The sequence below is a fragment of the Gopherus evgoodei genome, chromosome 8 (genome assembly GCF_007399415.2).
Source record: "Gopherus evgoodei ecotype Sinaloan lineage chromosome 8, rGopEvg1_v1.p, whole genome shotgun sequence".
Lineage (NCBI taxonomy): Eukaryota > Metazoa > Chordata > Testudines > Testudinidae > Gopherus > Gopherus evgoodei.
In genome coordinates, this window is record NC_044329.1 from 6,211,405 (window position 1) to 6,332,477 (window position 121,073).

The 121,073-nt window shown below is 48.0% G+C and overlaps 2 protein-coding genes and 1 non-coding gene across 4 annotated transcripts; all 3 read left to right on the forward strand.

Annotated features, from left to right (window-relative positions):
- The first annotated feature begins 16,716 nt into the window (after positions 1 to 16,716).
- On the forward strand, positions 16,717 to 95,357 carry FAT2 (FAT atypical cadherin 2). Of its 2 annotated transcripts, none has more exons than XM_030573369.1 (24): positions 16,717 to 16,934; positions 29,835 to 33,129; positions 33,879 to 34,193; positions 47,061 to 47,122; positions 48,947 to 49,258; positions 50,047 to 50,257; positions 54,714 to 54,853; positions 56,988 to 57,263; positions 57,697 to 57,907; positions 59,713 to 63,765; positions 67,011 to 67,207; positions 68,210 to 68,363; positions 69,283 to 69,516; positions 70,336 to 70,725; positions 72,543 to 72,757; positions 73,722 to 73,859; positions 74,483 to 74,626; positions 76,422 to 76,619; positions 77,913 to 78,720; positions 80,944 to 81,089; positions 86,395 to 86,836; positions 89,039 to 89,192; positions 92,012 to 92,604; positions 93,415 to 95,357. In XM_030573369.1, the coding sequence occupies exons 2-24, from the start codon at positions 29,865 to 29,867 to the stop codon at positions 93,942 to 93,944; spliced, it is 13,188 nt and encodes a 4,395-aa protein (XP_030429229.1). In that variant the 5' UTR covers positions 16,717 to 16,934; positions 29,835 to 29,864; the 3' UTR covers positions 93,945 to 95,357. The 2 variants fall into 2 exon arrangements, with proteins under 2 accessions (XP_030429229.1, XP_030429230.1); XM_030573370.1 differs by having other exon boundaries at positions 67,014 to 67,207.
- Positions 38,667 to 38,751, forward strand: TRNAR-UCU. The gene is given in 2 exon segments: positions 38,667 to 38,703; positions 38,716 to 38,751. It is a non-coding gene; the product is annotated as a tRNA-Arg (tRNA).
- A 10,927-nt stretch (positions 95,358 to 106,284) lies between the features above and the next one.
- Positions 106,285 to 111,090, forward strand: LOC115656752 (melatonin receptor type 1A-like). The gene is made up of 2 exons (XM_030573897.1): positions 106,285 to 106,759; positions 110,306 to 111,090. Exons 1-2 carry the CDS (start codon positions 106,576 to 106,578, stop codon positions 111,088 to 111,090), a joined length of 969 nt encoding a protein of 322 aa, XP_030429757.1. The 5' UTR covers positions 106,285 to 106,575.
- The last annotated feature ends 9,983 nt before the right edge of the window (positions 111,091 to 121,073 follow it).

A 121,073-nucleotide genomic window follows, 5' to 3' on the forward strand; every position in this document is an offset into this window, starting at 1 on the left:
TCTGCATGGTACCAGCCTGTACCATATCTGTCTTTGGCCGGCGCTGTGAGTTGCCCAGTATCACAAGCACAGAATTCACACACTCCTTTAGCATGAAAGCACGCTACAAAGTACAGGGAGGGAATCACATCCATTTTCTGCCCCACGTCTTCATTGGTGGGTTGGAGGAGGACTGCGTGGGCTGCTTGGTGCCAGAACCACCCACATTACTTAGTTTTTCCTTCAGCATTAATGATAATCCTTTAATGAATTAAATGGAGCAATTAAGCAGAATTTTTTAGAAGTGAACTGGCATAAAAATGGAGGCTGATATTTTTACCACTCACTATGATAATTAACATGACGCCCCTGCGCTTTAAGGATTCACCACACCTCTCCTATCCATCCCTTTATTTAGCTTCTTGGCTGTCTTTATTGTATGAGTTTGGATCCTTTGCTCTTTCATGAGATATCTCAGTGTGTATCTAGATAGAGAAGTGACATTTCAATGCTCCAGGATGACTCAGCACAGTCATCTAGCAGGGTGCTCCATACCACAGCCAACTAAGAGATCAGGAGGTTCTAGGGGGAACAGGACTAGACCCTGAATCCACAGGACAGCTGGTGCTTCTGCGCTGCCACCCTGCAGCCATGGTAGGGCTGTAAGCATTACTACATAGACTCTGCAGAGATACATGCCGCAGGAAGTACTGCCTGCAAAGACTGGACTGACAGCTTCCCTCATGACTCCTGAATGGTCTAGCCCCCCATTTAAGCCCCAGAGGAATGCCAGGACATGTCTGTGCAATGAAGTGGATCCTTCTATCAGCTGTAGTGATAAACCTGTATCCTGGCTCAGTCTTGGGTGCTGGACTCCTGGTCCTACCCACTAGGCCTGACTGTCAACATCCTGGTTGTGACAGAAAGTGCCACAGTTCAGAGGCCCACTCCAGAGCCATTGAAGCCAATGAAAAGACTCCCATTTGACTTCAGTGGGCTCTAGATCAGGTTCTAAGACAGCTCCTAGTCCAGGAGCTGCCCTCACTGTGTGTAGGTCCTCACACCAGGCCTGTTGTGTTTTAGGGGCGGCTGCTCATCCACATGTGCCTCATGCACTGGCTGGTAGGGTGTTACGCCTCTGTGTCTCTAGGAGCCTCACTTGTACACGTCCGTTATCCAGCTCCACTCGTTTTAGTCCTATTGCTGTGACAAGGCCAGTGAGAGGCTCACAGCGAACCCTGTGAGGATTGTATCTCTGCTAGCCAGGCCCTTTATCTCACTGGCAGACTTGTCAGCCTCACACCTGAGCATGCCTGCACTGCCTCATCAGCTACAGCCCCTAGCTAGCCCCTCACCGTAGCTCATAGGCTCATAGACTTTAAGGTCAGAAGGGACCATTATGATCATCTAGTCTGACCTCCTGCACAACGCAGGCCATAGAATCTCACCCACCCACTCCTGTAACAAACCCCTAATCTATGTCTGAGTTATTGAAGTCCTCAAATCGTGGTTTGTACCCCTAGTCCCAGGGCCGGGGCTACCATTTAGGCAGCCTAGGCAATCGCCTAGGGCGCCAGAATAATTGGTGGGCTCCGTTTTGCCGGAGGGGGAGGCAGGCGGCTCCAGTGGAGCTGCCGCAGTGGTGCCTGCGGGCGGACGGTCGGCTGCTTGCGTGGCTCCGGTGGACCTCCCGCAGGCACCACTGCAGCAGTTCCACTGGAGCTGCGGAGCCCCAGACCCTCCGCAGGCACCACTGCGGCAGCTCCACCGGAGCCGCGGGACCAGCGCGCGGGGCAGTGAAATTGCCATCCGCCTAGGGCGCTCAAACCCCTAGCGCCGGTCCTGCCTAGTCCCCTGCTCCATAACCTCCTTTCCTCTGCCCCCTCCTGTGCCCCCCACTTTCCTTTCCCCACCTTTGCCTTTAAATATTTCATACTTTATAGGAATCACTTGATGCCTCAGTTTCCCCATGGGGATGATTCTTCCCTACCTCAAAGGGTGCTGTGTGAGATAAACTCATTAAGGTGCATGAGATGCTCAGATATCATCCCCATATCATATCAACCCCATAACAGCCCCTGGATAAGTACCATGATGCTCTCTCCCACTCTTGTGACAAGTGAGTGGGTCTCTGTGATTTACATCTCACCTGGAAGGTGAGACCTAGTAAATGCCACAGCTGCACCCTGGAACAACTAGTGCTGCCAGAACCTGGTACAATAAGCACAAAATGAAACCACAGGAATTGTTCATTGAAAGCGGCTTAAGTGAAGTCTGTTGTGTCAGCGAGAGGGGGAGAGGAAATTCCCTTTAAAGTCTCCATGCGTATTCTATAGGTAATTAGCAGCTAGAGCTCATTTGCTCACTGCCGGTGATGCAAGTAATGGAGCCGAGCAGCCATCATCTGGGAGCCAGTCAATGGAACCTAAGGTCTTGGCTACTACATTGGGTTGATTTACAGACCGGGGACGCTGCAGGGACAGGAATCACTGTTTAGACCAATGCAGCACACTGACACCCCAGCGTTCGCTCATATTCTTCCTCTTTTCCGGACGGAGGCAGGGATTTTCATTTTGAAACTTTCCGACAAGAAATGTATAAATAGATAGTTACCAAAACTAAAAAATGTCACAAAAAAAGCTGTGGTTTTATTTGAAAAGCATTTTTCATCCAAATCCTCTTTTGCTGAAAATGTTTGGACTAACCTCACTCGCCATATTGGCTTAGGTGTTGGGCCCCCTCCTGCCTGCTGCTGGAAGATGACAATCCTGTTCCGGCCAGAGGGTTTGCCAACTTTCTAATTTCTGAAAACTGGACACTACAGCAGGAGAGCTGGAACCTTCCCACTCCCTACCTCTTCCCCAAGGCCACACCCTTGCCCTGCCTCTTCTCCCAAGGCCCCACCCCTGTCACTCGCTCCTCCTCCCCCTTACTCCATCCTGTCCCCCTCCCTCCCCACCACCAGTTGGACTCCCTCTGCTCCAGGGCTAGGATGGGAGCCTGCTTGCCCATGAGATGCAGGTAGGAGGCAGACCCAGCTGAGCAGGAGCTGGCATGGGTTCATGATCCAGTGCCTTCTCCCTTGCACCCCCCCCCACCTGTGGTAACTGCACTTTTGTGTCCCGTCAGTACATGTGACCGGACACTGTACAGGTCCCTTTTCAGCCGGACTTTCTAGTTGAAAATTGGACACCTAGCAACCCTAGTTCTGGGGTCCAACAGTTACTACAGTCGTGTGCTTCCCATTAGGGAAAAGTAGGCTTGCTCGCACCCAGCAGTGCTGTCTCCTCAATGTAGGTGAATCACTCCCCCGTTCTGCAGTGCAGTCAGCTGTTGTATTGCTCTCTCCCTGCAGTGGGGCATAACCATAGTTTAATGCCAGAAGGGGCACCAGATCATCCAGTCTGATCTCCTGTACTTCACAGGCACCAACCCCACCCAGCACCCACACCCTGAACCCAACAACTGAAATTAGACCACCGTACTATAACCCATGTGAGACTATGAGGTGCCACAGGGTGTGTGTATGAAGCCCTGGCTTCTCCTAGTGCAGGAGGGACCTCTGGAGATGTATTACAGTCCTCTCACCCTGCAGAGTGCTCCAGGAGCTCCCTGAACAGAAACGTGTGCTTTGAAAGCAAAGGAAGAAGGTGGGGACAGATCCCACCAGAAAATCAGCACAGCAGTCGCCACTCATTATTACCCTGGGCTGTTCTATTCTGATTGCCCGTGAGAAACTAGTGGTAGCTTGAACAGTTCAACAGGTATTGGTTGTGTTATGGATGGTCCAGGCTACCAATAACAGTTCCATCAATGTGCCCAACCCTGCAGTCCATGTGCTCCCTAAGAAACCCAGCCATTCCCTATGACGGCGCACAAGGAATGCAGGATGGGCCCCTAAGCATTCTGGGAACAACAATTTGGCACCAGTGAATGAAGCAGAGGAACCGTTCTCTATTGGCGAGTTGAGCAATAGGAACCATTTCTCCCTTTGGGTGATTGTGCAAGAATCTTCAAAATGGGAAAACCGCTCGGCCAGATTGGGAAACCTCCTGGACGCTCCATCCAACAGTGCCTGCACAATATCATCCCTGGGAGACAATAGCAAGATACCCTGCCCTGCTGCTACATGTCCAGACAACGTGCTCAGAATTACTGTAAACATAACCTGTTTAGTTCTGAATGTTACTTTTGGCTCAAGCATCCCTTATTGTTACTTATCCCTGCTCAGCGACAATGACTTCAAGCGAACCATCTTGGTTATTGTATTCCCTGTGATGTACCCAGTGGAATCAATGTATAAACCCCATGGAGCAGGGGCATTATCCAGCATCCCTTCTGCCATCAGCTCTGGGCTCCATTCAGAAAGAGAAGAGGGAATTGAGAGCAGAGTGAGAAACTAGGGGGTTGGAGGGACCAATTAAGCGGGGCAGATTAAAAGCATTAAACATAAATCGCTTGGCTAAGCAAGATCTTTGGATGAACGCCAAGGAGGGGTGGAATTATTTAGTGCGGTAGCTGAGGATACGACTGAGAGTAGTGGAATGAAGTCGATGAGGAAAAATGTCCTGACAGTGAGACATGCGGGATTGCGGGATAGTCCCCCAAGGGAGATGTCTGATGTGCCATTGCTCACAATTTTTAAAGCTAGACTGGAGAGAAGGTTCCAAAGAGTCCTGTAGGAAACTCAACGTCTTGACTGCAATCATGGGATGGGTGTGACTGTAGTTCGAATAGACATACCTGGGCTAGCTTTAATCTCGGTAGCTTGGGTCTCAGACCCGGGAAGTACAGCACCATGCACCAGGAGTAAATAACCAGATGGGCTGGCATAACCCATACTGAAACCCCTGCTACCACTGCTTCCCTGCTGCAGGGCCCAAGCTAGCTAGATTAAAGCTAACTCGAGCTGCAGTTCCATCCAGTGATAGAAGTCTAGACAGACCCACAGTGCTCAGGGGGCAGGGGACTCCACATGCGTCAGGCAGCATTAAGTCCTCCCTGGGAATCCCCTGAGCAGAGCAGGAGAGGGTGCACAGGAAGAGCGGTTGATCCCGTGCACCATTCATGCCTGATCCCACCTCAGCTTGTGCATGCAGTGCCCACAGAAGGGCATCCACGGAGCGCTGGGGAGGGGGAAATGATGCTGGGAAGGCAGCCCTCTTCCAGAACATTCCCTCTGAGCAGCATCTGGGGAACTGTCCTTTCACTCTGGTGAACTCTGCTTTTTCCAGTAGAAGGAAGGAAGTAGGGCAGGAAATCCCTTCTCCTGAACCACAGTGGCACATTAATAATCACCTTAGGAAAGGTGCTTAGTTCTGGCTCCATGGGAGGACTATCTGTCTTGAGGGTGGCGGGGTGGGGGAGGGAAGCTTTGCCAGGGGGCAGTGGTGGTGGACAGCAAGCTAGAATAACTCCTAACCCAGCCCGCCGAGGCTGTCAGACAGACCTATGTGCTGATTTGGGCAGATGAATGGTAGCAGGGAGCTACATCAGCGTTAGTGAAACAAATGTGCTGTTTTCTACCTCCTCTATTCCATCGCCTCCCATATGAAGCGACATCTGATCTCATGCTTGTAAAAAGGGACTGGATCTGCCTCTCACCTGACTGAGCAAAGCGTCAGGCTGAGCAGGAAGAGATGAGTAATGCTTAAGCACAGCTAGCACGTGCCAGATGAAGGAGGAGAGAAGGCCATTCCTATCTCCCAGGCATCAAGGTCTCCTTGAATCTCATCAAAAAGTGACATCTTTATATAGCTGCATCACAAAGTCTGGGTCTGAGGCTGGTGAAGAACCGAGCCCTGAAGAACATAAAATACATGGCCCTTGAAGACAAGTTTTCCGCTACAGATCCATAGAGTCTCTCCTCAGATCCGTTTTGTGCTGCACATAGAACTGGGTAAAAAAATTCATATCAATAGTATTTTTGCTGAAAATATTCAGATTTGAGTCAATCAAAATGATTTGCAAATTCAGGTCCTATTCAGCAAATAGTTCTGGCACAGGAAAAAAAAATCAGAAATGTGTAAACATTCTGACTTTTTGTTTCGGAATCTACTGACATTTAATTTTTAAAAAACATTAACAATATTTGAAAACCTGAAAATGAAACAAAAAGCCAAAAAACCTCTTTCAGGTTGAGTGAAAGATTTTGTTTGATCTGAAACAAAAACAAAAATAGAGTTTTCGTTTCATCAAGAAAAGCCCCCCAAATTGTTTCAGTTTGATCCAAAACATTTTTTTTTGGTTCAACAGCTTGGACAAAAACCTGGTTATTTGCCCATCCCTAATTGCAAGTCACTGTTCAAATAAGTGTAGCACTGCATGGTAGGTCTGTTGCAGGCCTGTTGCAAGCTGGCAAACTTGATTGCCTATTCCTCTTCTGCTGCACACTGGTGTCCTGTGCCAAGACCAGCTCAAGATGAAACCCTTAACCAGAGACAAAGTCTTCCAAACATGTGTGATCCAGAGTCCCTGGGCCAGATCTTCGCAGGAGACCAGTCGAGGTTGAGTTTTATGCACATATCTCCTGGGGTTTACATGTGCTTGCTCATAGGCTCTTCTTTCATTGCATGGGAATGTTCCCCTGACAGGTGCAAGAGCTTTGTGTTGTGCCACAAACTAGTGATCAGACAACACAGTGGATCAGATTGATTCTCTCTTGTGCAAAATCAGGTGATGGAGCTTTGTGGAGCAGGAGGTTCTGTGAACAGACCAGGTCTTGTTTCAGTTTGCTACGCTACTCTGAATGGCCAGGCTCCCTCCCCCTCACCTTGTCAGTCAAATTCATTTTTTCCCACGGGCAATTCAGTCTCTTGGCTCTTGGGATGCTATAGTCACACTAGCTCTTCCGCATAAACAGAGAAGTGAAAAGCTAATATTTCTAGAGTGAAAATCAAACAGAAACCCCCACCTCCACCAGCCAGGTGGTTGGTATCTGTCCTAAAGAAGCAAGAAGAGGGATAACACTCCCTTTGGTCCTTTTTGCAGCTCACTCGTAATGTAACTTGTGCTGAAGAGTGAACTATAGGAGCCTGGGGTGTTCCCAAACCCAATCCTTGCTGCATGTCACATGCATTATCAAGTTCCTTCCTACGCCCTAGAGGGGTGACAGGGAAATCCCCACTTACTGAACTGCTTTGGCAATTTCTCCCTAACGTGCATCTTCAGGCCTTTCCCTGAAAAAGGACTCAGTCAAGGTCATTAGGGTCACAGGTTCTCCTGATCCTCAGAGATCTATTGGTTTCCAAAGTCAGGGCTGCTGCCTGGCCAATCCCTGCTGTGTGAGCTGCCAACACCTAACAACCCAGGGCTTGGGGCTTCTTCATCATCACAGGTGCAAACTTGCATTTCACACCATCCTTCAGCTCAGCTTGCCTCTGCCGTATGGAGAAAGCCCTGGCCAATTGCCTCTCTAGTTTGGTTTGAACCTTTGCCTCTGCAATCAATTTTGTGTCCCTCTACACTTCTTAATATATGTGCATTCCTCTTATTTGTATGAGATATTCATAATGGACCTGTTGTTTGCAGATGATGCAGCCCTTGTGGCTCATGATGTTGTTGCCCTACAATATCTTATTACCAAGCTTTCTGATTCATGCAAAATCTTTGGGCTAGCAATAAGCTTGAAGAAGACTGTTACCCTGCACCAAGGCTCTTCAGGACCAGTTCCAGATATCACCTTAGATGGTATTCATCTATATGTTGTTAAACAGTTTTGCTCCCTTGGCTCTACCGTTGCCAGTAATGTAGATCTGGATGCTGAGCTTACTAGTAGAATCGGCAAAGCAGCCAGGAACGTTGGTCTTTTGCAAGACAGAGCCTGGAACAATAACACATTGTCAACTAGAGTGAGACTCCATATTTATGAGATGTGTTTTATCCACTCTTTTGTATGGCTCAGAAACATGGATGACTTACAGCAAACATACCAAACAACTAGACTATTTTCATATCAGATGATGCTTGGGTAAAATTCTTTGACTAAGATGGCAAACCAGGGTGACAAATGTGGAAGTGTTAAATCGTGCTGGTATGTCATTCAGGGGAACATTGATTAGTAAGGTGGCTTGGACATGTCAAGTGAATGCCAGATTACAGGATCCCAAAGAGTGTACTGTATGCTGAAACTCGCAAAGGGTCTTCAGGATGCTTGCAAAGATGATTTAGTGTCCTTTGGCATCTCTGTGAATGCTTGGGAAAGGAGTGCAGAAAGCCGCTCTGACTGGCGGATGATCAGCTTGTAGATGGAGTGAGGTGGACTGCATCAAACTTTGTGATGACCGGCGTCAGAGGAGGAAAGAATCTGCTGCTCAGATTCAGAGCATTGCTAGTGCATGGGCATGCCCGAGCTGTGGACGGGACTGTCAGTTGCACATCGGACTCAGCAGCCATCAAAGAACTCATCGACACATACACCACTCTCAATAAAGAATGACAGTGTCTATATATATATATATATATATATATCCATTTGCTTCCCCCTTTCCTAGTTTAATTAACCCTGACCTATTAACCCATCGTTTCTTCCAGCCTCCCCTTGTACACTTTTCAATAGCCGTCCCCTTCCCACTGCTGTGCCCCAAACCTCTTTCTTCGGCATAAATGGCTCACTCAAGCCCGGTTCCTCTGACCTCAGTGGGATGCTACAAGACACCTGGGGTTATGAAGATACAAAGATTTGTCTCTGCTGCTCCTGCCAGCTCCTCCCAGGGCAACCAGGCCACTCAACAGGCTGCCACTGGGAAGTTGGTGATGGGACTTCTGCCTTGTGGAGTGTCAGGGGGCAACCAGCATTGAGGTCTACAGAGGGTGGCAGAGAGGATGTCTGGCTGGTCCTGCATGCATCAGAGCTCCAGTATATGGGTTTATTCATGATACGTGCTTTAGAAATAGCCTTTGTACAGTGCATGCCATAGATCATCTCACAAAAGTTTAAGCTCATTTAAGGTTGGTCTGTGAAGTGGATGGTATGAGCAAATGTCAAGTTTGGACTGATTTACATTACCAGGTAAAGGACTTCAGGGCACTGACTACAAAAGGGAGTTAAGGATTCGAATGAGCAGTGATGTGAAATGCACAGGCAGCGTGGGCACCAGCAGTACCTGGGGATGGGATCAGAAATCTAAGAGCAGGAATCCATGCTCACGAACTCACATTTAAACTTATTGCAAAATTTGGAGTTAGCTGAGAAGCAGTTTCCACCCGGATGAGCTAGAAGGGTCTTTTCACCTTCCTCTGGAGTATTCAAGGGAGACCATCACTAGGACCAGGTGGGCATAATGCTTGTGACCATTTCCCCGAGACTCAGGGAGCTGGCGATCCCTTGTCCTTCCTACTCCTGTCTCCTGTGCACCGAGGGAACGCTAGCCAGAAACTGCAGCAAGAGAACACTGTTTTCAGTGACAATGACTGGAGCCAAAGATGATATAAGCGTTCCGGCAATGGATGGAAACCGATTGGCTGAAAGTGAGGTAATGGTTTATAAAGGAAGACTGACGGTGGAGAAACATGCTGATTAGCCAACCCATCCCACAGTGATGTCCAGGTCAGGCTGTGTCCTACCTGGAAGAACGGTGCTCAGGGGTCCGTCATCCTGGCACATCTCTGCTTTGAATGGAGGATAAAAATGAGACTGCCCAGATGCCCAGTGCCAGCAGGTCTGCTGTGTGTTTGATTGCATTCCCCACAGAGTCCCACCTTCTCCTGGGTTCTATTGTGGCATCTCTCTTTCACTCATCATGGTCCCATCTGTTTGCGGGATGATGACATCCTCCTCAGCATGCCGACATCCCAACCTGCACTAAACCTTCTGTTTCTCCGAGTTCCTGAAGCCGTCATGGTGCCAGATGGCTTTGGCTGCAGATGACTTCATCTCCTTGAAAAGCACAGTATACCCTTCTGCAGTGCATTGTGGGACCTATTATGAATTTTGGGTTGGAATTAAACTCCTTTCTTATTACACCTTCAAAAAGTCTATTACCTAGCAAGGGAGAAGCTGATCTAGGGAAACACGGTCTAGCGGTGAGGACATTGGACTGGGGCTAAGAAGAACTGGGGTTTATTCCCAGCTCTGCCAATGACCTACTGTGTGATCTTAGACAAGTCACTTCACCTGCCTTGTCTATTTAGGTTGTAAACGCTTTGGAGCAGGAGCTGTCTCTCGTTATGTGTTTGTAGTGCACCTCGCACTATGGGTCCCAATCGCAGCTGGGCCCTGTTGATGCTTCTGCAATATAAATAATAAAAATAAGAGAAGGGAAGATCAATGCACTGAGATTAGCTCCAGAGACCAAATTCATCTCAGTGGAACCAGGATTGGCCAGGGGGAAATTTGGGAGAGTTTGGTTTGCCTCCCATCTCTTTTCTCTTCCAAATCACTATTATTCACTTGTTTATACTTACCTTGCACCCAGGACCTGAGCGGATGTTCCCCAAATTAACCAACTGCTTCCAGAAATCAATTAGCACTAAACAAACCCATCCCCAACCACTAATGAGATCATTCCTGCTGGATCCCAGCCCACATGTGGGTTGAGGGAAAATTGAAGGAGATGAATCTCAGATCATTGCACCTCCCCCTCTCCCCGACTGGGCCCTATGAGCAATTTAGAGGTCACCTTTATAGGGAAAAAATGTGTGCATGCCATTTTTGCTCTTCATAATGAATCAGGAGGCACCACAAGTTACCATTTTCTGCTAGTCTTTTACATTAGGAATTTAAGTCTTTTCCTGGAAGACCCTATGGCGCACAGGGCAGCCGGTAGATTTATGGTTTCAGAGACACCCATCCGAGTGAAACTTGATTGATTGAGAAAGGAACTAAGTGTCAGTGAGCCTCTGCTTTTTGTTTGGCTTTACACTCGGCATGTAGTCGGATCAGGCCCATGGAGAGTTGAAACCTCTGTGCCTACACTGTATGGGGAGAAGTTTCCATCAGAGCCAACTCTCCAAAGCCCAGGGGCAGGAGCTCCACAAGGAGTGATAGATACAAAGCTCAGCCCAGGCCTACTCTAGCTGCAACTTAGGAGATAAGCAACTGTTTTATCCTTGAGATGTGAGCAGGAAGTAGTGTTACCCTGACTTGAAGCTGTAGAAAAGGGAAGGTGCATGAGCAACAGAAGTTCTGTTTTTGAAAAACACGCCCCCATCCCCTTCTTCTCCAGTCCCCCACAAAGCTAATCTGTTCCTATTGTTTCACTCAAGCAATGCCCCCTGCCCTGCATGTTCCCGCAGGCTCACACACTGCCTACGTACAGAGCAGTAAAGTACACCAGAGGCTGAGCCTGGTAGGCCAATCTGGTAGAAATTATGTACAGCAATAAAGAAAACAAGTTGTCTGTCCCTGAGAGGTAAAGATCTCCCTGTCTGTTTGGTCTTACTCTGTCTCTGGTCTCCCTAAATGCTTATCAGACAGCTGACTGCACCTCCACATGGGTGGTCTACCACATAAGACATATCCTGTGGGTTTCGGGCCTAGCTGACAGATCAGCCTTACTAAAGTAAGACCTCTTTGAAGAACAAAAGGACCCAGTACCACTCCTCAACTGATCCGTTACAGGCAGATCCTGGGTTAAGAAACCAGTTCTTACTTACAGAGGTGGGCCAACATTGTAAAAAAGTCCAGCTCCTAAGTTTTCATTTAAGCATCTAAATAAGTGGTCTGATTTTTAAAAGTGCTGAGCCCCTCCATGAGGACATCAGAGTCTAGCTGTAGGCATACCCAGTTCTGAAAAACTCAGCCACAGTGACTACAGTCATGAGAAACTGGAGGTGCCCACAATGCGCTAGGTGCTTTCTGAACATCAATAAAAGTATCCTCTCGGCCATGACCTACAGATCCTTCCCAATCCTGGATTCCCATGAGTGTTCTACCAGGACTTAATGAGAAATGCAACCATCTGGAGGAGGATACAAGTTGCAACTCGCAATGAAACATGTATGGACAGCAGGGTCCCTGTAGCCGTCTGTGCAGTGAGGGTACTGGTGATTTCCCAAGAGCCTGTTGGAACACACTTTAAAAATGCTTTACAGGAATCAAATTTGCAAGACTGTATCCTGGATGTATCAAATGGAAACCCTGGAGAGGAGCCAGGAAAGGGAATAGCTACCAGTAATTAAATCTTCTAATTGTCAGAGAAGTGACAAAACCTACAACATTCTCCATGCGCTGGGAAAGGCTCCGTTGAATCCAAGGTTGGGTTCACATCACAGGATTTGGATGGGAGTGAGGGAAACATCGGCACCAACTAAAGATGTTCATTTTTGGTTTGTTTTATCAGCTTAAAAAAGTCAGAGGGGAAGTGTGGGTTGGACAGCCCCCGTCAGGAGCGGTGCCATGGTTTTTGCCGCCCTAGGTGGCAGCGCTCCTCCTCTGAGCATTCGGCGGCGGGTCCTTCTCTCGCTCCGGGACCCACCACTGAATTTCCGCAGAGGGCAGCAAAATGCTGCCCCCCAAATCCTGCTGCCCTAGGCGACCGCCTAGGGTCGCCTAGTGGAAGCACCGGCCCTGGCCCCAGCCAGAACCAGACAGGATGGACAGGCTCTGTTCAGTCTTCCCATTCACAGCCTGGATAATGCCCTTTGCTTGCAGTCATTGGTAACTTTGCAACCTGCATGTTTCTACAGAGAAAGGAAGAAAGAACTTCGGGTTAATTTATCAAGCCAGAGCCAATGGGTGTCACTTGGATTCAGTACTGGTCTGTGCTTTGATATGAGGATGTACCCAGGGAGGGGAGAAGGCAGAGTCAGATAATTGCAACAGGACCCATAGTCCCACCTTCCACAAAAGGTCAGTGTAACGACCAGACCTCACTAAAGCCCTGGATTCTCTATGCAGAATTTCTCCTTCTCTCCTACAACTCCTGTCCCTCCCTTGAGGACTGGGATATCAATGCAGGGAGACACTAAGGACTGGGGTTCCCCCTTACCGCAAGGGAAGTCTCCAGTCCAAACCATCCACATCTTTGGGTCTTAGTTGCCTTTTCATGAGGGATTTCCCTGAGCTGGTCCCCTCATCCTTGTCCAGTGGATACGAGTGCTACTGTCTCTGCCCCCTTTTCACCTGGAGAGAGAAGAGGAGTGGCTGACACTAGTGTTTGCACTGATGTTCTTTGCCTGTGTTAGCTAAGTCAGAGAAGGCTCCCTCAGCTGCTGTGAAGCTGAGAGACTATCCTCTGACCCATAGCAGGGGAGACAAGGCATGCTGCTCTTTGAGACCTGAGACTAAAACCCACCAGCTGCCCCCCTGGGAGCACACGGCACCAGCAACTTGCTCGGTCTGGGAGCCACTGGTTTAGAGTGAGTGGGGGATTTTTGCTCCCTGATCTAGTGGAAACTGGGTGGGTGTCTCAGTGACGTTTTTTGCTTGCCGTCAAGGAAGTCTGTGTGTGCCTGTGTGTTTGTCTGAGTATGTGTTTGTATGTGAGAGCATGTGTTTGTGTAACATTAATATGCACTTGGGTATGGTGCTAACCTGCGTTTGCCCATGGTGCAGCATGGGAACTACACTCATGGGACTATTATGCCCAGCGCTTGCTGAAATGGCATTTTAACACAGAAACGTGCCAAAGAAAATAGCAAATATACTATGCAGGTGTTAGCGTTGAGGGCGGGGGTGTCTCACAGATGGCGCTGCATTGTCCAGAATGGTGTTGCCAGCCATTCTGGCTGAGAGCATATGATTCGCTATACCAGATCAGACCAGTCACCCATCAGCTCTAGTATCCTGTCTCTGCAGTGGCCTATCTCGATGCTTCAAAGGCTGGTGAAATAAAACAATGTACCTGGCCAATTGTGCAAGACTTTAAATGTGGGAAAATCACCTCCCAACTCTTGTGGAAATCAGCTGATGCCCTGAGGCCAGAGATTTGATCGCTCGTAACTTAGCACGTCAAAATACAATGTCAGTAGTGTTCGTCAAGTGAGCTAACCTCATTGAAATCTAGGCACCAACCCCGGATTCTCTCACCTTCTGTGGCTGTGAGGGTCACAGCTGTGTGAAGTAGCGTGGCCTTCCATTTGTTTTGAATATACCTACCCTTATTGTTACTGAGTGAGCCCTTGTTTTCTTCTTCTGAGACATCCCAAAAATGAGGGGTTGATTGTTCTGTAAACCCTGTCATGTTTGTAACCCTTCTTGGGACTTATTCAGTCCAGGTCGTTCCTTAAAGGGCACGATCAACTTGAAATCCAAGTCAGTTTCAAAAACTGAGGCAGGTATGTAAGTTGCAGGGCTCACAGCGTCCTCTGCCAATTTTTGTAGCTCTCCATTCACCTTTTCCTGTTCCCATGGTGCTGTGAGAACTTCCCACACAAACAGCAGAGGCTAAGGTCCTGGCCTGGAACGCTTGAGTTCAATTCCCAGCTTTGATGCTCTCCTGTTGTGACCTTGGGCACATAACTGAATCTCGCCGTGCCTGAGGATCCCATGGGGATAATAGTACATCCTTCCCTGCCTCACCGGGGCGTTGTGAGGATAAACCCACAGCTGCTTGAGAGGTGCTCAGACATGGCAGTGCTGGGGGCTATATGAGCAGACAGAGAATTAAAGGTTGGGATCTCCATGGAGGGACTCGTATGGCTCTATGGAATCTCTTTGACTTCCTTGGGACTCTCTGTGCAGATAAGAGTCTTCGCTTGTAGTATAGGCCCTTATCTGATTATGCAGGGGAAACAGTGAACCTGGCTATACACAAATGTACCGCCAACCGCACATGTTCAGAAATCGTGAGTCAAGCCCCCAAAATCATGAGACTGGCTTAAAAATCATGGGATTAAGAAAATTACACTGACATTCTTTTTATTTGCCTCCTGGCACTGGCTCATTTTCAAGCTTCTCTCCACATCCATGAAGGCCAGAAGTTTAATTTTTGTTTTAAATGAAAGCTCAACTTCTCAGGTAATAACCAGATTCCAGCAGCTGGGGCTTTAAGATCCCAAGTATCATGGGATTCGGATAAAATCACAAGAGCTGGCAACAAGGATGGGCTTTTCAAAAGCCCTGGCCAAGTTGTGCTCCCATTGATGTCAGTAAGAGCTTTATGACGGACTTCAGGGAGAGCAGAAGACTCCAGTGCTGAGGGCCTTGAAAAATCCCATCCAAAGTGCTGATAATAGAGAGAACTATTTTTTCTCTAATCTCATTAGTTTGTAGTGCTGTTTGTTCAGAAAAAAAAAGGGAAAATATCTTCAGACTCCGCTGTTTGTGCTCAGCAATACATGTAGCTAAGCTGCGATCAGCATTGGTTGAGCTGATTCTGCCACCACTTTAGAGCTGGTCAGAGAGTGGTGATGATTTTTCACAAAATTTTGAAATTGTTAACATTCTGCAGACAAATCCATTCAGAATTTTTATCATTTGCTGGTTTTCATTTTGCAAATTTCAGGTTTTTTCCTACCACTCGTCAGAAAATGGGTTTATTTTTCTGCAGAAAATTTAGCTGTTTCATCCAAAAAAAAAAAAAAAAAAGGTTTTAGCTTCAAAAGGAAATTTTCTGAGGAAAGCAGACATGGTTTGTGAAGATTTGGTTGAAAACTCAAGTTTCCACTGAAAAACAGCTTCATCCAAAAATGTTCATTAACCCATGATTTTCCCCCTTTTCTACCCTTTTTTCCATTTTCCCAGTAAAAGTGATTGAAAAGAGGAAAGAAAGAGGGGGAAGAAAGGGGCAAATGGAATCCAAACCAACAAAAATTCAGTTGTGGTTTCATAAAAATAATTGAACATTTAAAAAAATAAATACTTTTTTAACTCTCCATGCTGAGGAAGCACATCCAGAGCTTCAAACAGGGCTGACAAGACAAGGGTGAGAGGAAGCTGGTACAAATTACCGGGTCCTGATGGTCTGGAAAGGGGCTGGGGGCCTGGCTTCCCTGGCATTGTCAGCCCTGTTTAGCTGGTCTGCCCTTGCTGGGGGGCCTGAACATTTTTTTTCACTAGGGCCTGAACCTGCTTTCAGTGGCCCTGGATTCAGGGACTTCCCAGTTGAAATCCTGGATGAGACCCCACTTGTAATGCTCACAGACCTAAGACATTAGCAAGTGGGATTGAACTGGGCACCTCTGGAGCCTAGGACAGGAGCATCTATTGCATAAGCTGAAAGCCAGCTGGTACTTAGCTTAGGCCGTAGAGCAGACTCATTTAATCCTCTCGCTAAGTGGTCTCTGTCCCTACAAGGGACAGAACAGCACACCCAGGAGGTGTGTGGGTTACACTTGTATACCGCTGTCTGCCTGTTGTATCCCCCTGTTGTCTCTTATCTTATGCTTAGATTGGAAGCTCCTTGGGGCAGGGGCTGTCTTTTTGTTCTGTGTTTTTACAGCACCTGGCACAATGGGGCTCTGGTTCACGCCTGGGCTCCTGGGAGCTACCACAACACAACCCATCAATACCAGTAACGTCTCAGGTGCCTTTTCAGTGTTCAGCTCCTCCATGATCAGAACAGAATTCTCCCCCCTCTCCCCATCCCTCCCCCCATCACCTACCTGGTTCCTAATTAAAAACAACCCCTGCTCTTTTAAGCTGCATTTCTGGATTTCATGGCAATGCTGGCTAATCTAACAGTAAAAAGCTCAGCCATTATTTGTCTCTGAGGCTTGGGAGTCTGCCCAGCTCTGACTGACACACACACACACACACACACACATACACACACACGTGTTCCTTTCTCCAGAGTGAGAGCAGTGCCTCTCCTCCTCCCCTAGTCGGTCAGGGAGGGCTGGAACTTCAGGGAACAAGTTACACCTACTGCAACGTTCTTGCTAGCTGCTTTCAACCTGTGCTGCAGGGATTTCAGCCAGCAAAATCTCCTCTTGCTGGAACTTCTCTGAGCGTCTCCACTTCACAACCACCATGGATCTCCTGCAGTTTATGGAGTGCTGCACAGTGACCGAGGACTCGGCTGAGGGGGCAGAAAGACGATAAATTTCAGGAAAGGTCTTTCCTGCTGCAACAGGTAAGGGCACGCTGCTCATTGCTTTTGCAAACTCAAACTGACTCAGGGAGCCCTGTGCAGCAGAGTCTAGGGGGAAGCCCAGGGAGGATGGACAGATCTAGGATTGTCAGAAAACCATGCTTGTATGTGAGTAAATAGATTTAACCTTCAATTTGAAACAAACAGCCCAAGCCTGAAGATACATACTTTTAGCAGAAAAAACCCCAACCCAGCCAACAACTTTTTGTTATTCTTTCATTCTTTCCCTTGCTCTTGTCAGTCCTAGTAGAAGGAACTGTGAACTGGGCTAGGGAAAGCTGATGTACAATGTTTGCATTTGTTGCGCCAGGTTCAAGTAGCCTTTCCAGTTCATTCCTGTAAACTTTACCAAGAGTTCTGGGCAGACCGTCACATCCGGTGAATGGACTCCGTACAGCAGCTCAGATTGAATCCCCCAGGGAATGCAAGCGAAACTAAAATGATTTAATGATGCATTGTGTGCAGGCTGTATCTACACCATGCTTTTCCTTATTATTTCCCTGTTACGCTACCACGAGGGCCAGCTCTACTGGACCGTGTACAGGAAGAACCCTAGTGTAGGCAAGGCACTGACATTTTTGCTACCCTGATGGCTAACCGCACTCAGAGTGAATCTAGACAGCAAGGTGGTGAAGATGTCCAGGCCCCTCGCACCTTGCCTACCCTGGCACTCCCACGTCTGTCGCTGCAAAGGTGGGAAATGAAGGAAAAAGCTCAGCAGAAGCAAGGCCTCAGTGTTTGCTCTGCATTCACATAGGCGTGGGCACATATAATCTGTGTGTGTGTTTGTGTCAATGCATGTATGATTCTTTGGGTATTTATGGAGGCCTGATAGCAATCTACACCTAAATCCCTTCGTAAATGCAGATCAATGGACATGCAGCTGATCTTTCCCCAGCACACATGTTGCACTGCAGACAAGGGAAAGAAGAGAAAAAGGGGCACTCATGCACTTGCAGCATGGAGATAATATATGAAAGCCCTTAGTAGCAGCAGCAGCAAGCAGGTAATTAACCTCCTGAGGGAATGAAAAGCAGACCAGGTGGAATGCAAGAATCCATAAGGACAAAGATCACCTCTCCAATGACATCTGTTGCTTGGGATAGTTAGAAAAAACCTGGCTCAATGGAGCTTTCTTCTAAAAAAGAAATGCTATAATGTTTACAAAAGTTTGAAAACTCTTTATTTTTGCATGATTCCACCAATTCACAGGTTGATGGGCACTGGCACATACACCGGTGGCGAGGCTGGGGCTGCTGCCAGGACTGTAGGTTAGCTCATAGTTATCTGGGCCTGAAGTGGTTGAAAGTGGCATTGGGTCTGAGGTGGGAAGGGGAAGGTGTCTGCACAGGTAATATGGATGCTTCATGGTCCCAGCGGCATCAGTTGCAGTTTGCCGCTTAGAAGCCTTGCTTCTCCTGGCCGCTCATAGATCCAGGAACCTTCCATGCTGCGGAGGGGAAGACAGCCGGCTGGGTGACTGGGCTGTCCAGCTTGCTAGCTAGTAAGGCAAGTCCCACTGCGAGATCAAGAATGAAAAGCAAACACTTTGTGTCCCACCTTTGAGGAAAGTTGGGTAGTATCAGCATTTAGTGATGCTGAAGTCATTTGACTTCTTGTTGTGCTACCTTATCACCTCTTAACATCCAGCACTATCAGGCTTATCTGAAGTAGTTCAGGGACATCAGACTTTGAGATAAATGAAGTTGGGGGTAATTGGGGGATCTATTGTGTAAAAGAACCAGTTTAAGATTTTATTCTGCAGTTACAGGCTTGATCTATCCACTGCCCTTGTTTGCATCACCTACACACACACACAACCCCCTTATAATCCTGAACATTCTTTTTAAAATGAACCCAAACTGTACTCTCTGCAGGGGCCATTGTTTTCCGAAGCCCTTACCACCTGCTAATATTTTTAGTCTGTGGGAACTTTAAAGAGGAAGCTTTTGCAGAAGCTGCTGGGTCTCCTGGCCCTTTAAACAAATAAGCATCATTCTTGGGGGGAGGGGGAAAGGAGTAACTAACTCACACCTGGAATCAAACATCTATTAGAAACCAATTCATTTTGCATTATGCTTGGTGGACTCTTGGCTCCAGTGCAAGTCACACAGGATCATCGTGCCAGCCCGTTGCAACCAAAATGGTATTTTTGTTGTGAGCATGTTTATTTGTGTTCACCTCTGTGCATAGGTGGGGTGTGTGTGTGTGTGTCTGTCTGTCTGTCTGTGCATATATCAGTGGGTATTCGTAAGTCTCCATCAGTGCAAATGCATAATAGGATTAAGAAGCATCAGACCTTTTTTTGGAAAAGCCAGTGCCCCATTGTCCTGTTAGAAGTCTGATTAGCTGAACAAGCAATTTGTCCTCTCTGCTGCGGTTTTCCTTGGCAGGCGGGCAGGTTTGCTGCAAAGAAACTTTCCTTCCTGGTTCTTGGAAGAAAGAGCTGGGCGGTGTTCGAAGAGGACAGAGCAGATTGTGGGGTATTTTTAAGAAGCAGAAATGTTTGTAGCTAGGAAATATTATGGACTGATCATGGTGTAGATAGAAACTGCAAATACATTCTTTAGGTAGAGACATTGTAGATATAGTAGGTATGTCATACTTAACAGGTAGGCAGAGATTGCATTATAGTTCTCGCTATGTAAGATACTTATATCTATTCCAAAGCAATAGGTTGATGTAGAGAGAGTGTGACTAGATATCTACTGCTCCATATCGAGCTACTCTGGATAATATTGTAGGTAGATGGCTACACTTTAAAAGCCTATCTTCAGTAGACAGTGTAGAGAGAAGTCCCGAGGAGACACCTCTTGCTATTGTAAACTGAGTTGATAAGATCTCATTAGGACAAAGTGTGACTGTGACAAGCAGCCCATTGTGACTGCCTGCAAACATACCAGTCTCTACCGTTAGCCTGCTGTCCCCATCACATTTGTCACCGATCACACACTGTCACATACCCAGATGGTGAACTGTCTGGGGTAGGGACCATCTGCGTTATTTGCTTGTACAGCATCTAGAAATACACCTCTACCTCGATATAACGTGACCCAGTATAACATGAAATCGGATATAGCGCAGTAAGGCAGCGCTCCGGGGAGGCGGGGCGGTGCACTCCAGCAGATCAAAGCAAGCTCGATATAACGCGGTTTCACCTATAATGCGGTAAGATTTTTTGGCTCACGAGGACAGTGTTATATCGGGATAGAGGTGTAACTAGTGAGAACGATAGTATTACAGCTCTGCTTGGGGAGACGATCCCCCTGCATTTACTAATGGCATGCAGGCCTGGTATTTTAATAGGCTATCTGGGCAGCTATTCCATTGACTGAAACATCTGCCCTGTGGAATTTAACAGGGCACATTTCTGTGGAACGGCTCCCCAGAGATCTGCCAGTGAACCTTTTGCAGTGCGCAGCTGAATTTGTTGACTCATCCATATTACCCTACTTTACACACACACTCTGAACTCAAGGAAGCCTCTGGAAGAACCAGTGCAGAGGAGTCAAAGCTGCTGTAGACCGAGCAGAAAATTGGCTTGGTGGGGCACATGGGTCCTGGGACCAGAACTAACAACCAGCAGGTGAATTGGGTTGCTGACAAAGAAAGTCAGCAACGGAGATGGGTTATATAAATTCTATTAATCAAATGATATATCTGGGAGAGAATCAGAATGCTCTTGTGAGTCTGTTTGGGATAGAGAGGCTGGGAAGGAAGCGTAAGTGCTAGCAGGATTTCTGCAGGGCAATCAGGAGGTGCAAATACAGCACATACGACGCATACCTGAGCTAGCTGCGATCAGGCTAGCAGCGTAGCTGTGACGGCACGGCCTAGCCCCCCTAGTGCATGCTGGGGGTCGCTGGAGGGACTGTACTCCGATCGCTCTCCATGCCACCCCGTGCCCTTGCCACCACGACTAACCTGCTACTCTGCTTGGTCAAAGCTAACTCAGGTATGTCCACACACGCTGCTGTCACACCTCCCAACTGCAGCGCAGATAGACATGCCCTGGGTTCCAGATCCCTTTTCTGGGGCCAGTCCTGCAGGCAGATGGGGGCTCTGTGCCTAGGCAGTTGGCAGGAGTGACTCCCAAAAGGTTCTGGACAAGTGGCTTTTAAAGAAAAATCAATATGAAATAAGGTGTTAGCAGCCGGAGCACAGAGAGACAGGAGATAAGTAGCTTATGTTTGATGCAGCAGAGAAAGGGGAGCCAGTGGCAGTTTGCAAACAGAGCGTGACATACTCAATGTGATCAGCTAAGAAAGTTATCTTTGCAGCAGTGATTTGAATGGATGTGAGTGGGGTGAGATTACATTTGTTAAGGCTAGAGGACGTAGTAGTAATGGGGACAAGAGATGCTGAGCATTTTCGCTGTGTGGACAGATCAGAAAGGCCATAGGGAAGAATCAGCAAGCTTTAGACACAGCCTGGATGTGAGGCTCCAGCCAAGGGAGTGCTATCACCTCAACTAATTCTCATAGGACTGAGAAAGGTCCTCTGGAGGATAAGGTAGCTGTTGCTTAAATTAAATACCTCCCTAGTAGGGAGTCAATTATCCACTTGCAGGATGTTCAGCATAGCAGGAACAATTATTTAATGGGTCATTCCAACCTCCGTCATAAAATGCACACGCACCAGGTTTTAAATGATCAGCCATGCTGTTCCTGACTGTTTAGCCATCAGGAAATGATTTTCAGTGCTCAGGCCAAGCTATTTTAAAAACGCTGCTTGTGATTGAAAGGTTGTGGAGGGTAGCGGGATTGTTGTGAAACTAACTATGCTCTTACAGGGGGAGGGATAGCTCAGTGGTTTGAGCATTAGCCTGCTAAACCCAAGGTTGTGAGTTTAATCCTTGAGGGGGCATTCTGGGAATTGGTCTTGCTTTGAGCAGAGGGTTGGACTAGATGATCTCCTAAGGTCTCTTCCAACCCTGAGATTCTATGATTTAGAGGGATGCTGTCCAGTCAAGTCTGCCCCAAACACACTTTCACATGACATACAGCATTGCTGACCCCAAATGCTCAAAAATCACAAGTCAGCCCCCCCACAAAAAATCACAGGAGTGGCTTAAAAATCATGAGATTCTAAAAATAATAAAAGTAGGGTCCTTTTTATTTGTCTTCTGGTGGCATAGTGCTTAGGGGTCACATTTTCAAGTTTTACTTCACAACTGTGAGGGCTGGAAACTTACTTTTCTTTTAAAAATGAAAACAGAGATTGTCATGTCAACACAGGAATCCAGGAGCTGGTGCTTTAAGAAAAGCCCCAAATATCATGAGACTACGATAAAATCATGCGAGTTGGCAACACTGACACCTAAGACTAATAGAAATGGTTCCATCACATTGTTTTTATTTTTTAAAGGCCAGTGGAACCCTTTATTAAACAGCAACAACCTATCTCTTTAGCCCTGGTAACTCAGACATGACAAGATAATGCTAGTGCATGAGCACAGGGCAGTGAAACTGACTCGAAACCATCTAGCTACAAGATCAAATTGACCAGCCTTTTTAACACTGACCAAGCAGAGAAAATGGCAAATTGTAAACAAACAGCATGAATCATGAAAAGCAAATCAGATTTTTTTTTCAAGAGGGTTCAGTGTTAATCAAAGGTGGTGTCAGTGACATGGATAAATGTCTTCTTTAAAAATACATACTTTTTAATCCTACATTTTCTATATTGAACAACAGTAATTATTTTCTGGTTGATTTCATTTTGCAACGTTTGGCCCTAACTGAATTTCTTATGCTGTGTTCCTCTTGTTCAGGTACACACTGAGCTAGGAGAAGGTGCATTCCTGGAGTCCTTCCCCCCTCAGGTTTGGCTCCCACCTTGCTAAATAATTTGCTCCCTTAGCTCTGTCCCGTCTTCCTTTGTGACCCTTGCACTTTAGAACCACAAGAAAACTGACCCTGTCATTTGTAATTTGAGCAGCTACAGGGCTTTTCCCCCCTTACAACCTTTGGCGAAGAGGTAGGCGTGTGTCTACCTGTTTGTCCTGTGAGAAGTCTTCTGGCCGGGCTTTGTGCAAAGTTTTAAACAGGTGAGTGGGAAATGAAGGGGAGGCGCAGGACAGGGAATATATGACACAGGGTGGGTAGGTATCCTGCAAGAAATAAAAAGCGGGGGGAGGTACCGAGAATGGGACTCCTAAATCCAGTCTTTCCTCCAAGTCTCATGGAAAAAGGGCATTTCTAGGAGCAGAGTTCAGGTTGTAAGCAGAGTGCATTTCTAGGAGCAGAGTGCAGTCCAGGCCCTTATGGTAAAGAAAGCAAACAGAAGGTTTGAGCAGACTCTGTGATTTCCTGGACAAGCACACAGTAGTTTATACCTCTGAGAATTACAGTGACAATCATCCTTCCCCTGACTATACACCTGAGGACCACAAAGTGGCTACACAGATAAGGCGCCTCCTTTCTGGGGGCGTGGAGTTTGAGACACCTTGGCCCAGATCCTCAACGGTACTTAGGTGCCTAACTCCCATGGGCCTGATTTTTCAGAGGTGTTGAGCAGCCTCCCATCCCAGTGACGAAGCTGTGGGGGCTCGACCCGTCCAGATGTCAGGGAGGTCTGAGCAGGGCATCCAAAATCTGGGCACCAAAATGAGAGGGGCCGTGACGTGCACGTGTCATGCAGTGGAAAGAGGTGGAATAATGCGATTTACAGCTTGAAAGTCAGGGATCCCTTGTGAATGTTGTGGGTCTGCTGGGAGGTATCATTACTCTGCATTGCACTTACATCGCAATAGAGCTTTATTTTTAATTTCTAAGGCTAAAAAAGAGAGAATGTTGGGGACTAGAGTTGGTAAAAGAAACATAGGAGGGCGGAATCCACAGGAAACTGCCCCCTTCATCAACATTTCTCTTGTTCGAAAATATTCAAGGCAGGCAGCAGAAATGGGGCTCAGTTCATCCCATAGACTGCAGTGGAGTTCCCTGAGGGATGAATTCAGTTCAACAGCTATGTTCAGTGTTTACTTGCATGAGATGGTTTTTTTCTGCTTCTCTTGCGGGGGGATGGAACTCAGGGAGTTATCTGGCCCTGACCTCCCCTCCTTTCTGCAAGGCTACCCCCACTTTTCTGAGGCACCCCCAAAAAGCAGACAAGCTCTGTACACCGCATTATGCCTCCACTTGCTACTGCAGAAGCACAAGCTAGCATTACTCTGGGAAATTACCAGAGGCAGTTCACAACTTTTCTTTATGTCAAATGCTTGCTGTGAGCCATACAGGGTAACTGGGCCTGGCCTTTATCATAAAGCTATTAGTTATCATTTTGTTTCTGCATATCAAAAGGATTTCCTCCTCTGAGCCTCATCACCACACCAGTCTCTTCATTTCAATTTGTCAGACTTCTTGGACATGCTTTTAATACAGAGTCAAAAATGGGATATTTAATTCAGGTTCACCAAGATCGTTCCTCAGTTAAAATGTAGCCTGACTAAAAGCATGATAGAAGGGTTTACTAGATACTTGAGTCTATAAGATTCAACCCTTCCAGGAATTCTGATCCCCTCTTGGTCCTCGTGAACGAAGCTGAATCACCGAGGAATGATCTCCTGGCATTCAGCTTCTGGCACTTTAACAGGGAGCAATGTATAGAATGGTAGAATCCCTGCAACTGTCTGTGCAGGGAGGATTGTGGAAGCCAGAGCACAATAGAGAAGACTGTAGTGCTGTCAGGCCTTCTGCAGGCAGAGAGCAGAAACACATCCACCTCCCATGTGCGCCCAGATAAAGGCCTCAGGAGGTGAACGGATCCTGAGAAGAGAAGTAAGTGAAGGGCAGAGGATGTGAGTTTTGTCTGTTGGGCAATAAACAGCTTCCCTGGGACTGAACGTGAAGTGCCCGCTGTCTGTCTGGGGCTGAAAATCATGGTACAGGGTGTGTGATTTAACCCCCATAGACAACTTTTGCCACAGCCAGGTGTGCAGCCCAGGTCACAGTATTCTTGTGTCACTTCTTGAGTCACTGCTCCGAAGGACATGGAAGGGATTTGTTTTTCTTGCTTCCTATAGAAAATAACCTGTCGAAAAGCGTGTCCATTTTGAATATTAACATTTAATAGAGAATAATGTCACTCCTATAGAATCCTACACGGTAATCAAATCATGGAAAGGATTTCATTCTCTATTAATCTATAGGCAAAACCCAGACCCTATGCAGGACGCTACACCTAAATCATGATTCAGGGATCCCTGAACTAGGCAGCAGAAACCTCAGAGTTATGTACCGCCCCTCACCTTAAAGCCTCTTCTCCCTTAATGCCCTACTCCCTCACCGGGCCAGTTCAGTACATCCTGCACACTATTTCCTGTTTATCGTGATATTAAATTCAGTTTATTTTACACTCTTCACATACACAGCCTAATCTGTAGGGTTTCAAAGTCACAAAAACCTCCTATGGTTCTGCAGGGCCTTACTGGTTCCATTCCAAATTCTATTGGTCTTTTCCTAAAGGGTTTTCCGCTGAGTCCTAGGATAGGCCATAATGGACCAGTTTTGCTCCCATGGGCAATTCTTTTTCCCCAGCTTTCTGGCTGAGCTTTGTCAGTGCTTTCTTAGGTGTTCTGGTTCCATCTCTGAACCGTTTTTCTTGTGAGTTTAGTCCATGTGAAAGGTATCAGGTAAGCAGTTCCAGGGACAGAAGTCATGCCCGAGCATCAGCAGTGTTGGGGAATCAATCCTTTTGCTTCCCATCGCATGTGATCTGTAGAAACCTGACCCGCAGGAGTGAGAGGATAATCCCAGCTGTGAGCCCACTGACCTCTGCTGACATTAGGGTGCCAACAGTGGTGTTGGTTCTTCAAATGCAGACACATGTCCACTGGGACCTGGTGACTGGGGAGCCTCCAGATTCATTGCACATAAGAACCTACCAAACAGCTAATATCTAATGGTAACTTTTGGTCATTACCAGCCTGGGCTTGATTTAAAGCAGCAACAAAGAAGCCAAATGCTCTGTTTCTCATTACCAACAGCCTGTGAAGACCTTCCACTTCTTCAGGAATGAGAAAGAAGGGGACCAGGGAAAACCATAATAGGTGTTGGAAGGGAAGGAAATGCAGCCTAGAGAAATCAGATGCAAAATGGGCACCTTAGGGATGCAGCTGCTTGTTTCCAACTCCCAGAAGAGCATGCTGGGAAAGGCTCCTATAAAAGGGTGAACCTACACTAAGGAGTTTAGTAGCCATGGGACAGTCACAGTGACTGTAGCTCATAGGAAACCGCTGAAGCTAGGGATCTGAGTGGAGGCATCTTGAGGATTTTAGAGCTGGATTCTGAGATAGTTAAGGTGTTTTTGCGTTCAGATTTGTTTAAAAAATCTGCTGCTCCCTATGCTTGAAGTTTAGCACCAACGTACCGAACCCTAGAACAAAAAGTCTCTTCACAACAGAACATTTCTTTTAAGAAGGAGGGAGTGAACTTTAACAGACTTGCAGCACATCATATCTTAAAGAGAGTCATATTCTATTCTATTCCATTCTATTCTCTTTTATTCTATTCTAATCCATGCTCCTCTCTGCAGTAGCTGAGCACCATCCAGTAAAACATTAACCAGCATGATGACCCATTGGTCACCTGTTTGTTTTCTCATCCTCTTTTCCTATTCCCACCTACCCACAAAAAAAAATAAATCTTCAGCTAGTTCCACTTCATACGCTCTGAGATCTTTGCTGTCTGAATTATATGCAAGCTTTGTAAGAGAAACAAAGTCCTCCCAGGATGTTTCTGGTTCCTTTCCCTTCCATCACATTACCTAAGTAAAGAATGACCTCACACTTGGAAGCTCCAGGTGCTAGCTTCTTAGGGTGATTAGATGTCCCAATTTTATAGGGACAGTCCCGATTTTGGCGTCTTTTTCTTATATAGGCTCCTATTACCCCCCTTCCCCGTCCCAATTTTTCACACTTGCTGTCTGGTCACTCTATGGCTTCCAGAAACCATCTGACTGAACCTACCAATGTGGCTAAAGCCTAAACCTAAAGCCTACCCAGCACTGAGGAACCCAAGGTGCTGTGCCAAACCTGAAGGGAGAACAGAATAAATGAAAACTGCATTGAGTCATCTTGCACTGGAAATTTAGAGCTCTAGTGCAAGGGAAAGGATGGCCCATAACACTTCACTGGAAGAGGCTGGGTTTTTTAATAAGACTGACATCCTCTGCTCTTTAAACTCTATGTATCTCCTTACTCCTGCCTACAAATAAACCAAAAGACAACCTGAGGGTGTGACTAGGTTAGGAAAATAAGAGCACAGCAGTGTTATTCACGCTATGATTTTCCTGCATGTTCAGTTTCAAAGTTTCCCCTTTTGGAGAAGTCCAATCAAATTTAATAAGGAAGACACCAATGGGTGCCATCAATATTTAGTCGGGGTAATAGAAATTACTCTGAAAACCTATTGAATTTGACACATGATGTTCTCCTTTCTATAGACTTTTAAAGTCATGCAATAGAAGAGATAGGATTCTCCATTCAATTCTATAGAATGGTTAAAAATAACCTCAGAAAGATTACTGTTTTCTAGTAAATTCTATAGGGCTTTGTCCCAAATGAACCTTAGCTCGGTAGTTCTCACAGTGTGGTCCATGGATGCCTTCTTTGTAATTCACAGAAAGGAATTTTCAGGAGGACTAAGCAGTGGGAGCATGGAGTGCTGGAAAGGCAGGTGGGTCCATGAGTAGTTCTCTTAGGAAGTGGTCAGCAGAACGAAAATGTTAGAGAACTTCTGGCTTCAGTGACTGGGCTTCCCTTGGGCCCACATGTGGGAGAGTTTGAAAACAGGGATTATTGTCCACTCACAAAATGAAAAGGGGGAAAAATCTATAGAAATTTCATTGCTATTTCAGGAGATCAGGAAGGGAACATTCTAGTATCGGCTAAGTGCAAAATTCTGCTGTCACATTTGCAAACACAGCTTCTATTGACTTTAATGGGAATTGCACAAACACACATGCGGGGTTAGAATTCGGCCACAGTTATGTTTGTAAAAATAATATCAGTGGTTGCGCACGCTGAGATAAGGGTAATTAAATTGACTGCTTTAGGGCATAGGTTAATAACGGCGGGAGTTAGGAGGAATGTTTTGCCATATGCTAAAGCATTAAGCATTGGCCCTGCTAGAGAAAAGATAGCAGACATGAAGGTTAATTGTCTGGTGCCATTTGGAAAATCCTACCTTCTCTCTCTTTTTCTTTTATTGCTGGCTCACTCTCCTCACGTGTATAGTATGAGACAAAAAACTCTTCCTGCTTTGCAGTCCTATGGGACACACACACTCAAACACACCCACATGTCTTCTTTCTAGGTTCCACCATTAAAACGTTGTGAAGGAGCAGCTTCGAACAAGTCCCTACACGTTGCCAGACTCTTTCGCTCTCTTAAGTAGCAAGCAGATCTTTTAACACAGTGCTCAGACTTAGAAGAAACCGCATGTCTCTCTTGACAGATTAGCCTTGTCCTCCCAGGACTTTTTTACGCACACGTGTGTTGCATCGTTTGCTCAGGACTCAGTGAGTATCAAGTTTTTTGGAAATGAAATAATATAGTAGGAAAGATTTTGCCAGCTCTGTACCAAATCCACATGACATTGGCTTTTGCGTCTCATTCTGGTATTTGCACTTCCCCTGTGACCCATGCTACATGTGCAATAGCTAAACTTCAGTTGTCTTGTTCCAGAAAGGAAGGCGCACCAGTCAATTAGACTGCGGGATGACAGACCTTTACTTATTCATGAAGGCTGGGTGTGAATGGTAGTGTCTAGTGGACAGCCCTTTACTGGCCATCTCAGCAAGAGAAGCTGACATACACGCACACAAACTTGGGTTTGGTTTAACTAGGAAATTGAACCAGTCCCGGCTTTTAAAGAGATGAATCTTGAAAAAGCATCTGGAAAAACAAGTCTTTCTTGTTTAAATTAGTAAGGTGCCAAATAAGTGGCAGGTGCTCGATATGCAATTTGAAGTTAAAAGAGGAAGGGACAGTCCTAGAAAGTGATCTCCTGGGATATCCAAGAGAAATAGAGGCACCTAAAAATATCTTGAATTATCAGTGAATATCCCCAGTTTCATCCCCTATGCAAAGAGAAAAGCATTCATCTAGCTTTATAAAAAATACCCTGGCCATTTAAAAACCATTGTCACCCTTGCTAATAACATTTCTCCATATTAATTACGTCTGCTGCCCTTAAGTCACGTCACAGTCACATTCATGGTGATAATGTTATTAATCCACAGACTCAGGTGTGATGCTAGTGAAGGAACCCGGCAGCAGTGACAGTAGGATTGTACCTGCCGCAGAAACACTCGTGTCTTGGTACTCAGCAAGAGGAAGGAACCTCAGAAAGCACACAACAGTTCAATGAGGTTTCAGTAAAATATGGGACATCGCCTCAGCAGGATTCAAAGAAGGACTGAATATTTATAGGAATAAAAAGGTCACCCTGAGTTGTAATAGCTATTGCTAAAAAAAGAGAGTTTTGGAAGGGACCGAAAACCTCATGCATCAGGGTTTAATGCAATCTCTAGCTACTAGGGATTAGAATGAGATTAGGGCAGATTTTCCCACATCTCCCCACGGTGGAGTTTCCATGAGGCACCTGGTGCTGGCCACTGTCAGAGATAGGACACGGGATTAGATAGACCATGGTTCTGATTCAGTCTGGTAATTCCTGTGTTCCTATTTTATGACATTTGCTGGAGAGTGATACTGTTTCTTTAAATCAGGTCCTGCTGGATGTGAGCATAATGCATAGTTCAATTACATCCTTACCTTGTGTTGCATCTTCTTTCGTGCTGTAACATGCGAGATTTAATATAACTGCCCCCATCCATGTTAGCTAACAGACTAATTGTTCGTTCTTTGCCTCCCTTCAGGGCCCAAGGAGACACCCCGCCTCACACACCATGGCCGTTGCTACAAAGAAGCGTGTCCTGAGCTCTGCTTGTTTTCTGATGCATTGTCTGGCCTGCGTGGGGAGCTCTGAGAAAGGCAACTCATCCCCCTTGCATTTTACCCACCCCTTTTATAACGCCACAATCTATGAGAATTCTGCCCCTAAGACCTATGTAGAGAGCTATGTCAAAATGGGCATTTATGTGAGGGACCCAGAGTGGGACGTCAGATACAGAATAGCTTCCGGGGACAGCGATAGTCTCTTTAAAATCGAGGAGAACACGCTTGGGGATTTCTGCTTCTTGAGGATCAGAATGAGGAGCGGGAACATGGCGCTTTTAAACAGGGAGGTCAAAGACAATTACATGTTGATAATTCAAGCCACAGAGAAAGCCTTTGCCTATGAAGCATGGGCCAAAGTGCTGATCCGCATTCTGGACAGGAATGACTTGAAACCTCTCTTTTCACCCCCCTCGTACAAAGTCACCATCAGTGAAGACACACCTCCGAAAACTGCCATCACTGTGGTCAGCGCCACGGATGCTGATGTGGGTCAGAATGCAGAGTTCTATTATGTCCTCCACACCCGCTCACACTTGTTCACGGTGCACCCCACCAGCGGAGTAGTGATGACGTCCGGGAGGCTGAATGGTACATACCGAGGGAAACATCAGTTGCAGGTCCTGGCTGTGGACCGAATGCGAAAAATCTCTGAGGGCAATGGCTTCGGTAACCTAGCTAGTCTGGTGATCCAAGTGGAGCCATCTGCCAGGAAGCCCCCAGCTATTACCTCAGTGACAGTGACACCAGCTGACTCTGCTGAGGACCTCCTCTATGCTACATTGTTTGTGGAAGCTAGTGGTTCGGAACCTGGGATTGATTCAGTTGATATTGTGGCCGGAGATCCAGGAAGGCATTTCAAAGCCATGAAATCCTTTGTTGGGAGCAATGAGTTCATGATTGTGTCGACCAAAGAGATCAACTGGTTGGCTAACCCCTCTGGTTTCAATCTAAGTCTGCAGGCCAAGGACAAGAGCAAGCCACCTCTGTGCTCACAGATTAGAGTTATCCACATACCTCCTTCCAAGTATGTCTCTGCCAGATTTCAGCAGGAAGTGTACAGAGTCCAGCTCAGTGAATTTTCCCCACCTGGGAGCCAAGTTGCTATGGCTAAAATCACTCCAGCCTTTCCAAAACTGAAATATATTTTGAGACCCACCCCTGCCAGCACAGGGTTTAAAATCAACCCTCAAACCGGGCTCATAACTACAGTCAGAATGATGGACTTCCAAGACCAGTCTCACTTTGAGCTTGAAGTTACAACGGCCAACAGTCAGGCCTACGCCACTGTTGCCATTGATATCATTGATTGCAACAACCATGCTCCGACTTTTACTCAGTCTTCCTATCGTGGCACCTTTGATGAAAATGTCCCACCTGGCACCAGTGTTTTAACAGTGCAGGCTACAGACCATGACCATGGGGAGAATGGCTTTGTCACCTACAGCATAGCCAACAAGAAAGCAGTTCCATTTGTCATTGACCCATACTCAGGCATCATCTCCACCTCCACGCCAATGGACTATGAACTGATGCAGAGATGGTACCATCTGCGTGTGTGGGCATCAGACTGGGGATCTCCCTTCCGCCATGAGACTGAGGTTTACGTTTCCCTCATTCTGAACAACCTGAATGACAATGCCCCAGTGTTCGAGAAGGCAAACTGCAATGGAAGCATCCCACGGGACTTATCTATTGGGCACCCCGTGGTCACAGTATCTGCCATTGATGTCGATGATCTGCAGCACGTAAGATACCAAATCACATCTGGCAATGAGCTGCAGCATTTTGACCTGAATCCTGTCTCTGGAATCATTTCCCTTAGAACCTCTCTCAGAGATCTTCCTGCTGGGCAGTCACCGCTCTATTCTCTGAAAATAACTGCAACGGATGGAGAGAACTATGCTTCACCTACATCTGTTAACATCACTGTGGTCAGCCCAGGCTTCCCAGTCCATGTGCAGTGCGAAGAGACGGGGGTGCTGCAGCAGCTGACGGAGAATATAATGCACTCCATCGAGTCTCTGTCTCAGGACCAAGGCTTGGAGGAGGAAACCTCTGTGAACCTGTATCATGTGAATCATCATGCACCTCAGTTTGATGACAACTTTCCAAGGTCTATCGATATCATGGAGACTGCCCCAGTCAACTCAACCATTGTTGACCTTGCAGCTGTTGACCCCGACCCTGGCTTTAATGGCAAACTGGTCTATGTGATCACTGATGGAAATGAAGACAGTTGCTTTACAATTGACATAGAAATGGGTCTCCTCCAAGTTCTCTCCCCTTTAGACCATGAACGAACCAGCTTCTACATCCTTAACATTACTGTGTATGACCTTGGCACTCCTCAGAGGTCATCATGGAAACTCTTGGCGGTGAATGTGTTGGATGCCAATGACAATGCTCCTAAATTCCCACCAGGTGCATATGGGGTGGTGATACCAGAAGATGTAACACCAGGGACAACTGTAGCACAGGTGAAAGCAGAAGATGCTGATGCAGATGACAATGGGAAGGTAAAATATTCCCTCCTAGCCCCCACTGATAAATTTATCATTAACAGTGTCACCGGGGAGGTGACGGTGACTGGCCCCCTGGACAGAGAATTGTGGCCTCAGTATGTGCTAAAAGTAGAAGCCAGGGACCAGCCTAGAATGGGTCACCAGCTGTTTTCAGTCACTGATCTGGTAGTGACTTTGGAAGATGTAAATGACAACTCCCCACACTGCATCCCAGCCCTGAACCATGTGAAGGTCCCTGAGGACCTGCCCCTGGGGACCATTCTGCTCTTCCTGGAAGCCTTTGATCCTGATGCTGGCTCTGGGGGAGAGGTAAAATATAGTCTTACCAACAATGAGGAGAGGACGTTCCACATGGAGAGGCTGACAGGGGCTCTCCGGGTGGAGAAAGAACTGGATTATGAGACGAGGAACTTTTACAATCTGACCATACAAGTCAGCGATGGCGGGAGGCCCATCTCTCTCTTGTCATTCTGCCACGTGGCAGTTGATGTCCTTGACGTCAACGAGAACCTACACCCTCCTCGCTTTGCCTCCTTTCTGTTCAGCGGCAGGGTGCAGGAGAACAGCCCCGAGGGCGTGTCGGTGATGACGGTAACAGCTCAGGATGGCGATAAGGGGAAGGATGGAGAACTCCAATATTTCATCCGAGAGGGCACTGGCCTGGCAGTCTTCCACATTGAAGAGGATACAGGTAATGATGGTCCAGTGTACGGGTATGTCAGGGCGCACAGTGAAGATTGGCTTAAATGACATCCTGTGGTTGGTCTGAATTTTGACCCACCAGAACCTTTCTGTATTCTGTTTTCAAAGTCTGTGGGCTCAGATCATCCTTGCTTGTGCAGGGAAGTGGAATGTGCAACCCCATGAGTTGGCAGGGGCAGCTGCTCCCAATGGGAATTCACCAAAGTGTGGATCTCCTGCCTTCCTATGGGGTTCTGCAAGGGGAAGATACCTTGCAAGAGCAGCCAAAGTCCCATAACAGCCCCACCACCTGAAGCTGCTCAGGGATACTTGGGATTGGTGTATGTCCCAGACGCACTTTCCCTGCCCACTTCCTGGTTTTCATTGCCCATATCCAGGACTGCCTGGGCCAGCCGCAGGCCCAACAGCAGAGTGAGGTTTGCATGCACCTTGTTCAGCTGGACTGATAGGGTATTAATTCAAGACTCACTTCAGCCATCAGGGTCTACAGCTGCAGCATTTCACACCTTTTTCTCCCCCTCCACCACCCAGCAACCCCAAGGTATGCAAGCTTCATGTCTGAGATAAGCCCTACCCCATGCACCAGATTCAGTGCTGAGACTCAGATCTCCTGTCTGGTAACACAGAACTGCTAATGGACCACACACAAATTCCAACCCAGAGTTTTGAAGGGGATTGCTGTGCATGTTTTTTGGAATTCTTGGAATCCATTGAAAGAGCTTTTGGTAACTCTCCTAGGTACAATTCAGACCGTGGGACCACTGGACCGAGAATCTACCTCTCACTATTGGCTGACAGTGTTAGCTGTTGACCGAGGTTCAGTTCCTCTCTCCTCGGTGACTGAAGTTTATATTGAAGTCACCGACATCAATGACAACCCGCCCCAGATGTCGAGACCAGTCTTTTATGCCTCTGTCATGGAGAACTCCCCATTGAATACCTCTGTCCTTCAGCTTGATGCCAGGGACCCAGACTGCAGCTCTGCAGGGAAGCTGACTTTCCACATCGTAAATGGAAACCCTCAAGGGTTCTTCACCATTGACCCTGTCACAGGTAAGGACTAAACAGACTCAGTGCCTCCATCGTGCACACGGAGCTTTGCACAGAGCATACTCAGTGCAAGAGCGAGCACGGCTGCTAAATTACAGCTGGCCTCTGATGAAGTGGGTCAGTTTAACAGTGACTCTTTCAGATATCCAAATCCCCAGGTACAATGTCTGCTTAGAGACCGATTGTCTGTCACGGGCACTCCCACAAGCGGTCACAGTCTTTATCTGCAGCCGAGTGGCTCTCAGAAAGAAACAAGGTTGTTTTACCTCTTTGATCGCCTCAAAGAGAATCAAAGAAATTGTTTTTAATGTTTACAATCAACTGCCCCGCTGAGCAGCGTAAGCCAGTGGCAAGTGTATCAGCACCAGCAGGAAATGTCCTTTTGGAAGGTACTCTTTGGTTGTAGAATAGAATGATCTCCATATGACGGGATCAATCAGCACAAATTCTGCTATACCCGGGGACTCCTCTGGTTCGCCAGTGCGATTAGTGCAGTATTGACTCAGCCTGCTTCTGCCATCACTCCAGACTACATCTTTCATCCCAGCATTAGTTGCCAGATCTGTTAGAGCCTTCCAAAGCCCACTGATGCTTAGTGTAAACAGCTTCCCCAAACTATGAGAGTCTGACAGGGGGCCAGTCTGAAAATGAAAGCTCTGCCAGGCCTCTCACTATGTCAGCTCTTGGGAATCGGGGAAAGGAGGGCAAGGACTCTGAGTATGGGATGGGGTTGAGTAAATGAATCCGGCATGCGCATCACCACCATAGTGCAACAGGTTAAAGTTCTGAACTATGCTTACTTCCTTGCTCTCAGGATGCTACAGCAGCTGGATGTACCGAAAAGGCATGTGAACTAACAGCTTTTGGCAATGGATGTTGCTCATCAGTCTTTAGTAACCCCTCCCCTGGCTTGTTAAGAAGGGGGACTGGTGGTCTCCAGATGTTGAGATATTGTAGGGTTGACCAGGTGGGGGGAGGGCAGGTATGGTATAGTATAGTAAATGGTTAGAACCTCCAGGTTTCAATAGAGACTCTTTTTGTACTCCTTGTAAGATGGGACTGTATGTTGGCCACAAATGGCGACATGCTGGATAGTGTTACATGGTGGGCTCTGGAGTCCTCCCACCCATCTGTCTTCTTCAGCAACTGCAGCTCTACGTTCCTCTGCACCCCTAGGAACTATTCACTCTGCTGGAGAGTTGCAGCATCCACGTGAAAACAATATTTTAATTTTATGTTAAATAACCAGGCTAAAATCCAAACGAGCTGATTCACCTCTAAGGGAAATGTCTATACACAAACAGAAAATGTGTACTCACATGTAAGCTGTCTCCTATCCCTCTCTCTGTACTCTCCATCTCAGGGATTGTGTGCATCTGATGAGAGGTGACCTTATCACTTGGTGGGAGGACTCTTCCTTAAACTCAGAGCTTGGGAGCAATGAGAGGACCTGCTTCCAAAATTGATCTAGTTTCCTTTCTCTTCCCCTTTACTTGCATGTCACCCAAAACCAAAACGATTGCCTGGAAACCCTGGCATGCTCCCCTAGGTTTACATGCAAGTATATACAGATATTAAAAAGAAGGCATTGATTGCTGTTGCCAGATAAAGTAACAGCTTGTCTAAATTTCTGGCCTGTCGGCAGTTTATTGTTAACACAATGCTGATTTCACAATGAGGAAGGGAGCGTATTGGTTGCCCCACTAAAATGGCTTCAACTACAATCTTCTTGTGTCTCATTCTGAGGCTACCAATGGCTGAAAAGTGGTGGAAGGTAGAATGCTGCTCTGATGATTTACAGTGTGTTTGACATGGGGATCTACTTGACCATCTCAGGCCAGTGAACAACCATCATAGTTGTGAGGGGAAAAAACATTCACCAATGGGTGATTTTTACCTAAATTTAAAGAGACAGGGAAAGGGCTCAGAGAAGCCTCTAGTGCTTTTAACATACGCTGAAGAGGTTTTTCCAATATTCTAGCTCTTTATTCTAAGTGCTTTTTCAAAGGCAAAAACTGCCTCTCTCTCTTTCTTTACTAAATGGAGGAAAGACTGTGAAAGGTTCTAGAAGGGTTTAAATTCCAGAACCAGCAAAGCTCTAAACGAGGTTATAAATGATCACTTCCAAATTCTACCACACTTACTCTGAGATCAACCCAACGTTCAAAGACAGGAGAATATTTTGAATGATTGAATTTGCTGAGGCAGAAGTGGCTGTGACTGGACATGACTGGGAGTCTTACTTTCTTTAAGTTCTTCGGTTATGAGCTATGAGTAATTTCAAGTGGAAACCACAGAGTCTATTGTTGTTACTCATGCAATTTTAGCAAATACTGAAGAGATGAGAGTCGGCACAAAGGTTTCAGAGTCATGAGCCAACAGCACACTCAGAAGGAAACTTCCTAAACTTGAAGAAGACCACAGTCTAGGTCAGGGGTGGGCAAACTACAACCTGCAGACCGGATCCAGCCCATCAGGACTTTGGACCTGGCCTACAGGATTACCAGCCCTATTACACAGCAGGGCTAAGAGGGGATCCCAGCCTTCCCTGGCCCCGCGCCGCTCCCAGAAGCAGCCGGCACCACATCCGTGTAGCTCCTGGCGGAGGGCAGAGGCAGAGGGCTCTGCATGCTGCCCTCACCTGCAGGCACCGCCTCCCCTCCCCGCAGCTCTCATTGGCTGGGAACAGGGAACCGCAGGCGAGGGCAGCGTGTGGCAGAGTTGCCTGCCTCACCCCACCCCCAGGAGCCACTGCTGAACATGCTGGCCACTTCTGGGATTTGACACAGGGCCAGGGCAGGTAGGGAGCATCCCCTTAGCCCCGCTACATAACGATGCTGTGTGCCGCTGCCACCCCAGAGCCACGCGAGGTAACTGGTGACAGGCCGGAGCCCGCACCCCAACCCCCTGCAGGTCTCAGTGTGGTTCCCTGTGGACAGAGGGCCCCTTCCCCCCAGTTGTCATTTTGCTGGTGGTCTCAGAGAAATCAAGAATTGCAGGGGCCACAGAGATTACACTCCACCTCCCAGTCCTAGAGACAGGTTCCTCTGTTTGGAGTTGAGACACACTGGCAGACACAGCCCACACTGCAGCTATTCTGTGGAGCAATAGGAATTCAGTCTCTTTAAGTCAGTCTCTCAAGCCACAAGGCTTTACAGGGAGCAGAAAGGGCCCCCGTGAGACTGATCCCTCAACAAGAGGCTTCCCCAGGCAGCATAGAGCTAGCATAAGGGACTCAACCCTGTCCCCCCTCTCAGCTACCTGAGAGAGGGCGATGAAGGGGGTAATAAACAAAAGGTTAATAAGAAGAGGGAATAAACCCAGTGAAGATAAGAGCTTCCTGCCACTGGCAATGGAGTATCCCCAGCCCAGGCCAGCAGATGGTACAGATGATTTTTTACGAGACACAGTCTTAGCTGGAAACGTGTGCAGACATCTACATTGGATTTGCCTAGTATTCAGAAGTCATTCTTTGATGTAAATTGTGTTCCAGTGTATGGGGAGTTTGCAGGTGGTGCTGTGCAGGGAATTGAAGATGTCGGCATTACAGGATGGTTTGGGTCACTTGTCCTGTAGACAAGGAAATGTAGAATACATGGTAACCACTTTGCCTCAGAAAACTCGTACCTTCTTCCCTTTCACCAACTACTCTCTCAGCCAGTTTCTCTTCCTCAGGAACACCCTCCACCTCTGAGCTCTCTGCTACTACTGGGTTCCCGCATCCGGAGGGGCTAGTGCTTCCACAAACCCATTTTTTTCCCTGTGTGTTTCTTTCCATGGAGAGAACGAGAAAGTCTTGCAGAGATGGCTCCCCTCCCTCTTTAAACCCGAGTTCCTCCTTTCAGGAGACCAGGGCTGGGAAACATGCCTGAATGCATTCTCCTTATCCATCACCTATCAGCTGGGCTCCTAGCGTGCAGATTTAAGAGTGCTTTGAGACATATGGGCACCTTATTCTCAGGGAGGAAAAGGTCACTTTCTGCTTTACTGCTGTGAGCTCTAATGGGGTGTGGTCTTGTAAGTTAGTTACATTGGCTATAAAAATCCCACAAATGCCTGAACAGGAGGCAGCTGGGAGCCTACTACCTGAGGATCAATGTGGTTTATGCTTAGAGGTATGAATAATTTTCTCCAGCTCTGCCTTTTCAGAGGCCATCTGCTATCATGGCATTCCCTATGACTTGTAGTAGCTGTGTGCCCTCAGATATGTCATGTCTTGTACAACACATGTATAGCTTTGTCTTGGAGTAGGCGAGGCTGAAAGTCTGGCAGTGAAGCTGCCTGTCTGTAATGACCCTGCAGCAAGCAGTGCCTGATGACATGCTCAGCATGTCATCTCCTACAGACACAGTAATCAATGTCGTTTGTGGATCTTCAGACTTTGATTTTAAGAAGGACATCTGAGCAGCAATGTGGCAGTTGCTCATGGGCTGCTTTGGCATATAACATCACCAGTCTTTTCCCTTCAAAAAAGATGGCTCTGTGGCACAATGGATAGCGCATTGGACTTCTAGAGGCTGAAGAGATTCAAAGGTTCTGGGTTCGAGTCCCAGCAGAGTCACATTTTGGGGAGGGATAGCTCAGTGGTTTGAGCATTGGCTTGCTCAACCCAGAGGCGTGAGTTTAATCCTTGAGGGGGCCACTTGAGGATCTGGGGCAAAAAATCAGTACTTGGCCCTGCCAGGGAAGGCAGGGGGCTGGACTCAGTGACCTTTCAAGGTCTCTTCCAGTTCTATGAGATCGGTATGTCTCTATATATTATGTTGGGCATTGTTTTAACCCAGATCTAAGACACCTGTTTTCTGTTCCATCCCACTGAGCACACCATGCCCATCTGACTGTAAAAGATTTAGGAAACCACAGACTGTTCTAACATCAACTGTGCAGTGTGTTACATGATGCTGGCAATACTTGTGGGGTGGATTTTTTCTTTGTCACCTTTAAACAGAGGGCTGCATACAGTACTGACTTGCAAATGAGACTGGATTTAAAGTCCTTGTAAAAGCTGAAGCCAGAATAAGTCTTGGGTTTCTACCTTCATGCCCCTGCAACAAGCCTTTACATGCTTGGGTCTGTTCCAGCTGCAAATCCTTCAGCTTTTATTACCAGATCTCACATTCCTGAATCTGACTCTTGGAATTAGGAGCTGGAGACACAAGCCAAAGAGGTGCTTGTGAAACCACCCCTCACTCGGATCACCTTTGCAGTGACCTCCATTGAGCAGAGCACAGGAGATACCTCTCTTCAAAGACAAACCATGGTTCTTAAAGAACCCTGGAAAGCATTTGCTTCTTTCCAAATGAATTACAGAAGTGAAGACTGTTCACTCCTAATCAGCAATATGCAGGGCAGATCTGATGGTATCGGGGTGACCCTGATACCAGGGAAATCATTCTCATCATGGAAATCATTCACTGCTGACTTCACTCAAAATGCTGAAATCCAGTGCAGTCATAATCTCACTTCGTATTCTTAAAGGAACAGTACTTGAGGCTTGCGGAACCCACTTCACAAGACATCTCTGAGGCTAAGAGCTAAGATGATTTAAAAAAAAGGGCTGGATATTTATATGGAGAACAAGCACATCCACTGTCACATTAGATGGAATCATTTTACATTGGATAGACATTCTCATGCTTTAGGGAATAAGCCAACCATTAATGCGTTAGGAAGAAGTGTCCCCTGTATAAGGGACTAGCAGCTAGAACCCAAGTCTGCAGAGCCTGGAGCAGCTGATATTCCCACAAGCCCCTAGGCAGCCATGCAGAAGTATAGCCAGGGAACAGGGTGGAGACTAGATGCCACAGGAAGTACCGCCCAAGAGATCCAGAGTGACAGTATCATGAGGCTTTCTGATTGGCCAACTGCACCTACTTAACCCCAGGAGGTTGTCTGGGCAACCACACAGATGGTGGCCTGCTGTAATGCCAGACTTCACCTGGTCTCTGCCTCCATCCTGACTTTGACCCCCCTGATTCCTGCCTCTTGATTCTAGCCTGGTACTGCCTCTCATCTCCAGCCTGACTCTGGCCCTGATTCCTGAAGACCTCAGCCCAGCTGTGACTGCTAGGCCAGACTGCCTGTACCCCAGTTCCTTACACCTGCTGGCTAGCTTTGTCCAGAATTGTCTACTGAGGGGTGGTTCTTGAAGCTTCCTCTCATGCATGTGGTGCTGGCCACTGTCAGAGAGAGGATGCTGGAATGTATGGACCCCTGGTTACTTCCAATGTCCCCATGTTACTACTAGGCTAATGTCATCCCAGCTGTAACTTTCTAAGGACCAGTTGCACAGCCCTTACTCACCCTGGTGAAAATGTGTTTTCCCCCTTCTGGAATCTCATATTATTTCCATATGAACTGTCTCAGGCAGCCTTCCCATTCACTGCCCAGGCTGTGCCACTTCCCCAGTGGCTAGCAGGGGAACCTGGGCCTGTCCACTAATCCAGGTTCCTGCTCAGAGACCCTCTAATCACCAGCCAAAGTCTGCACCATCCCAAACATTGCTGCCCTTTCCCTGAGCCTTTTCCTCCTCCATCCCTATCGGGCTTCTGCTCCACCACCCTTCTAGTTAACTCTTCCTTCAGGGCCAGGATCCCAGGACTTTCTCTCTACCCCTGGGTCTCCTCCTTTCCCTCTCTAAGTCCGGAGAATAACTGCAGGCTTCCACACTGAGCTCCTTTCTGCTGTAAATGTCCTTGCTTTATACTAGCCCCACCTGTATCCTTAATCAGGGCTCTCTCATCAAGGCTCATTCTCTCTCAGATGTGGCCTATTGGATGACTTAATCCCGCCTGGGCCATATTAACCCTTGGTGGTCTAGTGTGGGGTGAACATTCTGTCACAGGGAGATATAAGGAAAAAGGGGATTGTTAGATCATCTAGTCAGACCTCCTGTATGTCACCGGCCACTAACGTTCACCCAGTTGTCCCTTTAATGAGCCCAATAACTTGTGTGTGGCTAAAACGTATCTTCCCAAAAGGCATCTAGTCTGGATCTGAAGACATCAAGAGATGGAGAATCCACCCTTGCCCTTGATAGTTCGTTTCAGTGGTTAATTGCCCTCACCCTTAACAATTTGTGCCAAAAGAAAGAAAGAGGGAGAGGGGTCTACTGAGGAGGTGAAATGGGAGAACAGAAAAAAAGAAAGAGGGTGAGGGAGGTAAGAAAGCACATGAGAGGGGGTCTGGGGGAGAAATGAAAAGAAGGAACAGGACAATATAAAAGAGAGAAGGGATTTCAGGCAAACTATCTCCTCCTTTTTCAGGACCTTGTGGTGAAAAGCTCAGGTGCTCTTGACCTTGGAGCTCCGCGTTTTAAATCTTTGGGTTCTGCTCTTGCCCAAGCTGGGCATGAGGTCAGAACCCTATCTCCAGCTCTGCCAGCAGAAGCTGTTGTTTTCTGTTGGCTGATACCAATGCGCTGTTGATTGCTGCTCCTGTTCCAACATGCCTGGCTTTCTTCTTCCTTATTCTGACAGTGAGCAGGAGGCATTCTGTTGCTGCAGGCAGAAATGATCTGTTCCCATTGCTCAGCACATGGGCTCGGACAGGCTGCAAGCACAGGGCTTGTGCATTCCTGGCCTTGCAAACTTTTCTTCCAGCTGGAAAAGAACTTTAAAGCCGATACAGTACCTGAGTTAGTTTGCAAGTGATCTTCAGGACCAGCCTGAAGATTATTAGGAGGAGGAGACGACGACCTAGGAGTAAACACGTTTGTGTTGGTTCTTGTCTGGGATTTTGTAAAAAGGCCACCGCGCTCAATGATTAACCTGGGCAGTAAAAACTTGAGGGAGTTAACCGCTCCAATGGCATCTAACCTCCATGTTGTGTGCAGGGGCTGAGTTGGCCTCTGGAGCTTCAGCCTCCTGGCTCGTGTGCCTTTCCAAACAGTGACAAGGTACCTTTACCATTACTGAGCCCTGGGGCAAAACCAAGGAAATCAGCCCAGAAACCCAGAGTGGATTTCAAATCCCTTTAGAGAGCCTGCTCGGTGTTGGCCAAATGAGAAAGGAAAACAGCAATGATCGGGGGAGGGTGCTTTTTTCCAGCTCCTAGGAGGAAGTGGTTCAAACAGCTGTGTGTAAATATCTCTTCAGGGCACAATAGCTAAGGGAAGAAATGGTTTTGCCTTCCACTCTAGCCCTCTGATTTCAGAGTGTGCGTAACAGAATGGCAACAAAGAAAAAATAGGTATTAATTCCATCTGGCTTCCCCTGAACTTCATGTCCGGTCTCAGCCTCTGGGGCTCCGAGTGCTCAGCTGCCGGAGTTGTGTGAACACACTTTGCATTTGTGTGCCTTGGCAGGCGTGCAGCACTATAGCTCTGTTTGGGACTTAAAGCAATTAACCATTAACCACACACGCTTTCTGGGCTCAAGGCAGGCTGGTTAACAAACCATGGAGAGGCATCACCACCAGCGACTGGGCATGGGATGGGGGGCACAGAAACAAGTCTGCCCTAGTGGAGCTTACCCTGGGGTCAGAAAGAGAAGCCAATAGAAGAGGGACACCTTCCCCCCATTGTACACAGGAGTTATGGACATAAAGCAAAATCACCAGTGCTGGGGAGCAGGGTCCTCCATTATCCACAGGGAAGGTTTAGCATGGACCATGATACTTCTATCATAGAATGATGATCAGCAGGACCGAGTCCACCCACCCTCTACTCCTTCATTTCCCAGCTACTGTGATGCGCAGCCAAAACCCAGTTTGTTTTCAGTTCCACCACCAGCCAAGCCCAGAGAAGGATCTCAGGCCGGCCTCCTTTTTGTGACTAACTTTCTACCAGTGTGACAAGGTGGGGAGGTATATATTTTATTGGACCAACTTCTGTAGGCGAGAGAGACATGCTTCCGAGCCACACAGAGCTCTTCTTCAGGTCTCACAAGCTTGTCTCTCTCGCCAACAGAGGTGGGTCCAATAAAAGAGATCACCTTAACCACCATGTCTCTTTAATATCCTGGGACTGACATGACTACAATTCCACTGCATACATTTCCCTCATGTTCCCCCTTTCACATCCACTTACCCACCTGGCATCCACCCACCTCTCCCAGCTATTCTCCTGTAAGCCATTGCTACAGGATTCAGCAGCCTCCCCAGGTGCCATTGCTTATGACTCAGCATTTAGGCCCTGATTCAGCATGTGCTGAAGTGTTTTGCTAAATCAGAGACTTACTTGTTCTCATAGATATATTTGTTCCTGACTCAGCGTGGAGAGAGACTTAAGATGATTTCTTGAGGTCCCTTCTAGCACTACATTTTTATGACTCTATGACAAGGGAAAAGATTCAAAGATTCGTTGATTGCTGTCTTATTGCTTCTTGCTCTTCTATCTCTGCTCAGATGTAGAAATGATGATGGAGTGGGGGGGGGGGCAGGAATCCATCACATGTATCCAAACGTAGTCGGTTAATGTATCTTATAACAAGAGTAGCTTAAGAAGACCAGGTTTACTGTTCGAAATGCATCAGATAAATATTTATAGTGGCAGCTGCCACAGCTGCAGGGTGTTTCTCACAGCCACATGCAATTTTCCGCTGCCTGTGGCACTTAAACACTTGTACACAAAAGTACCTGTGACAAAATTTAAAACAGCAGTATTCATCCAGTAAATTTATTAGCCCTTGGATCAGAAACAGGATTTTAAAACATTTGGGTTGTCATTTTTGACACCCCTACAAACGTTTAATGGCATCTGATGCCTTCCACTCTCTTTTTAAAGGCAAAGCCAACTGACAGCAGGTGGCGAAATGAAAGCAGGGATGATGTAAGCACAGCGTTGCCAGTGCGAATTACATATCCACTAGACAGACTGATACAGGCCCACACTACCACCCAGGAACACTATTCAACAATTAGTGTTCAAAAGTCCTAGGTCAAGCCTCAAAAATCATGAGATGATCTTAAAAATCACGAGTGTTTTTAACTATATATTTGGGCTTTACTTTAATTTGCTTTCTGGTTCCTGAGCCTTTGGAGTACATGCAGTTGCATTTTCAAGCTTTTATCCCTAACTGTGAGGGCTAAAAACTTACTTAAAAAAAAAAAAAAAAAGCTGAGATTCTCACATCACCATTCGACTCCAGGAGTTGGGGTTTAAAGCACCATGTGTCCCAAAATTTCTGATAAAAATCACTGGAGTTAGCAACAGCACCACACACATGTTCAGTAGCATATGAAAAATACATAGAGTCTATTCCCACAGGGGATCTGTAATATGTAAGGTAAAGTCTAATCCTTCCCCATTTATTTTCAAAGGTACTTTCCGCATATGGAGATATTTCACTAGGAGTTGGCATTTGTGTAGCAGACAATGGATGAGATTCAGGGAGGCCAGCCAGTAGACACAGCTGCTGTGTAGTATGGTTACTGAGGGTGGGCAACACTGTGAAACAATGTGGTTTTTAAAAGGTGCCTTTAGAATCATAGAATCGCAGGGTTGGAAGGGACCTCAGGAGGTCATCTAGTCTGACCCCCTGCTCAAAGCAGGACCAATCCCTAAATGGCCCCCTCAAGGATTGAATTCACAACCTAGATTTAGCAGTGCTCAAACCACTGAGCTATTCCTCCACCCCAATGTGGTTGTTAAGCCAAACATGCACTTAAACGATGGCCTCATCTGGAATCTCTCAAACCCTGTCCTCTCCCACCTCTGCACAGTGGTCATGCCAATAAAGAGAGATGAGGAGAAGAGGACATTTTTGTCATGTTCATTATAAACTGTAAATAATAATAATGCCTAGCTTTGCAATGCCAGATTTCAAAGTGCTTTTCAAAAGAGGGTGGTATCATTATCCCCATTTTCCAAATGGGAAAATTAAGGCACACAAAGGGGAAGTGACACCCAATAGCAAAGGTGAGAATAGAATCTAGGTCTCCTGAGCCCTAGCCCAGGCTACTAGGCCACACTGCCTTGTAATAGGGTGTGTAGTCTAATGGTTAAAGCAGGGGACTGTCAGACAGGCCCCTGAATTCTATTCCCAGTTCTGCCACTGACTTACTCTGTGACCTTGTGCATGGTCCTCAACCTTCCCTGCTTCCATTTGTCCATCTGGAATAAGGACATAATAATATTTATATTGCAGAGATATTAAAGGTGCCAAAGCACCTTCATGAATGTCTGGAAAGCTGTTTGGGATTCTCAGATGGAAAGTGCAATAGATTGTAATTACGCTTACTATGATAATGCACTATCATAGAATCATAGGATTGGAAGGGATCTCGAGAGGTCAGCTAGTCCAGTCCCCTACACTCATGACAGGACTAAGGATTATCTAGACCATCCCTGACATGTGTTTGTCTAACCTGCTCTTAAAAAATCTCCCATGATGGAGATTCCACCAACTCGTTAGGCATTATGATTGGTTATCGTAAGTATTATTATTGGTCCAAATCTGAGGTCCTCGCTCAGTGTTCACACAAATTCCCATTGACTTCAGTTGGAGTTTGCGTGAGTAAGGGCCCTCAGGATTTGACACATAATAAATCAAGCAGTGACTGCTGGCCACGGCAGAAATAGGGCTGCAACACAGAGTGCTCACAAGGTAGGAGGCTGTTCATTGTCAGAAAGTCATGCATTATATATAAAATTTCCATCAGCTGGCAGAGCTGGTTTTGTTGCTTCTTGTTCTATCCTTAGAGGCTAAGGTGAACAAGTTTTCTCCCACCTCCCTATGACACCCTTTTAGATACCTGACAACTGCTATCATGTCCCCTCTCAGTGTTCTCTTTTCCAAACTAAATAAACCCATTTCTTTCAGCTTTCCTTCACAGGTCATGTTCTCAAGACCTTCAATCATTCTGGTTGCTCTTCTCTGGACCCTCTCCAATTTCTCCACATCTTTCTTGAAATGCAGCGCCCAGAACTGGACACAATACTCCAGTTGAGGCCTAACCAGCGCAGAGTAGAGCAGAAGAATGACTTCTCGTGTCTTGCTCACAACACACCTGTTAATGCATTCCAGAATCACATCTGCTTTTTTTGCAACAGCATCACACTGTTGACTCATATTTAGCTTGTGGTCCACTATAACCCCTAGATCCCTATCCGCCATACTCCTTCCTAGACAGTTTCTTCCCATTCTGTATGTGTGAAACTGATTGTTCCTTCCTAAGTGGAGCACTTTGCATTTGTCTTTATTAAATTTCATCCTGTTTACCTCAGACCGTTTCTCCAGATCATTTTGAATTTTGACCCCATCCTCCAAAGCAGTTGCAATCCCTCCCAGTTTGATATCATCTGCAAACTTAATAAGCGTACTTTCTATGCCAATATCTAAGTTGTTGATGAAGATATTGATTCATTGATTTAAAGGGCAGGAGGGACCATTATGATCATCTGGTCTGACCTCCTGCATAACACAGGCCAGAGGATTTCACCCACTAATCCTGCAACAGGCTCACGCTAGACCATATTTTTTAGAAAGCCATTGACCCTAGAGCTAAAGACTTCAGATGATGGAGACTCCACCATATCCTAATGGTTAATTACTGTCACTGTTAAAAAAGTGTACCTCATAGCCTGGATTTATCTAGTGCCAGCTTCCAGCTACTGACTGGGAAAGAGATTCTTCCCCTCCATAAAAAGGAACTTCAAAATTTTGCCCAAAATACTGTAACATTTAGAGATCAGTGTTCAAAATAGAGAAACAGGAGGCAACATTTCCACATTGCACACCTCTTCTACTCGCAAGAATGGGAAGTTTGCTAGTTTGAACGAGGAAATGTTCTCTTGCTTTTTTCCATCCATTTACTTAAGGGGTATTGTCGGCATTGGAATCTCTGGCTCTGGCTGGCGAGTTGGAAGAGCAGTTTGTGCCATCCCCTCCTATGAGGCTTGGAACTCAAAGATTATTTCTCTCTTGGCAGGTCTGATTTCCACCACTTCTCGGCAGCTGGATCGAGAACACAAGGCTGAACATATCCTAGAGGTGGGTAATGACGAAGCTGTAATTAGCTTTATTTACCTACCAGTGTTTCAAGTCCTCAAAGAACATTGCCTTGCAAGTTGGCTCACAGAGAAAGAGACTCGTACCATCAGCTTCCAAGCGCTGGGAAAGATAATTAAATGTTCTGCTTTTTTTCCCCTGTGTTGCTCCAAGTGCCAGCTGCACAATGTTTTTGAAAAGTGCCTCAAGATTTCCTAACGGAAGAGCAGAGAAACATAAGGCCTGTTGCCAAACCATGGGGAACAAAGGGTAGGAATTACAATTCTAACCTCTAACAACGTAGACAATGATTCATTTGTAAGAGGTCAAGCCAGAGAGATTTGCCCTTATTTGTCTTACTGTATGACATAATCTGGGCCGCGTCCTCAGCAGCACTGACCTGCCGTTGGATTGGAGGGAAGGGAAGGAGGCCTCCCCAATCCTGGAACACAGCTGCAGCCAAACTAACCCCCAGTACAAGTTAGAGAAGGCACAGCAACCATATGGGCCATTCCACCAGCCCAGGATTGCCACTTGGCCCCTGTGCAGAAAGGAAAGCAAGGGTGGTACAGAACAACCTAGGCTGCCTTTACATCACTAGGAGATTCCCCTAAACTAGGGCGATTCCCATAAAGCTAAAGGAATCCCCAGTTGCCCTGAGGAACCAGCCCCCTCCTCCCTAACAATAATGTTTAGTAATTCTAGAACACTCTACTCACACATACCTTTTCAGTGTCTACACACACATACCTTTTCAGTGTCACAGCATCCCCAAGAGATCTGATTATACCCATTTTATAGAGGGATAAACCGAGGCACAGAGAGGTTAAATGACTTGCCCCAAGACTTGGGGCAAGTCAGTATTAGAACTCAGAAGCTCTTGTGACTGAGCACTGGCACTGGAGACATCAGTACATTTGTCAGCATCTTCCTTATTTCTAAATATGCTATAGTTCCAGGCGAGGGGGAATTTTCTTGCCGCTTTTCTATATGTCTGTGGATTCCATGGTCATTTGGGACATATTTCAGCACACTACCTATTCTGCAGTTTCAGGACCTTTGTGCTCCTTTTCTCCCACCCTCCAAGAGTTTCACAAACACAACCGTGAAATGGCCAAATCCTAAACCTTCATCCCATTCGTTATAGTCCCTGTATACAAAACATTATCAATAACTTGTCACACAAAGATCACAGCTCTGCTCAATCTAGGTTAAGTCACCTTTTTAATGGCTTTTCGCACAGAGCTTACATATACCATGGGGAGGTCATAACTGCCTGTTCATGCATCCAGAACCCTGGAAGAATGTATATATTTGTGTAGCAAGATTAGAACCGGATTCAACCACATCCATTTTACTCCACTGATTTCAATGGAATTACTCCTGATTTATTCCAGTGTAAATGAGAGGAGAATCAGGTTCTTAGATTTATATCTATAATGACCCATGGCCTGAACTATTAGTGGGATTTGAACCTGGGACCTTTAGTGGTAAAAGCAGGTATCTCTAACCCTTCAGCACAAGGTGTAGTTGTAGTAAATGCATCTCCTCTTACGTGGACCAGCCCTAAACAATACCACGTTGTGTGACTTACATAACTTCTGCAAGCTGCAGACCTCAGAGAACAACTTGGTCACATGCAGTTGGATAGGTCTGAAATTTCATCCAGGCAGGGGAAGTGACATTCAGATCATGTTCACGGACAAATACACATACACACAACACACACTTTATATTTTCACAACTGCCCTTCATGATGAGGGTTGGCTGTTGTGCCCTGGGTCATGACAAGATGCTCCTTCACCTAGTCCCCTGGTTTGCTTGCAGGTTGCTGTTTCGGACAACGGAGATCCAACCCTGAAGTCCACCGCCAGAGTTGTGATCCAGGTGCTGGATGCCAATGACAATCCTCCCAGCTTCCCCCATAAACTCTTCATGGTTCAGCTCCAAGAGAGAGCTGCTTCCGAGGCTCCACTGCCAGTCTGCAGGCTGATTGCCTCAGACCGTGACATGGGACAGAATGGACAGATCACCTATAGCATGGAGGAGTATGATGAGGGGATATTCACCATCAACCCTGCAACAGGCATGGTGCTCTCCAGAAAGGCTTTCCCTGCCTCAGAATACAACATACTAACGGTGAGAGAGGCACAGAAAGAGACTGCACATGAAGGGAGAAGAGTAGGGAGAAAGAAGGCAGGAAAACAGAAGTAGGAGGGAGGGAGAAAATGAGAGAGGAGAGAAAGAAGATGGATAAGATGAAAGGGACACATGGAAGAGAGAGAGGGAGAGAGAGAGAGAGAGGGAGTGAGGAGGGGGAGATGGACACAGATGGAAGGACAAAGAGAACCAGTGAAAGTGAGATGGAAGTATGAAAAATGGAGGGGAAGTCTGAGGTGGAATACACCACATTCTTCCAGGGAGAATATCATGTTCCACATGATCTCACCTGGGCTTGGATCTGAGTCTGAGCTTTCCCATAGTTTTAGAGGTGTTTAGATTTGGGGTTCTGGTTCAGATCCATTGCAGAGAAGAGCTGGGACCCAACTCATAAAGTTACAATTGAGGTTCAAACTTCTGCCAACTTCAGGGGCCTTTGGATCCAGGCATCTGGCCCAGGTCCCTCTCTGCTTTGCCACAAGCAAGAATCTGATTTGGAGTGAGCCTGGGAAAGTATAAGGGTTTGCTTCGTGACCAATAGGAATTTGGTTTGCATGACAGCACTGTGAAAGCAGGTGAACCTTTGCCCATATGAGTGAGGTTGGCTTTGTGGTTTACGGGTGCGTTCAGGCTTAAAACTCAAAGAGAAACTGCAAGGAAGTATCATGCAGAGCCAGGCCCTGAGAACTTCAGTCCAACCTGATTAGTGTGTGAGATTGCTAAACCAGCACTTCTCTCTGAAACCCGGCCTGTGTATTCATTGGCAGGTCAAGGCGACAGACGATGGCAGCCCCCCACTTTCCTCCAGTGTGCGGCTTCACATCAGTTGGGTCTCTAGCCCAGGCCCGTCTTCAGAGCCACTAGCTTTCGACGAGCCCCATTTTAACTTTGCTGTGATGGAAACAGACCCTGTGAACCACATGGTGGGAGTGATCAGCGTCGAGATCGGACCCAGCCAGCTCTGGTTTGACATCACAGGTGAGGCACCAGTGGGAAACTAGTGCTGTGGTGTCTAAGAGCTGGAAGAATTTTGCCCTAGTTCCCTTGGCATTCAGCACATACATGCCCTGAGCTAACAAAGCTGTTTACTTAAGATTATAGGAGAAGCCTCCATGTATGCATTGAATGGCATTCAGGCTGACTACACAGTAAACATAGCTGCCCCACTAAAAGAGTTGGTGCCCAAGAACAACTACCCATCATATTTTACAGTGACATTTCTGGCACTTGCCCATCTCTAATGAAAGCTCCTGCTCTGGAAGATGCCGAGGGTGAGACAGACTCACGTGGGTCATGGGAAATATGTGGCAATCCTGGCCCTGCAGCTTGGTAAATCACTTTTTGGGTGTTCTGATTGGCTGACCCGGTTACCATGCTTGCTTTGCTCAGGGCACTGTATGATCTCTCTGGAAAACAATTCCTTTTGGACGACTCCTCTTCTTCCTCCTCTGAGTCTGCTCTTAAATCTCCTATGATTTCTATCAGATCAGGTTTGATATAGACCAGGGGTAGGCAACCTATGGCGAACGCGGCACACAAGCTGATTTTCAGTGGCACTCACACTGCGCGGGTCCTGGCCATTGGTCAGGGGGCTCTGCATTTTAATTTAATTTTAAATGAAGCTTCTTAAACATTTTAAAAGCCTTATTTACTTTACATACAACAATAGTTTAGTTATACATTATAGACTTATAGAAAGAAACCTTCTATAAACATTAAAATGTATTACTGGCACACGAAACCTTAAATTAGAATGAATAAATAAAGATTCGGCACACCACTTCTGAAAGGTTGCCAATCCCTGATATAGACAGTGTATCCTTCCCTTACTTCTGATGGAGGTGCTTACCCATGATGGTTCTCCTTTTTAGGACTCCCCTCTGGGACAACTTTGTGGGAAGGCAGACTGTGAAGCTGGGATGAATTTGTTCCTGGATCGTACTGGGCAGAGATAGTGGTTCAGAACTGTCATGCCCTTCGGTGCTCAGTATGCACCTAGTAATGGGACTATGGCATATGCCTATTTAGACTAGTCCTCACTGGGGTCCAGTCTGTAGGGATTGTCCTTCACAGACAGAGCTTTAAGTGTGTGAGTAAATCCTTCTCCCTCCTCTACTGTATTTGGACAAGGATAATGAAGTACAAATACAATTAACAATGGGAGTCGACATTGTGTAGTGTTGTAACGAGGCGAGACTCACCCGGTGGCACCTCCTGCTGGTCATCCAGGGAATTAGTGTTCCAGCCTCCAGACCACTCTCTGTCGGCCGGTGTCTCTCCCCCGCTGGGCCCCCGTGTCCCTCCCAGACCCCAGTGCCCCTTTCCGCTGGGGTGCTGCCCCCTCGCAGTACCCCTCCAGTCTCACTGGGTCTCCCCACCCAGGGGAAATCCCCAACTCCCTATCCCCATCTCACCTCAGTCATGGGCTACTGCCAGTCATCCTCTAGCCCCCGCTCACTGGGGCAGACTGCAGTGTAAGAACCACTCAGCATAGGTGGGGAGGGTGGTTGGACCTGCTGCCTCTGTCTACCGTGGGCTGCCCCTTTGCACCTCAGTACCTTTCAGGCCTTTAGCACAGCCTGCAGCTTTCCAGGCCAGAGTACCCCAGCTCATCTAGTCTTTCCCCAGCCCTGCTCCAATCTAGGTACTCTGCTCAGGTCACTGCAGCCAGGTCCCTCCATCTCAAAAGCTAGAGAGAGAGTCTCAGTGCCTGGCTCAGGGCATTTTTATAAGGGCCAGCTGTGTTCTGTTTGGGGCATGGCCCCAGCTGAGGCTGCTTCCCCAATCACAGCCCTATCCTGGGCTGTTCTAAGCCCTTTAAGCGACCACCCCGCTACAAGCACTGACAATGCCAATGCAACATTTCTCTTGCTTTATTATCGCTTGCCTGGGTTTTCTAGCCCCAAGGATATTTACTCTGAATTTAATCACAGCGTTTATCTTCCCTCACAGTTCACACCCTTTCTGACCTCCTGCATGCTGAACACCAAATTCAGAAAAGGCCGTTGTTAATGCAGTCTAAGTGCTACCTCACCAGGCATCTGAATCCGCACTGTTTAATTTATTTTATGCTGCTGATGAAGTTGTGATCTGCAGCAGAATGCAGCACTGCTGATGCTGCAGAAATCAGGCAGCCTTGGTGCATAATTTGAGACTAGCCTTTCACCGATATCAGGGTTTTTCTCACTGGAGGCAGGGGCGGCTCCAGGTACCAGCGCACCAAGCATGTGCCTGGGGCGGCAAGCCGCGGGGGGCAGCCTGCTGGTCACCTTGAGGGCGACAGTCAGGCTGCCTTCGGCGGCATGCCTGCAGGAGGTCTGCCAGTCCCACGGTTTCAGCAGCAATTGGGCGTAGGCATGCGACTGGCGGACCTCTCGCAGGCATGCTGCCGAATCCGCATTACCAGCAGACCTCCCGCAGGCATGCCGCCAAATCCGCGTTACCAGCGGACCTCCCGCAGGCATGCCACCAAATCCGCGTTACCAGCGGACCTCCCGCAGGCGTGCCGCTGAAAGCTGCCTTACTGCCGTGCTTGGGGTGGCAAAATACACAGAGTCACCCCGACTGCAGGCAGGCTTTGACAGTTGAGAGGATGGGAGCCTAGACTGAGCCGCCTTCAAGGGGGTAGCCGCTGAAGAGAAGGGGAGGTATTTCACATTTTCCCTGTGGGGTTGTGAGTATCTCCTTTCCTCTTCCGTTTGGTGTCTTTACTTACCTGGTTTCCTCCTCTCCTCTGGCCTCATTTTCCCACAGAAGTGAGGTTAGAGTACTGATCTCTTATGCTGGTGGAAGGGAATCCACGTGTCTGTTTCTTTTCCTCAGCCTCAGCTTCTTTCGTCTCTCTCACACTGTATCAATAGGATTTTCCCACATGCTCTGATAGCTGCGCCATTGGATGCTCATAGGAAAATAAGCCTGATTCAGAATGTCAGGGAATCTGGCTGCTGTCTGGCAGAGGCATTGGGGCACACGAAAAATAACTGAAACAGCCTCGAATGGTCTGTAAACCAGATTATTCCAATGGCATTTTGCTTGTCATAAGTTAATAACAAGCAAATAGAGTGTGAGACGCAATGAAGGGGCTGTCATCCTTGGGCTGCCTGGCAATAGCATGAGGAATGACTCTTCCGCTGCGTTCCTCACGTCTGCGCTATGCAGCCATCTGGGCTGAGGGAAACGGTCTTTGCCCACACTGCGAGCGCCGTCTGCTTCTGCAGCTGTTCAGCGTTGGGCTTCTCTAAGGGCTTGCAGGCTCCCTGCCATGACAGGGAAGGACACCACTAACATACTGTCAGTGCAATCCTTGAGCCTGAAATCCACTGCAGCTTTCCCTTGTGCTAAGTCACCCCCTTTCCCATAGGTGATAAGCCTATAGCTCTAGAAATCTGGAGATCTGATGCAAATGAGGTAATGCCCTAATTTTCAAATTTGAATATCCATGGCATCATTTGAATAAAATCACTCTTCTTCCCTTCTGTCTCCCATCTGAGATTTCCCCATTTCACATCTAGTGTTTCCCCTGGCCACCTCTCTGGCCTAGTTTCTCCCATCTCCACCGCCTTTCTGGTTCCCCTCTTTGTCCCTCAAATTTCCCACTGCTCATCCACAATGGGATGTCCTGACCACAAAAACCCTGCCTAGAGTGTAGCCCCCAAACCGCCCATAGCCACAGAAGTACAGCTAGAGCTGAATAGAATAGTACCATTCTATTCACTATCAGTCCTTGGTGGCTGTGAGTGAGCCGAGGGTTATCGTCCTCAAGGCCAGATCTTCATGGTTACCATTCTCGAGGGCTCCTAGGGGTCTGTATGGTTTAGATCCCTAATACTTCCATCCAGGACTCTTACCATAGAAATGCGGCCTATAGCTCCTTCCTCGAGACCATTCCCCTGCTCTCCCAGTAAGGGCAAGAACTAAGAGATAGTGCTCAGCGACGGATGCCCAGACTTGGGAGTCTCTAGCCAATCTGGGGGACTTAGCAGCTTTGCCTTCCCCCACCCTACTCTTGCAGTGAGGGCTAGAGGCAACCCAGGGACTGGGAGGGGGGTAAAGAGAGGAAAATTCCCGCCCGATATGAAACCAGCACATTCTGTCTCCCCTGACAACTCTAGCCCTGAGTCTCCTTCCTGGTTCTTCTCTTCAGCTGGAGATGCTCCATTGTTCCCTCTGCCTCTGATCAGGCCTTTTAGATTTTATATCAAACAACACGAAAGGGGCTGTCACTGAGTTATCCTCCTTGTGGGACCTCCTTCCTGTCCTACCTACATACTTCCCTCCATGTCCTGGTGGTGAGACACCTAGAACGCCTGCCAGCTGCCAAGCTTTAATTCACACACACCCCAGCTTCCTTGGAGCAAAATTCTTCTTTTATACTATAGTATGATACAGCTTCCCCCCCGCCTCACCTCTGTTTTATTTCTCTTCCCCATCCCAGGTGGTGATGACGACATGGATTTCGATATTGAAAAGAGCACAGGCAGCCTGGTCATTGCGAGAGCCCTAGATGCAAAGAAGAAGCCAAGCTATAACCTTACAGTCGAAGTCACTGATGGGTCGAGTTTCATCAGGACCCAGGTAAGTTCCTGAAGGCTGTTAAAGTCGCTAATCTTTCCATTGTCTTCAACAGGCTTTGGATCGGGCCTTAAAAATGAAAGTCTCATTGCATTGTGCCCATTTGGGCTGGGCTATAAATCCTTCTTACACTTCCCGGGCTCAGGGTTTATATATTGCCAGAGAGTCACATGATGAGGGAAGATAAGGCCTGTGCCCTAAGGACTGTACACTCTCATTTAAACTCTTGCGCGCAATCCTTTAGTCATTTATATCAGAAGAGTCCCGCAGGAAATCAACCTAAGTGAAAGAAGGGAGTTGAGAGGGATGAGTAAGAAGGAGGCTGTTTAATCCTTTTATCCGGGTGCTTTGCTCAGCTCTTCCGGTTGGAGGAGCGAGAGTGAGACGTCAGAGAGGACACAGAGCATTGGAGGATCAGGATGTGTACACAGCGGAGACACAAGGCCCTGAGAACCGAAGAGGCAGCAGTGACCGATATAGGGGGGATACACCCATTCAAATGTTATTCCCATTTCTTCCCTGTTTGGGACTGCAGCGACCTCTCCCGTTCTCAGCACAAAGGAGACTAGCCTCAGGCTGGTGACGTGGAGAGAAGGCTGGGGAACAGAAAGCAGGAGGCCGAGGCTCTCTGCTCTACTCCTTCCTCAATTCTGTATCCAAAGGCACAGCCCTTCTCCACCTGTACAAGTTGAGGATGCTCCACCCTGAGAGGGATTGCTCGTTCTTGGACCATTACCCTGCAGAGAAGTCAAAAATCAACAAGCATTTTCCAATGGGGCTGTAACCTTGACTGACTCATCAGTGTGCCTTGTGGTAACTCGTGGTGGGGAATTCACTGGGGTGGTTTGTAGGGGGAGGTTAGCAAGGATATTAGATAGGCAGAGTCTGCCATTGCACTGAAATTCACTGGTGACCACCAGCTATCTTCAATGTCACAAACTATAATTCCAAATAAAAAACAGCCACCACCTTGGCTGCAGTAGCATAGCTAAGGGAGGAGCAGGGGGAGCGGCTGCTCCCACTGAGCACATTCCCCAAAAGTGGTGCTTTTTTAATTTTTACTCACTCGGAGGCCGGGCGGCACCTCGGCGGTGGGTCCTTCAGTCACTCCGGGTCTTTGGCGGCAATTCGGCGGTGGGTAATTCAGTGGCAGGTTCTTCAGTCTTCGGCAGCAAGACTTGGGTTTTTCTTTTTTTTCCTTTGCTGCTTCGCGGTGGGCGGCACCTTTTTTTATGTATTCGCTGCCCCTGCTGTCAGAACCTGGCTACACCTGTGCTTGGTTGATGCCCATTTCCAGCCTCCCACAATCTCATCATTGGTTTATTTTGGCCCTGGTGGGCCCTGCTGGTTGTCAGCGAACTTGCTGTTGCAAAACACCATGGCATGTTTGATTTTCTTAAAGGGAAGCAAATCATTACAGCGGGCTGGGTAAGATTTGGTCAAGAGATGCAGAGGGGGTGTAATGGAGGTGGGAAGAGAGGGATTCAGGAGAATTAGACATTGGAGAGATCCAGCCAACCTCCCCAGCAGAAACAGGGTTTGCAGTCTGCAGGCTTTGCCATAAAATATGCAAGGGGATTTTTTTTTTTTAAATAAGTGCAAACTGCAACACTTGTTTTTGGAGCCATATTTTCACGCAGCTCCTGATATGTACAAGCACCTCCCACTCACCATTCCCACTCCCTCAGTTTCCCAATGTGAAATTAACAAGAAGCAGCATGACATTAGCCAGCAAAGCCAAGACCAGTGGCTGCATTAATGTTTTCAGGGCAAACCATGAGCGTTTCTCCATACACCAACAGCAGACACTTTCAGTCTAAATGGCTTTTTAGACTGAGAGATCAGCAAGACTACAGTGAGCAAAGGTAAAGTCTCAATGAAAAGAGCACAGTGTGCATCTTCTTGGATAGCCTGCACTGAAATGAGCACAAAATGGCTGCTAATCCTTGCAGAGTCTTAGGGGATTTAAAGGTGCTGCATTCAGCAAACCGAGGCACAAGAGTTACATACCTAACTGTACCACACAATATTTACTGGTCAGGCTGTGTTTTTAATTTTTCCTGCAACCCTTTGATTAGTAAATAGGATTGGCCCCCAAAACAGGATTCCCCTGCATAATATACTACTTCCTCTGCAGGCCTACATCCATGTGATTGACATTAACCAGCACCGCCCCCAGTTCCGGGAGAGCCATTATGAGCTGATGATTCCTGAGGACACGCGACCTGGGACAGAAATCCTTCGGGTCAGTGCAACAGATGAGGACAAAGGGAAGGGTTTGATCTACACCCTCCATGGCAGCGTGGATCCCAGAAGTGCCCGGCTTTTCCAGTTGGATGCGAGCAGCGGAGCTATCGTGACTGCAGAGAGGCTCAGTTCTCAATCCATGCTGCAGCACGTCTTAACAGTGATGGTATGTTAGAGCAAAAGCATCAGACTGCTGAGCTGGAACATGGTATGGGGTCCCTTTGTCCATCAGAAATACGGCTGGGTGACTTGAGAAGTTTAAACTGGGCCAACGTTTTTGAGGGGAGGGAAAGGCAGGCCTTTCGCTTTCACCATGTAACACACCAGATAAACGTGCTAATGCCTGATCCACATTGAGGTTAAGAGCCTATTGGTGCTGCCAGCTAACAAAGTTACTCCTTCAACTCAATTGGTAGAGGCCTGTGCTTTGGCCCTGAAGGGCATAGGTTCAGTCCCTGCTGAGGATAGTACAGGGTTATTACAATCAAAACATCTCTGTCTTGATGAGCATTTGGAAGAGTAACTGAGAAGCACTACCCCATAATGGCCCTCCCCTCACTGAGCATAATGTTAACCTGCTCTTCCTCTCTGCCATTCAGGTGAGGGACCAGGAAGTCCCCATCAAACGGAACTTTGCCAGGGTTGTCGTCCACGTGGAAAACTGCAACATTCACCCTCCACAGTTCGCCAGGGTCCACTATGAAGCAGAGGCACTGGACTCAGCGGCAGTAGGCACAGAGGTTGTACAAGTCAGAGCCCTGGATCAGGACCAAGGAGCTAATGCTGAAATCCGCTACTCTCTTCAGGCAGGTGAGGGACATGTTAGTAAAGAACTTGCGTGCAGCATGGATCCAGACACTGGAGCAATCTTGTCAAATTAGTGGGATCCACCATTCGGTGGCTGGTCCTATTTCTATGTACCCTCAATATTACCACTGCTGAGCTCTTGTGATCTGCAGAGCTGAAACAGAGCTATCTCCCTGGCTGAGGCAGCAGGAGCCAGGCTGAACTTCTTCCATTGGGAAGTTGCTTTTGCATTCCCCCTTGTAGAAACAGACCCGTTGACCTCTCCTGATGTGCACAGACTCAGCTTCACTTGATGTAGAAAGTATAATTAGGAACCCTATACAGTCGTGGTTGGTCATCCAATCTCATTCCTCTCTGGGTTCTGGTAGAAGGAAACAGGCAGCTCTTAAAAAATGGAGAAAGTGCCCGGAAAATCAGCCCTGTTGGTGAACTGCAGGAGAAGGCTTGCTAGGAATAATACGTCCTGGCATTTCTTCCTTGTGCCCAGTCCCCCGACTCTGACTTCACTTCAGCACAAACTCACATTATTCCCTATAGGCTCATATCTTCAAGCCACCAGAGCCTAGCTTCTGCATGAACATGCTTCCAGGGCACACTTAATGTCTCTAATTGATGTACAGGCTGACTGCACAGGGTTAGCAGAGCTGAATGAGCTCCAGATTCCTGAATATCTTAAAAAGAGCCATAGCCTGCCAGACAATCACAGCACATTATGCCATTTCTAACAGCTATATCTATCCCCAACCTGTGTTGGAAATGGGAGCAGTACATGGATGCACATTTAGAAATGGTTCATTCCTCTATCATGTTACAGAATATTAACATACTTTCTTAGAGAAGATAATTTCACCCCTCGGCCACGAGTTCAAGTCTAACCTAAGACATTCATGACTGAAACCCTGGGATCAGCTGCAGCAGCCTCCAGACTACTGTTTGATGGCCTCTGTGAAATAAGTGGATGGTCTCTGTCCAGCCGCTAGTGATCCCTAAACTTATCACCACCTTTCTTGTTGGCTGTCTCTGTAGAGGCGCCAAGAAATTAATTGCTATCGAAACTGAAGTACCTCTTTTCAACTCCTAGTGATGGTCCCTCCAGTTCAAAGGTGCCCACAGACTGCAATGGTCATGTCTTTTATCACTCTAACAGTACAACCCAGACACTTAAGAATGTGCCACTTTGGCTGCTTAGATTGTCAGCACTTTGGGTAGGGCCTGCCTTTTTGTTCTGTGTTTGTACAGGGCCTGGCACATTAGGATCCTGGGCCATGACTGGAGCTCATAGGTTCTACTGAAAAACACATATTATAATAATAATAGTAATGGCGGGGGAGGGAGGATATGGCACAGCCCACGCTGTACCTGTTCAGTACAGAAGTAGAAAACTTCAAGTGCACATTTCACCAGCATTAAATTCACCCGAGTTAAAGAATAATTTTTCTAATAATCCTTATCCTTTATTTACAAGTTTGCCTACAGTTTACAGCAGGATCATTATGTTTAGAGGAAGACCAGCCTATAGGTGCTGGAACTAGAGGTGCCGGGGATGCTGCTGCACCCTCTGGCTTGAAGTGGTTTTCATTATATATGGGGTTTATATATGGCTCTCAGCACCCCCAATATACAAATTGTTCCAGCATGCCTGGACCAGCCTATCCATTAATATAGACTGTTATTTCCCAATAAAAGAAACAGACAATGGTTAGCACAAATCATTTGCTATGATACCAGGAATGTCCCTGGAAACAATCCAAGAGAACACAGCCAAAGAGTGGAGTCATCTCTTGATTTTGCCATTTCTTTTATTTCAGGTAACAATGAAGGGTTCTTCAGCATTGACTCGCTGTCAGGAATTATTACAGTTGCCCAGAAACTTGACCAGTCCAAGCAAGAGCATTTAACACTCATTGTAAAGGCAGAAGATCAAGGGTTCCCCCAACTTAAGGACTCCACTGCTGTCCACATTCACATTAAACCCTCCGACAGCACCCCTCCTAAATTTCCAGAGGTGGAATACGTTGCAGAGATCAGCGAATCTGTTGCTGCTGGCTCTCCTCTTATCCTGGTTTCAGCTACAAGTGTGTCACCTGTCAGCTATGAAATAAAAGAAGGAAACGGGGATGGTGTATTCTCTATGAATTATCAATCAGGTCTTATTTCCACTCAGAAGAACTTAGATTTTGAGCAGGTCTCATTTTACCAGCTGAAAGTGCGAGGCACCAACATAGGGGGAGCATTTACGGACGTAACAGTGCTTATCTACGTCATGGATGAGAACGACAATGCGCCTGCCTTTGTTAAGCCTTCCTTTGTTGGCTGGATCAGTGAGAATGCTCCATTGCAAAGCATGGTTATGGATGGAAACCATGCCCCACTGGTAGCACATGCAACAGATGCTGACCAAGATTCGAATGCCTTGCTGGCCTATGAAATTTTAGAACGGGAGGCACTGAAATATTTTAATATAGATCCGAGCATGGGAACACTTACCACTCGTGCTGACATTGATTATGAGCTCATCCCAGTTTTCTACTTCAGCATACATGTCCATGACAGGGGCAATCCCTGTTTATTTGCATCCACGCCTGCCAAGGTCATAGTCTATGTCAAAGATGTGAATGACTCTCCTCCAGTATTTTTAAATGACACTTACGAACTTTCTGTCTTGCTGCCTGCCCACCCAGGCATGGAGCTTTTGGCAGTGCAAGCAGAAGACGCAGATTCGGAGGTGACTTATAGCATAGCGGAAGGCAACCTTGACAATGCTTTCTGCATTCACCCACTCACCGGTCTCATCTCCGTGCTTAATGCTACCCTCCTGGGAAGTTATCGTGAGCTCACAGTCAGAGCTGGTGATGGCTCATATAAGAGTACGGCTCTGGTCAGGATAAATTTAATCGAAGCCCAAGTTACTGCCTTAAAATTTGATCAGGACTGGTACACAGCAACAGTGCTGGAGAATGCTACAGATCAAGAGACCCTGATTGTTCTTGGAGTCAGGGGGAATCAGCTAAATGAGCCGCTCTTTTATTCCCTCTTAAACGGCACGGAGAAGTTCAAAATGATCCAGGCGTCAGGAGTATTGCAGACCAAGCGTGTGGAGTTTGACCGTGAAACACAGGACACGTATGAGGTTGCCGTGGAAGTAAAGGACAGTAGAAACCCACCCAGGGTGTCTCAGGCTACAGTCAAAGTTTACGTGCAGGACGTCAATGACAATCCTCCACAGTTTGAGAACGTGCCGTATTACACATTGGTTCAGGATGGAACGGAACCGGGCGATGTCCTTTTTCAGGTATCTGCCACTGACAGAGACATAGGAGACAATGGAGCCATTACTTATTCATTAGCAGAGTTCTATGAGTACTTCTGGATTGACCCCTACCTGGGGGACATCTCGCTCAAGAAACCCCTCGATTATCAAGCTTTAAATAAATACACCCTTAAAGTTATCGCTAGAGATGGTGGCAAGCCTCCCTTGCATGCTGAAGAAGAGGTTTTAATCACCGTGAGGAACAAATCCAATCCTTTGTTCCAAAGCCTTTACTATACTGTGAAAGTGCCGGAAAATATCCCCCTGTACACACCTATTCTCCACACGCAGGCTCGTAGTCCCGAAGGCCTGCGACTCATCTACAACATCATGGAAGAAGAGTCCCTTAAACTTTTCAACATGGACTTCAAGACCGGTGTCCTTACTGTCACTGGGCCGCTGGACTATGAATCAGAGACAAAACATACATTTACGGTGAGAGCCACAGACACAGCGTTGGGGTCCTTTTCGGAAGCCACGGTGGAAGTAGAGGTGGAGGATATTAACGATAACCCACCTGTATTTTCTCAGATGCTTTACACAGCATCTGTCTCAGAAGGCTTGCCAGCTCAGACCCTCGTTGTCCAGCTCTTTGCTTCTGATAAGGATTCAGGACGAAACAAAGTAATTTCCTATCAGATCTTGGATGACAGTTCAGATGCTACCAAGTCCTTTGATATTGACCCTAACACAGGAGAAATCACAACGGCCCATGTGCTGGATCATGAAACAAACCACCAGTTTCTCATGAAAGTAAGAGCTACAGATCACGGAACGCCCCCACTTAGCAGCGAAGCCCTGGTAATCATTGACGTGGCAGACATAAATGACAACCCCCCGGAGTTCAGCCAACCTCAGTATGAAGCCAAGGTGAGTGAAATGGCCACTTGTGGCCACACTGTGATAAAGGTCCAGGCCCTGGACCCTGACAGTGGAGACATCACCAGACTGGAGTATGTAATACTCTCAGGCAATGACAAAAGACATTTTGCCATCAACAGCACTTCTGGAATAATTTCCATGCTCAACCGCTGTAGAAAGGACCTTGAGTCATCTTACAACCTCAAGGTCTCTGCTTCAGATGGAGTTTTCAAGACCACTGTGCCCGTGTACATCAATACCACCAATGCAAATAAATACAACCCATCTTTTTGGCAAAATGTATATGAAGCAGAGCTGGCTGAAAATGCTGAGGTAGGAACCAAGGTGATTGAGCTTCTGGCTATTGACCCAGACGATGGCCCATATGGCACTATAGATTATACCATCATAAACAAACTTGCCCATGAGAAGTTCTCCATCGACAATAAAGGCCACATTGCCACACTGCAGAAGCTGGACCGGGAAAATTCCACTGAGCGAGTCATTGCTATTAAAGTCATGGCAAAGGATGGTGGCGGGAAGGTGGCTTTCTGCACAGTCAAGATAATCCTTACAGATGAGAATGACAACCCACCTCAGTTCAAAGCCTCCGAGTACACCCTGTCCATTCAGTCCAATGTAAGCAAAGGCTCCCCGATCATACAGGTCCTAGCTTATGACGCCGATGAAGGCGGGAATGCAGACGTCACCTACTCCGTTGATTCGGTGGAAGGCATTGCAGAGGATGTTGTTGAGATCAGTGCTTCCACTGGGGTTGTTAAAGTCAAAGAGAGCCTCGTTGGGTTAGAAAACAGAGCATTTAACTTCAAAATCAAAGCTGAAGACAGCAGACCCCCTCACTGGAACTCTCTTGTCCCCGTGAATCTTCAGATTGTCCCCAGAGAAGTGTCCTTGCCAAGGTTTTCTGAGCCACTATATACGTTCTCAGCATCTGAGGACCTTCCAGAAGGATCAGAAATAGGGTCAGTGAAAGCTGTGGCAGAGGAGCCCATCATATACAGCCTGGTGAAAGGAACCACCGCTGAAAGCAATAAGGATGAGGCATTCACACTAGACAAGCAAACGGGGGCTTTGAAAGTCAAGAAGGCTGTGGATCACGAGAAAACCAAATGGTACCAGATTGATATCATGGCTCACTGCTCACACCAGGGGACCAAGTTGGTCTCATTGGTCTCAGCAAGTATCCAAGTGAAAGATGTCAATGATAATAAGCCAGTTTTTGAGGCAGATCCCTATCAGGCTTTTGTCACGGAGAACATGCCATCAGGAACCACAGTAATTCAAGTTACCGCTAATGACCAGGACACAGGGAGTGACGGGCAGGTGACCTACAGCCTGGAAGCAGAACCTGACAACATTAGAGGACTCTTCGCCATTGATGGTGAGAGTGGGTGGATCACAACACTGAAACAGCTGGATTGTGAAGCTCAGGAGACCTACCGTTTTTATGTGGTAGCCACAGACCATGGCAGGAAAGTCCAGCTGTCTTCCCAAACTTTGGTGGAGGTCACCATCTCAGACGAAAATGATAATGCTCCACAGTTCACCTCAGAGGTCTACAAAGGTTCGGTGACTGAGAACGCTGAGCCTGGGCAGATCATTGCCACACTCAGAACCACAGATGCTGATATCTCAGAGCAGAACAGACGTGTCACATGTTACATAACTGGTGAGCTGCTATTAATTTTAACTCTTGAGCTGGCAAGAATAGTTAGCATATAATCTTAGGGACAGATTCTGCTACCTTTAGTCACACTGAATAGTACCTTATTCTGCAAACAGTCCCATTGCACTACTTATTCCATGCATTGTATTAAGGGCGTTCCAACAGGGGTGTTGCAGCGATCTCAGAGCGAGTCATAATGTTTTGTTTCTTGTGGAGAGCTCTGATACACACACACACACACACACACACACACACACACACACACACACACAATGTGCCTGATTTTCTGGTATTTAACATGTTCAAGATGCAGTCAATGAGATCTATGAGCACTCCGCACTTCTGAGAATTAGTCCTTATATGTCTTGTAATTGCCTATGCTTGCCCAGTGATGTAGTTAGCCCATTGTCTGTATCAAATAATGTCCAATATTGTAGTTTCAAACATACTAAAGTTTTCCACTATTAAGAAACAATAAGGAGATTATTGCACACCCAGAATGGAAGCCAGGCCAATCAAAATTAACCACAACCTATACAAAAAAAAAAAAAAAAAGTCAAAAGATGATTGAAAACTCAAATGTCCGTACTTTATTTCGACAAGTAATTGCATGATTTTGTAGTATGTTTTGACTACAAAGGGTCTTTCTCAACAGTGAAACAAATGCTTAAAATTAAAATGTTTGTTCCAGCTCAGATAAAGACCCTTCAGGGTCAAAGCATTTAGCCAGATCATGCTGTAGCCTGTGATCTGTTCAATCTTTTAAAACAGAAGAAGTGTGTCTGTTTTTTCAATTTCTTTTTAGCCTGTTTTTTGAATACCTGGTTATTTTTAACTCATCTGGCTGAGTATGTTAGGCTGCTTTTGTCAGAACATTTCTGGCTTAAGATCTGGTTTCAGATTACTTTACGCCCTGGAAAACGCACTTTGATGTTGTTTGGGCTTTATTTATGTTTTCACTATTTTGGGTTGGGCGGCTTCATATGTAGTTAAAATTCTAAACAATAAATGTACTAACGCAGGCCCTACAAACTGTAGCAAAATAACACAGAATGCAGTCAAGAAGCACTTACCTTTAGGATCCCTAGAAGAGAAACCATTCAAATCACTATTTAGGGGGGAATCCTCTCATGCATTCTTTCCCCCTTCCCCTCTTAACTGAACTGCCTGTTTTTTTAGCTAATGGGGAATGTGCATCAGAAAGAAACGTGGGGTTAATAAGAGGTAAGCTGATGCCTGTCAAGCGCTGATGAACTGGATCATGGGACACAGCACATGCTATTTTGAAGTAAACTTATAGAAGGGGTTCATCATAAATATGCTAACAAATCCAGGGCATCCTAGGTCTTGGTGGTGTCACTCTTCTGTATGCCAAGGCCACTTGGAACTTCCTGGGGTTGTGATGATAGAACTCTGAGTGCACAACACAAGGATCTGTGCTGCCTCAGGTAATGGTGAGTGTCACATTGTGAGGCCTGCAGTTTTGTAGCAGGAGGATCTGGGTGCTATTCCCATTGCTGCCATGAAGTTCTCAGTAGCCTAGTGAATAGCATGACAGCTGAGAAGGCCTAGGTGGCCACTGACTGGTCATTAGATGTTTTAAACCAGTGGCTCTCAAACTAGGGCACTGGAATTGTGCCAGTGTAAGCAGAGGGTGTACCAGGTGAGAGGAAGCAATGTGTGTGTATGGCATAGGCGCTGCTACACCAGGTCCCTCACTTACATCAGGCCATGAAGCGCTGTACGCCAGCAGCATATGTTCGAGTCGCCTCCTTGCAACTTTCATTTACACTGGGGCAGGGTGGCTGAGAAGCAGGGAGCCAAACCGGCTTCCTCCATTGCACCCCAGGAGAATCAAGCCCAAGCATTTTTATTTTTAACGGGGACTGCAGGAGGGGTGGCCATCACATCCCTCAGCTTGCGCCACTTCCCACAGCTCCCCATTGGCCTGGAGAGGCAAACTGCCGCCAGTGGGAGCAGCAATCGGCTGAACCTGCGGATGTGGAAAGTAACAAACCAGCCCAGCCCGCCCCGGGCTTTCCCTGAACAAGCAGCGGCCCTAGTTTGAGAAGCACTGTTTTAAAACACAGAGCAAGTTAAAAATAAAAATGCTTGGGCTTGATTCTCCTGAGGTGCAATGGAGAGAGCCGGTTTGGCTCCCTGCTTTTCAGCCACCCAGCCCCAGCGTAAAGGAAAGTTGCAAGGAGGCAACTTGAACTTATGCCGCTGGCGTACAGTGCTTCATGGCCTGATGTAAGTGAGGAACCTGGTGTAGCAGTGCCTATGCCATGCACACACAGATCCATTGCTTCCCCTTACCCTGTACACCCTCTGCCTCTGCTTACACTGGCACAATTCCAGTGCAGGCCATCAGTTCTTTGCCACAGGAGATTCCCACAATATGGGTGAATTCTCCAGGAGTAGTCATAGGTGCTGGAATTAAGGGTGCTGCTGCACCCCCTGACTTGAAGTGGTTTCCATCAGATGCAGGGTTTGCAGTTTTGCTCAATGGCTCTCAGCACCCCCACTATACAAACTGTTCCAGCGCCCCTGGGGGTAGTTTCTGACCACTTTAAAGTTCACTTTCTGTCATGTTAGCAGCACAAAGCAAACTTGGCAGACTGGAGAATCTGGCCCGCTAGCATTTACGCAACCGCCTTGATTCACTTATTATATCATTAAAAGTAGCTACAGGAGATCAGTTGCACTAGTACATTTAAAAAAAAATCTTTTCTTGCACTGCAATAATGAATAATCAGTGTTTGCATTTCTATGTATGTGTAGCTTCCAGGTCTCTTTCGCCACATATAATTCTATTGTGTTTGGAGAGTAAGAAAGAGATGGACGGACTTTTGGAAATGGGATACAGTACGTGCTTTTGTGCTGGCTCATGGGTATATCGCTGGGACATTTCAAAGCTCTTGAAAATAACTTTTTGAAAACAACTTGTTCTCCCCCCAAGTAGCTCATGTAATATTTAAGGAACCAATGACTGAGGCATAAACGGTATTTCCTGGGGCTTAAAGTGCAGTGGGGAGGAGTCAGAGGCCTCAGATGGAGCCAATAGGACATTCCTGCCCATTTTTCCTTACAGCTGCTTCTAACACATGCAAGGTCTGCAGCAGGTTGCATGGAGTGGGTGAGGTGGTACAGGAGACAAGCAGCATAGCTGTCCCCAACCCCTGTTCCCGAGTTTCAGTGCTCGCTGGACACTGTATTTACTCACTCTGTCTTCTGTATCTTTCCAGAAGGAGACATGTTAGGACAGTTCAGTGTTAAACAGGTTAAAGAAGACTGGAAAATCATTTCCAAGAAGCCTCTCGACAGGGAAAGTATAGAGAAATATCTCCTCAAGGTCACAGCGTCTGATGGGAAATTTCAGGCCGTCACGGAAGTGGAGATTTTTGTCCTCGATATCAATGACAACAACCCTGAATGCAAGCAGGTAAGGCAAGGGGAAAAGGCAACAGAAGTCGAACTGATGACAGAGCTGGCAAAGTGAACGTGGCTTGGTCTTGTTGTAATTCTTGTGCAGAGCTATCTCCTTATTACTTTGACCATACTCACCATGTTTTAATTAAGCAACATGGTAACTAGGGGATCAGACCCAGACTCCAGATGAGTAAGGTAGCTGTGGGTTACAACACGAGCAGTGTGACGGATAACATATAGAGGCAAAGGGTGGGGGAAGCTTTCTGGGTAGGGGAATGAAAATCAACAAGCCAGGTCTCCCGTTAGGCTAAAGGATGTCCATCACAGGGGATGGCTAAGGGGTTTGGCAGTAGTGACCTCTAGGTCACTGGTATGAATCAAGCTCACGTTGAGAATGACCAAAAGTTGTTACTCTCCAAGCGATGTTCAATAGCCTCTGTGAAATGAGTTTGCTGACCTCAGCCCAGTTTCCAGTGGGCAGGCTTCCTCATCACAAAAGACACAGATGCTTATTAACAACCTTGAGGCACTCTCAGCAAAGAGACCAAGGAGCAGACATTAAATTATCCTCTCCCACCAGAGGTGGTCCCTCTTGCACAGAACACTGACCAGCCACATAGAGGCACATTGATCTATGCATAGAGGATTGAGTCCCCGGGCCTATCATTCTACCACTGGTTATGAGCACTGTAATACACACCCACACATATATCATAAAACAGATTTCCCTTTATATCAAATGGAAGCAGCAGTGAAACCTGAAGGAGACTGCTGCAGCTGAAGCTGCAGGACCCAATTCACTGGCAAATCTGATAGCCATCTGCTTGGAGAAGAGGTGGGAGAAAAGCAGGAGAAGCCTGGACAATGTCAGCCTTCTTTTTACCAGCTCCCTGCTCCTTTATTTGAAATCACAACATCTAGCCATAAAGTTTTGTTATGTTGGCTGGAGCATGCATGTCCTGTACACAGAATGACTCCAGGCACGTCTGAGCACGATAACTTCTCTCCTTTCCAGATTCTCTACACCAGGAAAGTCTCTGAAGATGCACTCCCTGGGTTTTTCATTTTGAAAATATCAGCCACTGACTCTGATGTTGGCAGCAATGCGCAGATAATGTATAGTCTGCACGGTCCTGGTGCCGAGGAGTTCAGATTGGATCCACAGACAGGTAAGACCTTCACCTGCCATATGGCAGTTGGCAGAGAACAGCGGGTTTATGTTCTCTTCCCCACCCACTCAGTTCGGAGATCAGTTGCAGCTGCAGAGGAGGCTCCCTGGTGCTGCCTGCCCCTTATCTCTTGTTGAATAAACAAAAAAGCCTTTAATTTCAGCTCTGTCAAGGTAGCAGGAAAGGGCAAACAGGGAGCCTCCTTCATTTATTGCAATATCTTTAAAATACTGGTTCTTTTCTTGAGTTAACTGAGTGCTCTTATCACTGACTTCCTTTAAAAATGTTTGGAGTTACCCGGGTGGGTTTTTAGTGCTTGGGGAAGGGGAAGGACTAAAGTTACAGTCTACAGCCAGGCAAAAGAGGAGAAGGTGGATTTTAGGGGGCAGGAATGAGCCAAGAGCTTTGAGCAGGGGGTTGGACTAGATGACCTCCTGAGGTCCCTTCCAACCCTGATAGTCTATGATTCTATGAAGAGACATGGGTTCCATTCGAAGCTGTAGCAAGGTCTTTCTGCATGACCTTTGGCAAGATTTCATCTTCTTGGGTCTCAGTTTCCCCATCTCTAAAAGAGAGAGAATACTTATCTGCCTGAGGGGTGATTAACTCAATGTTTGCGAGGACTGAGATCTTGCTATCAAAGTGCAGTTTATGACAGCTCAGACACATCCTGTGCAAACTTCCCTTGCGCAGCGTCCTGCCTCTTCTAGGCCACTCCTGTGCAAAGGCGGAGAGTGATATCGGAATAGCTTATAGCACTGAGATGGGCTTTTTCTCGCTGCTAACTGGGCCGGAGCTAGGTTTTGAACCCAAGTTTGCTGTCTCCCAAGGCTAGTGCATTGACAGAGTGTGTCATATAGCCCTCTTTACCAAAATTCTCTTAGATTGCAGCCGTTGCCATCTCTTCTTATTTCACTAGGGGAGCTGACCACTTCTGCACCTCTAGACCGGGAGCAGAAACCTACGTACCATCTTGTCGCCAAGGCAACAGATGGTGGAGGCCGTTCCTGCCAGGCAGATATAACCCTAGTCATAGAGGATGCGAACGACAACGCTCCGAGGTTCTTTCCCAGTCATTTTGCCGTAGCTGTCTTTGATAACACCACAATGAAGACACCCATTGCAGTGGTCTCTGCCAGGGATCTCGACGAAGGTGAGTCAGAACGGGATTTCTAGCCGGAGTTCTTTTACGTCATGGATAGAATTTCTCAAAATAAAGGGAAGGAATGCAGCAAAGGGCATAGACAGCTGTGACTTGGTGCAAAGGTGTCTGGCTCTTTGAGCCAAACTCCTCGTTGCTTGCACATTCTGGAAGACCTTGAAGACCCTATAGGAAACTTGATACGTGTGTAAACTTCAGAAGATACCAGCTGAGGGCATCTTAGTAACTTAGAAGTAGGATTATGCACAACCAGGTAGAAGACTGAAGTTCCAGTCTCTACTGGCCTCTTTCTCATTGGGCCAGTATTTGCGGGAGCACTGCAGAGCTGCTGGATGCAAATATCACCGCTGATGGAGAATGGGAGCCAATGGTAGTAGTGAGGAAGGCATATAAATGGGGTGGGAGGAAGAGAAGGCGAGGGAAGAGAAATGAAAATGATCTTCGGGAAATTGCTTGGATTTTTCTTGTGACCCTGGGTTTCCTGAGCCCTGAATAAGGCTCCTGGAAGAGCTCCTCTGTGAAGGCTTTTTTTACAGTGGTGATTGTATATGTGAGACTAGAATCTCAAAAACTAGGGAACAACAGCATATCAGAGACAAATATCTGACGGATGGCTGCAGGGATGGATAAAAGGTTGGCTCCACATTGGATGGATGCACACGTGAACTGGGACTTAAATGCAACCAAAAGACTCAGTGTCTTTCTTGGGTTTAAGTTCATTTGGGTACGCGTAGTTCTACTGATTATAAACTATGAACCCATGTCAGTGCTGCCCTGTGATTAATTCAGTCTGCCCCGTTATCCTTCCAGGCTGCAATGCAGAAGTGATCTATTCTCTCACTGACTCAGCTGATGGATACTTTTCAATTGAGGAGACTACTGGGATAATCCGGCTAGAGACGCCCCTAAAGGACACTCATATTTCAGCGTTTGAGCTGACGGTTTGTGCAACAGACCGGGGCTCCCCGCGTCCCCTCTCTACTCTCACCACCGTCACTGTCTCTGTGGTGGATCTGACTGAATACCTGCCGGTTTTCCTGAGCACCGAATATGTGGCCATGGTCACGGAAGACGTGGCCGTGGGCACTGAGGTCCTCCGCCTGTCTGCGCTGACCAGGGACGGCGCTGAGAACATGGAGATCAAGTACGAAATCGTGAATGGGAATGATCATGGGAAATTCCGAATCAACTCAAACACAGGTAGATCTTGTTCCATGGCACGTCCTGCTGGACTGGCAGTGACACCATCCTAGTCAGTGCCCGTTTTCGTGGTTTCTCTCTGTCTGCCTGTCTGCTGCTTCTCCCTTTCTCCTTCGTATTGTAATTCATGTAGTTTGTTTGCATTCCATAAGCTCTTTACCTGACTTCCCTCTTTTATTCTAGCCCCTTCTCATGACTCTTAATACTTTCTTTTCCCATCGTCATCCTCCCTTCCACACACACACCCTTATCTTTCTCTGGAGGTCTTTTCTTATCTTCTTTCATTCCCATCTCTCTCTCCACTCCCCTCTCCTTTGATCTTTCTCTCTCTCTCCCCTCTTATCTTCCCTGCTTTCATTTAACATTTTTCCTCCCTCTCTCCCCAAGTGCTTTTTTAAAACCATGTTTCATATTTTAAAATAGCTTCTCTCGTCTTTCCCTGCTCGATGGCTCCCCACCCCTATTCCCCATCCCCTACGCTCAGCCCTGTGCTCTTTCTTGCCCAGATACGGAGTATGATTTGTGAGGAGGGAGGGATATGTAATTCTCCGCTACCCTAAATACAGACACCAGATTCTCTGAGGGAACAATCCAAAGTCCATTGAAGTTAACAGAAAGACTCCTATTGACTTCAGTGGGCTTTGAATCACGCTTCTGGGGGATGATGGATAAACATAGAACAGAGAGTGAAGATTTTTCCATTCTGAATGCTCAGGATGGTTTTGTTCCCTTGTTGTTTGGTACTGGAGGAGAAACACTCCATCCTGATCCCACAAGGAATCTGACAGAGCAGAGAGTGCTACAATAGGTAGCTATTCAACGAGCATGGATAAAAATGGGATTATTACTCATGCAGCAGGTGCTAAGGCAGCCTTGATGAGCTAGCGTAATACGCCATATTGTTTACCCAAAAAGATGATAAAGGCTGCCTATTGCAAGAACAATGTCATATTCCCTGAGATAACCACTTCAGTATGACAATGGAGGCCTTCAGCCCTTCACTAGATCATCCCAATCCAAGATGCTGTCCTTATCTCTATCGTCCCAGCCCCAGCCCTCTCGCTAACTTTTCCACAAAGATCACTTCTTCAGAACGTCCATCCTAATAGACTTGGAGCAGAATAATTCCTAGTGAAAAGTTAATATGGGATTTTGGTAATAATCTCATGATGACTTGATTCGAGTACATGGCAACATTCCATCTCCCTCTTTGCTTTCATGTAGACCTCGGTTTCTTGCCAATACACAGAGACATACCCTACCCTTCTGCTTATATACCCACAGACAAACCCAGACTCTTATGCCACCACTTTCAAAGGGGGACAGCTGGCAATCTCCAGCTGATACCTATCTGCCAACTGTCTCTCATATGTCCACATAGGCTTTGACAAGCACCTTTTCTTTCCTGGACGTGGCACTTTTGATGGAATACCTATCATGTTCTGGTTTCACCATAACCTAACCTTATCACCTTATGTATCTTTCTACTTTACTGCAAGGTGCTATTGGTTTATATTGTCCCAGATCTGATCTTTTCCACATACGGAAGCTGTTATGCAGTGAAAGGATATTTTACTTCTTCATGCATTTGACAGAGTTGGGCTAGTTATGAAAAGACTCTGTCTGATTAAAGCTCGTTTTATGTGACGTCACAATTTTTAGTGGCCTGGTATGATAGAATAGAGGTGTAGCCACCATGGCTTTATCTTCCGATGGTTTGGCAGCTGTCTCCTTGATTGATCTGGGGGTCTCTGTAAGACATTACATGTCCTGCATTCAAAGGATCTCCTGTCTTTGCTGTCTGTACACATATACAGGTATCTTGTACGTTAGCGGGAGCCTGGATTTTGAAGTGAGCCATGAGTATTACTTATCTGTTGAGGGCACAAGGAAGGGCTCTGCTTCTCTCAGTGACGTCACCATGGTGGTGATTAATATCACCGACATCAATGATAACATGCCAAAGTTCACACAGGATCCTTACATCACCGAAATCCGAGAGGATGCAGCTGTTGGGGAAGCTATCCTTATGGTAAGACAGAATGGAATAACTCTTGCTTAGCAGCCTAAAGCCAGGTATCCACCCACATTCTCATTCACATTGTGGTAGAGCCTAGAGGCCTCAGTCAGGGGTTGACGCTGTACACACAGATTGATTAGAAGATCCCTGCCCCACAGAGCTTACAGGCTAACTGTATTACCAGAGACAACAGGTGGATCCAGAAAGTGCGGGGCCAGGAGTGAGAAGCACAAGACAAGAGTGAAACTGTTACAACTGTGTGAAAAGTAGTGGTCCCAGCACACCGACTGCAAGGCTATTGTTGAGTGTTTTGTAGGCACCATGGCAGAGGTGAATTTTAAGGAGGGACTTACGAGGAGAGGCTGAGGGAACTGGGATTATTTAGTCTGCAGAAGAGAAGAATGAGGGGGGATTTGATAGCTGCTTTCAACTACCTGAAAGGGAGTTCCAAAGAGAATGGATCTAGACTGTTCTCAGTGGTGGCAGATGACAGAACAAGGAGTAATGGTCTCAAGTTGCAATAGGGGAGGTCTAGGTTGGATATTAGGAAAAACTATTTCACTAGGAGGGTGGTGAAGCACTGGAATGGGTTACCTAGGGAGGTGGTGGAATTTCCATTCTTCGAGGTTTTTAAGGCCCGGCTTGACAATGCCCTGGCTGGGATGATTTAGTTGGGGTTGGTCCTGCTTTGAGCAGGGGGTTGCACTAGATAACTTCCTAAGGTCTCTTCCAACCCTAATCTTCTATGATTCTATTATTTGAAGGAAGATAGCGGAGTGGCCTTGCAGAGTTTTCTCTGTTCCTACCCTTGGCTTCTGCAAGGTACTCTTAAACCTTGTACCAAAAGCAAACAGTCCGTCTTCCCCTCTCATGCCTTAGTCAGAACCTCTCACCCTCAAACAACCAGCAAGACATTGCCTCTGAAACAGGAGACATTTATTCAGGAGCCCCCCGCCTCTTATCGCTCCCCCAATAGGTGTCAGCTGATGACCTGGATGGGGCGATGAACAATCAGATCACATACTCCATTGTGGGAGGGAACCTCCTGGAACACTTCACCATCCATCCCAAGAGCGGACAGATCTGCATTGCCAAACACCTGGACCGGGAGGAGGTGAGTTACAGTCCTAAGATAAGGGCCACCTAAGGCTTGATGCTGTAGATGGGTGAGTTAGAAACCAATGTTACATCACACCACCAGGAAGAGGCTGAAGAAGACTGGGGAAGCACACAGTGCTCATCTGTCAGCCAGGTTTGGAATGATCCATTTAAAACATCGCACTCAGCAGGCCAGGGTAATCAGTTGCCATGCACATGAAACCTTTGGACCCAAGATATTGCTGAAGGGCCAGGAACACATGTGCTGGGGGGCTGGGCTAAAGCAGAGAGAGTATGGTGTAATGGTTAGCACACCTGGCTAGGAGCCAGGAGACCTAGGTTTTCTGGCTGGCTAAGCCACTAGTCTCCTGTGTGATCTTCAGCCAATCAGTTCCCATCTTTGTGACTAAGTTTGTCCACTTGCAAACAGGGGTCGATAATATTTACTTTCTTGGTGAAGCACTTTGAGACATACGGATGGAAAGCTCCAGAGAAAGGCTAAGTGTGATTATCATTAAACTGCCCATTACCCTGTGCTCTTAAATAAGCCTGCACATGGGGAGAATACAACATCAGGACATGAATCCCAGGCTTCCTTCCGCTTCTCCCAATAATCAATGCATGCCATACACCGTCTAGGTTCCCAGCTATACCCTGACGGTCCGAGCCACAGACAGCGGCCAGCCCGCACTGTTCAGTGACGTTGCAGTGCGCGTCCAGGTGACGGACGTCAACGACAACCCGCCCAGGTTCTTCCAGCTCAATTACAGTGTGGTGGTGCAGGTAAGACAGAGCCTCTGCTCAGCGGAGACACTGTTGTCTCTCTTTCATTTCAGGACACCTAAGGGACCCTAAATGAATTACACCAGGGCTGGGGGTGGCGGTTAGCTGTGAAGGGAGATTCTGCTTTGTGTTTGTGACATGATGAACTAATAGCCCTGGGGTCCTGCCCTGCAGCACCCTCCTCCCTGTCCTCTTTGGTCTACATGGCAAGAGGCCAGGCCCTGCACTTCTTCCTGGTCCTTCTGCAGGCTGTGCCCTCCAGCACCACTACACCCACAATCTGGTCACATGTAATTATGAAGGCATTTTCTTGCCCTAGATAACCTGGATTCCCTGGTTAAAAACTGTCCAATGCTTTGGGTAATTTGGGGTGTTTGGTGATGGGTATAATAGGAACAGTTTAAGAACTACAAGTCTGATTTGTGCTCTGGTGAACTGGTCTAGTCTATTTAGTTATCAAAGAGAAAGTTAAGAGGCAATTTAATCATGGCTTATAAATACCTACTCAGACAGAAGACATCTGATAGTAGAGGGCTCTTTAATCTTTCTGACAAAGGCACAGCAAAAGCCAATGGCTGGAAGTTGTATCTATAGATTATGAATTAATTATTTTGATTACTTAAGAATTCCCAGCTATCATTCTGAGGTTTGACAGGTTCTTGTTCCAAGATCAGGCCCATTATTATTATTTTTAGAAAGATAGATAGATAGATAGATATAATTATATATAAGTTACTGAAGTCGCAAATACTCCAACTCAGTAAAGTAGATAGAACTGCTACAAAGTGGAAGTCAGCAAAGTTCAAACAGGAAATACGATGCACATTTTTAACAGTGAGGTTAATTAACCGTTGGACCCTTACCTTGAGATGCTGTAAATGCTCCATTACTTGGAGTCTTTAAATCAAGAAGGCAGTTTTAGCCATTGGTAGTTGGGCTAGATGCAGGAATGCCCAGGGTGAAATCTATGGCCTGGGTTATGCAGGAGGACAGAGTAGATGAGCACAATGGTCCCTGACGGCTCTACAGCAGTGGTGGGCAACGTAGTGGGATCAGGGTAATCCACTGGTGGGCCGCAAGACAGTTTGTTTCCATTGACCATCCACAGGCACAGCCATCTGCGGCTCCCAGTGCACAGGAACAGCAAACCGTAGCCACTGGGAGCTGCAGACGGTCGGTGTAAACAAACTCTCTTGCGGCCTGCAAGCGGATTACTCTGATGGGCCATGTGCACCCATGGGCAGCAGGTTGCCCACCACTGCTCTACAGCCTACCGAACCCCAACTGACTCCAGAGAAAACCTTGAGAACTGCCAAGCCCTGGGCTATCGGAGAGACTAAGACAGCCAATGCTGAACGACAAGATTCACACAAAGGGCCAAACCAATGAAAGCCCAGGGAGAGTTAATTCCTCAGGAGGCAGGGGAGGTTTCTACCTCCTCCCAAAGTTACAAGGAACAACAGCAAGTCAGAGAGTTACATGGATTTTCAGCAGTTAGCTGCAGCCTTGCGTCCAGCCCTGCTCACTGTTCTTCCCATAGCACAAGTGGAGTTGCCATTACAGGAGTTGTAGTAACAGTTATTTGGAATGTAAAAACGGAGGTAACAAAACCATGCCTGAGCTGCTGGCTGTTTCCCCTTATGTTTCCATAGGTGTCTGCTCACGTCACCACAACCACCCTGTGCCTTTTCAGTGCCACAATCGAACAGCAACCCTAGAGGCAGAGAAATTCCAGCCTTATCTTGGCCAGGTGTCTTCCGTCACTTTGCTCAACCCCTTTTCTCCCATATTTCAGGAGGTAGCCCCAGCTGGCACAAGTGTCCTGCAGCTGATCATGAGCGACAGAGACTCCCCTGAGAATGGGCCGCCATATTCTTTCCAGATCACCGAGGGGAATGACGGGAAAGCCTTTGATGTCACCCAGGATGGTCTGCTGGTGACCTCGTCTGTTCTGGATAGAAGAACAAAAGAGCAGTATCTCCTACAGGTCCAGGTAGATCCTGCCTTACCCTTTTAGGATATGAATTCACCAAGGCCTATACAGTAACAATGAAGGCAATGGAAATTACATCCAAAAGAAGCAACTCCAATCTTTGGGAAGTTTGGATCCAGATCCAAATTTTGAAGCCTGGATCTATCTGTAGAGCTCACTTCCCAAGAGCTGTGTCTGCACAAAACTGGGGCCAGCTTTTCCAGCAATAAAACCTGCTGGTGTAGTCATGGGAACCTCTGCGGTGCAACTGACCCTGTATGATGCTTTCCCCGATATAGTTCAGAGACCTTCCACTTCGGGAGAGACTCACGTCTGTTCCTGAAAGCTTCACCTAAGTACTCTAGCAAGGAGCTCTTCCCTTCTATTCATGCTCGCATCAAGTAAACAAATTAGGGGAAAATAGCTTGTTTTCAGCCTGAACTGAAACTGGGGAAACAAATCAACAGGGTCGGGAAATTATTTTTTTATTTGCAAGTTAAAATGCCTGAGCAGGCCTCACCCCCACAGCCCTGCTAGTGCACCCCAGCCCTGTGCTGCAATGCTCAATGCTATTCTACCCCTGGGCTCCACACCCAGCTCCCCCAGCGCCTCCTGCCACTTCTGGAGCTCTGCTGAGCCCAAACTAACAATTTTCCAAAACTACATGGAGGTGTTGTGATGCGCACAAAGTTGGGGATTCAGATGAGATCCAGCAAAATCATATTGCCTGGCTGGTAAATAATGAAGAATATAAGCCACAGTCTCCAGAGATGCACTAATCCACTGTTCCACCCATAGAATGAGAAGAGGTAACAAGATTAGATAGCGTGATCAGGCTCTTACTGAAATCAATAGCAAAGGTCTCATTGATTCAGTGGTGCAGAACCAGAGCCTAGGACTATATATAGCTTGAAGAAAGAAGGATTTAGAGGTGACGTGAGAAAGAAATATGAAGCATCGTAGCCATGTCCATCCCAGGATATTGGAGACACAGTCCTGGACTATAGATGAGCTCTGTGTAGCGCAAAAGCTTGTACCGGCTTTCCCCGCCACCCCGTCGGCCCTGCATACACTCCTAGTCTCTCAGGACTTTTGCTTCAGCCGCAGAGACAAGGAGTGGGTGGGCCGGTGGGGGCGGGAGGGGAATAGGAAACTGGATAGATCAGGATTGAGGTGTGTCAACAGTGCAGCGTGGAAAGCAGGCCTAGCACCTCAAACACAAGCAGTGGCACCTCCTCTTGATCCCCAGCCTGGGTGCAGTGCCAACGTAACTCAGCGCAGGCCTGTAATGGGTCCTTTTGTTTTCCTTGACAGGTCTCGGACAGCGGCATCCCTCCTCTTTCATCCTCTGCCTTTGTAAACATCCAGGTGAGTGAGCCGAGCCAATATGCGCCTTCGGCATTGCCCCTGGAGGTATTCATCACTACGAACGAGAGCGCCTTCCGAGGCGGTGTTCTCGGCAAGATCCATGCCACGGATCGAGACCCCCATGACACCCTGGTGTACACCTTGGCAGCAGAAGTACCCCAAGAGGGGCGCTTCTCAGTGGGGACAATGGATGGCAAAATCATCGCGGGCGAGAAGCTTCCCCATGGCCACTACATCCTGAATGTGTCTGTCAGCGATGGCACGTTCAAAACCACCACCACCGTCAACATCCATGTGTGGTGTTTCAGCCAGGAGGCACTGGACAAGGCCGTAGTGTTACACTTCCAGCACCTCTCCCCTGAGGAGTTTGTGGGTGACCACTGGCGCAACTTGCAGAGGTTTCTGGGAAACACCCTGGTCACAAGACGTCAGAACATCCACATGGCCAGCCTACAGCCCACGGCAGCCTCTAACGGCGTGGAGCTCCTCTTGGCCATCGGAGAGTCCCCTGGTGCCTTCTATGAGCCCCGCGTCCTAGCAAACAAGATTTCTCTGTTGGCTGGGGAGATGGACCAGCAGGTGGGGCTCCAGCTGAAGAAGGCCATTCACATGCCATGTCATGGGCCAGCTTGTGCCCGGCGTGTCTGCAAGGAGACAATTCAGCTGGATCCAAGTATGGTGTCCACCTACAGCACTGCCCGACTCAGCGTTCTCACGCCCCGGCACAGCTTGGAGCAAATTTGTTCTTGCAATGGTGAGAAATCCTCCTTACTGCTCTTGAATTCTCCCCCTTGGGAAAGCAATGCCAGCCTCTAGTGTGGGGGATTATCCTTTCAGCACATTGTGAAACTCAGGGAGTTCTCATGCAATTACACTGTTCCATTAACTGGCCATGCTGGCTTCGCTTTCAGGGCCAGACCTAGCATCCTTGAGCTTTAAATTCCATCTGGCCTATAGGAAGAATTCCACTGGATAATGCTATGCTCTTATCATGTGTCATTAAATAATAACAGGATCTCTGTTGCCCCGATGAGAGTACAGTCACTCATATGTGGAGCAAAATGGTCTGGGCTCTACAGGTAGAACTTCGATCCTTGGGTTCCCATGCTTTGCTCCTGTGCCCAGCAAAACACAGACTAGTTAAAAGTGGTGAATTCAAATAATAGAATCATAGAATATCAGGGTTGGACAGGACCTCAGTCATCTAGTCCAACCCTCGGCTCAAAGCAGGACCAATCCCCAACTAAATCATCCCAGCCAGAGCTTTGTCAAGCCTGACCTTAAAAACCTGTAAGGAAAGAGATTCCACCGCCTCTCTAGCTATCCCATTCCAGTGCTTCAAATCAAGCCAAAGAATTTGTATTCATATTTTAGGTACAGTAGTATCCACTTAGCAGCAACCCGGCTATAGTAGGAAGAGGGCCGGAAACATAAGACCTTGTATTAGAGGCCTGGTATGAGGCCTGAGACTAAAGTAATGATCAAAACATCTCTATTCATCATGCTGTCATCCTGACCTTATCTTTAGGATGGGTCAGCGTGTTCCTGTTATGTTTGGGGAATGTGCTGGTATTGAGGTGTTCTGGTACCACCTTTCTGGAATGTGTTTGCGTGTATATTCTTATGTCTGGCACTACTTAGGAATGTGTGTTTCTGCAATATCAACCCTGTTCTTGCCAGATTCTATGAGCAGGGCCTGCCTCTTGCTCACAACTTAACTTTGCTTTATATTAGCAAGTTTTGACCATTACTTTAGCCCAGGCCTCAGGCCTCCTACCAGGCCTCTAATACAAGGTCTCATGTTTCAGGCCCTCTTCCTACTATACCGGCTATTGACAACTTCCTGTTAACAGCAACATTTTGCCAGGCACCAGTCCCGTCCCATTGACTTTAATGTTAATGGGATTCGGGTCCTGGCAACGGTTTGCTGCTGATTACCGACGTTTTTCAGAAGCCTGGCCCCAGCTGCAGCCCAGGTTTGGGAGGGAAGCTGCAGCCGGGGAAGGAAGTGCTGGGACCTGCCTTCTCTGGCGGCAACCCTGCAAACCAACCTGTGGCTGGTGCTCAGCCCATCCCATCGCTTCCTTCTGGGACTGCAGCCCGGCAAACCTGCTTGCATAGCAACACTCATGACATAAGGTGCTTTCAGCTGGGAAGGGAAGTTCTTGGCAGGGCAGATGCCTCTCCAGGCTGTGCCCTGTTGGGGAATTACACACAGAGAAAGAAGTGCAGAGGCATGCTCTGCCCAAAGAGTGAGGGAGAAGCATTGTGCAGCCCCAGGGGTCCCCAGCGCCTCTGTTCCCCATAGAAAGTCCCAGCATCCGGGCTGCAGCCAGGGAAGGCATGGCCCAGTGCTTCTGTCCTGGCTGCAGCCCTGCAAACCTGCCTTCTGCTTATTAGTAACTGCACGGTAATAGCAACTTTTTGCTGCTGACCAGAGAGTTACTAATAAGTGGAATCCACTGTATTTCCACATTGCCCATGGAATAGCAGGGGTTGGAAGGTTGGGATGAGCTGTCCTGGCAAAGCTGTTTGCAGCCCCCTAACAGGAATGTCTGGGGATGCTGCAGGACAGGCCTGAGCTGCCTAGGCAGAGCCACATGTTCTAGATGAGAAATATCAAGAGAAGCTGCAGCTCAGGACTGAAGTGCACTGATAAGAGTTAGTGAACTCTCAGGACAGGAAGAGGAGGGCTGCTGCAGGTCAGGACTGGGCTGCAGGTCATTATGGTGGAAGAGCTGTTGGGGAGGCTCAAAATGTGAATAGACAGGGGGCACTGCAGGTCCTCACGAGCTTCATTGGTAGAGCTATGTAGCGACTGGGGGCAGCAAGGACTCCTTCAGGTCAGGCTGGAGTTACGGTGCCTGAAATAGGGGAAAGCACAGGGCTGGGGAAAGCACTGGATGCCGTAGGTTGACCACAGTCCAGAATTTCAGACTGTTTTCAGATGATCCACCTTGCCTGGTTATATTTCTAGGCACGGCTGTGAGATTCAGTGGACACAGCTACATCTGGTACCATCACCAGGAGAGAGGGGACTGGCAGATGCAGTTCCGCCTGAAAACCCACCAGCTGCACAGTGTTCTGCTCTTCATCAATGGGACCAACACTGCTGTTCTGGAGGTAGGGTTTGCAATATCTAAGGATTTATTTCTGCATTAAGGAACAATTCCATTGCATGTGCACTGGGAAATATCTCTAAAGGAAGGAACAGACTGAACAAAGAAATACCCACCTATGTGTAGGTGTAAGCCATACTAAAATACCATGTTGTGAAGACTCGTTGGTAACTGGGTACTGTGCAACTTGGTATGTTCACCTAGGCGGGTGACACGTGATTACAGCATGACACGTAATTTCAGCACGACTGCTTGAGATGGGTTTTTTGCACCGACAGATTGTGCACACAGCTAGTCTGTACTAAAGCTGCCTAATGCTACTAACTCTCTTCCTTTACCCCTCCTTGTTTGTTTCATCCTTCTGTTACATCATGTCCCTTTGACTGTTGGCTCCTTGGAGAAAGGACTGTTACATACCAGTTGTGTTTTCAAAACTGCTCTCCTTCTGTTTAGCCAATGCGAAAATTCCCACTGACTTGAACAAAAGCACAAGTTAAGCTGATGCTGAGCATCTTTCGAAACATCACCTTATATGTTCGTACAGCGCCAGGTACAATGCGGTCCCAACCCCAAGGGTACCGCGCTAACTAATAATAGTCCGAACAGCCCAGAAGACAATTCCGGATGATATACGCACAGAGTTCCCATATACACACAGGAGTCACTCGGGGAGCACGAGGAGCCAGATTCTCAGCTGATACAAATTGACAGTGCTCCGCTGACTTCAGCAGAGCTGAATGGACTCACATCCGCGGAGGATCTGGCCCATGGTACCTACAGACTCACAAACAGGTCATTTGAGGGCCTGTGAACACCAACCCACAAGCTTGTAAGTGAGCAACCCAACCCCATTTATCCACCAGGGAATTAGTCAGAAACCCCTAAACATGGTGTTACCCATTAATTTACCATAGGAAACAACAGCTGCTTCTTCTAGTTTCCTCAGTGGCTGAGCTGAGCACAGATCCAGTGGCCACCCAAAAAGATGCAGAGAAGGTGTCCAGATGGACACCAATGGATTAAAGGCTCTTTGTTTTAATGGCGGACAGGGAGAAGGTGAGGACAGAAGTCTTATAAAATGGCTTCTCACATCACTTACTATTTTATGAACAATCCAGGCAACTTTAGCCAATGAGATGGAGGAGAACCCATTCAAGCTTAAACTTGCAGGCGTCTTAGCTTATGTTTCCTGCAGTGGGTTTCGTCATTCCAGACAACTGCCAGAACCAGGAACATCTTAATCTGATCTCTCCCCTTTCTTTGGCTGCACTTGCTGAATCTATAAAGAACTCAAAGGAGCACGTGTCTGCTCCCTTCCACCTTGGCAGCAGAACGAAACGAAGAGCCCTCCAGAAAAGGGTTTTACTGTCTGTGCCTCATTAATTATAATGGGCCTAATTTAAGTTTCATATCTTATAACTCACTTATTGACTTACTGGGTTTTCTCCCCTGACCCCATCTCTGCGTAATCTAGACTTACGACATAAATTAAATACAGCACCAATCCATTTTTTAAACTGAGTTTAACATACTGTGAAGTGCTTCTCCGGCCGCTGAATCCCCTGCCTATTTCTCTCGTGTTTTCCGATTGTAAAATGTTTTTCTTGCCGCTGTTTTGGCATAAAAGACCCCCACAAACAACAAGGGAAATGGGCTAGCAGGGGAATCAGTGGTGCTGACAATACACCAAGTGCTGTTAAATGAACAAACTGAAAAAATACAGGGAAATATGTTTTTTCTTCTCTAATTTCTTGCAGCTACAGCAATCAGAGTGGATGGCTGGAACACTGGTGGGGGAATAACATTCAGACAGGAGGATGGTTTTTAAGATGACAGTGTCCATTTCAAACTGCTCAGAAGAGGCAGCTCACACAGTCCCCATCCCTGAGCCCCATGGTGGCAGTAAGCCATTGGCTGCAGAGCATTGGGGGAGATGGGAAAAGGGTCTGCTTACCAGCAGGAGTCCCTGGAGGAATTTTCTCAGCCAGAATTCCTTCTTGGCCATGAGGAAGAGCTCGCTGAACAAGCAGCTAGAGGGCGTGACCTTGCACAGCTGCTCAGATCTGCTGGCTCCTCTGGCTGGGAAGCAAGACTGGTGCTAGCCTGCACCAGTCATTGAGCACAGTGAATGCAGGGACTGTGATTGTACCTGCCCATTGCCCCTGACCATTGCACAGGCTCATGAAAGCTGCAGAAGGCTCTTGTACCCTCTTCTGCACCTTGCACAGCTCTGGAGCGCCCTCTCTACTGCCCCAACCAGCCCCAATAAACCATTCAGGGAGCTCACATCTGATCTAAAAGGGGTGCCTCAGACTTCGCCCTGTAGGCCGGCAGAGTTAGGCTCCAGCAGGCGCTTGGAACAAGAAAGTCACATAACCAGGGATGCTCCACTGGAAGCCCCTTGCCTCCAAGTCTTGGAGCAGCTCAGAGACTGGTCAATAAAATCACCTCAACTGATCTTAGCCCTCAGGAAGGTGCTGAGGAAAAGAGGAGGAGGCCTGCATAGTAACCAAAGAGACAACTTATTAGCCAACCCCGACACATAGGACCTCGTGACAAAAGGCTAGTTAATGACTGAGTCCAAAGCCCCAGTCATTTGGCTATAAATAGACAGCTGTGCCTGTCCAGTGGGTAAGTCTGCCCTGCAGCTGGAGGGGCAGCAATGCCTCTGACTCATTTCTTTGTCACGCTGTTTGTGGAGTGCATCGGAGGGACCAAAACATTGCCAGGACGTGTTGTCTGAGAAACTCTGGGTGCCCTCGAGTTTTTAGTTTTGCAAAACTAGGCAAATAAGCACAAGTCAGTAGGATCTGTTATTTATTTGCTTATTGTCTCGGGTTTGTAGTTCCAGTGTTTGGAATAAATTCCTCCCAGGGTGAACATTCCTGCCCTGTCCTCATGATCTCCGAGCACTGCACCCGTGCTGAAACGGCTTTGTGAACCAGGAGGAGCAAAAAGACAGGCTAGCTGGAGGAGACTCATAAAGGAGTGTCTTTTTGCTTCAGGGGCATTGAATCCTAACTTGTCCCCAGAATCTGAACAAGCCAGTTACTGATGCTCAGCTTGTGTTTAAAACAGAAGGGAAATGGCAAACTCTTCTCTGATATTCTCACCCCACTGCGCAGAGATTCACACGCACAGCTCCCCCAAGACTCACCCCGGGGGGATCATCCACCAGCTTCTACGAGTCCTTCCAAAACAGATTTCCCCTTATCTAGATAGATAGATGGATAGCTAGATAGAGGGGGTGTCTGGGGATAGATAGATGCGGGGGGGTGTCTGAGGATGGATAGATAGATAGATAAATGAATGTTCAAAATTCTACCTGTGCGTTTTCCCTATTCATAGCCCCCTGAGTTCTATAGAAGACACGCCCTTACAAATCAATAGGGTAGGAGAAAAGAGGAGTTTTCACCTGAATTCAGCCTGAAACCACATTTACATGCTTCTCTCTCTTTTCACTATCCCAACGAAGTTTTTAAGAGCAGTCACAGGCAACGGACAGCATTTTTCCCCCACTGCCCCTCCATTATAATTCAGAGGACGTTTGTGTGGTTAGTAATCAATGATCTGATTGTGTCACTCCCAGGCCCTGGTGCTAGAGAGGGAGTATTGGATTGCAGAGGATATTAGCGGCTTTGGCCCTGGTTTCCAATGTGCTGATAAAAAGCTGGGGACTACAGCAGGTCTCTTTCTTTCTTCTTCGCCTCCTTCACCTGCTCCTACAATGTAGCCCTGCCAGCTGCTCTTGCGTGCCTAGATTCTTTCAGCACTTCTCGTTAATGCCAACAGAGAAGCTCCAGCATGGGCAGCTTCCACGCCGGTAACAAGATACCAAGTAATAACTTGGCAAATGGAGTTCACTTGTGCACAGGCATCCTGAATGCCAGCACTACGGTAATCCAGATTAAACCCCAATGCAGCAGGTGGGGACTGCAAGCAGCTGGGAAATAAAGTCATGCAGCTTCTGCATGATGCCACGTGGCGGTGTGGTCTGGGGCACTGAGTGTGGAACTCGGGGTCAGAAGATGGTTAGTGCCTTAGGATGGCAATTGTCTCACTGTGCCTATGTACAGCACCCAGCGGGGCCCTGATCTCTGTTGTGGCTTGTGGGTGCTACCACTATCCAAATCATACCTATTATAGCATGATGAATCACAGCACAGAGATGATTCCTTCCCAGCTCTTTACCAAGGGAAACAGGAGGGACTAAATCCCGCCTGTCCTAGCGTGCACTCTGAACTCACAGGGTGATGCAGGTATAAGTTAGAGCAGAATTTGACCTTACATATTACAGGAGTCCCAGGGGCAGCTAACAACGTATCTTTGGCCGACTGAAAAAGTGACAGGAGCTGGGTTTTGGTTCAGAGCCATTTCTAGAGAGAACGAAAAACAAAGGAAATAATGAAATGCCATTAGGTTTGTTCACATTAAGAATGGTTTTCTCCTGCCCTGCCCTCTTCCTCCCCATTGTAACTGAGGATTGGAATAGTCCAGCAGTTAGAAGGAGGTGATCCTAGAGCAGCTCTCTAGAGACCTCACAGCCCAGCATGATCATTTATAGAAGCAGTTCCCATCTAGCTTCTGGGGAGGACACAGAGTCCTTCTGTGCACTGTCCCAGCTATGCTGATTAGTGTATGATCTGCTTGAAACCCCTGCTAAAAATGGAGCAGAGCAGCTCCTGGCTTTACAGGCCATCTCATGAGCAGCACTCTCCACCTACCAGTCAAGGGCTGCAGGAGAGGACAGGGATCGAGATGCGGGAGCAAGAGGAGACGGACTAGTTGTTTTCCAAAATAGCAATGTAAACCTAATTTTAAAGCAGGTTTGACTTCTTGGGTGCGAAGTTTAGAGCTGGCGAAAGGCGGCTGCCTTCTCCAGGCCAGCACCTACCTACTCCAGCTTCCCCCAAGACCGTCCTGCCAATTGGCAAGAGGAGACTCTTGGTTGCAACGCTCATGTAATTCTTCAGCTTCCTGCTGAGACTGCGAGCAGAGTTAATGGTGAAGGTGGCAGTTCAGTCCACCACGAACTGCAGTGAGACGCATTGTAATTTAAGATATATACAGTCGTCCCCCACCATGGACAGTCCCATGGGCATTTCATTTCTAAAGCAAGGCAATACCTCAAGAGGTTTAGCTGATGGAATGGTCCTATTGGCTGAATGTTCTTGGGTCCTGGAAATCCCAGGTGTTTGCCTCTTGCCTTGCACAGAAGGGGAAGGAGGAAAGCAGGGAGCGTTGAAAGCCCAGCGGCACAACGGTGTTTGCATCGCTGCTAATTCTGGCTGTTTGGGCATGTTTTGCAGCTCATTAACGGGGTGCCTCATCTTGGACACCGATGCCGTGGCAATATCAATGGGAACATTTCCTCCCTGCGTTTTGTGAGCGACGGAGAGTGGCACTCGGTCCTTCTAGAAGTGAAAAGCACATCCCTCCGTTTGCTCATCGACAGCTTGGGAAATACATCTCTCCGGCTGCCCGTGGCCTGCAGCATCTCCCCTTCCAGGAGAGATCTGCTCTTCGGGGGGATCATCCAGTCCCGACAGCCCCAGCGGGTCACTCAGGGGTTTAGAGGTTGCCTGGATGCTGTCAGAATTGACAGCGAAGATGTGATGCTCCTGCCTGGGGACAGCCAGGCGAAGGGGATTGTGGAGGAGGTGGGGATAAAGCAGTGCTGCCCACACACCGGCGCCTGCAGCAGCAGCCCCTGCCTCAATGAGGGAATGTGTGCCGAGACTCACGGAGGAGGTACGTGCATGTCCTGCTGTGACTTTCTGGGCATTTAGAAATCAATAGTCTGGAGGCGAGCATGGAAAACAGCTGAGCTGACTGGGCCAATTTAAGGGGGCTGCCCCAGAGGAGGGGAAGTTCTGGCTTTTCACAGAGTTGCATCTCCCAGCAGGCTGTCAGGAGGCAATGTCCTCAATCAGTGAAAAAACACATTGGAAGCATTATGAGGCAGTCCTTGGCAGATCAGACTGGATGCACTGCTGTTTCTGGGTGGAGTTAGCACAGGGCCATGGGTTCAACTGTATTTTCATTCAGGCTTTTACAAAGCCTCAAGGAGCTGGAATAACGTGAGGTCTGGTCATCCCGTGACGTTTCAGCTCCCGGAAAGTGGAAACACTGTGGGAAGACGAGATGTGGATTTGTTCCCATCCTATAAGTGACTCCCGGGGGCCGGGGAGGGAACCTGTGAAAGTCATTAACACAAGCTCATGCCTGCAATTCTTGAGTTCATCTGAACCTGGTTGCCCAACAGTTATTTGTAGCAGGATTTCATCCATGTCACAAACACAAGTGTATCTATCTGTGCACCTCATCAACCTCACAACTCCCCTGTGAGGCAGGGCAGTGCTATCATCCCCATTTCACAGATGGGGCACTGAGACACAGAGAGACTAAGTGACTTGACCAAGGCCTCACAGGAAACCTGTAGCAGAGTTGGGGATTAAAGTTGGGTCTCCCAATCCCAAGCTAGCGCCCTAACCACTGCACTACCTTTCCTTTCCAGAACATCTTGCTCTGATTTCTGTGGGTGAACATAGTGTGAGAGGAACTCATGTGGATAGCATAACATTACAGCACTGAGTCTCTTGAGACAGCCACTGCCCACGCTTAGGCTTTCCTGCTCTGACTTCCATTCCCCTGTCTTGGGGGCATCTGGAGGCGGCTCTGATACAGCTGCATGGTAATGGGAGACATGCACAGGGGAAGCCTTTGAACCCTGTCTGTGCTTATTGATGCTTTTATTTTTCTGCCTGAGGTCTGCTGCAAAGTCCCACGCCCTATTGGGTTAGCAGCAATCAAAGGGCTGAGAGCACACCTCCCTCCTTCCCTCCATGCCTGCCCCCTCGGGCAACAGGATTTAGATTCCTGTCAGCTAGGCAGCTGTTTAACTCAGGTGAACTTGTTCGAGGTAAAGTGCACAGACACAGAGTGTATGAGTGTACAACCCTGCAAAAGGGTGCATGTGTGTACAGGTGGACGTGTGCACATATGTGCAAATGTGCTTGTGCAAGTGTGTGTGTGTGTATGCTGGAGTGCAAGGGCATGTGTGTTTGTGCGAGAAAGTGTTTGTGTAAATATGCTTGGATCTCATGCAAATGTCACAATAATGCCAATCAGCAAGTGACAGGATCACGCTCAGGGATACTGTGTGTGAGCACATGTATAAGACTGAACATACATGTATCTGTGTTTGCATGGCTGGATGGTTGTGCCTGCCATGTGTATGAGTGTGTGCACGTCTTTACTAGTGACGCGGAAGTGAGCCGGAACTTGCCTGAGTTACTCTATGCACAGAAGATGGAGACGTTTATTTTGTGGGTCATAACCAGGCACTTTTCTAGGATGCTCCAGAGCGGAGGGGCTGCACTTCCCCAGCCAGCTTGCTATAGCATGGTGCGAAAGAGCTCAGCAGAGCGATTGCAGTTCCCAGGATCAGAATTTGATTTGGCAGATACCAGAAAAATAGAACCTCAGCCACCTAACCCATTGGGTTTTCTCTCCTGCTGTGGACATGACAACTCCCCTGGGGAGGTGGAACAAAGCGTGTCTGGACAGGAACTGCCTAGCACATGGCCTTTTGCTGGGCGCTGGGCGGGCTAAAGACTATCATCTTTAGACATCATGTCTAAAAGAGTCATAAAAATCTGCAGCCGGTGGATCAGCTTTGCCCTCCAGGGAGGGAGAGGGCCACCGGCTACATTTAGGACCTCACTTGAGCTGTACTTTGGCTTCCCCAGTGTTACAGGACAACCCCTCTATGCTCTTCAGATGGCGCATTCAGGAGAGGCTCGGCGCTGGGCGGTTGTGGTGTGTCTTATCATGCAGCCTCAACCCCAGGTTCACCCCCCCTGCTAATTCCCACCGTGTCAGATTCCATCTCCAATACCAGTTCCCGCCAGCTGCTGCAGCAGTCTCACAGCTCTCTGTCGCCTTCTCTAGGTTACACTTGCATCTGCCCGGTGCTGTTTTCTGGCGACCGCTGTGAGCTGGGGGACGGCCCGTGTGAATCCAAGCCCTGCTTGCATGGGGGCACCTGCCTCCTCTCCGAAACAGGCTACACCTGCCGCTGCCCAGATTGGTATCTGGGGGAAAGGTAAGGCCAAGGAATGGCTTTTTGACTGCGTTTTCCCCTGTGCAGAGCCCTCAACTTACAAGACACGTTTAACGTTGGGCACTTTTTTCATGGCTGGGGTGAATACCCAGGAACTGCATGTTCCTGCAGTTTGCCTGGTCACAAATCTTAATACCCCAGACAGCCACTCCAAGATTGATTGCCACGTTAGATGCACTTTTTGGATTGCATTTTCAGACTAGGAGGCAGAAGGAACCAGACAGTGAATTAATCCCCCTGCGATTGCATTGTCACTAGCTAAGCCATGTACTCACAGTTCTTAGAGCCTGAGAGAATAATCTCCTTTAGTCAGCATTTCGCTGGATGCCTGTGAATGTTTTGTTTGGTACCGATTCAAAGTGTCTTCTTGTGACAAGGCTATTCCTAGAACTGTTCTTTTAACAAGTACACACTTGGCTCAGCTGTGTTACAAATTACCCCTGACATGTCAGGGCTCCTTCGGAACTGGGACCAGCACAGAGGATGTATTGTTCTGGGGAAGAGTGATGATGGCTCTGTATCTGATACCTGTCGAGTTTTACAGCTGAAAAGCAAGTTGGTTAATATCAGCCAGGAGTCAGATCCTTACAGTTACCAAATCACTGCTGGTGGGGATATTCCAGGGGCCACATTTGTCAGACACCAGATCTGCAGTGCTAAGGAACATAGGAATGTCTACACTGGATCAGACCCAAGGGCCTTCCAGCCCAGTATCCTGTAGCTGATAGTTGCCAGCACCAGATGCTTCAGGGAAAGGTGTAAGAACCCTACAGCAGGCAGATATAAGATAATCTGCCCCTATAGTGGGTCTCATCCTGGTCTCCAATAATTAGAGACTGGCTTAAGCCCTGAAGCACACGGTTTAAGGCACGTTCCCAAATTATTGTTGTTGTTAATTTTGATAATTCTGGCTATTCTTCATATCCACATCAGTGCACGTTCAGAATACACATTCAGCACCGGAAGAGTTAACATGGCTCCAGAAGTAGATTTCACTGTCCACGCCACCTTGGGTCATCAGTAAGGAAGCAGTTACGCCTGCCGTAACCACATGTCCGTCTCTGGGCTCCTCGCTCCTGCCTGCCCTGCAACGTGGCCGAAAATAGCCCAGCTCAAGTGGAATGTGAAGTAAATCTAGCACATCTCTACTGCCTTTCAGTTAAAGCTGCCCGGCATGTAGACAGGCCTCTTGGGTGAATATGAAGGTTGAAATTATACACCCTATTTTTGGGAAAATATGCAACTGATCACCAGGTGGCACTGCTGTACCTGAAACAAGCTGCACCCGCTAGTCAGACAAGGTGGGTGAGGTAATATCTCTTATTGGACCAACTTCTGTTGGTGAGAGAGAGAAGCTTTCGAGCTCCACGGAGCACATCTGCAGGTCTGGGAAAGGTACTCTGAGCATCACAGCTAAAGGCAAGATGGAACAGATTGTTTAGCACAAGGAGGTAGCCTTAAAAGGTGTGCGAATGTCTCCCTTAAATAAATTGTTATGCACGCGAAGGCATTGCGAGGAAGCTAAAAAAGAAAAGTAATGTGATAAAAAAGGCACCCGTTCAGGGTGGAAGGCTGATGCTTCTGGATGGGAGGATCCCAAATCCAACTTTTTGAGCCCTGAACGAGTTCAGAGTTCTAGAATCGTTCCAAAGTTGATGGGATTCCTGTTCTATTCAGGAATGAGAGAGTGTCAGGTTTTTTAATGGGGGTGGGGATTTAGATCAGTATTTTGGTCTTGATTCCTCGGACTTTTCATAAAATCTCTAAGTGCCTAAGGGCTGGTCTTTACTGGAGCTTCTAGAAATTCATGCCTTTGTCAAAGCTACTCTGGACACTCCCCAGACATTTGCTCCAGGCAGCAAACATCTGTAGCTTCCCTTGTGGAGACAGCCTAGGGTAAACTACATCTGAGGAGGTTTCTTAAAGATCAGTGCAGTTCAAAGTGTCCCTGGATATCCTAGCCTGATTTATCAGAGACTTCAAGAGTGGAGAGGTTCCAAGCACCCAGATCTCCCCAGCAAAGGAGAGGAGTGTACTGGAGAAGAATCTTCCTCCAAACTTTGGAAAGAGGAGTTGTGTCTCTTGGCCTTTCATATTGCAATGATCTGTTTTATGTCTCTGTGGTGTGGTGAAATGTACTGGGTAATGGCTGAGGGAGGTGGAGGCATTTTCAGGGTTGCTTGGGTGGCATGACAGAGATAGTGCATCACCCTGCAGAAAACCACGGAGAAGGAACTTTATGGTAGCCAGTGATACCATGAAAGGACTAAAAATGGGGATAAAGCAGCTGCTCCAGTCCAAGTTTGACTTTAAGAGCTGGCCATTCCTCTGCCCCACCCCACAAATCTCCGGCTAGTTGGCAGAATTGGAGAAAAGGCAACTTTGCTCCTGTTCCCTGAAAACTATCATTTAACTTATTGCCAGGGACATGTCCCTGTGGGCCTTTCCTCACCTTCACCACTAGAGGGAGCAACACACCACATTCCAGAGACAGGCCCATTCAGAAATCAACCTCACAGGTTCCCAGCCTGGCCCCACCTCCATCCAGGCTAGAGAACTTGGGAGCGCAGTGGACAGAAAAGTCCCACAAAATCCCCTGGGGGCCATACACCATCTCCTGAACCAAAGGGCTGGTTCTTGACTGGCAAGCAACCGAGGCTGGGCATAATTTTGGGCTAGCGGGTGGCTGGGGCTCTGAGAACTGTTGTGTGGAGCAGCTTCACTGCTTCAGCTGGTTAGAGCTTCTAGCAGGTGTCCCCAGCTCTGATGGCCGGTTTCTCCCTTCCCCTTCCCCACTGCAGGTGTGAGAAGGTGGCTGAGGAATGTCAGGACAACCCTTGCCGGAACGCGGGGCGCTGTGTGAACGCCGGCGGCTCCCTCCGCTGCATCTGCACGGGGGAGTACCAGGGGACATTCTGCACGCAGAGGCTCGTTACCCCCGACATCGCGCCCACCAAGTGGGGGATGGGTCCCGAGGAGATCGGCGAGATCGTTGCTGGGGTGCTGGGCGTTGCCATCCTGGCGGCGGCCTTCGCCTTAGTCCGTAGGCGCTACTGCCGCCCCGCCAAGGCTCACAAGCCGGTGGCCAGCGAGGACCCAGACCTGCTCTCCAAAAGCGAGTTCTCCAAGAGCGTGGGGGTGGCCACACAGGCCCCGCCACCCATCGAGCTCAACATCCTCAGCAACGGCCTGCACAACAACCTGGACAGGGGCACACCGGAGCAGCGCAAGCCCACCCCCACGCCGGAGTTTGTGACCTTCAGCTCGGGCAATGCCCAGAAACCCCGGGGCACCATCGTGTGCAGCGTGGCCCCCAACCTCCCGTCTGCCGCACCGTCCTCCAACTCTGACAATGAGTCCTTCATTAAGAGCTCCTGGGCCAGGGAGCAGATGGGTCAGTGCTCCCCCTCCACATGCCCCTTCCTCCTGCTTAGAGATGGCTCCCCAATGCATTTGGGCTTCAGGCTTGTGAAGAGCCAACAGCACTGGCAAGAGCCAGCATAGTGTGGGCAGATGCTGTCCAAGCCTGTGCCACAGCCCTCCCCATGCAGTCTAGTCCCTACTGCTACACCAACTATTCCGCCTCCCAACCCCACCAACACCCATCACTCTTGACCTGCTACATCCCTCACACCTCACCAGCTACACCCGGTTATTCATCCCCACAGCCCTGCCAACACCCCTCACTCCTGACCTGCTACACCTCTCACACCTGACCAGCTACAGCCAGCTATTCACCCCCACAGCCCTGCCAACACCCCTCACTCCTGACCCACTACACCCAGCTATTCCCCCCACCACAGCCCTGCCAACACCCCTCACTCCTGACCTGCTACACCCCTCACACCCTGACCAGCTACACCCGGTTATTCACCCCCACAGCCCCGCCAACACCCCTCACTTCTGACCTGCTATATCCCTCACACCTGACCCATTACACCCCTCTTTTCTACTTGTTCTCTCTTCCTTTATCTCTAATATACCCAGATTTGGATGGATGGAGAGAGAGGGAAAGATGGCTAGAGAGGAAGAAGAAATAAAGAGCTATTGGGTGACTAGATGTATACTTATGTATAAATAATTCTGTCTCAGCACAGGGGATAGACTAGATGGCCTCTTGAGGCCTCTTCCAGCCCAACCTTGCTCTGATTCCAAGTAGGAATGGCTATGGACAGCTGCTAACCTGGTTCTGATTTATTTCCAGTATATCCAGCAGAAACCACCTACTGGCCTCCCAGGTACCACCCATCGGACGTCCAGGACCACCCCCACTACGACGTTATTCAAGGCCCTCTTCTGCCATCTCCCCATCCTCCTCCTCTTCCTCCTCTTCCTCAAATAGACTCTGAACCAGCTGGTCTTTACGGTGGCTTTCCCTTCCCACTAGACCAGAGCAATAAGCGGGCCCCCATCCCTCCACGCTACAGCAACCAGAACCTGGAGGACTTCCTGCCACCTGACCCAATGGAACTGTCCGCCTCCCAGTGCCAGAACGAATACACCGCCATCAGCTACTACCCTTCCCAGCTGCTGCAGAGTGAGGGGACCCCCTACCCACCGGACGCTGGCTACAAAAGGGTGAGCATGCGCCTCAGCGTGGCCCAGCCGTCCTACGCAGACTGTGATGTGGGGCACCAGCCTGGCACCAGGGCCCAGCCAATGCCACCCCCACACTACGAGGGCTCTGACATGGTGGAAAGTGACTATGGGAGTTGTGAGGAGGTGATGTTTTAATGGGGCCGTGTGCTCGAAACGAGAAGGAAGCAGCGTGAGCAGTGACTGGGACGTGTATGGAGGGAGAAGTTACCTTGTTTTAGTCCCCTCTCTCCTGGGCCATACAATGCAACCTGTCTCCTATTAACAGCTTTCCCGTGCTCAGTCGGGCTGTAATATAGCATGGACTCTCGTCCCTGGCGTTCTGTAAATCGCTCCTGCTGCTGCTCCGGACTGGATCACAGCCGGGCAGAAAACACAAAGGCCAGTGCCAGGGAACACTAAGGGAATTCCTCAGATGCCAACAGGCACTGATGGCAAATCACTCTTCATGCCCAGAGCTTCCTTAGACAGGGAGGCACCACCTCTCCCTGCCCTGGCATGGAGCCTGTCAGCAGGAGAGAGGACCACGGAACCTTGGGACGTCAGTTGCCAGGGTAGCAGAAGGTGGGACTGGATTAGTTCCTCACCATAGTCCAGGGAGATCTGAGCTATGTCTCTGAGAAGTCTCTTGTGCCTGGCTCCAAGGGCCTCAGGTAGGCTAATCATTCTCCAAGCAGAACTGTGGAGTTTTGACAACAGCCTGTCCCCAATGCCGTCCATCCTCAGGGCTGGCGCCCCTCATGGCCATGAGGAGGGAGAGAGAAGGGGGAATTTAGCCTTTACATTAGTTCATTCCTGGGCTTGTCTCCCTGCAACTGTAAAGAGCCCAGAAAAATGTCCATTTCTACAGGAGAAACTGAGCAAAGAATCCTGCCTCCCTAACCCACATCATGAGGTACCACAGGTTGCTGGCAGGAGAAGGCACAAGATATACAGGCAGACCTGAATTCAAAGTAGGTAGGTGTTTGACTGGACAGTTACTTCAGCACCTTCCCATCTGGAAATCTGCCAGGCTACATCTGCACTGCAAGTGTTACCGGTCATCTAGCCACATCTGCAGCATCCCTCGTGCTGGAGACATGGCTCTGTTGTCGTCATATAAAGGGGGATTCTTCATAAAGGCTGCTGGGTTCAGAGGGAAACCTGAGGTTCTGGCTGGTTCTCTCATGCCCAGACTCACACAGCCTATGCTGCTGAGCGTCTCCACCCAGGGTCTGCCCAGGTCCTGGCCTAGGGATCAGGGACCCAGAAAGAACTGCTGCCTACACTACAGCAGCTCACTATGTGCAATGACCCACAGACATGTGAATGCGCGTCCTGTGCATGTGCGAGTGTTTGTGTGCGCGTGTCAATGTGTGTATGTGCAGCCATGAATATCCGCACATCAGCGGAGGAGGAGACTGTGTGCTGTTCCTCCCAGGTCCCCTCCCAGCGAGAGAGGATTATTTAAGATGGGATTTGCCTGGATCTCCTTGTGCTTGGGAATGGATTGTTTCTCTGAGAGAGTTTATCCTTTTTTGTTTGGTCGGTTTTTGAAAGCAATTAAAAAAGAGGCAGTTTTGTATTAGTATTTTACTTGAAAACTAACTGAGGCTAACTGTAAGCATCAGGCAGCTGCCTAGCTCAGAGGACAGACAGGCGTGAGGTGCACCATTTGGATCTGGATGTCCTACATTTCAGGTGCAATCAGATTCTGGCTGTTGACTGAACCCGTTCTAAAGGCAGAGGGCACCTGCACATTTTGGCTCTGGATCCGGCTCAGATTTCAAACACCCTCAAAGTCTGCAGGCCTTTGGATCCATGGATTTGGGCCCCGGCTCTAGAGGGTGGGGAAAGTATGAGCAAGTTTGTGCTCGGGTCACACACGACCAGGAACAGAACTCCAGCTTCTGTACATGTTTTCCTAGCGATGGGCGCGAGATCCCCCAGTGTTACGCGGGGAGTGGTCAGGACTCACGCCCTTGGTAAACATCCCTGCTTCAGTCAGAGGAGAGTGATTTTTCCAGGAAATGGGATGTTTCACACGAGGCTCCCTTTTCATTTCATTTATCAGTCAGCTTGAAGCCCTGGCATGTCGGGCATGGGGGTGCATGATGCAAGCAATGTGACCCCCAGAAGCAACCCCAAGTTGTAAACCCAAAGTCTCGCACCACTAGATAGTCGGTCACAAACCTGAGATGCACCAAGGCCAAAGAGATCCGCAAAGCAGGACACGTACAGCCCCCCACGCAAAGGAACGTTCATTCTCTCCCACTCAGAAACCGGATAACTGGGCAAAGGGAGAGAGAGGTTGTCCAGGGTGCTCACTGGCTGGCATTACTAGACCCTATCAAGTCCTGAATTGATACATAAATGATTTTATATTAGGAAGGCAAGTGACGATGACCCTACCCGTTCTCAGACTCACATAGGGTCAGTACTGCCCATATAGGAACCAGTTGTCCCCATGGGGGCAGAAAAGTTTGTATGGAAAAGAGATGCACTCAAAGAGGAAATGCAAACAGCACTCTGTTGTCCCCTGACACCACTGGAGACCTGAGTGCATCCAGGGTTAATGATGTCCTAGGAGTGCATCATGCCCACACAAGGGCACAGGGAGGTAGAATTATAGCTGCATACATAGCTCAGGGGAGCAGCCATCCCTGGACAGAGAAGAACACGGCAGGACCAAGGAGTGGTGCAATAGGTAGGCTGGTGTAAAGGAAGAGTCTGAGCCACAGGTATTAGGGCAGTGGATGGAGCAGCCTGGCAGAGCATGCCAGGATCAGGAGAAAGACCACTCTGGAAATGCAGCAGAGACAGCCCCAAGGACACAATGATGCACCAGGCTTTGCTTGCAATACCAGGGCACAATGCAAAAAAACCAGCACCCAAAGTCAGGATTACCCCATAAACCACGGAGCATTGGATCGCCGGCAGCGGCACTGCGGTCTCAGCCCATAAGCCATTAGATCCTGTTCAAGTGGAACAGGAAATAGGGGACACGTATCAGCATGATCCCCGGCCCCATTTCCAGTTGACAGTGTTATGCCACAGGGGTTATTTGGGGCATGTTTGCCAGCCGGTCCAGTGTTAGCTGAGGGAGGATATGCAAGATTTCAAGATGGCAATCCAAGAGCTTTCCTCTGCCACAAGTCTCCACCCGCGCAGCAGTCAGGAGGATCTGGATGACTTGTGCTTTCCATGTGTAAAACACCCCCAAATGTAGAGATTCAGGGGAGTGATGGCCCAGAGCAGGTCACACTGACCAGAACAGAATTGCTTTTTTATTGGAACCAATATTGGTGGACACTTGTTTGCACTATTCAGCTAACTCTCCCCAGCGCCCGTCCAGGTGAACAGGGAACTCCCCCTCCCCCAGCCATGCAAGCCTGTTGGGCTGCAGAGACTGACAGCATAATGATTGGGTATTAACCCCTTCCATGCTGCATGGAACGAGGCTCTCCAGCACAGATGGCTATGCTGGGTGCTCTGTGGGTGCGAATGAGCAACCCAGGGATACAATGGTGGGGATGTGAAGCCCTAAGCAACAGCCGGGCATTGGCAAATGGGGGCAAAAAGCAGAACCATCTATCCAAACCCCTCCCCCTGCTGCTCTCCTACATAGCATCATGGAATATCAGGGTTAGAAGAGACTTCAGGAGGCCATCTAGTCCAACCCCCTGCTCAAAGCAGGACCAACTCCAACTAAATCATCCCAGCCAGGGCTTTGTCAAGCCTGACCTTAAAAACCTCTAAGGATGGAGATTCCACCACCTCCCTAGGTAACCCATTGCAGTGTTTCAACCACCCTCCACATCAGAACTCCGGGGCCTGATTCTGCTCTCTCCACAGACCCTATCGTAAGTAACCCCATTAGAGTCCAGGGAAACCTCACAATGTCAGTGAGTGGAAGGCAGGCTCTTGGAGTTCAGACAGCATTCACCGCAGCATCTGAGCACCGGCCCGTGGCACATTAAGCAAAGTGACTAAAATGTGTCCTGTGTGGTTGGTTCTCTCCCATCAGTTCTGTGTTCACAGTAAGCCTCCCCGTCAAATAAAACCACAGCACATTCTAACAGGGACAACTTGTCGCAAGCAACATGAGATCTCCAGTGCCATGCAAATAAAGCCCGCCTAAAACCTTTCCTCTACACTTCCCTAGGCAACACAAGAGGCTCTGGGAGGCATGAGCTGGCCCGTTCTGCTCCATGGGAAGGTCTCAGCTGAATGAGAACACCCTATGGGGAGGATACAGCCTAAAACAGCAGCTCTGAGACCTCTGAACTGCTCCACTCAGCTCAGTCGGTGTGCCCGTCCCCCCTCCGGAGTGCTTTAGAGCCTGTGGTATGTATGAAGCATGCCTGTTCTCAGCTCCCCCACAAAGGGACAGGCCTTCCCAGAACCTGGCTCACATGGGGGCAGCAAGAGGGACTCAGACAGCCCCAGAAGGGTAAAGGGCCGCATATCCCAGCCCCTAGGAGGGGGACAGGGAAGTGATCTCAAAATACCCAAGTGGGGCAAGAGCCCCCCAGATCTGGGCACACACATGGGAGGGGAGAATGTGGGCTGAGAGGTGCCCCTGCCCCTACTCTCCCTCAGTTACTCTGCCACTCACCCTTTCCCCATGTCCCACCTCTCCACTCCCTCACCTGAGCCCCCCAACCCCCTCTCCCCTCCCCTGTACTACTCATTCCCATTTATTCTCCTTCTCATAACCCTGTCCCCTCACTGAAGCCCCAAGCCCCCTGCCTCCTACGGCCCCTCTCTTCTGCCCCCTGATACCTCTCCTCTCCCAGGAAGCAACCATGTCTCTAATTTCCACCCAAATACTTGGATTACTTTCCCCCCACCCCGTGCACGACTCACATAGCGTAGCACTCTCCAGCCACTCACTCCCAAACTGCTTTTGTCTAAGGTGGGGCTTGTGATTAATTTACCCTTAGCTATGTCAATTGAAGGGTGAATTCACAGCTATCAATCTCAGTGAGGTCTGACTCATCCAATCATTACTATCTAGACAAACTGTTGATATTTAGAATGGTCTCAAGCTGTTGAGTTTTACCAAAGGGATGTGGGTGCATAATTGGTTGGAAAATCATTCCCAGAGAGTAGTTATCAGTGGGTCACAGACATGCTGGAAGGGCATACCCAGTGGGGTCCCACAGGGAGCAGTTCTGGGTCCAGTTCTGTTCAATATCTTAAATCAGTGATTTAGAAAATGGTATAGAGAGTACACTTATAAAGTTTGTGGACGATAGCAAGCTGGGTGGCCTTGCAAGTGCTTTGGAGGATAGGATTAAAAGTCAAAATGATCTGGACAAACTGGAGAAATGGTCTGAAGTAAACAGAATGAACTTAAATATGGACAAAAACCAAATACTCCACTTAAGAAGGAACAATTAGTTGCACACATACAAAATGGGAAATGACAGCGTATGGAGGAGCACTGTGGAAAGGGGTCTGGGGGTCATAGTGGAACATAAGCTAAATGAATCAGCAGTGTAACACTGTTACAAAACAAAGCAAACATCATTCTGGGGTGTATTAGCAGGAGAATTGCAAGCAAGACACAAGAAGTAATTCTTCCGCTCTACTCTGCAGTGATTAGGCCTCAGCTGGAGTATTGTGTCCAGTTCTGGGCACCGCATTTCAGGGAAGATGTGGAGAAATTGGAGAAAGTCCAGAAAAGAGCAACACAAATGATTAAAAGTCTAGAAAACATGACCTATGGGGGAAGATTGAAAAAAAAAAAGGTTTGTTTAGTCTGGAGAAGAGAAGACTGAGAGGGGACATGATAACAGTTTTCAAGTACATACAAGGTTGTTACAAGAAAGAGGGAGAAAAAATGTTCTTCTTAACCTCTGAGGATAGGACAAGAAGCAATGGGCTTAAATTGCAGCAAGGGCAGTTTAGGTTGGACACGAGGAAAGACTTCCTGTAAGAGTGGTTAAGCCCTAGAATAAATTGCCTAGGGAGGTTGTGGAATCTCCATCACTGGGGATTTTTAAGAGCTGGTTAGACCTGTCAGGGATGGTCTAGATAATCCTTAGTCCTGCCATGAGTGCAGGGGACTGGACTAGATGACCCCTCGGGGTCCCTTCCAGTCCTTTGATTTGTGCCTCCCAGTTTAACAGTACACAACAGTGCCACATCCCCATGAGGCACGCCATATTTCAAAGCAATCTGAGCAGCTAGTCGGATTTCAGAGCCCTTACAAGAGTCAAGTTGCTAAAGCATAGAGAACAAAGGGAATGGAAATTCTCTAGCCGTTTTTTTTCTACATACCTGTCTGTGTAGAAAGGTACATTTTCTGACCCAAAGGTACAATTTGGGTTCCCCAAAGATTTAGGGGATCTACACACACCCCTTTGGTAAAACTCAACAGCCTGAGACCATTCTGACCGGCATCATACCAAGAGTTTGATCTTTAGTTCTGTGCAAACGACACCCTAGAAACTAAAATGGCTATTTTTTTCAGGGCTTATATCTCTGCAATCCCTAACTCAAACAACCCCATATTTGGGACATGACCCCTACCCTGCACCCTTCTGAGGCACACCAGATCTCAAAGGCATCTGATTAAGCATATCAATTTCATAAGATTTAGAAAAGTCGCCCTTTGAAAAGAAGCAGTGATGCAACCTTAACTACAGCCACTCTGATGTAGCCAGCACTTCTCATTAAGGAAGAGTGAAACTGAATTGCACTGGAGTCAGGTTTGAATGAGTCACACAGAGGGCCTTAAGGAGATGGGTCTTGCTAGGGAAAAAAAAAATCAAAGTAACACCCCTCCTCCCTTTTTCCATCCCTCCAGCCCCACCCCACCCCCTGGTGTGCTGAAAATGGGCTTGGAGTGGAGGTGGACAGGTTTATTCTGCAAAGGAGCCTTTGTTAAAGAGAGCAACTGCCATTTATTACTGTCCCCTGGCTTTCGGTTAGTGCAGAGAAAATAAATTGTTCTTTTTTAACAGCTGCTTCCAAGAAGCACTCTGCATGAGTGTGATTCCTCCCCCCGACCTCCTCGCTTTAATGTAAAAAATGGGGCTGATTTGTTTGGGGGGAGGGGGCCTTTTATAGCTCAGTGCTCAGAAATCTTCCTTTGTGCCAAGATAATGAAAGTGGGACACCAATCAGAAACTCTGGTGGCTCTTCAGAATGAGGCCCACGGACACAGAGGCAGGGTCTTAAACTATCTCCCCCACCCCCCTTTTCAAATGGACTCTGTCATTGGAAAAGGGAGCACTCTCTTCTCTCTCTCCCTCCACCCCCAAAGGAAGAACCCACCCACCCCCATCAGACACCAGGTGAAGAACCATGTAACTTTTAAGCTGCAAGTCCCTAACCAGCTGCAGCGAGGACCGTCAGAACTAAAGGGAGGACACAGTGAATGCGGCTCAAAGCACCCGGCCATTTTCAATCCTTCCTTTTTAGAAGGCAAGGCAAGAGAAGTTAAATGTTAGAGGCCAACCTGCCCCTTCTCATGGGAGGGGGTCTCAAAGGGGGAAATTTTCCCAGAAGGGTCTCAGAGCAGAAAGGGGTTTGTCCATGCCCCCCATCACCACCAGAAGGAAGAGAGGTTCTAGCTCCAAGGCCCATAGTCTCACAGGATGTTCTGGAGCTAGTCATCTGCCTGGAGGCTCTGGGCTGGCTCCCAAGCATGCAGCCCATGAGGTCCCACTGACCAGGCTTATTCCAGGGGCAGATTTCCCTAAAGCTATATGGGCAAGTTCCCATAGCACCAAACAGAGGCCTAGGCTGCATTAATTCTCTTGCATTGCTTGGGGGGTGGAAGGGGGAGTGGTGCATGTTCCCACTAGCCCTGCATCCAGCCCTTCCAACACACTGAGCTTCTGCCTGACAAAGGCCACTTGGTGGGGGATGCAGAACAGGGGATCCCATTTCCCGCAGGTGGCTGACCCCATCACCACCACTCCCAGCCTGCAGGATGGAGGGCTACCAAGTGGGAAGGGTTCCTTCTGCACACTGCTATGTGGGGATGATCCCGCTTTTGGATTGTTTCCTCTTCCTGTGAGCCAGAGGGCCAAAATCCACCTTGGTGGAAGTGGCCACAGTTCCAATACCTTCAGCGAGGTCCTGCAGAGAGTGGAGGGTGCTCAACAGGCCAGTCTGAGGGTGGCTGCTGTGACTGTCCCCGCAAAATACAAGAGAACTGGCTCAGCACAGGACAGCAGTCAGACTGGGTTTGAGACCTTGGCCTTCTGATTGTGATCAGGGGACCGAGGGGGTGGCTCCAGCCCCACCTTCCCCCTCCATCCACACCATTGTGCCCCAAAATTGAGTTAAAGACGGACGTCCAGCAGAGCAGCTAATGCCCTGGTGCCGATGGCTGGAGCATATGGTTTAGCACCTCTGCACCTCTCCTGGCCCACTGTGCTTCACTGGCTGGCCTCTGCTTTCTTTCCCAGCTTTGCCTGCTCAGAGATCCCTATTGCTGGCAGCCATGCACTAGTCTTAAAGGTTGTGCTGGTTTTTACTGGCCATGGTTTCACTGCTGCTCTCCGTTACACCCTGGTCAATCAGGAGTCACTCCACTGACCTCCCAGCAGATTTACACCAGTATCAGAGACACAGGATTGGGCCCCATGAACTCAGCTGGTTCTGAATCTCCCCAACAACAGGGGGTGACATCAGCACTGAAGCCCTTCGGTGTCAGTGATGTCATCAGCAGTTGCCGTGGAGTCAGACAAAAGGGAGAAATAGGGGGGTTGGGCTCACAACCCAGGGTAAAAAAAAAAAAAAAAATCACCAGTGATTTAGATAATGCCATAGAGAGTACACTTTGCAGACAATACCAAGCTGGGCAGGACTGCAAGTGCTTTGAAGGATAGCATTAAAATTCAAAATGAACTGGAGAAATGGTCTGAAGTAAATAAGATGAAATTCAATGAGGACACATGCCAAGTGCTCTTCCCAATCAGGAACAATCAGTTGTACGCATACAAAAAGGGGAATGACTGCGTAGGAAGGAGCACTGTGGCAAGGGATCTGGGGGTCATAGTGGAACACAAGCTAAATATGAGTCAACAGTGTAACACGGTTGCAAAAACAGAGAACATCATTCTGGGCTGTATTAGCAGGAGTTTTGTAAGCAAGACACAAGAAGATTAGGCCTCAGCTGGAGTATTGTGTCCAGTTCTGGGCACCGCATTTCAAGAAAGATGTGGACAAGTTGGAGAAAGTCCAGAAAAGAGCAACACAAATGATTAAAAGTCTAGAAAAAATGACCTATCAAGGATGATTGAAAAAATTGGGTTTGTTTAGTCTGGAGAAGAGGAGACTGAGAGGGGACATGATAACAGTTTTCAAATACACAAAAGATTGTTACAAAGAGGAGGGAGGTAATTGTTCTTGTTAACCTCTGAGGCTAGGACAAGAAGCAATGGGCTTAAATTGCAGCAAGGGCAGTTTAGGTTGGATATTAGGAAAAACTTTCTGTCAGGATAGTTAAGCACTGAAATAAATAGCCTAGGGAAGTTGTTGAATCTCCATCACTGGAGATTGTAAAGAGCAGGTTAGACAAACATCTATCAGAGATGGTCTAGATAATCCTTAGTCCTGCCGTGAGTGCAGGGGACTGGACTAGATGACCTCTCGAGGTCCCTTCCAGTCCTATGATTCTATGACAACTGAGCCCTGGATGGCAAAGTCTGTCACTCAAACGAAAACCCGCTGCCCTCAAACTAACACTCAGCGCTTTGTGCCTAGTGAAGGGTGGAAGGTCATGCCACTGCTCACCTCTTCTGAGTGCTGCTCCTGCTGGAAGAGCACAGAGACCAAACCGACACAGGGAGGGGACACCCAGGAAAGTGGAGGCAAATCAACTACAACCGATGTTTAGGCAACGCGCATGAATTAAGGCCCCTTAAGCCCCGGGTGGATGTTTTCAGTTCACCATGACTTAACTCTCCAGTTGGCAAGGCCACTGCACTCCCGAACGCATCTGCACTGGGGGGCAATAGCGAGCTGTGAGATGTTTCGCCAGGCATGCAAGGCTACACATGTATGCAAAATAGCCCCCTCCGCCAGGCGAGTCCTTGCACATATGCTGCACGCCAGGTCATGCTGTGTGGAGGAGGCCATGTTGTCCTAGAAAATGGTGTCCTCCAGGCACATGTCTGGGGTCTGGAGGGATCATCCTGCAGGCGCAGCTGGTCCTGGGCCATGTGTTGCATATGCAGACAGCAAGCCACTGCTGGGGGTGTCATAACATTTCTTCCCAGATCTGGACCGTAGCGTCCAAAATATGGGTGTTAGCATGAAAACCTCCAAGCTTAATTACCATCTTAGATCTGATATCGCTGCCACCAGCCAGGAATTATACAGTGCCTAGCTCACTGTGGTCTCCCCAAAACCTTCCCTGGGGGACCCCCAGACTTAGATGCCTTGAGTCTTACAACAAAGGGAAATAATGCCCTCCCCTTGTTTCCTTGTTACTTCCTCCCAGGTTCCCCTCCCTGGACGACCCTAGGAGATTCCCTGCTTCCAGTCCTGGAAACACAATACTGAGAGATCAAATCTCCCTCTCCCCTCACCCACAGGGTATGCAAAGTCAGGCTTAGTAAATTTAACACAAAGAGAGTTTCCCCCTGACTTCTTCCTCCCACCAATTCCCTGGTGAGCTGCAGACTCAATTCCCTGGAGTCCCCACTAAAGAAAAAACTCCAACAAGTCTTAAAAAGAAAGCTTTATATAAAAAGAAAGAAAAAGGACATAAAATGGTCTCTGTAGTAAGGTGACAATATACAGGGTCAATTGCTTAAAAGAAAAATGAATAAACAGCCTTATCCAAAAAGAATACACTCCAGCAACTACACACATGTAAATATAAAAAAACAATATAAACCTATTGTCTTACTATCCTTGTACTTACAACTTGGAAACAGAAGATTAGAAAGCCTGGAGATTCCTGCGGTCACTCTCAGAGCCCAGAAAGAGAACAGACCAAGAACAAATGACTCACACCCAAAACTTCCCTCCACCCAGATTTGAAAAAGTCTTGTTTCCTGATTGGTCCTCTGGTCAGGTGTTTCAGGTTACTGTTTGATAACCGTTTTATAGGTGAAAGAGACATTAATCCTTAGCTATCTGTTTATGACAGGGGGTGGTGGGGAAGTGGGTTAACCAATGTGCATCAACCTCACACCTTGGGTTGATTTTCCCCTAACTTTCCTGAGCATCCCCCTGTAGAGGAGCCCCCAGACCAAGTGGAAAGTGACTCATACAGCTTCCCCACACCCCACAGGGCAGCAGCATGCCATGACCACACCGTCCTCTCCAGCCTGGTGCCTGTAGGATGAAGAACATTGGGGCAGTGCTGCTGCGTGCTGCTTTGGCAATTTACTCTGTAATGTTTGCCTTGGCCTCCCTTTGGCTGGAAGAGCAGAGAGCCAGAGAAACTTGTGGGAGATCAAACTAGCAATCCTGGAGCCAGGCTTCCCACAGAGACCAAGCCCGCAATGCCGGGACTGTTACCAAGCGGCCAAAACAGAGGCAGAATTGAGGTCCCACTCCAGACATTGTTCACGGGGACTCCTTTGCTAGTGGGCTGATTGTACCGGGTCGGACAGGGGGCAGCACAGCTGGCCTCGCTGAGAGGGGTTGAGTGACTGTGACCAGCTGCCTGCAGGGCTCCTTGCCTTCCCCTCGCACCATAGGGACCCGTTCCCCACCTGCGCGCATCCAGAACTGGGTTCAGTACGCGGGGCTCAGCGCGCCGCTGCTCTCCGCCCCGGGCAGGGAGGAGTTACCAGCCCCTAACCGGGAGCGAGCAGCGCACCCAGGGCAGGTGCCTATAAATGCGCGAAGGAGACAGCTGCGGTGCGGAGGCTGAGCCTGGGAAGCTGCTTCACGGGGACTGGGAGACACGGGGCTCTCCCGGCCCAGAGCCGCAGCTCAGGGGGGCTGGGAGAGGCGATGGAAGGGCCAAGGGCAAAGAGGGGAACGTGACCAAGCGCCGCTGCAGGAGACGGGGACTGGAAGGCGCAGGGCAGCGGCAGGGCTCCGCCAGCCGGGGCCCCGGGGGAAGTGTGGCGCACGGGCAGCCTGGCGCACGGCTGCGCGGCGGTGTCCGGTTCTGCCGCAGGCTGCAAAGTTTCTCCCCACCAAGGGGAACTTTTCCGGAGGAGCGCACGGGACAGCGCGGAGCGCCGGCTGCCGAGGGAGCCCGGGGACGGGGCTGAACGGAGCCGAAGGGATGAACGAGGTGGGAAGAGCATCAGCGGGGCAGGAGAGGTGCCCGAAGCCCGGCGCTTGGCACCCAGAGCGCGGCACCGGGAAGGGAGCGCCCCCTGCAAGGGGCTGGCTGCCCTGAGCTCCCCCGGGCTCCTAGCGCTGCCTGCGGGAGCGGGACTTCCCCAACCAGAGCCACAGAAACCACTTGACGCGTGTGGGCAGCGGCCCCCGTCCACCCCCCAGGCACGGGGCTTTGGAGAGAGCGCCCCGCGGAGCAGCCACAGCGCCGGTCGCAGAGCCGCGTGTGCGCAATTCTTAGCTCCTCCCGGGTGCCCGAAGCGGTGATCGGCCGGGGAATCCCACCTCCCCGCGAGGCCTGCGGACAGGGACAAAAGGCGAGACCCTGCCACGCCGGCCGCGGGAGCGAGCCAAACTTCCAAGGAACTTCTCCGGGAGGGGCCCATGCGCCTCTCCTGGCGCTTTGAGAGGGGCACTGACCCTTGCCTGACCTCCTGGATCAGGGCCACTGGAAACTCCTAGTCCTGACTGGCTGAGGACTCTGCTCCGCCCTGGGAGGCAGGTTAAATGACCCAGGATGGAGGAGGAAGGTTCTCTGCTGAAGATCCTGTCTGCTGGCTTGGGAAGGGAGGATGGTCTCTACCCCACTTGGGTGGTGATCATGCTGGCTGTCATCCTCATCGTCACCATCATTGTGGACATCTTGGGCAACCTCCTGGTGATTGTCTCAGTCTTCAAGAACAAGAACCTGAGAAAAGCAGGTAATGGCCTTGTCAGGACGGGGGTGGGTTCGCTCTCCAGGTGCCCAGGAGCAGCTATGCCTCTGTCCGCAGGGCCCAGGAGCAGTAAGCCAGCCTCCTGCCCCACTAGTGCAGTGACATGCCAGTGCTAGCAGACTCCATCTTTGTGTCTGTGTGTCCGTCCGCATGTGTGTCTGCCTGTCCGTCCATCTCTGGGTGTAAACTTCTCCCACCCAGCACAGCTGGGATACAAGGCAAATTTCTAGTAGGTGCGGAGTGCCTGGAGTTGGAAAGGCTAGTAAAACAGGCTACCAAAGCTTAGAGGGGAAAATTCTGTTGTCCATACTGACCCGGGCTTCCATGCCCGAGATACATTGCACCCATTGGCTTACAATCTCAACCAGATCTGCAGCCAAGTGACTAGTGATTTTGGCTGCTCAACTTGGGACACCCTAAAAAAGAGCCTTATTTTTCAGAGGGTGGGTACTCAGTGCTTTCTGCAAGCCCTTTTGAAGAAGTCTCAGCTGGGGCACCCCAAAAACTGAAACACCCCAAATCACTCATCACTTCTGAAAATCTTGACCCAGATTCCACCAGCTGGCTTCAGGGCTCATCAACACCCTCTCCAGGGGAATTCTGGCCAAGTTCCTTGTAGGATCTAGATTCTTCTTAGCTCAATTAAGGGGTTTGGAGGACCTAAAGCTCCCCCCTCCTAGCCTGGCTGGTGATTTTGTAAGATCATGGGAAGAATAGGACACAAAATGAATGGTAAGAATTGTTCCAGCCTTCATGCAGGAGAAAACAGCTATTTTCCATTTGCACAGCCTGATTCTAGCAGCAGCTACTGTTCAATTGGCATTTAATAAATCCGGGTGTTTTGGTTTTTGTCCATCTTAATGCACTAAAAAAGTTACCAGTAACTCCAGGTTAGGTTGTTTCTGCTGCAACGAAGTGAATAATTTTGCTGACCTCACTCTCTGCTTGCAAGCCCCACATAGGCAGAAAGTTTTCTGTCTTCCCTTGCCTATAATAAACCCAAATTACAAACCAAGGTCTTGGTCAGTAATCATTAGCCTCCATCCCTGGAAAAGCCCTTCAGTCACTTCATGTAACAATACTTTGTACTTCTGCAGCATTGGATCCCGAAGCATTTTACACTAAATCTGACTCTCAGCACCACTAGGAAATTATTATAAGGGGGGAAACTGAGGCAGCAAGCCGGCGGCTTATATTGTCAAGGACGTCTACTAGTTTTTGATATCTAACTGGAGATAAATTGGGTCTGATTTTTCAGTGGTGCTGAGCATCCAAGAATCCCAAGTGACTTCGGTGGGAGCCAGGCAAATCCCATGCCTCTTAAAAGCAGGCTGTCTTTCTTCCCAGAATTCAGTGACTCCAAGTCAGCATACCTCAGAAAGCTCAGGTCTAAGAGGCAAAGCCAGGAATGGAATCTAGGCATCCTGACACCTAGTCCTGTTCAGTAACTGCTAGACACTACATTTCTAGTTGTCACCTCCTTATCTTTGAATAGGTCCTCTCCCTTGCCGGGCAGGGACGATGGAATCCTTATGACATCACAGTCTTTGCAATGGGAGCGGTAGCAATGCTATGTATGCTCCAATACGACAGGACATCGCTGGCATGACTAGGTACAGAAGCGGGGAGGGCTCTCAGGCTCGGCAGAAGTAGGTCCGTGATGGCCAGGGTTGGGTTCCAGGCTCTGTCCGGGGTTTGATTCCCAGCATTCTGACTTCACTGCCAGGAAAAGGCAGGAGGGGCTGAGAGAGCAGACAAATAACTTTGATAGGCGTGTGTGCACCTGCATGTCCCTTACCAGGGGGCACCTAACCGCTGCTTCATTTATGCTGCCTAGACTGTCGCTGCCTAACCAAATTCGAAGTCAGTGGCTGGGGATAGCCCATGTGCGACTGGTGCAATCTAACACCAGGATCAATCTGATCCTACAAAGCTGAGATATGTCAAAGGATGATGAAAAGCACAAAGCCAGAACCAAATCGGTCATCACAGTAGGACTGACTTTAACATGGTCCCGTGTCAAAATCCAGAGCCCATCCCAAGCATCTGAGTATAACCAGCCCCCCCAGGCATGGAGCGGCCAATTCCACATCCCTGCTGGAGCGGAGCCATGGCGAGGGCAACTAAGTGCAGCCAGCTTGAATGGACTCATTGCATTAAACTGAGTAGTTACCATCTGCTTTGGCTTCAGCTGCAAGTGCCATCCAGGAGAACACATCTCAGTTGTATTGTCTCCCGGGAGAGCAGTGATTTAAACCTCTCGCCTGCTCTTTTCTTTCATTGCAAACCATAGAGGGGTCAGGTTGGGTACAGAATATTGCAAGCTATCTGCCTCTTACATCACGCAGTTCCATCTGACTGGTGTCCTGCAGCCAAGACATTGTATTGTATTCTCTCACCTACCACCGCACCACCAGTGCACCATTTCCCTAGAGCTGCTCCAAAGAGAGGGAAAACCCCACCTCTCGCCTCTCATGGCGAGGAAGAAAAAAGATCCCTGCATGAAAAGACACTGCCGGTGGCTCGGGCGTCCTCTTGCAGAAGAGAAGGAGCAGATAGCTCTGGGCAGCATTATCTCCTTTGGGGATTTAATTCCCAAATCAGCCCAGCAGAGAGCAAGCACACTAATGTGGACCAAAGAACTGCAAAGCATCCATTCGGCTTTCCTTGCCCAACTGCTAGATACGCAACTCACATTTGGCCCAGTGGTTAGGGCTTGACACTGCAGGAGACCCAGGTTCGATACCTGGCTCTACCACAGACATTCTCTATGATTTTGGGCCCGTCACTCACAGCCCAATTTTCAAAAGTGGGTTTCACTTTAGAAAACAAATCGAGCCACTAGCTCATCTGTTCCTCAGCTCCCCATCTGTACTAATAGCACTGCCCTGCCTCCCAAGGGTGTATGAGGATAATATATTAGATGGATGGTCAATGTTCTTTAAATTGTGATAGCACCTAAAGGCAATCAAGGCCCCGTTGCGCTAGGTGCTGTACAAAATGAATAAAACAGAGAGTGTCTGCGCCAGGGAGCTAAAAATCTAGGATTGTGACAAGATGCAACAAAGGGATAAACAGACAAACAGGGTTGGGGGTACAAGGTAGCGATGAAAGGAAGCAGCCATGGTAGTTAAAGTAGTAATAAGTTAAGTATCAGAGGGGTAGCAGTGTTAGTCTGGTTCTGTAAAAAGCGACAAAGAGTCCTAGAACACCTTATAGACTAACAGAAGTACTGGAGCATAAGCTTTTGTGGGTGAATACGTCTGATGAAGTGGGTATTCACCCACGAAAACTTATGTTTCAATAAATTAAGCTACTCTGTAGCTGATGCACAAGCCAGAACAGAATCCAACTCTCAAAGCCATCTCTGCCATGCAAAGAGAAGTAAAAAGACAGTACGGCAAGCAGGTGTAATTTGAAGTAGGCACAGGAAGCTGATCTGTTTGGCAAGGAGAAAGCGTTTTCCTGGCTGCTGCTGCATTCCAATCATAGGTTCTAACTGTTTTTTTTTTTTTGTGTTACCCTCCCCAGGCAATGCCTTTGTGGTGAGCTTGGCCATTGCAGACTTGCTAGTGGCATTTTACCCTTATCCCCTGGTCCTGATAGCTATTTTCCATGACGGCTGGGTGATGGGGCACCTCCATTGCCAGGTCAGCGGCTTCCTGATGGGCATCAGCGTTATCGGCTCCATCTTCAACATCACTGGCATTGCCATTAACCGGTACTGCTACATCTGCCATAGCCTGAAGTACGACAAGCTTTTCTCAGGCGCCAACACCATGTGCTACGTGGGGCTGGTCTGGGCACTCACCTTGCTGGCCATCGTGCCAAACCTCTTTGTGGAGTCCCTGCAGTACGACCCGCGAGTGTACTCCTGCACTTTTGCCCAGTCCGTCAGCGCCCTCTACACCATCGCTGTGGTGGTCATCCATTTCTTCCTACCCATTACCATCGTCAGCTACTGCTACCTGCGGATTTGGGTGCTGGTCATCCAGGTGCGGCGCAGGGTCAAGCCGGACACGCAGCCCAAAATCAAGTCCCATGATTTCTGGAACTTCCTGACCATGTTCATGGTCTTTGTGCTCTTCGCTGTCTGCTGGGCACCGTTAAACTTCATCGGCTTCACGGTGGCGGTCCAGCCCACACTGGGTTCCTTGATACCCGAGTGGCTCTTCACAGCCAGCTACTTCTTGGCTTACTTCAACAGCTGTCTGAATGCTGTGGTTTACGGGGCGATGAACCATAACTTTAGGAAAGAGTACAAGAGAATCATACTGACTGTGTTGCAGCTGGCTTACAGGGCTGATGGAGACTAGCACTCATGTGCTGAGACAGATGGGAGGAGGTTTTACCGTATTCAAACTGATCCCCTGCTCCACTTGTAAGTGAAGTGCAAAGAATGCAGCCAAAACAGCGAGAGGTCGGCAGAGGACACTGCTCCATATATAAGCTGTCTGCAACAAGAACAGTGCAGTTCTGTGACATACTATCCTTTTTAGAATGCAGTGAGGTTTGAAAATGGCTCCTCCTCGCTTAATTGCCCTGGCATAGTCTCCCCAGCCTCAGTCGGATAGGCATGCTGGAAACAGCTAAGGCCAAGTGATTCCTAGTAAATTTATTCAGTGAACTATCCACAAACTTCTCAGCATTTTCTCTAATTTCTCCATGATTCGCCAGCTAATTCTGTGCATCTCAAGGACGTTTGTGAACAGTTAGCTGAGTGCTGAAGACCCCAAATCCAACTGGTTTCATTTGGACCCATGAAATAGTTACTGTTCCATGATTGGATGAGCAGAAGTCCTAGCACTGAAGTTTCCCATGTGAACACACCTTTATGACTTGGGATCTGTCTTCCCTAAGTATTCTCCAGTATTGACTATTTGCACTGGCCACAAGGTTACCCCAGAGTGAAAGCAGAAAGGGGTGCAAACTCAGCCAAGGGGAATTCAATATTTTTATTGAATGGTGGGATTTTCCAGAAGCTCCCGAAGGAGACAGCTGCTCCTGAAAGCCCCACCATACATGAATATACACAACAACTGTAGTGTTTGCTAAGTCATGTGAATGAGCTGAGGTAGTGAACCGTTTCCCTTCTCTTTGGAGCCAAGGGTGAACCCATCACCAGACAACTGAATCCACTTCAGAAGAAGACAATTGTCAGTGAGACTTGACTGCTCCTCTGATGAAAAACCATCACAATGGGAAGTGGAAACCACCACAGTGAGGCTGAACCTAAAAGTCAGAAGATAATCCACAATGACGACAAGTCCTTTGCAAATGGCAGTGGCTCGAAGAGAGCATGTTACTTTTAAATGAGATCAGACTGGGAGGCTCTTGACAAGATATTTAGAACACAGGTGTGAATACTGTTCCCATGCCGAGACGAGCTTATGGAAGCCAATTTTTCTCTTGATGGGTATTTAATTCAAGAGATATTTTGGACTAGAGGAAAGGGAGTTGGGCCCAGATCCTTAAGGTATTTAGAATTCCAATTTCCATTGATTTCATTGAAGAATCTGGGCCTTGGTCCCCAGTGGTCCCAAATGGCAATGGTTTGTTGGGCTTGAATTTAACGGATTGTGGGACTGAGGAGAAGGGAATAAGGAAGACAGAGCCAAGATGGCTCAACAAGTCTGACCAGCAGTAAGAAAATTATCCACTACTTGTACTTGCATATGCAACATGTTCCAGTGTGCAATGGGGCGTGGCACCATAGAACAAATTTTGCATGAGATTTTCCTTTGATCCCTGGAGATGTTCTGATCTGGTTACCCCAGCATGTAAAGCATAAATCTGCTTTTGTGCATGGCCATCCAGGAAGACACGAAAATATGTTTTAAATTAGTGATACTCAGGCTGAGGTTCTTGAGCTGCAAATGGCTCTTTAATGGGTTTCCTGTGGCTCTTCCCAGCACATGTTATTAAAACACTGTGTGATTGAATTATTACCCAATCAGGAGGCTTCTACTATGTTATTAACCAATTGTAATTTATAAAATAATGCTATTTGGTCAGTCATTTTGCTGTGAGAATAGTAAACTAAATATTTCCCGTCACACTGTTTAAATATGACTATATAGTAAATGAAATAATGAATTCACACAATCATGGCTCTTTTGGGTAATGTTGATCGCTAATTTGACTCCTGAACCACTGAGGTCTGAGTATCACTGTTTTAAATGCAAGTTTACAAGTGTGAGTATGTCTGTAATGCATTATGGGTGGGATTTTGAGCCTAAATTACTTATAAGTGTAAGTCCCATTGACTTTCAATGCAACAAAAGTACCTCCCTGTATGTATACGTGTGTGTGTGTGTGTGTGTGTGTGTGTGTGTGTGTGTGTGTACACACATACATACCCCTACCTTGATTAAAAACATCATCTTGTCTTCCTTGATAGGCATGAAAGAGAAAAGAAAAAGCAATGTTTTTTCCCCAGATGCAGTCATTGGTTTAATGAGGTTATTTTTACGTGGATTCAAAAAACAACACAAATACCCAAGTAAAAAAGCTTTTCTGTAGATTCAGTCAGATCTGATTCACCTGCACTTCACCCATTGCTCGGACAGAGCAAAGGGATAACGAGGCTTACAACAGGTATGAACTCGCCTATTTTGCTCACCCTGCTCCCAAATAAAAATTATATTTTCTGAATTGTGGTTATAGAATCTTTGTTGCAACAGCACTAGAAAGGCAACAAGCAAGATTTAAGAGATTTAAGTCACACAGACTCCGGAATTGCTCTATGCCACCATAACATTGTGATGAACTGGCAGAGAATGTCTTTGGGACACTAAATAGCCACCATCCCATTGCCACAAGAAGTCCCTGCCACCCCAAGCCACTATCTTAGTACATGCCATCAAGAAACCCACAGTGTAATAATTCCCTTGTCGGATTGTGCATCAGCACGTGAACTACAGCCTCACTGCTGTGCGCCTCATTGCTGTGCACCTCACTGCAGAACTCCAAGGCCACGCACAAGCCAGGAAACAAACAAAAGGCAGCAGTGTCAGCATCTGATCCAAACCTGGCCATGCAAGCTGTTTTGACAGAATACTGGGGGGCCGACGGAACATTCATGCTTTCACAGCAGTCTCTACTTTCCACAGAAAATTTTGACATATCAAAAATGAAAAAAGATTTTGGTTGAAAACCCAAACTTAACAGGTTTTGAGTTTTTTGACCAAAGGAAAAAAAAATCCAAATTTCCCACAACCCCCCTCCCTGAAAAATAACCTTTTCTCTACTAGTTCTAATTGGCTCCATTAGAAACACCGGAGTGCAACAGAAACGTTACCTTGTGCGACGGATTCCTAGGAAGTCTGTGAGCTCACATGGACAGAGCCATTCACTTCTTGGTCGGGACACCGGTTTGACGGAGCTTGTGGAGATTATTGTGCCTTCCATTTAGCATAGAAACCTCTATTTTGTGCCAAAAATAACAATGTCCCTGCACTTTATTTCAGCTGGCTCTGAATGCTTTGTGCCACGGTTCCTCAGACCCTGATGGGAAGGCTCAGACAACCCAAAGAGAGAATGAACAATGCTAATCTTTTATTCATACCGACTCTTTCAGCTGGAAGGATCCCAAAGCATTGTAAAAACTGATCCATGAATAATGCACAGGGATCGCTTCATCTGTCACTGAAACACAGCCACCTGTAACAGTGCCCAGCAATACTACCCAAAGATGTGGGGCACAAGATAAAAGAGAATACTGTGGCCGAGGAATCTGCAGCCAGAATATAATTCCAGAAATGAGCTGGCTAGGACAATCCAAAGAGCATTATGGGATCTCTTATGATCCCCAGTCGCTCAGGCCATCAGGTTTACATCATTCTAGTTAATAGGGTTGAAGAACCGCTCTCAGCTTCAGTGGTGTTACACTAGGGATAAGTTTTCCCCCCTGTCTCCAGCAACTTTGTCTTTTCACTTATCCCAGGACTGAAGACAGTTTCCAATGGGTTCTGTCCGAACTGTAAAAATCCCATCAGTAATGGAGCAATGAACAGCCTGCCTGCCCCCACATTTTACATACACACGCCCAATCATTGCATCAAGGCTTTTCTCTAAGAAAGGTCCTTCGCTTCCCCATACCCCAGCAACGTGTTTAAAATAGAAGGTGCACATTCGGCCAGGCCACTGGACTCCGGGCATAGCGAGGAATGTTTGGGGTACTTGCTCCGCAGTTTTGGATGGTTTGGTCAGCAGCTGCTGAAACCTGCTGTCAATCCACTGCTAAAGCCCAATTTCTGACTGAGTTCCTAACAGCACACTCCATGATGACACAACCCAGAGCTGTGTTCATCTGGCCTGGTTACCAGATGCTGGAGGTGCTGCCATGTGGTGTGCCTGGCTAGTGGTCAGGATAGAAATAAGAAATTGAGCAGGTGAACTCAGGGGCATTGGAACAATTTGTACAGTGGGGGTACTGAGAGCCATTGAACCAAACTGTAAACCCTGGATATAATAGAAACCACTTCAAGCCGGGGGTACAGCAGCACCTATGGGTGAACTAATGTTACAGGGAGTTACTTGCTCAAAGCAAGGCTAGTGACAGATTCAGTAAAGGACTTTATTGAGGATCAGGTTAGTTGTCCAGAATCCCAGTCGCTGCCCTGGAGTCTGGTTGGTATTTCAACTATTTACGTAAATCAAAGAGACATTTATGATATAAAATTAGTCTGAGTCATCTTCATGTCTCAATGCTAGATGCTTCCTGGTTAATCCCTATGGTGCTGCTAGATTCAGATACCAAAATGTATCTATCACCAGAGAAGAAACAGGCAGTCCCACCACTGGTCCACTGCATCTCCCACTATTCACAGGCTGAGAACCCAACCCCAGGCACATTGTTCTAGCTCTTGAAAGAATAGCGGCCTCTAGATCTATGCAAGTGTCACAGATCATCCTCTTATCTTTGTACATTACTCCCAATGGTGGCTGGAGCCCAAAGCCGGAGATGGGGATGGGGGTTGCATCCCATCGTGAGAGAGACCTCTGACGCTGGTAGGTGCTCAAACGTTGTCGTTCATACAACGTGCAATTAAAAAGCAAAACAGACTCGCTTAATTGGTTTTATTTTTACCCATCATTTTTTGTTTGGATTATATTAGCGTCCAGAGACTCTCTCCCTGTTCGATAGACTGAAGAGTGACCACACACTCAGGCACAAAATCAGTTCAGACTTGACCAAACAATATAATTTCTGACCAACTAAACAAACAAACAATCAACCAATGGTGGACCCTCCCCTCCAATGAAACAGTCGTGACTCCACCAAATTAAAAACCATTTCTGACACACACACGATAGTCATTTCTGTCACTTTTACAAATATCGCTCCCCAAACCTGGCCACACATAACCTTCCCCACAAAATCACTTCGGACACCTTCACACAAACTCCTCCCAAACAAAAAGTACTTAACACCCCTCACCCACACAGCAAATCATTTCTGAGCAAAGGCCTAAATTGCTGAGCAGCAAAACAGCCGTGCCTCCAACACACACCAAGCGAAATCCCAGCTGATCCCCCACAGTAAAACCATTTACAACGCACCACATGAACCCAGCTGCAATTCCACCTCACACGCACACACAAAAACCCACTTCTGGTCCACCCCTTAAAAAGCAGCAATTCCCCCAAATTGCAAAGGAGATTCATTCTGAGCTAACCCCCATCGCAGCTCCTTGCCTGCCTCCTGCAGCTGCTTTCTCAACCTACTAGACCAAAACAGGAAAACACCCCTTGAGAAAAGATTGTTCAATCCCCTTCCTCAATCCCTGAACACCAAGACCCCACACTGAGCCAGGAGGACTCTGTGTGGATCCCCTGCTGGGCAGAAGAGCCCTCCTCCATGGGCCAAAAGTATTCCCCAGACGCCCCACTTCCTACCTGGTTCACTTGCTGCCAGGGATCTTCCAGTTCAAAGGGTGGTGCTGGCAAACTCCCCCACCTGGTGCTCTCCCATTCAGGGACGGCGCTCTGCCTTGAGTCCGCTCAGACACCTGGCTGCAAATCCTTTGCCCCAGCGGGGTAGAAGAAAACAGCCTGGGAGCCTGCTCTGACCTCAGCCCTGCTCCATGTTTTCAGTGGCAGGAGGAGCTCTCTCAGGGACTGGAAATCACCTGCCTTACCCAGCATGAGCTCCATAGGCAGCTCCTCCCTCCCAGGCCTGCACTCAGAGAGCAGCAGAGCACCTGTCCCTGCATCCGCCGTGACCCAGAATGCACTGGGAAAAGGCACTGAACAGAAATTGTTTCTGAAGAAGCCAAAAGTGGGGCTGAGCCCCTTAGTCCCTCATTCCTGGCTGCCCCTGGGTCCTCTGCACTCGGTGACAGCAGCCAAGCATGCCAAGGTGTTCTGTGGGCTTCCGTGGGCAAGTCACTTGCTTACAACCAGGGCGCATAGGCCTCATGCATTGGTATCATTCTGGTACAGCTGCCCTCTCTCTTTCCCCACCTTCATGCCAGCATGAGGAAGGAAGGGTCTGCGTGACCGGCACCAGGTACAGGCAGGGTCAAATTCAGCAAAGGTCAGAGAAACAAGGGGGGGCTGCAGTAAACCCAGCCCCTCCCCCATAAGGGGCTCTGCTTGAGGTCCAAGGGGAAGGAGACTGACTGTTCTGGGGAGAACAGTCTCCTGTAATTCAATGCTTCAATCAGGAGTTAACAGGGCTGGGAACTGTCCCAGAGGGACTTAGCCCGGTGGTAGCACCATTCCTCTGCATAGCCTGGATGTGAGGGAGAAAGGAGCAGCCATGCAGATAGCGCCTGCCTCCCTGCAGCATTGGCTGAGGCAGGGGCCTGCAGTAAAAACCAGTGCACGATCACGTCCTTCCAGACTGTATGATAATGCACAAGAGGGCAAAATGAAAGTTATACAAGCACCCTAAATTCTGGAATTTCCTAACTTTTCAGTGCTTGGCTTTGCGACCTTAATGTTCTTTTAATTCGTTTTTTGGATGTAATTTCCTGTTTTAAAAAAAAATGTAGCGTGGAAAAAACAAAATGTTCACCACATGGAGCCCATCCTGAGTCATTTACAGGCATGGGCTCTTTAGATTCACAGCATAGCCCTCTACCACCTCTTGAACTAACAGAGTAATAGGTAGCAGTAGAAAGTTGTTATCTTCTATATGGACCTGCTACTGGAGGGGGATGGAGAGACACACTTAGGTATTTACTAGGCAGCAAAGGAATGCAGGCAGGCAGGAATAATGGGTTCCATTCCAGGTTCTGTGGGAGTGTTCCCTAGTGGTAATAGATTCTCCTGCCCTGCTTGTATCCCTCCTCCTCTCCTCTCACTACATTATGCTGCCTCCTTCCCTATCTCCTGCCCATGTTTCCCCCTCTTCTCATATCACCCTCCCATCCTCAGCTTCCGTCCCCACCCCCTCCTTCTCTGTCCCTGTTCCATCTTCTGCCTCCCTCTGCTCCTGCCCCTGTGTCCCCTTCCCCCACCCCTCTGCATTTGAGTCACTGTCTCCTCTTTTTCCACTACCTGACTGGGCACCAGCACGGAGATACAAGGTGCCCAGTAACACAGAAGCTCAGGAGGAGCTACTGGTCTGTCTCATCTTACGCTGGGGTTACGTTCCGCAGTCAGCGCGTGAAGCGAAAATCGCTTATAGTCAAAATTACATTGAGTATAATGGCGAGAGGAATCGCCCGCGCTACAGAAACAGTATTTAAATTGTTTTTTCTCTTTTTTTGTTTTTTTCTTCTTTTTGCCCACCGCGTAAAGCTGAAATCGCGCATGTTAAACGTGCCTAAGATGCGACAGACCTGTATTGCATGGAAACTTGCAGCCTGGGATGGAGCAACCTCAGTCACTCTGGGAGGAGGGCACATGAGCAGTTCAGTCACCCTATAAGAGTGTGCAGGGGCTGGAACATGCCCAGTGCAGGTGGAAGGTTTAGAGATTTTAGCTGTCAAGCTTTAACAAGCCTTCATGGCTTATGTCTGAGGAGATTATTCACAGGCTCATAACTTAGCCAAATTTAGGCGTTTTCTTACGGGAACAGTAAAAGGCACCTCACTGACACCCCAGTGACACACCTGCTCATTTTCAAGTCCCTGCTCTCAAGCACAGTGGCACGAGGGCTTCTCAACACGACAGTTAAGAATTTTTTTTAACCTGGCAGAACATATTTTTTACCCAATCTCATTCTCAAAACCAATACAACTGGTCTGGCTGAAATTTTCAGAACACATCAGCCTGAGGCAAACTCCCAGCATGGAAAATTTCAGCCCCAGTGGGTAACATTGGACAAAGTTATAAACATCTGAAACCAGGGGCTTATAATGGGAAGTGCCAGGACGCCCTCATTATAGGTGTGTCTACCTGCGCCACCTATAAATAAGACCCAAATCCTGCAATTCTCACATTGAGCACAGGCTTACTGTGGGAGCAGTCCCACTGAAGTGAAAGGGACCAAGTGTGTTAGGGAGGAGGACAAGAAGATAGATAGGATTTAACAGGCATTGTTCTACAGATGCACACCCACTGATGCAGCACACACCCGCTTCGGGAGAGAGCAGGCTCTGGATCTCAAAGGAGTCAGCACTCATCCACAGAGAATACCTAATCTTGGTTGATCTCTTTAAAAAAAATGCTCCCCCCGTCATTGCTAATATGCTAACACCCCAGAAATGGGATTTTAATGAGTTTTATTACCATTTGCCAACTTCAGACAGCGGTGGCTGGCTGCCCTGTGAATTCCAAATGGCAAATAATAGTTAATAAAATGCGAGGATCAATTTTCAGCCTTTTATGACAGTCCACGTTCAAGAGTGTCTGAAGTGCTTTGGAAAATTCAGATTAAAACATAATGCCTGCACTTGGGGAGGATGATAGAAGGAAACATGTGTTCCATTAATATAGCCAACAGGCTCACTCACAACCTTGAATTGTGAAGTGCAGTGTCACGAACCACAGGGAGGCCACATCTCCTCAGAGGTGATGTCACAATTGGGTCTCTGACCTTCTTAAGATTTAAAAGTCAAGCTGCGACGAAACTCTACTTTACAACCCTCAAAGTGGCTAGAAAGAGAAGACATAGGACCAAGATTTCCAACCCTGGATCAGACTTTAGTCACTGTTTGATGTCAGATGCTTAGAAAGAGACTACAATCTGTAATGCATCTGGCAGATTATTGTACAATAGTGTAAAAAAAATCCTTAATACTCGTGTTCTAGCAATGATGGGAGCTATCGCCTGAGTGTATTTTGTAGGTGTCTTTAAAAGAATTATTAAAGCTTGTGAAATAAACCTGACATCGCAAGCCATTGGAGAGAGGGCAAAGGCCAAGGGGATAGTCTGTGAAAGGATCAATTTGGTAACAACTATGATCTGTAATAAAATTCCTTATTGAAGCTCGGGGAGATACAATGAATCCCCCACCTGTGGGGATGGTTTCCTCTTTCGAGATGCTCTGATCTTGAACTAATGAAGCCTTTGGAATTGTTATCATGTGGTAACATAATGGTGGAGTTTTCTTTGGAGCTGAAAGAGATCCCTGTGTTTGCAGCAGGCCGTGACATTCCATTTTTGGGTCATGTGGAAGGGGCTGATTGGCTAAAACCAATCGGGGAAAGAGAGCTCAGCGGTTTGAGCGTTAGGCTGCTAAATGCAGGGTTGTGAGCTCAATCCTTTGAGGGGGCCATTTACAGATCTGGGGCAAAAATCTGTCTGGGGATTGGTCCTGCTTTGAGCAGGGGGTTGGACTAGATGACCTCCTGAGGTCCCGTCCAACTCTTATATTGTATGATGATGATGAATTCCAGCCAGGAATACCTCACTGCAGCCTGGGAGCTCAGTTAGGTCAGATGTCTATTCCAGCCCTTCTGCATAGTCTGGGATACTTTAGAACCAGACATTCATTTTATGTTGTACATGCGACATCCGTATCCTTATTTCCCTGCCAGCTGCCTTCTCTTTTGTTTTTCACTCCTGCGCCTTTGCCATGACCCACGTGTCTAAAACCTGGGCCCAGAAGGCTCCTGAAGGTCAATGTTCCACCCAACAGCTTAATGGCATCAGCTAGAAGGCTCCACCTCTGGGTTCTGATTGGTGGAACACCCAATGTCTTGATTGACCTGTGCCCCCCCACCTACTTAAGCCAGAAGGAGGAACAGGAAATCATCTGTACAATTGGGCTCCATCCTGATCACTGAATGCTAACTGCTCCTGTCTCCTGATCCTTAACAGGCCTGATTCCTGACTCTCAGTTCCTGACCTCAATTCCTGGTCCTGAACCCCATTCTGACACGGGAACCCAGTCCCCATCCT

Excerpts from the sequence above, each read along its gene's own strand:
- LOC115656752 (XM_030573897.1), top strand. The coding sequence starts at position 106,576 with ATGGAGGAGGAAGGTTCTCTGCTGAAGATCCTGTCTGCTGGCTTGGGA. Across the intron at positions 106,760-110,305 it reads CAAGAACCTGAGAAAAGCAG|GCAATGCCTTTGTGGTGAGC; the intron begins GTAATGGCCTTG and ends TACCCTCCCCAG.
- FAT2 (XM_030573369.1), top strand. The coding sequence starts at position 29,865 with ATGGCCGTTGCTACAAAGAAGCGTGTCCTGAGCTCTGCTTGTTTTCTG. Across the intron at positions 47,123-48,946 it reads AGGCTGAACATATCCTAGAG|GTTGCTGTTTCGGACAACGG; the intron begins GTGGGTAATGAC and ends GTTTGCTTGCAG. Across the intron at positions 63,766-67,010 it reads TGTCACATGTTACATAACTG|AAGGAGACATGTTAGGACAG; the intron begins GTGAGCTGCTAT and ends GTATCTTTCCAG.